Raw genomic sequence first — 144,179 nt, 5'->3', positions numbered from 1 at the left:
TCAGCACATTGCATGCAGAGACCATCTTCTCACTCAACTCATACCTGAGGGGGGAAACAAATTAGTATTTCAACAGTTAAGAGTGGCATCAGGAATGTGTATCTTTATGATTTAAAGACCTCATTAATGGAATAAGTATGTATATAAATATAAAAAAGTATATACATGCAATTTAATAAAACACATATACATTACATTTTTTGGAAATCTAAATACAATTGCATCAGTCCACAGACTCACCGCTCTCTGATCTCCACTTTCTCAGCATCGGCCTCCTCACCCGGTCTCGCCAGTCCCATGGCTCCTTCGTTACAGAACTGGCCGCTGCCCAGCTCCGCCCTCTCACCCGCCTCCTCGCTGGAGTACTCCATCCCCTCACACTCTTCCTCCGAGTCTGAAGAGCTGCTCTCCCCCGAGCTGGACTCGTCACTCGACGTCGTCTCATACCTACGCACGCACGCGCACACACAGCACAGGGAGGAAACTATGAACTGTGGGAGACTGCACTGCAAAGCTTTACAAACAGGTTGAAAAATCGACTACACTTGTCAACACAAAATGAGGCTGCAAATTACAGCACTTTAAAGTAGCATTCAAGTCTAAGTATATGAGACAGAGTGCTCCACTAAATTGAAATTCTCCTGCTTGTTACAGTAAAGCTCATGTGTCTAGTGATCGGTAATAATGCACACTAATCCTTTATTCATTATTCTGTGAATTGTTTGAGGGAGTTTGTTTCTGGTGTGGTGTGACGCTTACCCTCCATTGACCCCCACAAACTGCAGGTTCTTCTTGGTGCCATTAGATCCTTGCCTACCATCTTTCTTTTTCATGATAGACTTCAGTGTGTTCGGACTGCAGGATTGTCCTGTAACGATGCAAATTGAAGTCAGTGTAAAGCAGCTTGCACTGTACAAACTACCTGCTGAGCATGAAGGAATTCCAAGAGTCACCTCATATTAAGTAAAATATATATCTGAATTTGAAGCATCTGTATCCTAATTTGATGTGGTCAAAATCCTGTATTATGTGAAGTTTGCGAAAACCTCTTAAATCTACAATACCCTTTCTATAAATAACCAGCAATGCTCAATATTGTTTTGGCTGTGGTTTAGACTTTCAAAATCTAAGCCAAGACCAGAATCAAAAGAAAATACAAAGTCTCTATATCAATCTGTCAGTTTCCAGCATAACAAATATCTGCCATTAAAATGGTTCTTTGTTTCGAGCAGCAAAGGAAAGGAAGTGATACAGCCCGTATGGTCTGTGTTTTTGTTATTACTCAATGTCCTGGTACAGTAGGCCTAAGTAGACATGCTTTGTAAATGTTTCCATGATCTGCTTCTAAAAAATACTAGAAACTCACACAGGAATTAAGACTTATTTCAACAGAATTAAGATTTGGATTTGAATATTGTCTCAATCTTCTCCAATTACAAGGACAAGTGGCACACACGTCATAGTCATTTTAAACTTTCTCCAAGAGACCATACTTCTTGAGGGAATGGCAGCATTCCCAAACCTGTGTGACCAACACAAATTTTAAATACGAATCTCTTAAAGCCAAAATGGCCAAAACTAAAGAACATTCTTCACCTCAAATATTTAAGCTCAGCTTTGCATAGCACTCAATGAAAACTAACCATTCGAAAGAGGTGCCAAAATATCTAAATATAATAGTTCACATGAGATGAAAGTGCTGTTCAAGCAGAGGCTGAGGAAAGCTGCTTTCACTATATGCTTTGAATAAACTAATGGGAAGGGAAATGGTAAAGTTGGCTGTAATCACCTTTTAGATAAATTACAGAATTAGAAACAGGTTACAGGTTGTGGACACTTACTGTAAAAAGTCTATGAGTTACAATTATAGTTCTCTACAGTGGGTTGGCATTAGGTAGAATGGGCTCCTCAAAACTTGCTTTTTACTTGCATGAGAAAACTAAGTTCCCTGACTCGTGTTTTATGAATAATAATGTTAAACAATAACTAGACATAAGTAGACAAAACAAAATGCACAAAATTGAACCGCTGAAGACAACTATATCCTGTCATTTACATTAGTCGCAAGTCATGCTTTTAAAGAGTTTATTCCATGGATACGGGGGTTGCTTTTTTCGTCTCTTACCGTTTAAAGCAGAAGACATCTGCTGGTCCATCAAGCTCATCTGCGAAGCCCTGCTCTGGCGAGTCGCAAAGGCACTGCAGGTGGTATGCAGTTCCTCTGTGCTTGTCAGACATGTCAGCGTTTCTGTGTGCGTCGCCTCGGCCTCCTGTCTCTGGACGAGAGAGTGGGCTGTGGAGTTGAGACTCATGCTGGCAGCACTGACACACGATGGGTCCAGATCTGAGCCAGAGAAAGGCAAACAAAAACAGTCAATACGTAAACATCACAATCAACACAACTGAAGTGATTCGACCGTAACAAGTATTTTCCAGTAAAGGGTCTTTGGCAGCTTTACATTGAGTTTTTCTAACATACAGCAAACTCCAAAAAAAAAATACAAAACAAAACAAGGTCTGGAAATAATCCAGAAACTCTAATCCTATGGTTTAATGAGACCTGTTGATACATGAATGTTGAACGCAGCACGTGTTTGCGTTCTTTTGATTGGAAAGCTTCTCAGAAAAGGCCCGAGGTGCTATTTCCATCACAGTACGAAACAGCCTTCACCTTCGAGGTGCAAACACATTAAACACAAAACAAGATCAGCAGGGTGACTAATTGTAATGTAAACACACAAAAAAAAAAAGAAATCTGAAGTACACATGGGATGTAATGATCTCCTGGGGTATTTCTATAAAAATATATATTTTTAAAAATCAAGGTCACAGTGGTTAAAATGTCAACTTTTGATGCCCCTAACAGTTGGATAAAAACTTGCTTAAGTTATGGATGTCTTCACTTTAGTAAGGCTCCTGGACTGTATTTTTCAGAAACCTAAACATAGGAAATAACAGCAGCTCCAAATTTATTATAAAATCAACCTCAAATGTGTAAAAAGTACAATTTAGGTTTACGTTTTAGTCTGGTAAAGGTTAAACTCAAAACTTGTTTCAATGTAGCGAATGCAGGGGAAGACAATATTATGCTGCTCCTAAATTGCAGAAATCAGCAGAACTGAATTAACATAAATAGCCAACAAGCTATTGCTTTTAATATTTAATGTCTTTTAAAAACACACAAGGGAGGGGGAAGAAGAAATGAAATACTGGTTGAATAACAACTAAAAATGTAAAAATGTGAAAGAACATTGAAAAAAATGTATTAACTGTACAGGTAAAACGTATTCCAAAATAATAAGAAGAATTTGAAGATCTGCTTTACTCCTCTACTTGTTCTTAAAACGATCAATAAAAAAAAATACTGAATTCTTGACAAGTGAAACAAATACTTCTATTGATACAAGGAATGTAAATGTACAATATAGACTAATGAGAAAACTGTGCATTTGACAAGTGTTGGGAATGCATAAAATATATTAATATCCAGTATGATGTGATAATACAGTAAGCACAAGTTTTTACATAACAGGAAAACAACCACAAATAACTAATTCAATATTGTCACTTGGAAAACCAATTTGAGTAACACTCTCTGCTTTAGTAGCTGGTTGGGAGATTAGTTGATTATCAGAATTCACAAACAGGAAGGGCATTACAGAAAAAGATTAGTCTCAAAACCTTGCCCGGGTCATATCGGCTACACCCATTTCAAAAAGGTAAATCTAAACTAATAAGCATCCTCTAATTATTTTCCGCTGCTAATTGCAAAGCCTTAATCTGAGGCACACAGGGATGGATGAGTGGAAATCTGAATCTGAAAGGTGACTAATGTAAATGTGCTCTGCACTGAAAGACAGCTGACCTCTGATGGATGGTACCAGAACAACTCAAACTAAAATGTGGATAGGAGACTGTACCTAGGAAGGCAAAAAGTAATCCCTCTCTGAGATTATTCCAGGCCTTAATGCATTAAATCAGAAAGTTCAAAGTTAAATGGATGTTTTCAACAAAAGTATGCTCTCCTTTTCAACAAAGCTCATCGGATTAGCACCCTGCAATTAAGTATCGTGAATACCTTTTCCTTCAGCTGGGATTCTAATTTACCTTCACATTAAACCTCTTGAATGCTTGACTCAATGATTAACTAAATATAGGTCTTACTTGAATAAGCTTTTTATTCTGCTGAAATCTTCAGACAGTTCTCCTGAGATCACCCATAAGCCCACCTGCCTAATAAAAGAGTTGCCTTGCCAAGAATTTCAAGAATATTTCAAGAACCACAAAGATACTGGATTAGAATATATATTTTTTTAACCTTCTGAACAGGGAGTAACGAGACGATGTCACAGATCATCATAAACTGGTTTGGGAGGTTTTATTTGCATTTTAAAATTTAATTTTAGCATCAACTGGCATTTCAATCTTCTGACACGTACTTCTATGGAGTAACAATTAAAAGGTTAAACATTTAAAGGCAATCAACTCTATCCATTACAATGAGGAAATATGAGTTAAACTTAAAACAAATAGATGCTACTGAATTAATTATGTTTAGTGGATTAATACAAAATAAAGCAAGTAAGCAAGTTATTTTTTATTAAATCACAGGTCTGTGACAAATATTGACAGTGTTACTGGAGTCTGCCTAAACCAATTTAATCTTACTGTTCAAATTATGGCCTGGGATGTTTCAGATGAGACTATTAGAAGGCCTGTCTCATCATTAATGCTAAATGACCTAGAGACAGAAGGCCCTACTTTGTACTTCATGTACCTGCGTCCTTTTGTTGATCTCAGATTGCCATAATTATGCAATGACTTTAAGGGTTAATCAATGTCAATTCACCCATGCATCATTGCTGTTACAATATTAACTTAGAGAAAATAATGATTTGATCAAAAAGTATATTATAGTTTGTGTTATGCCAGGACTTGACTCAAGATGCTTGATACTGTGGTCTTCTAAAATAAGAGGAAGTGGGATTCCGCTTTAATGTAAGATTTGCAAATGGGCATCAATCACAGGTTTAGTAGCAGCAAAACATTTAAGCATTTAGCCAGGCTTCTGGTATGAAAAAGAAATGAGGTAACCGTTGGTATATGTCCAAAGCACGGTTGCATTTTTCAGGGTCAGAGATAACTTGGACCTGTCAAATCCTATCAAGCTTTACTTTAGACAAAGACACAGCAATATTAACTCCCTTATGCTTCCAACAGAGAGACATGAACAAGACTCGTTAAAAATTCTGGAACCCTGCCACATTCTTGGATTACCATGTAAAATAATGTGCAAATTAACACTCCGATTCAGTTTTTTTTTGTGCATTAACAAACATGTTGTGGGACAAATAACATCTTCCTTGCATTTCCCTCCTAAACACAGCTTGTGACAATTAAAACTATTTCTACAGAGATGTTTATCTTTGTTCTCCGAAGGGTGGTACAAGCCAAAACCCTTTGGATGGTCTACCAACATTTTCAAGTAACACTGCAAATGTCTGTTAATGCACACTATCTAATGTACCAAGTTTGAATAGGAACAGAATCTCAATTCCAGCTATGGAATTTTATTTATCAGTTTGTGAAAGTCTTTAGTTTGTTACCAGGCTCCCCTGGGGGAGATTAGTCTGTTGGCCAACACAGACTTTTTCCCCCGTAGCTGTAGCCCATGCATTGCTTTTTGTACATCAATTTTAACTCCTGTGTGTGTGTGCGCGCACGCGCGCATGTGTTCAAAGTTCAAACTATCTCACTCCACAAACAATTTAAAAACAGACTATCAGTTCTTTCATTTTGATTTCCTTAGTGGTTTTAAAGCAAGTTTATTTTTTTATTTTAAAACATTCTTAAAATTAAATGATAAATATAAGGAAAGAGCAGAATTGTGTATATCAATGGAAATGTAGGTATTGTAACTATGGCCTATGAGGTATAGTAATTTTCAAATACATTTAAAAATCATTTTAACAAAACCTTTCATACGTTGTTTCTTAATCTTTTGGGGCAACATACAAAATCTAGATCACGTGTTTATATTTTCTGAATACAGTAATACCCTGTGCATGTTTGAATATTCTTAAAGCAGGTTACATCAACATTACATGAGAGTGTATGTAAAATATCAGAAGTTGGTAACATGTAAAACATGTCTTCAGGTGGGAAGAAAGTGATTGTGGAAGAATACATTACATTCAGCCTCAATGAACACAGATTGATAGTGTCAGCAGCTGTAAAGTGACTGGACCTGTACCATTCATCTGCATGGAGAAATATGCAGATTTCAGACGGACTTTGCAAGCAAACTTATAATAAACCTCTGATAAGCTGAAATAAGCATAGAAAGAAAAGTGGGCAGAAATCATGCCCAGAACTGGATTACAGATGTACCAACCGATTCCACCCTGGAAATTAGGGCTGAAGAGTCTAGACACCTAAATTACAGTACACGTTATGAAATATGCCCATGATTTATACTGTAATTTTAGTGCGATTTAATCTAATTTAACCATGCAAAACAACAAAAAAATCTCACCATACCTGTAATGGCACTCGTAGAATCGGGACAGAGCTTAAGGATGTCTAGGTTGCGGAGCTCCTCAGTGCTTGCGTATTTCATGACAGAGTTTATAGATGATAAGGTGTTGATCAGCTGGCAGTTAAGGGATCCGATCTGGGAGTGAGGCTGCCCGAACGCATCGGCAAGTTCGCTATAGTTCTCGGCCAGAAGCATCTGCTGCTCCTGTAGAAGCTTCTGCACCCGTTCGATATAGTGGTCCAAACCAGCAGCTGTTCCTGACTGGGACTGCTGGGTTGATTCTTCTTGCGATATGCTTTCATCCCCCACTCCAATGCTCCTTGTTTTGTCAGAATCAGGGGACTGACTAGAGGGGCCACAGGCGATGCTTCGCGTTTTCAAACCCACTAAAAAGTTGTCCGTTACGCTGGCTTGTCCCACTCCACAGTCTTTGGTCTTTGCTACTGATGACATTTCCAGTGGTGCTTCACTGTTGACCGAGGTCCCCACCCCGACAGAGCGAGTCTTGACAGTCATCTGCACCTCCTTCACCCTGCCCTCTCCCACTGCCACTGTCCTAGTCTCAGCGGTGACCGTACTAGTGTGCTTGTCTGCAATGTTCAACACAGTATTTGTGGAGGAGTCCATAAAATGTACAGTTTTTGTGTTTGTAAATTGGCTTACGGTATCTAACACCGTGTTCGTGAGTTGGGAAGTAGTGAGAGGTACGGCCATGACACCCGACTCCACTCTGTTCACAAAATCTGTATTTGTGCCGAGAGATGCCAGCTCTCTCTCAGGACAAACTATGACGTTCACAGAACATTCTCCACTTCCAATTGACCTGAACTCCTTCGCTGCTTCAAGACCAGCTTTGCAAAGGCCTAAACTGTCTACAGTCTCTTCCGTGTTAACTCCTCTTTCACAAACGCTCAGTTCCACCCCTACATTCTTGCTACACATAACAACGTGTCTTCCTGTACACTGATCCTGAGTTTCTACTCTTTCCTGGACAACCCAACAGGTCATGGGTACCTCTGGGCCTACCGCAATGTGTTTCAGTTCCGGCTTACAGGAAACTCCAATCGTAGACATCTCACAGTCTCGACCTACACAGGCATCGGTTAAATCAACGTGATTTCCCACACCCTGGCTCTGCACCTGCACTTTTGCTTCCACTGCAGTGCTGTACATCGCCGGCTTTGCCATCGACCCTTTATCTGCTCTCTTTCTCGACCCTGCTGCCTGAATCTCTAGTTTCAGCTTGCTCATTTCCATTGTATGCGTTGTTTCCTTCAGCTGCACCTCTAGCCTGTATATTTTATCCTTGAGAGCATCGATAGTCTGCTGCTGCATCTCAATTTCCGTTTCTGCCTCGGTCGTCACACCTAGCAAAGCTTCCGTCACACCAACCCCTGCACTTCGAGTCTCCATCTCTGTCCCCACAGCTACTTCCCTATACTGTTTAGATGACTTATGATAAATCACAACATCATTCATATTCTCATCTGCTCCAACTGCAATTGACTTTTGCTCTTTTACTCGCCGTTTCTGCACTGCTTTTTGGGTCGAGCTGAATTGTGCATCATAGTTATTGTCCTGTATTTTCCTCTCCAATGCTTGCATTTCAGCGGTCAGCTGCCTGAACTCCTCTATCCTTTGGGAGCTTTGCTCCATGCTCTCCATCTCATCCTCAGAGTCTATGTGCAGCTCGGAGCTATCTCTAACCTGGGAGAGCTGCTCAAATTGATCTGCATTCCCTGCACTGTAAGACCTCTTGCGGAAAGTCGAGCTCACGTACTGATTGGTGGGTTTTTGGTTTTTCATTTGTGAGACAAGTTGCCTCTTCTCTTCTTGCAGCACGGAGATCTTCACTTGCAGGACAGGGATAGTCTTAACTTGCTCTTCCAGCTCTTTCAGTCTCTTTAAGGCAACCACCATTTGCTCTCTAATATGCTGCAAGTGCATTGGACTGACATTTGTGACTGGGGTGGTCATTCCTGAACTCAGTGGGCTGTGGCGGATGGAGCTGCCCATGGACGAGGTAAAGTAAGGATTGTAGTCTCCATTGGATTGGTGCCCGTTGTGCAGGAGCTGGTGAGAGTTGGGCGAGACCTGGTTCTGACCACTAGAGCCCGTAAAGGAAGAGAGAGAACTGCTTGATCCCATTCCACCAAAGCTGGCCAGCCTTGGCCGGCGGCCCTCACTCATTTGGGGCTGCATGAGTAGCCTCTCTTGCTCCAGCCGTCTTCGGGTCTCCATCAGGGTTTTCTCGACATGGAAGTTGTGCCTGGGCAGCCTGGGGGAAGGGGGTGGCAACAACTTGCCCTCCGGTACACTCAGAAAGGCTGGGGAGGCCTCATGTAGAGCAGCGGTCCTCACTTGAGGAGGGGTTGGCTGGTTTCTTGTGGAGAGCAGCAATGGGGACTGCTTACAGTCATCGCTGTTCGAAGAGGACAGAGATTCTGTTGAGGTCCATTCACTGGTCTGCCCACCTCCACTGCGTGACGTCGCCACAGGCTTGGCCACTTTGGGCTTCCTCTGGATGTTCAGCCTCTTTATGGTGTTCCCTCTTTCAATGTCATCTACATACTTGAGAAAATCCAGGTCTAGCTGATAACCATAAGGGGTTTCCAAATAATATGGTGCCAGCGAGTCCTTGTCATCTTCTGCATTTAGACCTCCCTCTCCTTTTTCTGTAAAGCAATACAAAAGAGAACTGTTAATCTTCCAGTAAATCCTCCTCAATACATTCAATTTATGACAAGGTTTTATTACTCTGTGCTTCCAATGAATGCAGTACAGAACTCCAAAAAATACAGAACTCCCAAGAGAATTTAAGTTATTAAAAAAAAACAAAAAAAACACACTAAATTAGGTAAAGCTCAAGACTAAGAATAATTGATGTGCGAGACCAAAAAGTTTTTTTTGGAAATCAATTTATAAATTTAAAACACTTTCAATATCACATGCATCAATTAGGCCCAATTTTCAAATGTGTTTGAGCAAAATTTGCAGGTGTTCTAATTAAAATGCCATGGTTCATTTAAACTCAGAGCAACTTTCATGTCATATTAGCCTATCAATGCGGGTGCAGAATAAAATGTTTTAAATGAAAAGCAAATTTTTCTATGCTTCTCTTTTACAATAACAATTCTTTAGCTCCTTTCTAGATATTGAAATGTCCTCTTTTCTTTATAGAAAAATATCCATATTCATGCGTTCATAAATGAAGGGTGTCCAATTGATAGGATAACCATATAAAATCATACCCTCTTTGGAAGAAAAAGGGAGGGGTGGGATTGTTACACAACGTTGCAATGGAGCATGACTGCAGTGGCAGATGCTCAGTATAGTTTGCCACTGCATGTACAAACGTGAAGAAAGATTCCCTTCATAGCATTGTTTCATTGCTCACAACATGTGAGCAAAAAATACTTTGCACAGAGGGTGGAGAAAATGGTTTGTTTAGTCAGCTTGACAGGTATTACTAAATTACCATAGCTTAATACACCTAGCAGGACAAAATGACCACCGTTTAAAAGGGAGGAAATTGTACTCTGATGTACAAATAAAACACAAAGACACTGTACAGCACAACAAGCAGCCTTCAGCAAATAAAAATTAAACTTTTTTGACTGTTCAGATGGCCAACAGTTATACAATTACAAAAATATCTTTGTTGGTAAAAACATGACAAAATGTTAAAAGAATAAAAGGGAAACCTCTCCACAGCAAAGAGCCGTGTGTGGACAGGGAAGGATTGTAGGAGAGAAGACATGAAAATACTCAGGTTTTATTTTGTAAATTGAAAATGTGAACAAGTGAGTTACAAGGATCAGCAGCACACAAACCTTTTCATACACCTTAAAAAGAATATTAAAAACTTTTGATTTATTGTTATGATCTGCAAACACTGAAGTGGCCAGAAAAGGTCATGCTCAAACTATGCAGACTCGCTTGTCTCACAGTCCACATTCCTCACCTAAAGGAGAAAAGGCCCGGCAAGTGCTGGGGTAGAAAAGCTGCCCATGTACCCACACAACCTACCGCTCCTTTAGAAAGCACTACACTAGTAGTCTGCCAAGCATAAAAGCCCTCATTCTTGGTATGTTTGGAATGTTTTATTAACCGTATGGAGAAACGATGTCAAATCATCTCAATCTGTACTTTTAATTATAAAGCAATAAGCAAAAGACCCTTTCATAGGAGGAACATAAATTTATCAATTATACATCAATGCACTTAATTTCCTGTTGTTCAAACAAGCAAACCTCACTTACCGCTCTGTGTAACACACTGGCTTTCGGAGTCTAGCGATCGCAACTCTGGATTCATCTAATGAAAGCAAGCTGTGAGCTGAAACCCTGCCTGCGTGCTCTCATTCTTCACTCCATAAGGAGAAAAATTCCACTATTAGTGTAAACTTAGCCAAGCACGGCTCCGCCTGTCATAGGCTGCCGGCCTCCTCCAATGAAACGAGTCTTTCTTTCTGTTCCTTCTACCCAAACAGAACCCCTTCTAAAGTTACCTTTCCTGATTTAAATAATAATGCTATCCCTCACTTTTAAAGGTGCAAGACCTTTTTATGTCCTCCGCAAGTGAAAAGGAAAAACTATTTATTGTAAAACAAAAGGGTGTCTTTTCTGAATTTCACTCATGTACTTATGCATGAAGATATACAGATTAAAGTGAGTATTACCATTAAAGCTTTTGAGATGCATTGTATACTGTACACGATTAAAGAAAACACTCAAAAATATATAAATAACTTTCATAACCAGGCATTTGTTTTAGAATAGGATGTACATTTAATCTAATGAAAACATTCACAGTTTTCTTAATTGTGTTTTATGACAAGACCATACAAATACTTAAAACTCTACACTTCTAACGTTAGTACAACACCCCCCCTGCCTATTTATACATCCTAACAGCTGTGTTTTCATCATAACAAGTAAACATTTGTTTTACATGATGGCTTGTGTGCCGTTTCATAAGGGGCATGCACCAAAGATGTCATTCACGGTGTGTGTGTGCGCGTGTCAGTGTTTTCTGGTACCAGGCAGCCAAAACTACCCCACTGAACTATGATTCCATTCAATTGTGAAGGAGAAAGCTGGAGGTTCATGTGCCAGCTCCATCAGTCACAGAGATGGACTAACAATCACGTATTATCACCCTATTGCTATTACGTACTACTGCAGTGTGTGTACTGAAAGGCACACAATTTAGTTGGTGCTAAGAATCCTATCTTCCTCTGGTTAATATACAATGAAGAACAACAGGCAAGAACGGCAAGATATCGATCCAAGATAAGTTGAAGCCTAAAGTTTAATATATTTTAATAACCAAAATCAAAATGTAAGAAGTTGACAACACACCTCTAATATACACCTGAGCCCTTATTTTGTTTACAATCCACACATGTGAAATAAAAAGCCCACTTCAAGACTATGCATTAGAAAGACCAATCTGCACAAACCACATTAAAAGGAGGTTCAAGGGTTGTTGCAAGTTTGTAAAAAAATACACAGTGGTAAAAGAGCTGGTCAGTAAAACATCTGAAATGACCAGCAAGGTTGTATGGAACAGCCTTCTGTTCTTCAAATAGACAGTTTTAAAAAGTCACATTACTCTACCTCTGCATAGTATTCATGTGCTATCATGTTATTTTATTTTTTGCTCTCTTTTTAAACAACCTACTTGTCAGCAGGAAAGTTCTGTCTGTTTGGCACATTATAAACATCACCTATAATAGCCATGACATTTTTGTTTACTGTAGAAGATACTAAGTAAAGAGTAACGTTTACACAAGCAAGGTCACTGCCCTCCATTTTTCTGAAGCTCATGTAAAACAAGCATAATAAAAGGCTACATTTAAGCATCTCTTTTTTTACACTTCAGTCTCAGTCACTGCATATTTACAGAGCCTCATAATGACATGTTCATGAGAAATACAGATCGGAGGCCAAGGTAAAATCTCAACTTACAGAATACAAAGAGCATTTTTTTTAAATAGGTAAAGTTATATGATCATTTTGGCCTATAAGAATAAATTAAAGCATACATTTTGTATTCTATTCATGGCAAATAAAAATACAAAAATCACCAGCATGCATAATATAACCATTTAAAAAGATACTGCACTACAAGAACAAACAATAGAAACGAGTATTAAGGTTCTTGGAGTATGGTGGTGGTTGTTTTTCTTACTACAAAGATCACTGTGTGAGGAGGGAAGGTGGTGTGGTGAGGATCTTGGCCAAAATGTGGAATATTTTTTGTCCAACAACCTAATGACAGTGCCATGCTTAAAAAAAAAAAAAAAAAAAAAAAAAAAAACACTCAAAATAGAATTGGGCAGACAGTCTAGCTCCAGGCATTCCACCCCAGTGTATTCAGAGGACCCGAAATACACAAACAACAATACTAGACATTCTGTATATCAGGAATCAACTATAAGCCAAACAAAACCGATTCAAGACTGCTTTCTTAAAACAATTTATATGTAGGATTACAGGCCATGCTGAGAAGAAAAGCATTGGATGAGTCTGAAAGCAGAAAAACATGACCTATCCCCTTTACTACACTATGACCACACTACACTGGACCCAATTGTTTAAGACCATTAGATTCCAGTTAAAAATGTATGTATGCATAATGTGGAAGGTGCTCCAAAAAGTACATGAAGGCAATGTGAAAAAGTGCAATAAGGAGAAATGGGCTTGAGTGATCGCTGCAGATAAATCTAGTCGAGTCCAGCAGCATTTAAAAATAGTACTGGACACTGAACTGCAGCCAAGGTTTTTGGGTGTGAGACACAAATCAGGCCACACATACAAAGCAACTTTTTAATGTTTTCCACAACAGAGGCACTTGGGGTAAAGCTTTTGAACTACGGTATTGTAGTGGGTAACCCCACATATTTTCTTGGCTTTATATATACACCATATATTCTTGGCTAGCTCTAAAGTAAAGGCCTATATTAATTCTCTCCCTCAGTATCAAAGGATCACATATGTGCATAATCACATCATATCAGCAGAAATAGTACTGGCCAACAAGTTAGAAAAACTGGATAGAAAAAAAGATGGTAACCACAGTATAGCATCTAAGAATATATGATTAGTGAATGCTATGATCTCTTGGAACTCAAGCAGTTCTTGTGAAGATACTGTTACAAAAAGAGAAAACGCAGTAGCCTGGTGTTGAAAATATGCACTTGGCCATGATGCAATGTCAAAAGGCGGTTTCCTGTTATTCAGACCACCTGATGGTGACATGTATGGAATCTTTCAGCGTCTGCTCCTGCTGTTGATTAATTACCAAGAACCTGAGCAGCACACGAATTGAAGAAATCCTAAACTCTCACTGGAGAAAACCTGTGGTCCTTGTTATATAATGGTTGATGTATAGGAAACAGAGGGTGTCAATAAGAGGAGTTGCTTCTAACTGGAGTGAGGTTGTTAGTGGAGTTCCACAGGGATCAGTACTAGGGCATTTGCTTTTTCTAATCTATATTAATGATCTGGACTCTGGGATAGTTAGCAAACTTGTCAAATTTGCAGATACTAAAATATGTGGCTCAGCAGATCACGCCTCATCTGGAATACTGTGCACTAGGGCTGGGCGATATGACTTCAAAATAATATCACGATATTTTTAGAAGTTTGAGTGATGCACAATATACATATATTTTTTTGTTTTTATCCAATCAAGCTACAAAATAAAACCAAAGACATTAAAACTACAAGTATTTTGTTAATCATTAAATATGCAAAACTAAAAAATACTACATGTAGGCTGTCACACACATTACAGCGCAAGTGTTGTGTGATTCCTGTTACGTGTGTTATGTTGTTATGGGATATCTATATACACTCACCTAAAGGATTATTAGGAACACCATACTAATACTGTGTTTGACCCCCTTTCGCCTTCAGAACTGCCTTAATTCTACGTGGCATTGATTCAACAAGGTGCTGAAAGCATTCTTTAGAAATGTTGGCCCATATTGATAGGATAGCATCTTGCAGTTGATGGAGATTTGTGGGATGCACATCCAGGGCACGAAGCTCCCGTTCCACCACATCCCAAAGATGCTCTATTGGGTTGAGATCTGGTGACTGTGGGGGCCAGTTTAGTACAGTGAACTCATTGTCATGTTCAAGAAACCAATTTGAAATGATTTGACCTTTGTGACATGGTGCATTATCCTGCTGGAAGTAGCCATCAGAGGATGGGTACATGGTGGTCATAAAGGGATGGACATGGTCAGAAAGTTGAAGCTGAAAGTTTGGGAACATTTAAAAATAGACTGGATAGGATCCTTGGATCACTTGGACACCAAACGAGCACGATGGGTTGAATGGCCTCCTCTCGTTTGTAAACTATGTTCTTTCTCCGGTTCAATCACCAATCTCAAGCGCAGCATCACTGTCGAAATACATCAGATAGATGATGCATCACAGAATCTTAACTATATCACAGACAGATCACCTGACTGAGACAGAATAGACATTGTAAGCAGCTTTAAAACTTCTCAAAACAATCAGCTAACAAATCAGTCAAGTATAGCAATCAACCTTTTCAACTGCAATAGTAAACAAATAAGTTAAATGTTAACTATAGGAAGTGTACAGAGATAGTTACAATAACAGTCATGATGCAGAATATTGCATGTATGCCAGTAAAACCAATGAGGATAACACAAATAATGATCACCCCGGATATATCCAATACATAGCCTATTTATTATTTTTTAAAAGCCTACATTTGACATTAAAACTAAAAACCATGAAAAATGCATCACTAACCTCTTCAAATTAGTCATTCACATCAAGATTCTAGGAAATACAGAACTATTTACCACAAAGACTACAAACGATGGTATTCATTTAAATATTCCCACAATTCTTACACTCACACAAAAATCCCAATGCCCCTAAATAGCCTAACAGCAGTTACGAACTTAACAAAAAATGCAAGATAATTTTGTTACTTACAAATGACACGCAATTTGTTATGTCTTCCAAATTCTAAAAAGAGCAATTAAGCCCTAGATACGGCACTCAGCTCGGTCTTCATGAAGGCAAACATCTGATGCAAACAGGAGAGTGGCTGTTTGCTATGAAATATTTTTCACACTTCCTTGGTACTTCCTGAGTTGAGACGGTAAAAGACTGCCAGCCTTCCCAAGTTTAATTACTCCATTCGTCACCACATTATTGAATTGATTAAGGAAACCGAACACGATATGTATTTTTCTCAATAATCCAGTTTACTTACAGGGCATCTGAACAGTCCTGCCAACAAGGAATCCTGAATAAACCTAGGGAATAGGAAAAAGCTCCTTTTACAATGAGCGAGACTGGAAAACGAAGGCAGAGGAATGAGTCGGCGGTGTTTCCACCCCAGCAGGAAAGCGACTGTTTATTGTTTACTAGTTCAACTTTAAGTAATTTAAAGCATGGAAAAAAAGAAAAAGAAAAGGGGCACTGTCTGTGCTGGCCAAACCTAATAATAGATCGTCACTGGAGGAACCACAGACGTTTTACCACATAAATGCGTGTGGATTAAACACATTCCTGTCTTTCACGGAGGAAAGAAAAAAGTAGCCACAGTAAAAAGGTCTATAATATATTTTTACATAAATCAAAAACTCTCCTTTAAACTCAGACATCACTGTAACTCCTCTTTTTAGGATTTCCCTGGTTTGCCAACTTAGTATGGGATAATGCCCATAAAAAAAAAAACATTAAAATAAAAGATACAAAAACAATATGAAGTATGGTATAGCAGCAGGATGGAGCTGTTCTAAGAAAACCGGTTACACTGGTCTGATCTGGGACCAGTTACAAGGTGCTATAGATTTATTCACGTGTTACTTGGGTTTAGCCCCTATCAATTGACATAGCAGAGGGATTGGTTAATACCAACTCATTTAAAAAACACTTTAATAAAAATATAAAATCACATGCCAAATTGGTTCACAAACCAGCTACTCCCTGACAACACACAGCTCAGTGTCAGGCACCTCAGCAGCTTTCATCGCAAGTCTTCACTGCACTCAACTGTTCCAAGGCCGAACACACATGGATGCCTAAGTTTCACTGGACCATTAAGCTTGTTCCATTTGTTCCTAATGGAAGAGGCTGAGGAACTGTGGAGGCCGGGGCCTGTCTGAGACCATGTTCACACTTACCTTACAGAGTGTTTGATGCAATTTGGTACCTCTGGCATGTCATGTAAAACAACAGTGCCCACTTGAGAAACTAAAAGTCTACCTGGAGAGATGGTTGCACTTTGTCCTTTGTATGCATGAACAGCCAACAAGCACATCAATACATTGCACAATGTACTGACTGGAAAGGTTATAACTTTGATAGTGCTTTCATCACTGCTGGCTAGAAGTTATTCTTCTACTCTTGCTGCCTTGTTTGGTTTGTTTTATTTACTGAAATAGGTGAACTGAAATAAAATCTATAGCTGACATTTAAACTCAACAGAGATCATGTCAAATACAAACTGTTTATGGTCATTCCTTTCATTTAAATTGTTTCATGTAATATGGTTTGAATTCCTTGGCTACATTCACAAAAATAGATTCAAATCAATGGCCTGTTTGTGATCAGCCATAATTGACCATGTTGTCTCTCTAATGCATTGCTATGCGAGGTTTTATGTTGTGAATAACTCATTAATGAATTGATCGATACACATTTTGGAATTAAGTTCCAGAAAGGTTTGTAGGAAACCACGAACAAACCCTTTCCAACACCCCCAAACCCCCGACCCCCCCCTAAATTATTACTATAAAAATAACCAGTTAAAAGTCATGATTAAATACAAACAAAATCTGATATACACAACTGTGAAACAATTTGGTGCGGTGGTAATATTTTTATAACACAGCGGTGTCAAACAAGTCTACCTTTCTACAAAGAATAGCAGAGAAAGATTTCACACATTACCCAAGACACAGATCAGGCTCCTGTCCTGTACTCCTAGTCCAGGACTGCAAATTGTGGCTTGGTTTTCATGGGGACTGCTGCCAATAGCGTACTAAATTGACTTTGCTAAACCTTTTAACTTGTGACATAAGTTGCATCCTACCAAGTCCAGAGGTGAAAAGCTAAAGCACGACCATAGGACTCCATCTACCCACAATCCCCCTACCTAATGAAATGATGGCAATGTCAGCAAATTATTCAGCTGTGGCTTAAATGATAGTTTCCATCTGGATGAATTGTGCAATTTAAAAAAAAAAAAATTTGCAAGAGCAAGTTTGTTTAACTACAGATCTGAGCACTGGATAACACCAAAATAACAGGATTTATTTTTTTCATGAAGCTATATTTAGAGACATTTAATTTGTCCCCTGCATGGAACATAGTTGCTCTTTTTTATTTTTTATTACGAATTGTGATAATCCTAACAAAAACACTAAAGATAATTTAACAGTATTTCACTAACTAACATTTACGTGTAAGGAGAGGAATGTGTGTCAGTTATGTTTACTAAGGCCATGGAAAATTATAGGAATTTCTAATACGATAAGGTGGAAATTCTGCTTTGAAGGAATTGTTTGACATTTGGTCCTAAAATTTTGTATTTATTTATTTTTTAAATAAAGTGTCTAAATAAGTGCATAAGCAAATCAATTTAAGTTTCTATTTATATTGAAAATGTGTCTCAGTATTTTTAGGAGAGGTTACAAGTCACTTATTTTTAGAACAATTAAGGCAGTGAGCCAGTCATTTCCGGTCTGTAATCAGAGAACCGAGATGACCAATTAAATGTGTACTTAACTGCTGCAATCCACAGCTGCAGGAATGAAAGCCGATGTGCCTCCTCCACTGTGATTTGACTGGCAAAGCTCCTAGGATGCAGTATAGTTGCCCTCAAATGTATCACGTGAACTATTAGAACGCTTTTATTCAGATGCACAGGGATTACATCACCCCCTATCCACCTGTCAGATGTGCTTTAACTGTTGTACTTCATGCGCTTTCTTTGCCAATACACCAACTGATTAACATGCAACAGTTCAGGGAAAAGCAAAGCAACTGATTCCTAGGACATTGTAAGACACCTAATCAGTATTGCACAATGTTTGAGTTTATTATGGAAGTAGTTTGAAAGTATTTCACTTGGAATCCTTATAATCTATTATAGTGGGCCTTGAGAAGTCTTTTCAGCAGAAATCATCTCCTTTTATTTATCATCTTTGTTTCAAATAAATCAAACGAGAAACAAAACCAGAGAATCTCTATGGAGACAAACTGGCAGAACAAAAAAAAGAGACTAAAGCAAAGGCACAAACGTCTCTTGTAATTTGAACAAATAGCCAAAATAAACATTTTTCCAACATCATAACACAACATGCACCTTCTTCTTGCAAGATTTCCTTCTTGTCTATTCTTCAGCAGTAGGAGGACATTCTCTCCACAAAAAAACAGAGCTGTGTGTAAATGGCTTCAGTTCATTATCATAGTCAATGTTCCTGTAATTCCTTTACATCAGCCTCTTATGCAACATACAATGCAAGAAGAGTTACAACAGTTTTGCAAATGCACAAAAACGTTGCATTCAATGCTCAGTGCTAGACGTCATCCTTTAATACAGTGAAAAGATTTTCACTTCAATTTAATTGATATCGTCATTGTTCAGCATCTAAAAGAAATACTTTCACTATATTTCTTGACAAATTTTAATTTATAGTATTATCAGTATTCTCATTTCAATTCTTTCATCCTTTAGATTACTGAATATTTAAGAGCAATACCTGTACTTTTACAAACAACAACTCTGAAAAAGAAAAGACTTCCAGTGGTGTTCAGTGGTAATTAAATCGAAACAAACTGGAAAAAGGTGACTTCAAAGTCCGATTAGCCAAGCAACCATGAATAGCCCTAGTGTTCATCTGACAAAAACAATATTACCTAGCCATCTCTCTGCGCTCAGGTTGCCCAGCAACCTGCTTGGCAAATGCAGGAAACAGGGCGCTGTTGTGTTTAAGGTATGTAAGGGTCCATTTACAGTTCTTTTCGTAGACTGTAAAGCAAAATTGTCGGCCACTACTAAAGCCACTGAAGAGCTGAATGAATAGTAGTTACATAAAATTAAGTCTATAGTAAGTATTGGAGCTAAGGAAACAAATAACCAATACATGCAATTGCTTCAATATTAATTAAGCAGTTTTTCTAAACTTCCTGTTTATAAACACTGAGCACACAACTAAAGAGGTAGAAAATGCCCTACACAATACATTTGTAAATCAGAATGACCTGATGAATGTGCATAACTGGCAGTCTGACACCAAAATTAGTTCAAGACACTTCCTTAACTAAGCAATAATAGAGTAACTAATTAATAAGCTATTGTGTAATTTCCCCTATTACAGCAGAGAACTGAAGATCAACATGAATTTCTTTGGGAAGTCCAGTGTGCACAGTGCAGGGGGGACTATAACTAATGGAGCTCTCCCTGATCACACCGATCGGACAGCCATAGAGGTCACTGTTGTTCAGAAAATTATCTTTCCCAGCACTAGAAAAGCAAGGCTGTGTGCGCAATGTCACTGAGGGAATCCCAGTTACAGACAGCTATGACAGAAGCCAGCCAGCCATGTTTGGACTATAGCACCCAACCTACACTGATGCTCTTACTGAGCAACTTGGGAACATCATCCATTTCCATTTATATATGTCGCTATATATATGCACACACTTCTTTCTTTACCCTCTTTGCCTATTGTACATAAGCTCTGCCTTTCATTACATCACTTCTGAAACCCCAGCAATTGTGCTTCATCTTTAGGGAGTCTCTATTTAAGGGATTGTGAAAGAAACAAAACAGCCATTCTTGTAAACTATGCAATTTAATCATTGTTAGTATTATGACTAAAAATGAGCAAGGCATTCACAACAATATGTAAGAATCCACGAAAATAACTAAAAGTGCATTGTGAACACAGAGGGAAATGGTGTCAAGGCTAAAAGACATGGTTATTTATTATTTAGTGACAAAAAGAATAAAAATAAATCATAAAAAAAATTAAAAAAGGCATCTGTACAAGGACAATTGAAAAGCTGTTACTGAAAGCTGGAAATGGGAGGGTCAAGAATACAACATTTTTAAGCATGTAAACTGCATTTTGAACATGCTTATACAATAAGACTGTAGGACTGAATCTTCAAATTTTACAAATTTTGTACAATTACAAAAAACATGTATATTTCTAAATTGTATTTACAAAGAACATTTCTATAACAGTTAACAAGTTTTAGATCAAAATCACTTAATTATAACAAAACCTGAACAAAAATAAAGTCAGACTATTAATGGTTAGAGCTCCTGGAATAACAACTATATATAATTAGCAACACACCTAATAAAAGTATAGAATGCAGTTCATCCACACACAAAAAAGCAAATTACCTGAAACATTTCCATTAATTGGTGCTGTTTGAGCCATGTCTGCACCCGTTCACTGTCAAATCCACAAAGACATTTAACGGAGTCATGCAAATGCCATGCATCAAGGCCAGCTTACCATGCAACCTGCAACAGGAGGAAAAACATAGTTTACAAGACTGCAAACACTTCATAAAGAAAACATTGACTACTTCACATGCAGCTTAATTGCCCAGATTTTGTGCAGAGTATTGTTGAACACATTACTTCTCCTTTCAAAATTCTTTGCATTCTTGAATCGGTCAGACCAAGAGGGTTTTTTCCAGACATGTCTGTGGAGGCATTCACAGGCTCACAAAAAAAAGATAATATCTAGGCTTTAGGCATAGAGTTTCTCTTGGACCTCAATATATTTATAATACCAGTACCTGAGGAAAGCATTGCAATTATCATAAGAAGGATGTTTTGCAGATAATTACTAGCAGTAAATGACTCGACTCAAGCGATTCGGTGGTTTGGCTACAGGGTTATAGGTTCGATTCCAGTTATGTGCTACCAATGTTTGCATAGGTTTCTTGGCACCTCCCAAAAGGTGATAGGGTTGCAATAAAATCTGTGCCTTGATAGTATAAGCAACATTTTGAAAAGGCATTATTGACAGTATTTTCCAAATAATTCAATACCTTTTTGTTTATAACATATCTTTCCACTGGAACATCAAGGAAAAAAAACACAGATGAGAACTTATTATTCAACTATACATAATACTTCAAGAACTATTGGTCTCTTTACTACACAAACCATGAGAAGCTATTGTTAGCAATAATTCCCAAGTACAAAGCTGCCCGTTTTCATTTTAGATTGATAGAGCTGTTAAGGTAAAGCACACATGTATTGTAACTGCAAGAGGAGCAAAACCGTGAGGAATGCAGGATTGAGAGATGGAACATTAACCTCTATCAAAAATTCCATTGGCTGATAAGACAAGCACTCCTTGAAAATGTACAGCCTTTGACTTGGAATGCATTGTCTATATAAAGATCCTGAAATCCCAATATGGTAATCTATGCAAGAAGATCAAAAACGTTTTTCAAAGAGCTTATATGTTATGATTCGTTATTTAAACCATAGATTAGATGTTCTTCTGCAACACATACTATTTTGCATGAACACAAGTTTGTTAAATTGATAGATTTTCACACACTGCATTTGTGTTAATGTATATAAAATGAATGAAGCAAAGGGTTTGCAAACAACCTAGCTCCTTAAAGCCCTGCACCTTGAGCACAGGTGGGATGCATTAGACATCCCTGGTTTGAATCGGTGCCTGGAATGAAGATTCCTTAAGGGGCACAGGTTCTGGCCATAACAGAACCGCAGAGTTGCGCAGAGTTGCTCAGAGTTGCACAGAGCAGACATCAAATGAAATGTTTATTCGATTAATTGGGCTGATTTCAGTTTTATTACCGTTTTCAAAAGTAACAATTGGCACAGATAAACCTGTGTGATATAAATTGGAAACCAATAGTCATGGCCCTTTAGAAACCTTAAATTTTTGTTTCTTACATTAAATGTTTATCAGTTGCATATGAGCTTCACAATCAGATGCACCAGTTGTACAATAGCTTTAATTACCCTTCATTTTTAGAGGATATTTCATAATAAGGCAGCAGTTGAGCATGTCTTTCCCTGACAGGTATGACATTTCAGACTGAACACCAGTCTTTGAATTCCACCATGAATTCTGCAGGGCCTTACATGGGAGGTAGAATTCTGTCCTGAAGGAGCCACTCAAACACCAAACAAACAACAAACCACTTATCAAAAATCAGATCAGCCATCTGTAAGACTTCAGTGTTCAACACCAGAACCATCAAAACATCTAACAAGCAACTAATGGTCTGTGCAATGTTTCTGCCCTTAACAAGCCCAAATATTACTCACTGATTTTAAATCAGATCTAGGATACAAAAGTCTGAGGAGTTTGGGACACACACACACGTCAACATTAGCACTGAATTTTGTCCTGCTGTGTATAAACTATTACACTTATGCTTACGATAAAAGCCACACTGCTTTAATCTGGGCTGTAACAGGATACAGTTTAAAACCCCTTAGATAAAAAACACCAGACTGCCATATACAAGTCCTGGTGTCTGCAAATACCAGACACTTATTTAAATTCTTATTTTTATCCCAATTCTGAAAAGAGACTTGCTTCACGAGATTATATAAATGGACCATGTCACTCAAGCGGTTATCTATAGTTTTTAAATATAAAAAATAGAGCCCAACCGATAGCTTTTGTGGGTCCGATACCGATAATTGGGAAGTTAAAATTTCCAGATCACCGATATATCTGCCAAATGTATTTATTTGTTAGCATGCAAACAGATTTTCTAGCATGGATCCCTCAAATCTCTCACTGCATATTTGACAGTTTCTCTTGGACAGGATTTTTTATATCTTACATAAACTTAACATTAATTTTCATCATAAATAACCACAAATCAAACATTCCAAAATTAAAATAAGGGAGAATTAAGGAAAATTTTAAAAATATGCATCTTCCAGCTATACCTTAGAACAAAGACCAAGGTATACGAGCAATTTCACAAATAGAAAAATGTGCATGTTCTAGCTTATATTTGCATTTTACACGGGTCAGGTTCTCAGGTTCGCAAGTCCTGGTCAGTGCTCAACACTGCCGCTCACACAGGCAGGTTATAATGCAGGCCGCAAAGCACAGCTGCATTTGCATTTAATACGCATGTTAAATGTATTGCAATACCAATCACAGCCAAAATATGATGTAAGATTTGAAATAGTTTTATAAATGTATAGCTTGAGTTTTATCCAAACATTGAGTTTCACAAATTTTTTGATGTTTTACAGTGATCTGAGCTTGCTTGTCATTTGGAGAGTTTTTGTTTGCAATATCCAGTCAATCTTCAGCGAACATTTACTGTTTTTCTTTATTTTAACCCGCTATTGTGAATTTTGAAATTGTAATTAACTTTTCAGTACAAATGCGCCCACAAAAATGAACAATCAAAACCATGGATACTCAAATGCAGCACAACTTTCAAAAACACTTTCTATTGGTTATGGTGGTTTTAGTAAAACTCATGTTTATTGGTTTATGAGCTCTGTGTTTCTCAGTGGGTGCGTGTTTCACCGGCGCTCAATATTGTGAGCGGCGCCGCTGCACATGAGAATCACTGTGGAGTCTGAAGCTTTCAGAGAAAGCTATAGCACCATAACCATGTTTAAAAATATAATGGAAAATAATAATAATGACTATTAAACCAAATAAACATATATGAAGTCTGACTAAGGATTTTATGGTGAATTGAAAAAAATATTAAGCCAATAGTTTGAGAAAATATACATTTGTGCATTAAATTGGCGGAATATGTGCCGATACAGATATTGCTGTAAAAGGCCAATATCGGCCGATAATATTGGTGCTCCGAAACATCTCTCAGGCCCTAATAAAAAACTTGGCATTTAAAGGGCTTTGCAAGCATTACTTGACACACCCCACACCCACCCCACCTTAATCCCCAAATAATTCACATACATTTATTTTGACCATCTGTCAGGTAGTTCAAGACAACATGTGCATACCAGATAAGGATAATGTTCAACACTCAACATGTTCCAGCCCATAAATTCCTCCATGAAACAAGAATACAAAGAAATTAATAACATGGAGAGAAACTAGATATAGCAATGATCCAAAATACATTCAACCTTTACATTTGAAAAAAACATCTGCAAGGCATGCCTACAGATGATGTAGTATGAGGATAAAATGAGGTTCTTAAATCATATCTATTATGACGGGTAGGTTTTCTGGACAAATTTTATTTCACTATGGATCAAATGAGGTTTGTAACAAGCACAAGTATTATTCTGAAACTACAGATTTTCAGTATAAGAGGAAATAGTTTATGTAAATTAACTCAAGCTGTATTAACATGACTCACAACAAACGTGCACCAGATTGCCTCAGTGACAAAGATTAAAATATTAAATTAAAATCCTGCTGGAGGATGAGGAATACTAGGACACTGTGCATGAAATATGGATTGCAATGACCAAACATTCAACTAACTTGAACAGTACCTACAAGCAATATAGAAGGAGTTCAAAATTAGAAACGCATTCAACCATCAAGTGTAAGGAAACAAAATATGCTTGCAACCAGATGCTCCTCAAAAACAATCCCCATCTTGGAAAAACAAGATTGGGAACATCACACGCAGATAGTAAGATAGTAAGTTGACACAGTTTCCACAGCTGACGTGAGGAATGACCTTGCCTGATGTTGCATAGGTTATGGTTAAAAGAAAGCTAAATTAACTGGTCCCCACTTGTAAGAGTGACACTGGATGAACAGACCAATATAATACATGCCTTGTTCTCTGCAGTTCAACAGCTTCATAAAGTCCTTTATAATGGTCAGCTGTAAAGAGGACTTTGTTTGGCAATGAGATCAGAATCTCACACCCTGGACTTCGGTTACAGTGTTGTGGTGAAATAACTGGTTTAACAAAAACATTTTGTAAAGCAAGATTTGTGGCAATGACTGATCATGCGGTAATGCATCTGAAAAGCATTACAGTAACAAATTTGTTGGACAGGTTTTGAACCACTTCTGTAAACATCACTAAATAAATTGTGGTGATAAATGGGTGTTTGTACCAGTTTGGAAAGAATTCATCCATTCCAGAACCACTGCACTGCACAGGTAAAACATGAGTGGTATTGAACTTTATGAAGCTGCCCACTGCCATATGGTTAAGGTCATGTGCTTGGCTTTTTAAACTACTGCAAAATGCAGGGCCCTACTTATGGGACAATCTGTAAGAGGGAGTCTGGATCAGCGAAGGACAGCCCACTCATGCTCAGTGGAGTTCAGCTCTGGTGATCGGCCAGAGTTGCAGTGTCTCCACCATTTCCAGGTGGTATTCCCATACAAATACTGCCACTTTGAACAGATAAACACTGTTAAATTTTTCCTTTCCAATGCATTTTATATTCTTATAGCTAGACTTTCAAACAAATCTGTTCCATGAGTTAAGTTATGCCACTTTCATTCAAGAGCTATAATTGGCTACACGCTGTTAGACAAAATTGTGCTTCCACAGTAGACCAGTAATTTAAAGGCTTTAATAAGAATAATTACATTGAGATTGAGATTATCAGGACACAGCATGAACTGTTCTATAATCTACCCACATTTCCAAAGTGCTGCACAGTTATACTTATATGATGACACATAGCAAGGAGACATTTGTATGGTAAATAAATCCATCGACAAACCCAAACATTTAGTTTAGTCATCAGTTTTAAAACTATTTAAGTTAAGCACTGAAAATACAATTACAGGAATATAAATGCCAAATGATCTATTGTTTGTGATATTTACAAAAAACAATAATTGCCAGCTGATAGACATGGCAAGCGTCTGAAACGAACAACGGTCTAAGATTCAACATGTTCGGTTACTGGAGGTATGTTGTGTTATCTTAAAAGGGCTAGTAATCCCAATAATCAAGATCTGAGACTAAACTCCAACAAATGGTGTTGTTCGCAGTGAAAGCAGTTTTTAAACCACAACTTGATAGGAGATAAATCTTTCAAGAGTGGGTGCCGCCCGCAAGAACCCTACAGTTTCTCAAACGCATGGACATAGGATGTGGACATACACCATGAAAGCGAATATAAAAACAGGTCTGCATTTTACTGTACATTTTCACAAATTACTAACTATATTGCATAACTCCTTCCAGTACTTTCTGAAGACTTTAAGCCTTGAGGGCTGCAGTGCACAAACAGAGAAAAAACAAACCTTCACCTCCAACCTCGTCTGCTCGTTCCTGGCCATAACCAAGAGCAGCCATAAATCTACCCAGGCTTAAATCTTTTCATTAGGTTTACAGAGATTAAACACAGCTTTCATCACTTTACAGTAATGATAAAAGCATAAGCTATATGCTATACACAGGGTGGTGGTATAAATAATTGAACAATGCAGAGATAAAGAGGTCAGGGTCTTTGTTGACAGGGTATGAGGAGTGTTTTCAATTAACCCTGAGAATATAGAAGCGTGCAAATGCACAATATATTTAAACTTGTTAACCATGTTCAGCACCTTTTAGTTTAATTATGAAAAAGTTTATTTACTTAAGCATTATTTTATTTTAGAAACTACAGTAACAATCACTGCAAATAAAATGCACACCTTCAACACCCCATACAAAAAACACACCCACAACTCTGCAATGAGACTGCAGTTTGTTACTTTGGAGTGACATGTGGAGAAGTATATATTTTAGACCTCTGTGAAGCCACTTATTTGCTACATTAATTAATTGGCCCCACAGCTTTAGTCACATCAAGTACCATGCACAGTCCCAGACTGACCCACAACCATCAAGCTCTGCAACTCCATGGGTTGGTCTGGCACAGGGACAGAGACCTGCAGGAGAGGGATCAGGGACACAATTATCCTGCCATCCAATACTGTGCATCTCAGGGTCTAATAGGATTAATACAAAGGCCTTCATAGATGTCAATGCATCATTTAAGAAATCTAATTTCCCATACAAGAGAGAAAACTTTCATAATGCAACCAACATGCAGATATATGAAAGGGTTATTTACCAATGTGGTTAAATGTCTCTGCTAAATAAAACTTGATCAGCCACTATTATAAAATAACAAATTAAATGGAGTTAAACAGCTCTGATGACCATAAACCGCACATAACCGGTTTCAGCTGTTTCAATGGTTTGAGGTTATAACACTAGATTACGGCAATACTAGGCTTTTAATCTTGAGTGGTAACCGACTACAGACACGTGCTGTGCTGCCTGCAGGTACTGCTTTTACGACTGATAAAGGACGCAATAAACAATTCCCTCTTGACAATAGGTCATTCAACAACGTGTGACCTTAAACTGGTGGCAGACAAATGAGCGAAATACTGCATTGTAGATTTCTTCACCTTGGAATTCTTATTTCACTCAGCTGGAGAAATAAGTGTTTGCGAGGATGTGTTTTTAAATATTGAGACACAAACCAAAAGCATCAGTGATATAAAAAAAAAAAAAAAGCAGTATATATAGGTTTTTAAGAATAAGGGAACAGTGTACAAGTCCAATTGCTTTCTAGATAAGTTAAGTCTCGTACTGTAACAATGGCAGAAGCCATAAGCTCATAAATGCCAAATCCAGTTTAGCAATACATTAACTACATTCACATATTAAGAGTGAGGAATTCTAATGCCACATGTTTTTCTGTTGCCCTTCTGATTCACTCAAACACACTTATAATTTCAAGGACAAATGTTTTACACAGATTTGAAATGCCTATTAAAAGTAGCATATGGTTTTCTGTTGCACTGTATGTCTAATTTAAAAATAATGATGACTCTTTACAAAATCTTTAAATATATTAAGCCATGTATCAAGTCACACTTCTAATTTTAATGTATTAAAGATAGACTAGAGCCTTAAACTGCCATGAGGTTCAGCTCCAGTATTAACAGGTTTTCACTTGGCTCCCCAAATTATTATTTTTCACACTAAGAGAATAAGTCCTAAGTAGGCTACACTGTTCTAAGTGTGCCACTTTCATGAGTCTGATGAACTGTCATTCTAAATTTAAAACCATGCGACATTGAAACTTTAAAACTATATATCAAAAACAGTATTTAAAACACTAGTCTTCCCAATGATTACTGTACTAAATGTGTAAAATAGGAACATCTAAACAACAAGTTTTACACTTTATCCAGAAACAAAAACATAAAACACACGAATGGCACTGTGCACAAGGTATTATAGTACAAGTCTTTACTTCCTGAATGTGCAAGTACTTACCCGTTCCTTTCATACTATATCCCACCGTCACCAACCAGGTAGCAAAAGTGACTGAAGTCACCAGGGTGATGGACCAGTCTAAAAGTCTCCTAAATACTGAAAGCAGGTATTGGTTACAGCTAAGTTTAGCCAACTTCCTCAAATGACAGGCAAACGATACGTGTCCTATAACAGGAACCAAGCCTTTTGAAAGAGTGAGAACGCTCTGGGCCTTGCTAAGATGCACACTTCCAGGTACTGTAGTGCCAATGGCTCCCACTTATCCAGTTAGGTCTTCCTATGACAGGCTGACCTTCATAAGCACAGGGGAAAGAGGGGGAAAAAAAACAAACACAAAAACACCCTCCAGGAAATAAGTGACCACGCCGCTGCTCAACAAAATTGAAAATTAACAGAAGTGCCGCGCAGGAGCCGTGTTGTGCGTGATAAGCATTGAGCAGGAGTTCCCGCTGTACTCTTCAAGGAGTCACTCCCACACCTCCATGCTTTCACGCCTTATTTCTTAGATGCCAAAACATGCAGAGACTGCCTGCAGCTAAGCAGCCCAACTTCAATGTTAAGCTGGCCAACTATAAAACTAAGCCCTGTGCTTTCAGGCCCTTTTGTCCTATGGCTGGTTATAACGCTCTTAAAATGTCAGGAGTACAGCACTTTTTAATATTGTATTTTTGGTGGGTTGTTATCTTTAAGCATAGTTAGGAAACAGCTTTTTTTGGTACGGTCACAGTAGGACATCCCCACCCCCATTACAAAAAAAAAAAAAAATCACACTGCAGGACAAACGAGCATGCCTCTCTTGCCAATTTCTTCAACTGCACATGGTGTTCCTCAAGCAGAAAAGATCTCGGCTTATTAAGTTCACAACACACACACACTTAAACTTGTCACCAGACTGCATGCCACTTCAGGAACACCATTCACAAACTTTTAAACAGCAACAAATAAAGCAGGCAACAGTTATGTGCCTGAATGTAAGCAATTTACAGAGATCATGAATTACTGGTGGGTTGCTTGCTTTTCGATCCTTTATTGCAGTGAGAAAGCAGGCAATAAAAAAAAATACAAAAAATACACAAGATATATATGCTATAGTATTGCCGTGCTTTTTCAAGGGTATTTTTAAAGACATGCAACTTACTGTGCGACGTTCTCAACACAACTTTGATACTGGCATCGGTAGATGCACATTCTGCAAGCGCAGGCAGTAAATACTGCAAGCATATGTGAACAGCCACCACCTGACTGCTTGAGCGCCTGCAGCTAAACTGTGCTGCTCTACAGGTCTCGGCAAGGCTTTGAAGAAACACACCTACTGCTGGCACGGACAGCACAATCAATTAGAGGGAGGAACAGCTTGCCGTTTGGTGGAAAATAAAAACAAACCAAATAGTTGTGGGTTAAGGGGTGCGTTGTGTGATTAGCAGTAGCACACTATTTTCTGAACTTTTACAATATCAATATCTTATGGTAACCTACAGCTTCCCAGCCTGCAAAGTCTATCTCAGATTCAGCCAAGAAAAGTGCCAACATTTAGGCAAGTAAACAAATGGATTGGAAATATCACCTCAACTTCCTGCCGTCATCAAGTTAGGCTCAGTTGTTGCTCAGCCTATAGTCTTCTCAGCTCACAACCCCGATCTGTAGGTCCCAGGAAACATGCAAACCCCTCTTGGTGTGAAGAGAGGCTTATTTGGATCTCAAATACAAATAAATCCAGTCGAGTGAGGTATTCAGTCTCCGAATATGCACAGTTACATTATATATTTGTAATCTTGTTGTTTGATCTAGTGAAAATATACTTTCACAAAAACAACAACAACTATGTGCATGTTACAAAACATCTAAATGCTATCAAATGTTCAATTTCTCTTCATTTTTAGCTGACCTTCCATGAGGTAATGAAAACTGCAGCTTCCCAAAGTAAACAGGAATGAGACTCAATGTACTGCCCTGTGTATAAATAAAGACTACAGGAAGGAATACATGACTCATCACAATTATAAATGAAACTTACAACATATGCAGTAGATAAACCTGAAGTGCTAAGAACTGGAATACTCAGTTTTGTTTATTTAATAAATGCTACAAATTGCACAGAATATCTTTGATGTATAGACTAAGAATTCTCTACCCAAGGTCAGCCAAGCAAAGCCACCAGATGTACCTCTACATATGGAAAATATTGATTCAGCTCCTCAGATCTTTAGTTCACTTAGTCGAGGCCTTTTGTTTATTGCTCCATGGGTTGTGAAGACATAAAACAAGAGGCAGACGCAGCGCTGTTGACAAGTGCTCACGAGCTCTTCATTGAGAACTCGGTAACAAGCCCATTTTGCGCGATACTTCTAGAGTAAACACTGAACACTGGGCAAGTGCCAAGATGGAGGGATTGTTATCGTAGTTTTCTTTTTATATCATAACCCATAGATTTCAAGAAGAGCCCCAAGACAAAATTCTAGCCCCCACAGTAACACAAAGGGGTTAATGGTTTCGAACTGCACAAACTAAAAAGGTACCCTACATTCCCCTCACAGCACAAGCCCAGCCTGTTTTAATATCTACAAATGCCTTAAACACATAGAAAGCACATATTTCAAAGGGATCAGCAGGGATCACAATTTGCTTTAAAACGTCCGAGTCAATTCATTGATACAGGTAGGTACGGAAAGCCCGTGCGAAGCTTAGATGCGATTTTTGTGCAGCTGCCGTTCATTAAAATACACAGCTGGAAATTGCAGGTTGTACCCTTCAGGAAACATCTACAGGTCTGAATTATTTTCGGTTTCCAAATGCTTAAGTACCGTGACATGTACTTGTAGAACAGCTCTGTGGCTCGGCTAGTTCATTCCTTTCATTTTGCCAAGTAATCCCACTGGGAACTCATTTAGGAGGCCATCAAAGAGTTATAATTGTCTTGTATACAAAAGAAGAAAAAAAAATAATCACACACCAGATGTTTTCCTTGCTTCTGAAAAACCACATCTAATTAAAAGCATCAGTTCCACTACAAAAAAAAAAGGTAATTTACAAAAAAAGTATCAAAAAAGTACATCAGAGCGTTTTACTTCTACCCTGTCTAAAACCCTATTTGTAACTTCATCTAATTAAACTGTGTCGATAGCTCTTCACACCAAGGAAATGTAGGTCAGCTAAAAATGAGTTGCTTACACATTGTTAAGAAAAATCCTCAGTCTTTGTGCAATTATGTCTTTGTTAGCACATCTAAAAGAAAATAAGTGCCAGCTAATGTTCAGAAACCAGCAGCTCCCCAAATCCACTCAAGGGACAGTGTACGGTTTGGTTTTAACAAGTTCTATATTACACAGAGCTCTGCCAAATTAAAACAATTACTCTTAAAAGTACTTCCGTGATCCCATTAGCTCCAGCTGCAAAGACCTTTTTTATAATTTGTTTTAATTCCACTAGTGAGAGTTGAATTATCATAAAAACACTCACTGGATCTAGGGGTGCCTCAATAGCTAATTAACAGTGGAATCCTATCTAGAAACCAAGAATTAAGAGGGACAGCAGCTATAAAACCGTGACAAATGTACAGCAGGTGCATACAGTTAAATCAGAATGATAAACCCATATCTGTGCATACTTATGAATACACTTTGCATGTTCTATAGGCAACAGGGATTGAAATCCATATAGGCATTTATTTTCTTGATAAAAACAATCTTTCACTGTAATTATACTTTATACTAGGATTTTCACACCATCAACATGATCTGGTTGAACAAGTGAGTCTGGTTAATGAGTGACTGTAAAGATGTTTCATATCTTGTTTCCATATATAAACCACACTATGCTTATCGAACCAATAAGCGTTGAAACTATCTCATAATTACCACCAAATCAGTTTAAGTATTGTTTAGCCACAAATGGAACGAGCAACAGTCTTGGGAAAGTCTGGTTAGTGTAATATTTAACTAGATTTAACGATGGCTTTCACATAACCAGAAAGTTAATATAAATTACAGTGCATTGTGCAACATTATTTTTCTCTCACTAGATGTCCTCACCCAGGGCAACTTACAGTTGTCACAAAATACACACATTTCAAAAAAAACATTTACATACAATGGCACAGAAAGAGACGATAGATTTCACAACTTAATCCTCTGTAATAATACAGCTCTCTTCCTTATTATGAAAAATATATGCATAAATAAGCTGATTAACAGGTTCTTCAGAGACCAATCGAAAAACCAAACGGAAATACAGATGTCTTAAGATATGCCTGCTGGAAACGTTAGGCTACATTTTATGATGCACTGATTTGACCCCTGCCGCTATGCAAGCTTGGTAAGCCAAACGTAGACCACAACTACTCATAAAATGCTGGTTATAAATGCATTCTATAATTGACTTGATGCGTCGTCTTAAATCATTTTTTTTTACTTGCTGCATTTTGTTGTAGTATCCATTTTTGTCCAATGCAGGTGTGAAAGTGCCTTTTGTAACCCGAGTACCACCAGTTTTGTTTTCATAACAGCGGGCCACCACACACAAGTGCGGCACGACCTGTCCTCGTCTTAAACAGGACTTGAAATTCATGACACAATCCAAAGATTATGCAATCGAAGGCTTCATTTCGATTACAGGTCCCTTCTAGACAAAAAAAAAAAAAAAGTACACCTGCAAGACTGTTCTAAATTATTCATAAAATTCAGGAATATTTCTGTATGAGGAACCCAAGAAACCCTTCTAATAAATTCTCAGTGCCTATTTCACATCTCTAATTTCCTTCTGAGAAGTCTCCACAAACACCAAATGTATCAAAAGTGCTGAGGGTGTGGTAGTGCATGCAAGGCCAATTAACCAGGAACTCCCTTTCCTTTCAAAAGCTACCATTATTCTTTAATTTATTATTGACATAATGCTCCATTGATTTTATAAAATCCCTTTAGAGATTACCAGTATATGGTATACATTCAAATATGTACATTTAGTTATTTCACGTACAGAAATATGAAACTCCCAGCCCTTCCCTCTGACTGGAATGACTGACATTTGTTAACATCTTAAAATGGGTGGAGTTATTTTTTAATTTCAGATTTCTGCAATGGTGCCAGTTTAAACAAGATCACATCTACGGATATTCAGAACAAACTCATACCCAGGTGGCATTACAGTTCCCCCAACACACGGCACATTAACTCTTCGCAGAACCGATCGAAGACCTCCATGTAGATTCACTATAGTAAATTTCTGACAATGCTTTATGGCCCACCCTGACAAGTTATCACATCATACAGATCATAAAAACACAACCTTATTATGGGTTTTGGCACCGGCACTTAAATCAGAAAAAATAATTGAAACAATGCGCCATATTGGTAAAAGATTTATGAGATGTCTAGGTTTTGTTCAAGATATGGGCCTTTCACGTAAAATTAAAATTAAAAAAAGCGTAATATAAATCCTGCTTTCAAGGCAAATTCTGGCCATCGTGAAAGACAGTGTGGTGACAGCAGTCGAGTGGATCTGGTTGAACATGTGTCATACACATTTGGAGGACAAAACACTGCGGAGGTACTATGCACTTGCTGCACATGTCTGGTAGCTACTTAGAGGGCTGGGAATGATTTGTTACGATTATCAAGACTTGTGAAAGCTGCATCCTGTCACACAAACAGGATCAGTTCTGCAGGTGCCAGGGGAAAAAATAAAAAATAAACCCATTTTAAAAATACATGTAGCAAGTTGTTTGCTTCAGGATCCTTTAGAAACTTCCATATAGTATGAAGGACAGAAATCCATATATATATATATATATATATATATATACACACACTCACCTAAAGGATTATTAGGAACACCATACTAATACTGTGTTTGACCCCCTTTCGCCTTCAGAACTGCCTTAATTCTATGTGGCATTGATTCAACAAGGTGCTGAAAGGATTCTTTAGAAATGTTGGCCCATATTGATAGGATAGCATCTTGCAGTTGATGGAGATTTGTGGGATGCACATCCAGGGCACGAAGCTCCCGTTCCACCACATCCCAAAGATGCTCTATTGGGTTGAGATCTGGTGACTGTGGGGGCCAGTTTAGTACAGTGAACTCATTGTCATGTTCAAGAAACCAATTTGAAATGATTCAACCTTTGTGACATGGTGCATTATCCTGCTGGAAGTAGCCATCAGAGGATGGGTACATGGTGGTCATAAAGGGATGGACATGGTCAGAAACAATGCTCAGGTAGGCCGTGGCATTTAAACGATGCCCAATTGGCACTAAGGGGCCTAAAGTGTGCCAAGAAAACATCCCCCACACCATTACACCACCACCACCAGCCTGCACAGTGGTAACAAGGCATGATGGATCCATGTTCTCATTCTGTTTACGCCAAATTCTGACTCTACCATCTGAATGTCTCAACAGAAATCGAGACTCATCAGACCAGGCAACATTTTTCCAGTCTTCAACTGTCCAATTTTGGTGAGCTTGTGCAAATTGTAGCCTCTTTTTCCTATTTGTAGTGGAGATGAGTGGTACCCGGTGGGGTCTTCTGCAGTTGTAGCCCATCCGCCTCAAGGTTGTACGTGTTGTGGCTTCACAAATGCTTTGCTGCATACCTCGGTTGTAACGAGTGGTTATTTCAGTCAAAGTTGCTCTTCTATCAGCTTGAATCAGTCGGCCCATTCTCCTCTGACCTCTAGCATCAACAAGGCATTTTCGCCCACAGGACTGCCGCATACTGGATGTTTTTCCCTTTTCACACCATTCTTTGTAAACCCTAGAAATGGTTGTGCGTGAAAATCCCAGTAACTGAGCAGATTGTGAAATACTCAGACCGGCCCGTCTGGCACCAACAACCATGCCACGCTCAAAATTGCTTAAATCACCTTTCTTTCCCATTCAGACATTCAGTTTGGAGTTCAGGAGATTGTCTTGACCAGGACCACACCCCTAAATGCATTGAAGCAACTGCCATGTGATTGGTTGGTTAGATAATTGCATTAATGAGAAATTGAACAGGTGTTCCTAATAATCCTTTAGGTGAGTGTATATATATACACACACACACTCTAACAGCCACTTAAATTTGGTTGAATTGTAATTTTTTTTGCATCCATGCATCATGTTTTGGCTTATTTAGTTAGTGTACACAAGACTCCTAGAATAAAAAAAAAAAAAAAAAAATTCAGTGATATTTCATTCAGCAAAAAAAAAAAAATCTGAACATGGGAAAAATCAGTTAAACAGCTCAGGCTTAAACAACAACAAATACCTGACGTACATGATGTATTCACAAACAGTGTGCGTGTGTGTATTTAGGTGTCCATATTATGTATATAGACGTGTATATAAACACCTCAATATGACATTATAAAGTTGTAAACTGATAAATCCAAGGCAAATTACTTAGCATTCTGGGAACAGCAATCGTGACCTTGCGGAAGTTAGAAAATATAAGTGGTCTATTCACTGGATGATATAAATGTACTATGGGTGTCTTTGCCTTGCAGAGAGGAAGCCATTTAAGTTGATTTAGGATACTCACAGCACTGGTACAAACCTATCTATTTAAAGAATGCATTTTTATCTGTTCAAGCTTAACCACTACTGGCTAGAGAATAAACCACTAAAATCTAGGTTTATAACAATCCCAATTCCACAGTAAAGTGCAGCTTCACTGCACACATCCGAACCTTCAATTTGACTCAGGAACTGCTATTTTTAAAATCCTAGCTTAAATTAATTGTATAGATACAAGACCGCAGGGGGAAGAGGGAGATGTAAAAAATAAAAATCTATTTTAATGAATTCCTGGAATGCTTACAGTCTTAAGAGTGAATTAACACCCATTTCTAACTCCCATAGACTGATATACACCCAAACACACCTGGAGTCTCATGGGAAAACATAAATAACAGCAACACATTTTCAGTGGCCACCTTAAACATCTGGATGGGGACTGTGGCAACATATTGCATTACTGAATATGCAATTATAAAGTATTGCCTTAAAAACTGGCTAGTTCAGTGGGAGACTACAAAAGGTCACTAAAATTAACCTGCTATACGATATTTTTTCCCAGCGTAGTAGCAAGAATGCTCTAACCAGTTGTCTACTTATTAAAATTACCTATGCAACAAGTACAAAACAAAATTAAGGAACAGAAAACAAAATAAACAGAATACATACTGTGAATTATAAAATGCAGTCCTTCAATGTCAGTTTCAAAATCTGCACCTAGCAGAGCAAGCATGTGAAGTTAAAGTTTAAGAAAAAAGACTAGCTTGTTAAGAGATTGTTATTGAGTATTATGCATTGTTATGATTTACATTTCAGATTTATGGCCAGAGAGTTTGGCAATTTAATATGTTCTCCTACAGTCTATTAGACTGTCTGAGCTTATTTTCATATAAAAATAAACCCAATCTGCATTCAAGATCGGTCTTCAAAAATACAAAACTTATAAACAGCATGTTGTGAGGGAGTGTGTGCAGAGATTGTCTGACAAGGCTGCCATCTAGAGGGAACAATCTCATCCTCTACACCAACTGAAAAAAGAGAAATTCAAGCCTTTTCTGCAACTAGAAGTATAACCCTAAGAAAGTGGAAATAGAAGGCTAGGAATATGTTACAATTTAAATGAATCCACATTACACAAAGCAGCATTTAAAAACAAACATTCATTCTATATACCATTTTAAATCAGACTGTTGGAAAAGATATTGTCTGAGGAACGAAAGTTTTAAATGTTCCATAATAAGTGCCTAGTGTTGCATGATGTAGTTGAATCAAGAGACAATATGAATATTTTGAGAGCTCTTTGCTCGGAGATGTAGGCCTATTCATTGTTACATGGAAACAGCAGCTGTTGATACACTCCTTCATCTTTCATTAAGAATTAAATTTGCCTTTCCAAAATATTCCACTCCAAAAAATCCATTTCAAAATTAAATAAAATACAAGTATTCAAGAAAACAAAATCTAAATTTAACAGGAAGACCATACCTACCTTCTTCCTTATCCCTAATTTAACCATTAGCCCACATAACCATAATTTTCAAAATGTATTACTTTTCTAGCTCCCCCCCTTATACACACATCTGCTAACTTTATTCTGAACCATCATAAGGCACTGCAGTGAAAGAGGGAAAGTAACACTATACACCATTGTATTATATTACCCACCCTATGAACAACCCTCACAACGCACCAGAAGCGATCAAGGTGGTGTGTGCGGTTAGAGCATTATTGTTATCTATTCTTCTCTCTGGCTTTACTTGAGTAAGGACAGACTGGAGCCATTTATTTGCTTTGCACTTGAGCCGAGCGGACAGTCAGGCGAGGCACCAGGCACTAATAAGTATATCCAGGACACTTTTTCAATAACAGTTTCCTGTCGAGGAAATTAAAAGGAGTAATGTTTACTCCTGCTTTGTGCAACCTAGTTAATCATAAACTGGAATAAAATATTGCGGTCCCACTAAAAAAAAAAAAAAAAAAAAAAGATAAGCCTGAAATCTAAGGAACAGATATAAACTAAACAAAAAGTGTGACAGCAAGAGACTACTATTATTTAATTCCTTGGGTGCTAAGTTTCCCCAAGAAATCCCCAAAAACAGAAATCCCTAGCAACCGCGACTATTAAATAGTCGCTTGGACTCCTAAATGAACCTAATGTTTTCTCCTCTGACATTCACCGAGAGCTTTCTGGTGAAGAAGAAAATACATGTCTTTTAGAGTTAAGAGAAAGTGAAGGAGACTGTCATGAAATCATGTCTGAGATGTTGAGAGTTAATTTAACCAAACAAAAGACAATGCCTTGATCCCATTTGTGAACAACCGAGTACAGCGTGGGATCTACCAACACTGCCCAGAGACTTGCTGCCACAATGTGACCAGTTTCCGTTCTTTTGTGGATGAGTGGTGCTGCTTATGCCGGGGCCCCGTGCACACAGACCTATGAGAGAAAGATGCTTGTTGCTGCGGTCTCAACCATGCCATAAATCAAACTAATGAGCAGGTTTACGTCTTCACAATTACCAAAACATTTCTGCTGTGTATACGTTTATCAAAAATAAAGTGTATTTTGCAAAACTTACTTGAAGACTATGGAGAAAGATGGAAGCAATTTAATTGAAAGGTGTATCCTAAGTTTCTCTTTATAAAAAATTAAAAAAAATATTGGGGGGGCTGGGAAAAATGACATTTGCACTCGACAGACAGGCAAATGTTTTCCTGTAATAAGACATCAAAGTGCATCAAATCCTGAAGCCATTTAAGGAATTTAGTGCTAAACATACCTTGTCAATCTTAATTAGAACGTCCAGGCCAGAGGGCTTTGTTTGCCAGCTGCATGAGCCAGTGAGCAAATAATGGTGTTAATGAGTCAGTTTTGTTCTTTTCCTATTACACTGGTGAAATGTGTGGAATGAACAAACTCTTCCCCCTGGCGCTTCACATAATTTACTCAACAAAACACCAACCAGCCACTGGCGAAGACCAAACAGAAGTGCCTGCTTCTGTCAGATTGTGGGTGAAAGGTCAAACGTTCAACGTTCAAATGTTATCTTAGGGGAGGGGAGAGCTTACCATTTCTAAAAAGCCATTCCAAGTATTTTTAAAATTTAAATAAGACATGGACAATTATAGGGGGGAAAATGCTTCGGTCTGTAGATTCCACTTAAAATATGTGCTGGGATCCTCCGTTTGGTTAGAACAATTCAGAACCATTAGTTTGGATTTGCCAAAATATTCGGCTCATCTTGCGGCAGCACTCCTACGCAGCAGCGAAGAGCCAAGCACACACAATCGTGCCCTGTGAGAGACGCGCAATCAACCGAGCGCTTTTTATAACTGCAGGCCTGCGACACAGAATGAGAGAATGAACAAGGAGGAGGGGAGAGTATGCCTGCATACACAAACCCAGCAAAACGTAGCTGGGAAATTAGTCAATGAACACAGTAAAGGACCAAACTAAGTATAGCAGACAAAATCTAAGATATGTTAATAAAGATTAAACAATCTGTAAAGTGTTGGTGGCCTCTATAATGGTGGTCACCGGAAGCACAAATTATGCATCGTTATTCAGTAAATATTTAGTGGTTGAATCCTTCAGATAAGACTACCTTTGCGAAGATGTTTTGTGGTTAGTTTTTATCTAAACACTTTTCTTGTTCATACTTAAAATACGCTGTTCACAATGGTATGCCGAGTGTGCACACATTGCTCATCACAGCCACAGAAAACGCACTTTCATTCTCCTTCAGTCATCAATACATGTAAGAATTCTGCTTGAAAATACAAATTGAAAAGCAATTATATGGAATGGAATAATACTTTTGAATTCCCAAACTCAATAAAAACATTGCAGAGAAAAGCATTGCAATAAACAGAGATGGGCCCTAAATATGCATACTTTTTTTTTTTTAATAGTTGGTGCCATTGTTTAGCTTATGCAACATTTTTAAAAGGATTTCTGAATAAAAAGCTGAATTACCACTACGAAAGTTAGCAATTTACAGTCATGAATGTATGCAATCTGTATATATTGATTTTTTTTTGTAAGGCATCAAGGTACAGTTAATAGCTTAAACTCTTGCAAGGGCTGATAAACAGGATGGTAATTTTGGGGCTTTCTATTCAACACCACTATCAGTCAGGACATCTCTTCACCCTGCAGTCTAAGCTTTTGTCTTTGCCGATTACAGATTCCAGTCCTAAGCTGCCGTTTTCCCCATTCCATCTGCTGCGCTCTGGACCAGATGTCTTCCACGGTATCAGCATCTTTATTGCCTTTTTCATATTCCATGACATGCATTCGATAGACACGCTCATTCACTTTAGCTGCTCTGTCACTTTCAAATACATTTCTGATGCGCAACAAGGGGCCAAAGCACTGTAGGAAGTGTCCCCGATATAAACCCATTCAGCAACAGACATCCCCCAATTCCTTCCACTTATCTCAATACAATACTGTATTAAGTTAAAAGAGAACATCTTCTGGGATTTTTTTTTCTTCCGTGTCTTTTCCAATGGCAGTTACACAAAAGCCTGCTTAAACTCTGGAGTTTTGAATAGTCCCGTTAAATCTTCTGCTTCAAATAAAAAAAAAAAAAAGACCCTGTTGAGAACGGTCAGATATATCAAATGTGCGGTACATTAAAGTTCACCGATGACTAAATAAAAGTTGAAATAAAATGTTCCCCCACCTCCAATGCATCTCAGCACCCCCCCAGGGAAAAAGATTAGCATGGGGATGAGGGGGAAAAAAGCTAATCCCATTGAATTCGTAGTAAAATGATTTGTTCCAGGGCTCTAAGGAAATGAAGGCTGTGAAGGATCATTTGGAAAGGACCCTGAACATGAGGAACCTTTAAGCCACAGGCCAGCAAATCATCCTCTTCTCCTGCACCGGTCAGTACCCTTTGTGATCGTGCCACTTCCCCTGCAAGGGGCCGAGGGACCGCTGTTCCCGTGAAGCACTTTATAAACTGCTGTCAGTCACTTCACTCTGAATCGGGATGTATTCAGAAGCACAAAGAAAGAGACATGACATTTTAATTGCTTCCTGATTTCAATTTTTGGCTTCCAGCATGAAAAGAAAAGAATGGTTTGATTTATTGTTAAGCAAAGAATAGAGAGAAACATTATCTAGAAAAGGAATTACCTTTGAGGTTGTTTTTATACTGGTTTACTTGGGGTGGGGGTGGGGAAACACTTTAAAAGATTTTCAGAGTAAAGTTCTTGTTTGCGGAAATTCAACTAATAAAAATAATACAATACGTAATACAATGCACTGAAATCTATGATCTAGTTTCTATAAAGAAAAAACATTCCTACAGTAGACATGGTTTGACTCGGAGGAAGCAACTACATAACAAAAAGACTGTCTGAGTTCAACTCTTAGCCAAAGGAAGCAACTAAAATACAAAATGGGCAATTCTGTACATGTGCATGCTGAGCAATATATTGTTTTATATAACTCCTGTAACCAGTGAGGTTCAAAGATCCCCTGTTGGGAGTCATTGCCCATCTCATCATGCACCATGCTGGCTCTAGTCTGCACCAGGGCCAGTGCTGTATAGTCAAGGTCAGAGCAGGGAGGACTGTTTTGCAGAGAGACAAGGGGCTAGGATGACATGCAAATTCTGGCCAGTCTCCACATCTGCCATTCGGTTTACAGCCTGCGGAGGAAGCATCAACACCTGCTTTGTTCCATCTCATCAGCCAGGCCGATGGCAACAAAAGTGTCTCTACCTCACCATGGTATTGAACCAGCAAAGGGTAAACATAATGAGTATAGCACAGGCCTCCCTGTTGAACAGTGGTGAAAGCATTGTGTCAAGCTCATTCACAGCTTTGTTGCTCATATTCACACAGTGAAAAAGAGAAGGAAAAAAAAAAAAAAAAGGCAAACTGGACAAGAAAAAGCTGTCTTTTACCCACACTAGATCTCACTTAGTCCTGCCATGTTAACACGAGCAGTCTTAAAGGTTAATACAATGTGGAAAAAACACATTTTAATTTGACCAAGACACAAACAGATATGACATTTGTGTATTGGAGTCGAATGATATGAACCTGACCCGCTTTTGACATTTCTAGGATCCACACACCATTACAATACATTACTTGTCATTTAACAGACGCTCTTATCCAGGGCGACTTACATTTGTACCCATTTATTGGAGCAATCCAAGTGAAGTACCTTGCTCAAGGGTACAACAGCACTGCACCAGGATTTGAATCCACAACCTTCCAGTCATGAGTCCAGAGCCCTAACCACTACACCACAGTGCTGCCTGGGAGGGAGACTTAGGCAGGGCCTGATTCGCACGCTCAGGAAACTGACCTAAAGGAAGTGAACATTATGTCGTCATGGCACTTAAATGGATTCCAAGCATATTAATACAGTTTCTTTCTAGTCCTATAAAAGGGTGCCATTCAAAATCATTTTCTCAAGTGTGTTAATTTAAATATGAATAACTTTCTCTAAATCCTAGTGATTAATTATTACTACATTCCACTAGCAGAATACTAATCAATGTGCTTCAATTTCTGATAAAACGAAAAGAGGAGTATAGAAAGACATTCAGGGATTTCAGCATCTCAGAAAAACAAGATCTCCAAGATCCATTGTTATTTTTATCATTGAGTTCTATCAAACACACTTCAGTTTCATTCTTGGTTTAGGTTAAGCAATTTTCACCTTCAGATTTACAGATTAGTCAAGTGCAAGTACATTACTCAAACATTATTTAAAAGAAGGGGGGGGGGGGGGAAATACCAGTCATGAACAAGCAAAACAAACTAATTTGATATTCAGGTTACATAAATGGCTTTAACGCGATTTGGTAAAATTTATGATGTGGTAATCTGCTGGTTGTGCGCATTTCTGAGACTAAATCAAGAACTATTAGCAGAAGACTTGGTAGAAAAAACTGCAGACGATCATATTCCTACAGAGGCCTGGACAAACAAAGCCTCAGAGCTCACCATTTCTACAGGTAGCATGCTTGATTGCACCGACTGTTAGGGAGCAGAAAAATATATGTTATTTAGGACACACTGAGCAGCACTAGGAAGTGAAATGCCACTAATACCAAACAAACCAGGCACGTAATCATCGAGCTTCAGTTTCCAAAGGGCAGGAGAGATCAATTCGAGGTCTTCTTCGAAAGCAAAGGCTATGAGCTTTGCACATGAGCATCAGTAAAGCTGCAAGACGATTAAACCGTTTTATACAGCATGTTGCCATCACAGAGACTAAGCATCAATCCATCGGTTTGCTGTATGATCACTATTTGCAGTCAGTGGATTTTAAGCAAAGGGAAATTATCTCAGATAGAAGCCACCCCTAGTGCCCATCTAAACCAGTGAATACAGGAAATGTTTAGACCACTCAGCTTGGGTGAACAGTAGGGGTTTGTGATTGACCTTGAACTTTATCTCAATGCTAAAGTATGAATTACAGTAATGGTATTTTATTTCAATAATACAAAAATAAAAATAAAATGTGTAAGGAAAGTTTACAATCTGCCACAGTATAATGGTTTTGGTAGTGTGTATTTACTCTAAAACATTTTCCATCACTTTAACCATTTTCAGCAACTCCTAAACAATACCTCTACAAAAAAATATATATATATATATAAAAAAATATCAAGAAATGCTTATGAATGACTTTCCCACCAAGGAATGCATGGGAATGAGCTCAGTAGCTTTACGAAGCTTAACGAATCAATGAACACTGATCAAATTAGGTGGTGCATTGTCCAAACAGCAGACACACCCAGCTAACTCCCCAATATCCAGCGAGATTCCGAAACCTGCGCCCTGGACTAACCAGCCAGACAAAGATCCCCAATGCAAAAATAATCCCAGGGAAAAGATCAACATCCAACCAAATGGGTCATCTGCGTTTTGTTCTCCACACATGGACTCTAAATGAGTCTAGTGCTCAATATTACTCAAGAGTACAAATTCTAGACCTATGCAGTTCTGTTACACGTGTGAACAGCAAGTAGATCACTTTGACAATTTAACTATGTAATAATTGCTCATCCCACTGGGCTTCTCTTGTGACAAGGCTGATAAGGAAAACGGTCTGCCTTTCACAGTTTGCTATAAAATCTCAAATGACATGCTGAATAAAAGAAGAACCGGACAATGAGGTGTGCCACAGTCCGTTCTCACCCACCTCCACTGAAACATAACCTGTAGGATTTCACTGAACTACAAAGAAACGACAAAGCCAATAGCTGAACTGGATGTTGAGACTAATGGCCAGTAATGTGTGTCACGCAGCTCTAGATCACGCCAAACCCAAAGCTGAGGAATTTTTCTAATTAAGACATTACATTTCTACATTTCTACATTTATTTTAAGAACATGGGTATGTTTAACCAAGGGCTGCTTGCTGTAGATTGAGCTTTCAAAGAGCTGAAGTCGGCATTTTAAATCCTTCCACACTTTTCCGGAGCAAGCAAAGAAACACAGCGGTGTCAAAGACAAACATTTGTAGAGCATTTAGGTGGAAATAGATGAACAGCTCTTTCATCTGTTACTGGAAGAAGTCTGTACCAAAAAGAACTGTGGTGAACACTTTGTAAAAGTTTATTTAAAAAAATACGATTAAAGCAGCCATAGTTCAATCACACTACTTCATATCCACAGAAACTTAAGGCTGAGAAAATGTACAAAGAATTCTAAAGAAAAAATAAAATCTTCAAATCAATCACCACATCTTAAAAACTATTACTAAAAAGAGAATTTGGTTATAATATATTATCCAGTTATCTGTTCTAGGCCTCAATCCAAGTAGGGCCACTTATGATCTCACGGAGATTTACCCATGCCACCCCGTCCCATCCACAATTAAGCTTATTATTTATTTTAAATACAAGAACCATGGAAATAGGTCAACGGCTCTCTTATTTCATGGAGTGGATAACATTCCTCTCGCCCTCACGTGCCACATTGTTCAAAACAGTACCTGGCCACACAAAAGGGAATCCCATGCACAGAGTTTGGGACTCAGCCAGACAACATCTCACATCTCCTTCAGACTTTGCTTTTCATCACCGTGCTGCTGACTTTAAGCCATAATGGCCTTAAGTGATAACCTATGTTTAAATGTTTTCCTTTTCCATACATAGAGATTTAAAATTATTTTTATTATGGACCTTTTGATAAATAGGCACATGTGTGTCAAGCTTCACATTTCCGTTGGCTTGCAACTCTCAAAATGTAACACGCTTGATAATATTAAATGTGTAAATATATGGGCTTGGACTGATCGTAGCTTGCCAAGATTTTATACCCCGGGGCGCTGCAGAAAAACATCACCCGGCCGTAGAGAAGAAGAACTCTATTCATAGGCATTTCTGCAGGTAAACTGACACTTCAGAGATGGAGAGGCTGAAATGGTGCACACCTGGTGGTAAAAATCTGAGAATGCTTTCATTATGAACCCATTTACGTACAGATAATCATACTAATGTGCATTCAACGGAAATATTTATAAGATACACAAACCATTTAGGCAATCCTTAAAACAACCCCCCCCCAAAAAAAAAACAACAACTGAAAACTGAAGTGTACACAATGTATTCAGCTGTCCCTTAAACTGCAGTTAAACAAGTACCCTTGAATGGTTTGTAAGAGTTCTGGAATTCTGTCTTCAACAATATTCTAAAGAACTATGTGAATCTGCCAAAACACATCACACAATGACTTGCATCTTCTTGGAGATAAGTAACAGACATTGACAATAGATTAATATTTGGTTTACTCATTTCAAAAGCAGCCTTCAAATCAGTGTGAATATTATGCATTTTCCCCCAAATGCTCTATGAAGGAAAAGGGATATTTAGTATGACAGCTTTTCACATCTGACATAGTAACAGAATCTAGTCCCAAGTAATATCAGACAAAATAAAAACTATCTGGTCTAAAACACAGAATTAGACAAGAGTGGGCTACGAACTACAAAACAAACTAGGTTGATAAAATGACCGCAAAACACATTCCTATGAGCAGAGAATTACAACACGAGCTATATCAAGGATTTGAAGTAATATTCACAACAGTCATGTGCAAAACCTAAAGTACAACCATTACAATTTTATTAGCAAAAATAAGGCCGTCAGCTACATGGCCTTCACATGAAAGATTTATTGTGGCCCTGAGGTGATGCATTCATGTAATTTTTATAAATATTTCACATGTTGAATGCACTGTTCTTGATCAACAGCTAGCAACCACCCAGTTCTCCTGCAAATGCATTTTATTTAGGTAAATCGTGTTTAGATGACAGAAAATGTCCTTTTTATAGCCAGCAAAGCAGCAGAAGCATTAATGTCCTGTTGCAATCATTAAGGAACAACTAGATTTACAAAGCAAAAGGTCTCCATAGCGATTGGTCAAGAGTATGTGACATGACATTTGTCAAAAAGCATTTCCAATCATGACATGATGAGGCAACTATTGTACACAGAAAGAGCTTATTTTTTATTCCCTATAGGCCGACCCAGTGACGTGAAGACTGTCATTAATATGGAAACCTGTTACCTGGGTGAACCTCACAGTCTTCTTTGTGAAAACAGAAACCTGAGAAGAGCACGATCAGCGGTGCTTCATCATAGTTGAATGACCAAGTACTGCCTCACTGCAGCTCTGTGCAGAAAGCAGCCATTGCAACAAAGGTCAAGGGTCACTATCACTCAGTTAACACATGGCGCTCTGTCCCTTCACTTATTCAAACAAGACATCTTTCCTTAACAATGCTGTCTCTCAGTTCCATATCAGAAAATGAACTCTAAAACCAACCTGATAATAAAAGATACTCTGGTGCAAATTAAATGGTTCTGAAGACAAATTCAGTAAATGGAGGAAATTCTAAACTGACCAAATACTGGCCATGCTAAACTAGACTGGCTAAGCCTGGACAGCATCTCTTGTTCATTCCCTGAGATTTCTATTCTACTGCCTACTGTCACCATGTCTTAGAAAGCCTTTTCTTCCCACACTGAAGTTTACAAATCAGGAACCAACTTAATTTCTAGATTACTATAATAATCTCATTCTCTCAACACATTCTAGAACATTCTATTCAAACATCATGAGACTAATTTGTTCCTTTAACTCCTTGGCATACAGTGGAAAATCAAACCTTGTACTTGATTGCTACAGATTCTGATCTCCCGAACACAGATATTTTACGGCTTTACCAGGCTTAATACATAACCTTACTTGAAAAGGTGCCCAGGTGACAAGTTATAGATTTAAATGTTGCTTTAGAAAGATTTTCTGGGCAATACTTGTAGTAGCATGCTGTCCCTAGTTACAATAATTACCTCAATATGAAGCCAATTGTAAACTGTAAACAAAAAAACTGCATATATTTTATTAAGATGTGGAACTCAAAATGCTGTGGTGTCAAGATTAGATGAAAAGCAATACATTTAAAAGTAGTCAATAATGGAAAAATAAATTCTGGAAAGATTTTCATCCTACTCCTTATTATACATTTTTATGAAGCTTGCAAATTATTGGGTTTAAGTCAATTTTCCACTTTGTGACCACAGTGAATTTTATGTGTAGGTTTTTCATTATCAGTGCAAAGACAGCTTGCAGCAGTAAGAATGCAAATCTGCAAACAGCTGCGGTCAAACCCTCTCTATCCATGGAGACAGAGGATCGACACCGAGAGGAAATACCCATTTCTTGGCAGCTCAGGTTCCCTGCTTTTGCATATGAAGACATTTTTCAGGCATCTTGATGGTCACAGCCTGAAAAATATGCAGTCTGCTTCTCTGCCTATGAATGATGTGCATACTGCCCAGAGCAGATTTTTGCCAATACTTTGAACAAAAAAACAACCTACATTAAAACTGTAAAGATTTGTGCACTTGTTAATCTGGGGAAAACAAAATGCATTGGAAATAATTTGCTTATCTTGCACAATTTGTTTTATCACATATATGTTACTGTGCTAGGAATTGATATGATGGCGCTTTGAAAACATTAAAAGTAATTCCGACTGCATATGGAAAATAATTTCCAGTGGCACATTTTGGTAATGATCTGTGGGGAAAGACGGTCAAGATTGGCACAAATTTAATTTTGAAGTTACATTTATTTTGTTAAAATGTATTCAAAATCTGCAACAATTTATATATTCTTTGTTTAGATTCTTTGTTTTTATGAGACTCAGTCAGACAGAACCAAAATGCAATCAGCAGTCAAAGCAATATGGGCTAAGCATCTCTCCTCCTTTGTAACTTTTCTAATGTTCTCACAGGTTATTATGTTTTCTCATGTGGTTGGAAATGGTCTGTTCAGCACATGGAGCATTGGGTAAATAATTTACAAGGAAAAAAAGAAATACAAAGACATCAATAACAACCTTGGCTAAATCTTTCAAAACAAAAGAATGAAGATTTGATCACCTCAGCAAAATGGAAAGTTCTGAACTCACCAGGCTGCTATAACCCACTGGCTGGTTCTTCCAGGCTTAATTTAACGAGCCGTGCACACAACAGTAACCTGACCTCGCTGGGAAGGAGGCTGGTATCATACAAATGAAATGTGAGGATGCAAAAGGCCAGTGGGCTGGGTGTTCTACGGTACATGCAAAACATCTTTAGTGTATTTTTTCCTGTGCTTCAGACCGAGTGCGTTTCTGTATGTATATAGATCCGTGTGTAATTGTATACATCACAAGAATTTTGTACAGTACTTGTAAAATGAAAAGTTGTGTAACAATAGTCCGATCCCCCACCCCCCCATTGTGACCAACAAATGTCTCTAGACATCAGTTGAGACATCTAAAAGACATGAAAAGTAAGTCACGCCAGATTCAGACAATGTCGGTAATAATGTTTATTGTTTTAGGCAGCCAATAAATAGGGTTACCATATGGTCCCATAATCCCCTGCATACTTTGTGTCCTGACAGGTCGTCATACTAATGTTTCTACAGGTTTCTATACAGATCTGAAAGTAGACTGCAACATCTCAATGAAAGTATGATTTTTTTTTTATTATTTTTTTTTATGCTGCTGCTGGTAATTGTCAGTTACCCTTCTGTTACAATATGATAGGACTTAACTTCCTATATGTCCCCATTTCAACATATTATCAATAGTTTGTGAATTTGGTCCAGGTTAAATAATTAAAATGATAGAGCCATCTAGATACATCTGTATTGCAACCTCATAGTAATAAACAAAATCCATAAACATCTGCCACAATTTCTCAAACTACTGTACCCTTTGAATCCCCACTAGGCCAATAAGATAATGCCAAGCAAAAGCCTAGGCCAAAAAGGGCTCAATCACTTGTGAAATACATTTAACATTAATGCACACCAAGCAAAAAGCAGCATAGCCTAAATTTTGTGACTTGAATTTGGGAGAAGCAACATACATGCATTGAGCAGTGAGTATGTTGCGACCGACAAAGACTATTGCTTGCAAACGCTGTGCATTCATTTGGATCGCGTGACCAATGTATGCCAATCCCTCCATTTGATTGAGTCAACGATAATTTTCAGACCATCGCTGTTGTGTGTCAGTCCAAAACAGCAAGACTACTTTACCAGCCTTGAGTTATCTTAAAAGAAAATCAATGAAACAGCAAGAGATCTCAAAGACCAGATCCAGTTTATGCCAGTTTCTCTCCCACCCCACCCCCCAATTCTGGAACCCAAACCAATAAGGTGTATGAATTATTTCAAAGCACCAGAGCCTAATTGGGTTCCCTGCGTCTTTATTTTCTTCTCCCCTTACAGCCCTTCATTCCAATGATAAAGGCTATCAAAACACTCAATTATAACAAGCCTAGTCAAGCAGTGTACTGAAAACTTTTCCAGGGGGCATCTTTTCAGTGTGAGATTAAAAGGCGGTTTATTTTCTTGGGTTTTTGCTGCACTTCTCGATTGGCTTGAGGAGACCCCCCTCAACTCCGCTACTGTAGTTTCACCACAGGGGCTGTGCAGCTGCCTAAATGTAAAGTACTTCTCAAATCGTGAGATTCAGGTCACTAGAAAATTCTATTTATAAAAATAAAAAAAAGCTTCACTAATTGTCATTAAATTACCGATGACCACAGGCTGCCGATATGGTCCATCTCCTAATTAAACCATTGACAGACATCTTGTTCACCTGCTTACCTACAATACATGTAGAAAAGCAACAACTACAAGAGCAGAAGTCATTACACCAGCCGCTTGATTTAGAAGATGAAGCTCTGCAGTTTCATCTGGAATGTAGCAGGGCAGAGGTAAGAAAGTAAGGCACATGGAGGATTAGAGTAAAAACAAGTTCAAACAATGCATATTTCAAAACATTTTAACTGGCACACAGTATTTGTTTAAAGTGGTTTATATCTTGGATCTGCAGTAAGCCAAAACGCTTTCCTATTACACCACCATTCTGTTTTTGGAGTTCATTGTATTTAGAAAGAAAGCAAAGAACTCTGGGGAAAGCCATTAGGTTCCTGGAGGGACCAACCTTCATACATTCAAATCTTCAGATGGAAGACTACAAGAGATCATGTAAAACGTTTTTCCAAGTTGGGAGAAAAACTTTTGAAACTGTGCTTCAAAATAGGAAACCTTGGTTCTGGAAAGTGTAAAGAAAACAACGGAGAAAAAAAAAAAAAAAAAAAAGTCTCTCAATCTCTAAATAACAAGCATGTTTTGACTGCTTTGCACAGCAGGCTCCAGACAGGCATCCAGATGTGGGCTTCTCAACCCAAACATGACATGAGGAGGATGTTTTAGTTTAAGAGTATTTGGTGGCTGAAGTGTTCCGGCCCATTTTAATCTCCTCTTGTTCACTTTACATGACTGTTAAAACCGGAGTCTCTGGCAGGTCTTTACCTCCATACTATAGTGCAAGTAACACAACGGTACATTAATTTGTAAATTGCTTAGTGAAAAGGCCGCATTAAAGACTCCTGCTGATACAAGACTTGAAGTGTTAAATGTCTTGGATTTAATTTTAAGTCCATCCGAGTGACCTACAGACTCCACACTACCATTCACATGCTGGAATTATTACAGGTAACAATACCTCTTTTCAATAATTTCAAGAAAACAGAGAAAGAAACCTACAGATTGCAAAAGTTAAAGTTTAAATCCTCAGACCAAAAGCTTGCACTGTCACAGCAAGGACACAAGGGTGAATGCATCTGGTGCCTTGACTTCCCATAACCCTTGCATTCTGCTAGTTTATTTATGGAGAGAAGACAGTGTTGTGATCTGTACTATGGGGACAATGCAAACAATACAAATAGTCAATGCAGAACTAACTAGGAGCTGTACAGTGCCACCAAAAAACAATCACATGAAAACTTCACAAACCAATTGAGCTTTACAGTTCTGCATGATAAACACAATGTAAATATTTTTTTCATAAAAACACATGCGGAAGAAATGCACCAAAGTGAATATCCTCAATAGTCAGTGTCAAACATTTATTACAGTGCTGTTTATGAATACAATAACCAAAGACTTCTTGAATTGTGAGGAATGTGTGGCTTTGAAAGTCTGCAAGTTGAATGTTTTTTGAAGCAACCAATTCAACCCTCAAAAAAATATCCTTGTTGCGTTTTATTTTATATAGATCACACACACACACACACACACACACACTAAAGCCAATTGGAAATGGTTGCAGTACTGTAGATTTAAAATTACAGTAGCACGGTGAAATTAGTGAGTGTCTAAGACTGTTTCCAGAAATAAGGTACCTGCACCACAGCTGCCTTGGCACAAGAAGGGGTACTTAATACAGATTTTAATCACCTGAGAAGAGAACAGACCAATGTGCCAGGGGAGGCTAGCTAGCCATGCAGAATGTTCTGGAATATTAAATCTATATAAAGTTGTTGGGGTGAGTATTTGAGCAACAGTATGTAGTTGGTTTGACATGTACTCTATAGCTTGGTAAAGAGAAGAGGGAACGGTCTTCACTTTCAAGCAGTGCCGTTTAAGAGAGCGAAGTGGGAGTAGCGTGGGCGTGTGACCCTCTGTTCTCCATCTGGGACAGGCCTGACAGCAGCCCATGACCCACACAGCATTCCTGCACCTTCTGGCTGTGAATAATCAAACTGGTAGCAGAAGGGCATTTCACATTAGTGCATAAACATGTATTAATACAACAGTAAAATGTTTTTCTTCCCCAGAGAGACAGTGTCTTTCTCCAGTACAACAAGAGATTGCATTCCACTGCGTGAACACACACACACACACACACACACACACACACACACCAGTTTGACCCAGATCAATGTATACTTTGATTCACCCCCCCCCCCAGATACGTCAGTACATTTATTACTTCATTATATAGAGATGAGTAAAGCATTAACGATTCTTCTGAAGCAAAAATGTTATTGGAAGCATGCAAGTATTTCCAGTGCAGTGAGGATTTTGGTCACGTGGGACTTCAGCCCCGACTTCAAAAGAACTGAGCCGACTCCTGAACGGTTTCTCTTATTAACTCAAACAAAAGGATCCCTGTCTCTCTCTCTCTCTCTCTCTCTCTCACAGTGATTCCTAATACAATGAAAACGATCAAATTATGAGCAATAGTCACAGCAAAAGAAGTCATTTATCTAAAGGCCTTCATTTGAAATCTTATTACAGTTCTCCCCTTGTCATACATCTTGCCACCTGCTCCACAAAACTACAAACTTAAAACATTGTATTGTTGTATCTCTGAGAAGTTCAACAACAGTTTAAGATTAAAGCAGCTATATCTAATCAGAAAAACAAAGCACAGCATCTTCTGCTATAGCAACCATTACCTTCCTAAAACCAATTATCCCTGGGAAAGTTATGAATATATGCATCTTCCAAATTAATACGTCATCTTTTGACTGCCCCTCCTCCCCAAACAAACTCAATTTTACTTGGACCTGGATACTGTGTAAATAAACACACTTTAAAGAGCCTCATGAAAAAAGACATTTATATTTGCGAGCTGAAATAGAGTGCAGTAGGTAACACGATTCGGTTTAGTGATTGATGGCCACAGAAAAGAAAACAATGCAGATGGTTCTTCAGTGGCTATCACAAAGTCACCCGATCTCAAGGTCCTAATAGCTGCATAACAACTGGGTACAACATAAGAGGGCAACAACGTGGATCTTCCAAAATTCTATCCTGTCATTGACTTCCACAACAAAAAAAAGTGACGTTCATTCCGTTTAAATATTTCACTAAATACATTTACACAAGGTTGTAAGAGAACTTGCTATATAACAAACCTTGGGTTAAAGCTGAAGGAGTCAAGACAGACAAGGTTGAGTTGAGGGTGCAACAACTTTTATATTAATTTCTCAAATGTTTTGAAAGGCTTTTCTATGGAACATTCACTTAGTGGTTCCAGACTCCCGGCATGTTTAATTCATCTTACTGATTATTTGACTAACATTGACTAATCAGATCCTGAATAGTATACTTATACTTATAGTAGAAGGGACTGGACTAGTAATTTCACTTGAGTAAAACCCAATTATTAAACTTATAGTGTGTCTGCCAAGAAATTAAATATAAAACCATAGATAAGACATCTATGATTGTAATACAGATGAGTCTTAAAACATGCCTGAATGTATTTTTGTTGTGGTTTACAAAAAAATCTAAATCCAGTAAACTGTGGCTCCAAAATCCTTCTAGGCCTTTGATCACCTAAATAATCACTTCCTTCTATGGTTGTGATCAAGTCTGGCCACTTACTAACAACACCCTAAAGGAGTCAATGTCATCATGCTGTATTCCCATAACTAGTCTACTACAATAAAAAGTCATTGCTGGCAGGAAAAAAAAGAAAACAATGCTTTTATACACATTTTAAAATGTAGTTTTAGAGTATTACCTCTGTAACTTTAGAATCCAGGCTCAAAATCATGGAAACATCACAAACCAGTGAAAGACCGTTAACCATATATTTGACTTTAAAAAAAACATGCTCAGAAACCAGAACCATACTGTATAGTAGAAACATTTATAACTTCACATACATAAGCACAACTTTGTACTGAATAAAGTAACAAGGTGAAAGGCCCCTGGTTAAAACAAAAGACTGTCCCCACTGGTTGCCCAGGAACCATACAGAAGCTGTAGAAATGTAGTGGTATATGACACAGGCAGCCCCTCACATGTCTAAAAGAAACTGCCAAAATGTAAATGTACTGCAGGAAAGTAACGTGCAAGACAGCTTACACAACGAGTGCGGAAGTAATACATATGAAACACTGTCAAATGATTTAATCCGTCACACAAAAATAGATAAACAAAGAGCTATCTATTAAATCGGTGAGTGTATCCCTTCTATAATTTCTTTAAATAAAATCCAAGACCAGCAATATCAGAGGAACCTGGAAAGGTTCTCAACCGGTTTTCAGAACGAGTGCCCAAGAAACTGACACCTGAACAAACCACAACAGTGGTAAAAGCATTTTCCCTCATTATAATCTGGTGTGAAAAGTGGAGACACGCATATCAACACAAGACAGCGACCTAAGGGATTGTACATTAACCTTCAGGGGGAAAGAATTCCAGTCAGAGATTTATTTGAATCCACAGCAGATCCTTACGGATTGCATCCTATATTACAATGCACTGCCAGTAAACGCCAAGGATGCAACGCAGGCTAAATTAGGAGATCAAAGACCTGTGGAATGTCATTTGTGCATTTAAGCTTCTTCCTGTCCACAGAGGGTTTGAAGTGTGTACCGATATCAAGATCTAGAAATTTGTATGCACTCAGTTTCTTCATGTAGTTAGTGTCAGGGGAGAAAAGGTTAACAGAATGCTTGGATATACTGTAAGAATATAAAATCTAAAACAAGGCAAATTATATTAAAAGTCTTAAATGTATTACTTTCCCTTTTGACTGCCTCTAGACCAGGTTAATGTACATTTTCACACAAAGTCAGATTAAATGAGAACACAAGGGAGCATCAAACTGGAAGTAATTTTCTCTAAACAAACACAGCCCAGAAAGAGATGTTTTATAGCTGGAGGCAGAGGTGACAAAGCCCATTCAGTTGAAGGCTATGCTTTGATCACAACCCATGGACTTCCCATCAAGGCGTAAAGTTAACAATTTGCAGAGGACCATATGTCTTTATGAGGCTCAAACCTCAGACGTTGTGAGCTTCCTCCACTGCCATTAGACACTGCACATACAGAATGGAAGCAGAGTTCATAGATTTGATGTAACCCTAATTTTTTATGCTTTTGGTTTCTGTCTGAAAGAAAAGAAAATACATGTGTGGGAGACTCACAAAAATAACTCCTTGCTGAAAGATATTAGTCTGTCTAACTAGCACTGCCTGTCTGGGAAGTCCCCCATTCCCATCATTTCATTACTCCCCACAGTGGTTTAATTTACAGCGACGATAACATTTGTAAGTCGCTGACAATTCTTTTCAGGCTAAAATAAAGACGCTTTTGTTAGCATTCTGTACACTGTATTTCAGACTATAGCCTGTAATCCAGGCACCGCAGAAACTATTGTCGATATGGAGACATCAACAGCGCACCCCTGGAGGTCAAGAATGGCCTCATTTTCCCCTCAATAATAAGTACACAAACCACCAAGGGAGTCTCCAATTTACTGTGACAAGGCCTTCGGGGAAACTAAACAACTTGCAGAAAATGCTGTGTTGCTAAATCGGGTCATTAACACCTTTATAGTTATAAATAGCTAATTGCACCACTATTCTAATAATTGTGAAGTATGACATACAGTACATTACCAGTTAACTAACACTCTTGTCCTGTAGACCTAAACAATTATAAAGTCAATATCCACAAGACCTCTACTACACTAGCCTACCCTCTTCAGCATACTTATATCAAAGGGGAGATAAGCATTATCCTATTTCTAAGCAAATAGACAAAGTATGCATATGAATAGTATTGCCACATATAAACTGACTAAGAAAACAGTCTTTTAGAGATATCTCTCTTGTGTAAATAAAACGGTCATGTTCTGCTCACTTCCTACTGTATTGCATTGGAAAATGAATGGTGGAAAAACAATGACAAGAGAAAATGATCTTTTGGCAAATAAATAGAAAGAGAAAGACCACTGTAATAGTATAGGCCACTGCATTAACAGTACTTTAAATCGGCATATTTAAATATTTGTAGGGTTCAAAACCTTCCAAATGACAAAAGTATGAGCAATTTAGAGCAATCACCTAAAGCACACCTCATGGTTTATTTAAAGCAGTATGATTATGATTAACCTAAAATGTAACCGCATGCATTAGATCAGCCAGATAAAATAACCGGTTTCAAAAGGGTCAATGTTAATATTTGATGTTCCTTCATTATTTAAATGGCACACATCATTATGCAACATAACACACACACACACAATAGGGAGATGGCTAGAATAATATCTCCGCAAAAGGACAATTCAATGACTCGCAAAGCACTTTCCATTTTCTCGCCGCCGCTCTTTTGAAGTGCAGTAAATGGGCTTTTAACTGCGGGACGCCTGGCAAGAGCGCAGATGTCCGCAGATCTGCGCGGCTCCACCAATGGGATCGGAGGGATTCTGCACATCTGCGCAGAAGTGCGGAAATCTGCGCTACAAGCACCCGACCTATAAGCGGCACAGTCTCGCTTTAGCGCAGCAACTTCTCTCGGCGACTGACCTCAGATTAATTGAGCGTCGTGTTAGGGCACAAACACAGCCCCATTCGAGTGGACCTGGAAGTAAGTTTTGCCTAACATTATTAAAGACCCTGTAAGAAAGAGCGAGTCGTTTTTGGATTAGGTTGATTTAAAACTACAAGGGCAAGAAAATGAACAGGTGTGGAGACAACGTGATCCAGAGATAAACAGACCGGGTCGCACAGCACAACCCGCGCTGGATACAATCAATGCAGTCAGCTCTGTTAAACAAAATGCTCAAATAATAACTCTGTAACAGTTCAAACTTTACGTGTCGTGCAGTGTTGTTACTCTGAAACGGGTTTCTAGATTGAATGCACTTGCTCTGCTTGGCTACAGTCGCTATTCCTGCCAGTGCACATGCGAATATGATTTCAATTGCTTTTGCAGGCGAAAACACACTCACCGCCGTGTCGGTGCACATCCGCGTCGTGTTTGCAATAGTTTTGTATTGTTGAACAGACCCGCGGCTCCTCGGCTGTCCCGATACAGAGACGTGGAGCTGGGTGTCGGGCAGGGAAAGTTGGATGTGGCGCTCGCCGGCGTGCCTGTCTTTCTTCACGGTCTCTTTGTAGTTCTCGCTGCCTACTGTTGGCGCATGCGCAGCGCAGGTCCCAGCAGAGCGCTAGCCCACACAAAGGGCCGTGTCTTGCAGTGACGCTCCGCGGTGCGGGGCTCTCAACCCTGGGCCTGCAGGACCCCCGACCCTGCTGGGTTTTGTTCCAACCGAGCTCTCAATTACTAACTCATTTCACTAATAATTCCCTAAATCAGAGCCTTTTCATTATTTTAAAAAGTAGTGGTTTTAAATCAAGTAGAACATTCTATAAGGAACTTATCTTATTAAGGAACCAACTTTTTATCAGTCATATAATTAAAAAAAGTCAAATGTAAACGAATTATTACTTCAGTTAAGTGTTCAATTAAGTAATTGAGAGCTTGGAACAAAACTCAGCAGGGTAGGGGGTCCTCCAGGCCAAGGGTTGAGAACCACTGTCCTAGAGACCAAAATGTATAATTATAAATACAACAAAATAAATAAAATAGGGCCTGAAACAATTCTGATGTAGCCAGGAGTTGCTTCAGTTAAATCAAACATTGTGAGGATGGTACATAACTCACACAACTTGTTTTGATTGATGTGCATTTTTTTACTATTTCTTGGATTCACTTTTAATGTTGGTTGTGTACAACACATTTGCACTTGAGATATTTAGAATAATTTATCTTATTAGTATTAGTATAGTATTTTTTTACATTTAAGGTCTCGCCGGGATAATGTTTGAACACCCAATTACTTTTTAAGAGTCAAAAATGTATAAATTTGGCTATTCAAAAGGATGTTGTAGGATTTATATTTTTCCCCAAACTATTAGAAAGTAAAGGCATGTCGTTTCTGAGCAGCATGACAGTAAAAAGCCTTTCCTTTTTTGTCAGGGGACAGAATATACTAATAAGATAGTGGTGCAAAGGCATTAGAACTTGGAGTTCTTGGATTTAATTCAACAAAGTAAATACCCAGAAGACTTGTGAATGGCCCCGTGTTAAATTACAGCACTCCACATCGTAACATAATGACGAAGCTGAGAAGGATGCCAATTTATAGTGCTTTCAACAAAAGATTCAACAAATCACTCCATTCAAGCAGGATGCCGTGAAAAGGGTCTTTGACCAGAGCAGAGGAACCCCCTTCCATAATCACTGTCATTATAAAAGCTTGTTTGTTAATCTCTCACCTACTCTAATTTGTATTACCAGTGCAATAGGTACCTAGCTGCTGGTTCCATATGGCCGATGTCACTTTGGGAGACATCTTCCACAAATGGCGTCATCTTCGTCTAATATTTCGGTGCTATTCATATCTCAAACCTGCTATTCACCAACTTCTCAAATCTCCTTTAACAGCTGAAATTATACGTTTTATTCAGTAGTGGATACTATACTGTACTATTTTATTTTACCTTATAAGCTAGTATTCTGAAACAATATATTTACTGGGTTTATGTGGTATACAAACAGGAGACTTAGTAAAGGTATCATATGACTCCATTCTTCAATGGCATGCAGTATTCCCAGGATGGAAACATGAATGATTTGTTTTTCAACATGATCAACATACTTCCAGCCTAGGTATTAAATTAAAACTCAGAATAATAACAAATATGCACATTCTCGACAGTATTGTGATGTTATGGAAAGGAATAAAATGAATAAATGTGATTCCAACCACAGAAGCAAGCACAAAACTATTATGCATCTTTCAAATATTTGTGGAAAATATTGTTTATACTTTTTTATCACTTAATGTTTAAGGCACTCTAATAATTTGTACAAATCAGCAGGTTTTTACTGAAATCTTAATCATAATGAGCAAATCAAAATGCCCAATGATTTGTTTTATTGTGTTCAAGAAAATCACAAATATCTCAGAATTTGGGTTACTTGGAACTTTCTCATCACACATTTAACTCAGCATTAGTAAGTGCCAGAAAAGCATCATGCCCAATATTAGGGTAGGCCATGAATTCTTGAAAAAACTATTTTTGATATAGGGAGACATCTTGTGGTTTTGGGTAGAAGGGCATTTGAGTGTAATCAAAACTTCAAACTATCACAAATTACAGATGCACAAATTCCATTGGCCAGAAGCACGAAGCCTCTGCACAAATAAAACGCCTCAGAGGTTTCTATTTCTAAGGTGGGTGGGTCAAAGTTCTGATTTAATCAAAACCAAAGTCCCAGTTAATAAGCTACTTCCTTCTAGAGTTTTTAATTATAAACTCTATGTATGTTATTTTGATAATTTTCTTTATAATGGTCCATTTCTCACGTCTGCAGAGATTATAGACGGCCAGACAAAGAATGCAGAGTATGTGATTGCATTTTTTTTTAAACAGCTTGTCTAAAGAGGATTAAGCTGTAGTCTTATGACATTGTAACTTTTGACCATGATCTTGAAGGTAGTAGTAACTTTTTAAATAACTGCTTTGTTTAAAATGTATACAGCCAAAACAATGAAAAGATAGTGACATGTCTGAGTATCAATTACGTTTGACTTCTAATATAGTACAGTGTTTTGCATCCATTAACCACATTTTGAAGAATCATATTAAAAAGCAAAACAATGTATTTATTTTGCCGAAACAATAATAATATATTTTGAATGTATCCATATTATTACATAGTTTAGCAAGTTTTGGTAAAATACTTTGTATTTTATGATTATTTGTATGTCATTATTTCCTGCTTTTAAATAACTCATGTCCAAGCAAAGGAGGGACAGTGATGTAGACACAGCATTTATTGTCCAAAAGAATCAAAAGCTTAATATATAACTTAAACTTAAATATATAATATGTAATCCTTTGAATTTGAAACAACTATTTGAGAAATTCTTAACACTATAATACATTTCCATAGCTTGTGTGTATAATTGATTTGGCCAGTAGAGGGCTACAATTCATGATGTTCAGGATTGGCTTTTTTTTGCATTTGTGCAGAGCCAGGGTTGAATATAATTACAGTACTATTGCGTTTATTCCTAAAGTAGTAGTGTGAAAAAAACAGTGCACGAGTTTTAAGATTTTTGTAATGCTCTACCAAGGCCTAAATGCAAGCTAATTGTATTCCATGGCCCTCAACATGCATGTCGCACAAAACAGAGGTAAGAGACAAGTGATGTAATTCAATATTTATAGAAGGGGTCAATCTATAATTAATTATGTAAGTAGATCTTGTTCTCTTAGAAAATGTGATTGCATATTAATTTCCTCTGATTACAGCATCAAGTAAATCTGAAGAAAAAAACAAATTAACTCCTTATATTCTTGTTTTCAATGTGGAATAAATATAAACATGTATTATAGTTAATAATCTACTAATGTGCTGTATCCATATCTATATAAATGACATACAGTTAGCAATATCAGAAATTAATAATTGATGAATCTCACTGTATTAAATACTTGTTTTGTCCCCTCTTGGAAAAACAGGGTGAAAAGAAAAGTATTTTCCACAAGGCAGGAGATACATCACAACCCCCCCCGCCCATCTCTCTCTCTCCCTTCACTGTGGTCTCTTCCTCTCACAACTGAGAGAACAATCACTGGGCTAAAATCTATATATTTTTAGCTTCAGCTTTTAATCTTCTGCAGGGCGACGGGGGCCGCTGTCAACAAGGCCAAGAGCGAGGTCTACCTCTCCAGGGCATGGCCTGTCGGCCGGGGCCCGCCGACCGTGTTCCCTGTGAAGCCGTTTATCAAGGTTCTGGGGATCAAGATCGACGGGACCAACACGGGCACCCGGAGCTGGGAGGAGGCCATATCGAAGGTCCAAAAGAAGATCCACGGCTGGAGCACAAGGACCTTGACGATGGCTGGTAAGGTGCTGGTCGTAAAGGCCATCCTCTTCCCGATACTCCTCTACGTAGGAATGATCTTCCCCCCAGACAAAGTCATCGCAAAATTAGTGACCCGAATTATATTTCGGTTTGTCTGGGAGAGCAAAATGGAGAGGCTGAAAAGAGTGCAGATGGTGAAGGGTACCCTGGATGGAGGCAGGGGGGTCCCGGACGTTGTGCGGCTGATAAAGGCGCAGGGGCTGGCCTATGTGGTCAAGAACATCCAGGCTGCTGGCAAGAAAGTGAGTTTTATGAACCGCTTTTATTTTGCCAGCAGCCTGAGACCATTCGGCCTCTGCGCCATGGATAACACCAGGCCGCACTCGTGGGATCCCCCGCCGTTCTACAGGGCGCTCTGAGCCTTTGCGCTCGAAGTAGGCCTCCATAAAGTCATGCTGGCCTCCTGGGATTATAAGACCATCTGTAGCCAGATGAGATCTACGCAGGAGACCAGCCGGATAGAAGATTTCCCTCCCGAAACCTGCCGGTTTATCTGGGCTAACGCTACGCACGTTTGCCTCACGAATACGCAGAAAGATGTCTCCTGGATGGCTGTGAGTCGGTGTCTCCCCACCCGAGTGTTCATGCACAGAAGGGGCATAGCTCCTTATGACACCTGCCCCTATAAGGGTTGCCTGGGGAAGGAGACGGAGGCTCACATCTTTAGAGAGTGCCCCTCCGCCTACAGGGTCTGGCTCCTGTTTTCTCCGTTCCTCCACAGGTTTGCCGTTCCTGCGCGGGCGACCGCCCAGCAGATCCTGTACGGTCCTGCCAGGGGACTAACATCTTCTACCCTGAGGTGCTGGTGGCGTGTCGTCTGCGCAGTGAAGCAGGCCCTGTGGGAGGGACGGAACATCTGTCTATTCAATAAGCAGGAGCTGGACCCGATTGTCACCGCGCGGAGGGGCATGGTGCTTGTGAGGGATTATGTCAATGTGGAGGTCCATCAGAGGGGCAAGGAGGAAGCCTATAAGAACTGGCAGATACAAGATCTGGGGGAGCTCAGGATCCCATGATGGGACCCACCTCCGGGGACGGTCAGTTCCCCCTGCTGGAGCCCGAGTCCAAGATCTTTTAACCATTTTATGGATGATTGTTTTTAAAATGACTTTTAAAATGAATCTTAACTGTTTTTAAAGATTTAGTTGTTTTTAAAACACAAATTGTTTAGGTTTTTTTTTTGGTTTAGTTTTGTTATATTTTTTTGTCAAATACATTGTCCGTTTTGGATTTAATTTTAAATGCATTGGACCTTTTTTAATTGTTTCTTTATTTTGTCCAATGCATTTTCAGTTATTTTCAATGTATTTGACTTTTATGTTGGTGAGCAGTTTTGCTTTAATCACGTTTGTTTTGTTGTTTTGTGCACGTTTATTTAAAGTTAAGTTTTTTTTGTTCTTAATTTTGTTAAATCACAAAGATTTTAAAAATTTTAAGTGATTTTAAAAATTGATTTTAAAAGTTTTTAATCATAAGTATTAAAAATTTGAATCGTTTTTTTTTATGTAATGTAAAATACTATACACAATAAAACAGTATTTTAATCTTTGTGTCCTGCGAAACCACTATAGTATGAAGCTGGACTTCCTAATTCCATAAGTAATCACTTGGAATAAATCAAAGGACCTTATACTGCCTAGGAAGAAAACCATATTCTCTGTGAATGGTTCTTTTGAAGTTCATGTCTAGAAAATGTTTTCCTGACCATCCACCTTGCGAGTGCCAATCACATCGAGCTCACAGAGATAACACACTGACAAAGTTCACATCTGTCTCCTGATTGGAAAACACATTTCAGCAGTTCTGTGCAAGAAGCTAACAAACACAGTAGGTCTTATGAAATCGTGCAAGCCAAGTCTGATGAACCTGGCTTACCTTCTTTCCTTCGTCAGTAGCCTTTGTTATTCAGGTTACACACGTCCGGTGGTTTGTGAATCGAAAACATAGTACTTAACCTTTGTTCTGAACTTCAGTCCTGTAAAGTTACCATACAGATTGCACATTTACAGAAAGAACAGTGCACAGAAAAATAACCCTTCAAATATTTCTGTATATATTTTTTAAGCTGGAATGTAACCCCTATTAGTTAATAAAACAACAATGACACAAATCTGTTTAGACAAAGTGGACGTTAATGCAGTGGCAATACTTCTGTTATTCAGGCATTGAAATCAATATAGAAGAAGGACATCACATGAGAGATCAATTGCTTCATACCTAGTGATATGGAAGTCTCTATGTACCCAAGCACTTTCCCAATGGGTTTGTCAAGAGGCCGCTATAGCAGAGCAAGACGTGAAAGAGCAAGTGTGGAAATAGCTAAATAATTGCTTTATGATTATTTAATGATCACAGATGGAAATAAAAAGCAGGAAGAGACTGGGCACAAGATGTTCCCAGCTGGCATAGACAGCCAAGTCCTATGCCCCTCAGAGCTGTTTATACCTGGGGTTTAAATGACTACTATGAAACTGAGGTCATATTCCTGCCCAGGCAGCATTGCGGTGTGTTGAGGGATGCATGTCTTCCTAGGGCTGTTTCTGGAGTTGGGGTTTACATTATTGTTGTTGTAGTTCTTGCTAACAGTTGTGCTAGTTCTGTTGTCAGTCCCAGTGTATTTCCTGTATCTGTTGGTTAATATTCCTCAGAGCAACAGTGACTGGAAACTGCCTTTATTTCTCTCTGCTGTGTTTCAGTGTCTACGACAAGCGTCCCAGAAAAAAAAAAGACAGCTGAAGTTTTTAAAGTGTGCTTGCTGAATCAGGTGGTCCTACAATGTACAGCTCTCTCTCATACACACACACTTATATTTAGGTGTAATAGAGCTGAATTGACAGAAGGCTGTGCACATCAGTTTTGCTGCTATATTCTTTTTATAACCCACTTATTATTATTATTAGTAGTATTTCATATTTGTAATACTGAAAATAAACATATCCCAGATGTTTTGCATTTGTCGTTTTGCAGACACTTCACAGACACTCCTCTCAGTCTCAGGCTACACTCAGAGCCCTGAACTTTGCCCTGCTAGTCTTTTTGCACAAGCAGACGTGTTTTTCCGCCACTCCCCTGACTTCCCCTTTGCAAATGCGATTGGCTGAACTTTTCACACACCCCTATTTTTGTGTTTTTTTAGCAGTTCCCAGGCTTTTAAAAACTCTGCAGCATTACTTTCCCTCTCCCCCGTTGCTCACTGCAGCTAGCAAAGCCACACATCAGCTGTCAAGATGTCAGACAAAGGGGCTTTCGACACCAACGTGAACACCCTGACACGATTCGTGCTGGAGGAAGGCAGGAAGGCCAAAGGGACGGGCGAGCTGACCACGCTGCTCAACTCCATGTGCACGGCCATCAAAGCCATTTCCACAGCGGTCCGGAAAGCGGGCATTGCCAACCTGTAGGTACAACGTGGCGGGTCGTGTCGTTGTGATGGTCGCGTTCGTGCCGCGCAGATTCCCGCAGCTCTGCGCGGCTCCACCAATGGCAGCGGTGGGATCCGGCAGAGCTGCGCAGAACTGCGGGAATCTGCGCCGCACGAACGCGACCGAGGTGTCTGCTGCTGGGGGTAGGATGCGATGTGCAGTCGTAGTTTTTAAAGCTTTTCAATTAAACAGACGGGGACATGTGCAATGCACGGTTTATGTCGTGTGCACAGAAGTCCAATGCATCCACTCATGCATGCTCCAAGTACTATTTGACGCTTTAAAGCAGTTGTCTGAACTATTCTCTAAACTCGACTACAGTGTGTTGGCCAATATGGTCAATGATGCAAGTCACGTATTTATCCGCGTCTCACACATGCGCGATTGACACGTAGCAGTGACGTCCAATCTTCTTTGTAATTGTAATCGTTGTAAATGTGTAGAAACGTCGTAAAGTGACCGTGAGATGTATGTTTGTTGTAGCTGCTTATAATGCGATGCAGAGTTTAGGCTAATACTCTGTATTTCATTTGGCAACCGACTTTCACTATGCAACAGGATAAACATGGTCGGAAAACCCCCAGAGCTTCCTGCAGATGACTGTAAACTGCAGCCACAATAAAGCAAACGCAGAAGCAGATACAGTGTAGAAGTGTACAGCTGTGCACAGATTTTGATGTTGCACACCGATGATGCAAATGAATAATCAAAAATGAAATGCATATTATTATTATTATTATTATTACAGAAGCATAGGCGAATGCACTTTACTTGCATAAGTAAGCAATATGGAAACGTTGATCAGGTACAGATTTGTACGTTGTGGGTAGGTCAAAGGTTTTGATTTGGTCTAGAACTAAGTCCGTTTTAGTCGTTTAGGTTAATAAGTGATTATTGAATTAGTAATGGTTAACTGCCTTGGGTAACAAGCTGTAGGCTAGACTGCAATAGTGTCCAGGGTCAGGACATTGCCACAAACTGCCCAGGTCTTCAGACAATGCAGTCTCTTTCAGAAGTGTTTGTATATCTCAAACCCACATTAGGAAATATGCCATGACAAGGATATATAACCTTCAAGTCATGATCATCTGATGTCTTGTGGGAAGATGTGTTGTTCATTGATTACCTCATACTTTTACACTCAATTGCTATATCTAATTAATATTGTCTGTGAATGGCAAAGCATGAGTCTCACAAATGTCCATTAACTTTAAGGTTCAAATATAAACTGCTGTTTATACTGCTGCAGTAAACTTTTTTTTTTTTTTTTACTCATTCCTCTTTCATTAACAAAAGATAGTGTTTTAAGATTTCTTCTTTATTGCATAAGACATTGCATTTAGAAGAGCAAGATAAAGCAGAGCAACTATAATGTTGAAGATGTATCAAGCTAAAAATGGATGCCCATGTTTTTCATGTTTTGGACATACTTTGTTTGGGATATGTTTGCTACATTACAATTATTTTCCTATAGTGAAATGCCACAGGTGTTGCCAGTACATGTCCTAGGTGTTTGTGACCCACTTTTCTGTGGTTGTAATTCTGACAGTGTTTGGAAGTGTGGTGATGAAAGATGATGGCAGGTTTTAAATAAATTTTCAAGCACTTCCTCCATCAGACAGAAGAACTGCAGTGTCACACTTACATGGCTGAGAATAACAAGCCTCTCATTGTTTGCTGTGGGTGTAGTTGCAGTTCACTGCCTGTGCAGCAGAGAGACACTAGTTCATTGCTGTTGAGTTTCAAGCCTCGGCCAAAGTTCTTGTTTGTAGTAGAATGAGTATTGCTGCGATTAATTGTCAAAACTGTAGAATATTACAGAATATGGGTTTCTTAAAACAAATTAATATATGGTACTAGTTTGAGTGGCAATTATGCACGTGCAAATATGACAGCCTTAAAGACAAATTTCATTTTGGGAATTTACTTGTTTATTTTCCCTGTCTTTCTGTCCATCTTGAGTAGAAAACATCAAGGCTTTTACTGTTAGCCTAACTTCTTTCAGTTGTGCAGGAGCTGTTTTTGTAGAAGAAAACACTGTGATTGTCCAGCCATCACTGATCGTCTCTCTTTCTTGCCCAGCTATGGCATTGCAGGCAGCACCAACGTGACAGGAGACCAGGTGAAGAAGCTGGATGTCCTCTCCAATGACCTGGTGGTCAACATGATCAAGTCTTCCTTCACCTCCTGTGTGCTGGTCTCCGAAGAAGATGAGAAAGCCATCATCGTGGAGGCCGACAAGAGGGTGAGATTTTTTACTCAAATGATTCCAAGCGAGTTTGTATTTTAATTGCGTGTTATCCCATGAAATCAAAATGAAGTTGCTACACCAGTTACAATGTGAACCTGAATATGCTGTGACCAATACAAATGGTGACTTTACTAACCCAAAGTTGCCCCTTTTTTTAGGGCAAATATGTGGTCTGCTTTGACCCTCTGGATGGCTCTTCAAACATCGACTGCCTCGCATCAATCGGGACCATATTTGCCATCTACAGAAAGGTTTGGCTCAAATGATGTCCTTAATACTTCAAAAGTCCAAGACCAACTTTCTCATGAAGATAAACTGACGTCAGTGTAAGGCCCCAGAAGAAGCCTGGGTGGAAATCTGAAAAGTTTAAACACAATTCTAGTCATATGAATAAATGGTATTTTCTATCCTAGACAACCGAGGATGAGCCCAATGAGAAGGATGCCCTGCAGCCGGGCCGTAACATCGTGGCAGCCGGATACGCCCTGTACGGTAGTGCCACCATGATGGTGCTCTCCACTGGACAGGGAGTCAACTGCTTTATGCTCGACCCAGTAAGTCAAGGTGCTGTGGGGTTTTTAGTGCTTAGAGAAAAACACTTTAATTCTCAGCGCCTTGGTCTCAGTTGGTGAATTCATCCTGGTGAATTCCTTGTTTGGCACACAACTTCCTCTGCCTCCTCCTTGCAGTGTTTCATATCTTAGGAGACGGTGGCCTCAAAGGGTAATTTTAATTGATTTTAAATTGGTTTCCTTTTGCCTTGCTTCTCAGTGGAGCACAAATAACAAGGCCGTAGTCCACAGTGTAGGAGGCCTATTTCGATCAGATTGCACGCCCTTTAGGAATAACTGGTATATTAGGCCACACTTAATCTTAATTCCACTTTAACTTCTCTTTCAGGCTATTGGAGAGTTCATTCTGGTGGATAAAGATGTCAGGATAAAGAAGAAGGGGAAGATTTACAGTCTCAATGAAGGTTACGCCAAGTATTTTGACCCGGCAGTGACGGAGTATTTGAAGAAAAAGAAGTTTCCTGAGGTACGTTTTTTAGCAGACAAAGCACCGGCCTCTAGAGGCAGAAGGCTATATTTTAGGATCTAGTGAAAGCAAAATGAGACCTAAAATCTCATTAGGTTGCATGAAGCAGAAGAGCAATATTAATAACTGCTGTAGCGTTACTGCTGTTAGTCTAATTCGGTGACCGTTGTTGTTGGGTAGGATGGCAGCGAGCCCTATGGTGGGAGATACGTTGGCTCCATGGTGGCCGATGTGCATCGTACCCTGGTGTACGGAGGAATCTTTCTGTACCCCGCCAATGTCAAGAGCCCTAAAGGAAAGGTAAGGAGGTTTTTTGTTTAAATGAAAAACGTTTATCTGATGTTAAGACATTATGGCAGTCAGTGGTGTGGTTCCTTATTGAATGTCACGCTTTTTGTTCTGTAATTGTGCCATGTAGGTATAGATACAAACTATCACCGGAACAGATTAAATCGCATGTACGATTGTTTTAGCTTGCATGGATTGAAATTGCGATGAAAGGTTTGTTTAACTCGTGCATATGCAATGGCTCGTCGTTAAATGCGATAGAGCATAAAAAGCTGTAATAGATTTTACATCCAGTGTGAATATTTGTAATTGTCTTCTGTTGTATGCCATTAAGCAGAGAGATTGAGAACCTGGTGTTAAACATTTCTCTGCGTTGTCGGCTTTCTGCGCTGCACACTAGAAACTGGCACAGTGGTTGATATGGAGCTGCTGGAACTACAATCACAGTCCCTTTAACAAACCTGCTTTGGCACATTTAAACTGATTTACTACAGTGCACAGTGTATTATAACAGATCTCTCCCTTCTCTCGTCTAGCTGAGGCTGCTGTATGAATGCAACCCTATGGCGTTCATCATGGAGCAGGCTGGTGGCATGGCAACCACTGGGAGCATGAACGTGCTGGACATCAAACCTGACTCCATTCACCAGAGGGTCCCGGTGGTGCTGGGATCCCCAGAGGACGTCCAGGAGTACATTGCCATAGTCCAGAAACACGCCAGCAAGTAAGGCCTCAGAGCTGAAGGGCCTGAAGACCAACTGTACAACTGGACCAGAGGTGTGGGGAACATCCATCGACTATAGCTGCGACCCAGGGTTGTGTAACCAAAGAACTGCTCAAACCAAGTCATGTTTCCTTGCATTATTACCTGTGAGAGGATGGTAATGTGAATGTATTTGTCAGTATCGGTTTATTTTAAGCGATGATTCCACAAGCTGTCTTTGAAGAAATCTGTTCTGTGTTTAAAATTGGACAGTCGAGCGGACAAATGTGAATGGGACCATTACAAAACTTTTTCCACTGTGTTTCCCTGAAAGAAATTAATGAATAAAAAAAAAAAAGAAACTGTTTGTGGATTCCAACTTTTTTTATTTAGGGTTCTTTTGGGAATATGTTGGTGTGCTTTTTTTGTCCATTACTGCCAGTCTTCGATCAGTTTTTCTAAAATTCTGCAGCTAACATAAACTACACTTTAATATATAAAATAGTCTGGACAGATTGTAATATAAGTAGTGTTTGAACAATCCCAAACCAATTACATATGAATAGAAGAATTGGGAGCCATTGTGCTTTAAAATCTGCCTGCTGGTACATAAGCGTTACTTATTTGACCTTTTACAGACTTTTTTACAGAAAAAATAAGTTTTTCTGAAACACAAGAACGATTGTGGCAGAGCACGTCTCAACTGTAAGACTGATTTAGACTTTTCGTTCAACTCTCAACACGTTCAAGTATCAGACTTCCAAGATGCCATATCTAGAGAGGGTGACCTTTACCAAAAAAGGTCAAGTTCAGGACATGGACTATTGACATTTCCACACTGGAATTGCGTGTATTGATGCTGACCCAATGTGTCCATTTGTGAAATCAAAAATAATTGTCAAGACCGCAGAGATTACGTTATATGAAAAGGAAAAATGATATGTATTTTTAAAGAAAATACAGACAAAACAAAACTGACAAACCAGAAAAACACTTGGATAAGGAAAATATGTCTCAGGTGGCAAGATAAAATGGCAAAGGTACTTATTACCAGCCTGTTTAAATTCACTTTTTGTCATCTGGGTTAAAAGTAACACAGCCTTAGGAGTTGTACATTACTGGACACCAGTGGCATTTCAGTCACACGATACTGCCAACAGTCGTAATACAAATATATCCCTGGCTCTGGGCCTTCTAACATCTTAGAAAAGGGGACTGCCTTGTTATTCTTACCCACAGCCTCCTGGTCTTATTCACTTCACACAACTGTGAGTGTGTGAGAGAAAGCAGAGTGCAACATGTCGGATCAATCTCCCTTCGATGTGGACGTGATCACCCTGACCCGCTTCGTCATGGAGCAGGGCAGGAAAGCCAAGGGCACCGGGGAGCTGACCCAGCTGCTCAACTCCATGCTGACGGCCATAAAGGCCATCTCCTCAGCTGTCAGGAAGGCGGGCCTGGCTCACATGTAAGTCCTTGCCGTAGCTGCGCAAGAGAAGCAGCAGGTCTGACTGTGTGATAACGGTACTCTTCTCTCTGATCAGAAATAACTTGGCTAGTTGTGCAGTGCAGCTCGCAAATTCTAGTGTGCAAAGAGTTTACAGAAGCTTTTTTAACGCACAAGATGTGTGTGTATTGGTGAGTTTTGTAGGCCAATGGTGGCTGCAGTAAAGCAGTGATAGGAAACTAGTGACGTTTGTTTGGTACAGTCTGTTCATTGTCCTGAAATGACCAATGCCAACACTGTAAATGCCAACTCTTTCAACAAGTCGTGATGAATTAATTAATTAATTAATATATATGGCTAAAAACGAAATGTCAGCAGACAGTAAATATCTCTGCGTGTGTGCACTCCCGCTTATACGTTACTCTATGTCACTAAATATTTGAGTGAAATGTATTTATTTATAGTTTATTTATGTGTGGAATCGTTACAGCCCTATTAGTGAGCAAACATTTGAAGAGCTTCGTAGCAAAACGCGATAATGAAGTCAATTCCACACATAATTCAGGTTCTTGTTATGGATATACTCCTAGAGGGTACCCTTTTCACATAGTATACACAGTTTAATCTAAAACGAGTTATGTTTTGTAATCCCAATGCTAGAAACCACTAAAACGAATGACAAAACGGAATGCCCAATGAAAATGGGGGAATGCCCAAAGACTACAATGGGGAAAACAACAGGGCAGTATATATCTCCAAATCCCACACAGGAATCCTAAAATCCTAAATACGCTTTCTTTAAAATAACCTCATATGAAACATAAAAGTGGAATGACAGCTGCTTTCTATGGAATGACAGACCTGGAATATCGAAAATTCACTGAAAACAGCACACATAGGTTTGACTGCCTGTATCTCCAAATCCAAATCCAAATCCAAATTTACAAGCAGGTCTCACAAATGAAATACTTTGGAAGTTGCATGGTTTGTTGAAAGGCAAGCTCCATGGTACCATTCCCTGCATTGACAACAAAGAACCATGCCCTCTCACATTTCATTGGTTCATTTACTTTAAAAAACTAAACAAACATTTTCTACTGCAGAAAAAAATGCACAATACTTCATATCTGAATTCATAAAACCAATTGCTTTAATATTAAAATTGAATAAAATAGAAATAACTTATTGAAAGTATTTTCTGAAGTATGCAAAGCAAATAAAAAGAGAGTTAAGCAGTTAATTATCATAATGCTGATGTCTTTATTGCTGTTAATTGCTTATTAATAGTCTTTATTATTAATATTTCTATGCAGATACTTTATTAAGGGTGATTTACAATTGTTTCAAGATATCACATTATTTTACATACAGTTGGCCATTTACACAGTTTTTTCAGATAAGGTTGAACTTATCTGAGTGTACATAAATGTAGATGACAGAATATATATATATATATATATATTTAGGATTTTTGCATTCCTGTGTGGGATTTGGAGAAATAGACTGCCCTGCTGTTTTTCCCATTGTAGTGTATGGGCATTCCACTCCCTATTATAGTCAATGGGCATTCTGTTTTGTCATTCATTTTAGTCTTTCCCAAATACAGCCTCCTGTCCTGACCAGTGATGTTCCCCACAATAAACTAACAATAAAGTTATATGAACATTTCTTTGTGTTCTAGGTAATTTGGTATTCTGATTTTATTTGTATTTATTTATTTAAACACCAGCTACAGCTGGTATTTTTACAGAAAAAAAATAAAATAAAATAAAATAAAAAATATATATATATATATATATAAATAGCGTGCCAGAGGGTAGTGGAGTGATGGGCCTTTTAGTGATGCGGTAAGATCGCTGCACGTTGGCGTGGGAGCCCGGGGTTTGAGTGCCTGTCATGGCTGCTACCCCCTTAAATACTAATATATATATATATATATATATATATATATACATATATAGTGTTAGTGTTTGATTGGAGATCACGTGACAAGGCTTTGTTAAAAGTAACTATGTAACTTGAACTCCGAGTACTTTTTAAATGAACTACTTTTTAATTTTACTTGAGTCGTTTTTTATACCAGCACTTTTACTTGAGTAAAATTTCATCAAAGTAACAGTACTTCTATTTGAGTAGGATTTTTCAGTACTTCTTCCATCTCTGACCGTTTCAAAGATATCTCTTTAATTCTCTTTAATTAATATAGGCCTTAATCATCTATCGATCTTAAAAACTGCCTGTTTAAAGTAAAAGCATTTTTAGTCCATTTCTAATTTACTTTCAGACATTTCGACACATTGATGTACCAGTGCTATGTGTTCAAAAAAGATTCCAAGATCCGCTTGCTAATATTGATAAACATCAATTAGAGGAAATAAACATTAGGGCACAGCTACCCATCTGAAATACAAAGGGATTCAAATTGTCTAGAACTTATCTTTACATACCTTTTCAGAAGCGGAATTCAAATAATGTGGAAAATGCTTCCTTTTCTTGTTCCAGACTGGTTTAACTCTCCAGCAGTGGTGCACTGTTCATAGACACACAATCAGCTGCAGTGTGGTCGCTGCATGCTACATCAACAGGTGCTTATCAAGGTGTCAACATACTAAACTGTACAAAAGAAATGCAAGATACAGGACAAAACAATAAACTATACAGTGATGAAACACATCATGGAAGATTCGCCAACTTCGGCAAATGGGGTGAAGAATGATATTACACCACATTTGAATAGAAAGCATGAAGTACATTTGTCGTATTATATATTCTGTAGTGGGCGGCTCATGATGAGCAGTTCTAGTAATTGATTGGTAGAATGCAAACCAAAGAGAGGGATCATGGGGTCTACAGGTGCAGTTTGAATAGCTGAGATATGTGTTGTATGGTGGTACCTGCTTCCACCACAAGGGGGCAGGAGAGTTCAAGGACAATCAGGGCACCATGAGAAGATGAGCAGAGAGATCTTGGGCTTGTAGTGGATGGTACCACCTTGGAGTCACAGGGGTGAATGAACTGTGTAAATAAACATGGATAGACTGATTCATCCTGTGATCTGTTCTGTGGTCAAGGTATGGCATTGCGGGCACCATGAACGTCACTGGGGACCAAGTGAAGAAGCTGGATGTTCTGTCCAATGACCTGGTCATCAATATGTTGCAGTCATCCTACAGCACCTGTGTGTTGGTCTCTGAGGAGAACAAAGAAGCACTGATCACCCCACCGGAGAGAAGGGTAGGCTCAGTGTGACACAGCGCCAGTAGATGGCGTCTCGAGACTGCCTGAACATGGAGGAAATCCCATTGTGTGAGGAGGAGAAAGAGCCTAGCCTTGAAACTCAAGACCGAAGGCTGTACACATATAAATTATTAAAGAGAGGCAAAGATATAAATGCATTAACATTATACCTCGTGAATGTTTGATTCTCTTCTGCAGCTCATTGCAGTATTGGATTTTTAATGGTATTTGTTAATGGTTTTATTAACCATTCACAGAGTATGAAAATTACAATTAATGTTGGCCTATACCACACACTGGACTAAAACCAATCCACAGACGCACACCCGTGACAAAACTATGCAGGTGTGTATTTCTTACTTGCTCCATCTCTCTCTTTCACACACACAGGGTAAATACGTTGTCTGTTTTGACCCACTCGATGGCTCCTCCAACATAGACTGCTTGGCTTCCATAGGTACAATTTTCGCCATCTACAGAAAGGTAAGTGTATCTATATTAAAGGATACACAATACTTGTTCTCATAGATTGAAGTAGTTGGTTTATTGTACTCAAGCTGAATTGATTATAATCGCAAGACATTTGGAATTATATCCTTATTTCCTAATATCCTTAAAAGTTGTGCAGGAAGATCTGTCTATCTATCTATCTATCTACTTGTCTGTCTGCATCTCAGTGAGAGAAGCAACTGGTTCTTTCTCTACCCAGACCACAGAAACAGAGCCCTCTGAGAAAGATGCCCTGGTGCCAGGCAAGGACATTGTTGCAGCTGGTTATGCCCTCTATGGCAGTGCCACCCTTGTTGCACTCACTACTGGACAAGGAGTGAACTGCTTCATGCTGGATCCAGTGAGTATTTCACCCAAATGACACAGGGCTGGTGAACCACATATAGGTGCTTTTACAAGTAAATCAAAGCTTTGAGCCCCCTGCCAATCCACAGATTTCAAACCCATGTCTTTCGGGTGTTGGGCAGACCGCAGGAACTGGGTAAACAGAAATCCTACATTAAGTGACACATGTGGAATTCAGTTTTGGCCACATGGGGTGAAGCTTTAATTTATTTTAGGAAGCAGAATAAATCAGTGACACCTTGCTTGTATTTTACATCAAACCGTTGTCAGTTACCTATATTCTGCTTGCTTGTTAAGTATTAACTCTTTTAATTATTAAAAGATATATTATTAACTCTTGACCATTTCTTTTCAGGCAGTTGGAGAATTTATCCTTGTGGACAGAAACATCAAGATGAAGAAAAAGGGGAAGATATATAGTGTTAATGAAGGCTATGCTAAGTACTTTGACCCGGACGTGACCGAATATTTGAAGAAAAAGAAGTTCCCAGAGGTATGACACATGAATAAATACAGTAATCTAAATTAAATATAGTGCTTTTGATGTGGGCATCTATTTCCTCAGTACTTTCTAACATTTGTTTTTTTTATTTAGATTGAAAGCTAATAAAACTTGAATGTCTGTTACTGTTGACCAATATCTGCCCACAATTCAATTAACAAGCCAAAATATAAAAGACTTTCAATAATGTTTTATCTCAAACAAAAGGTGTATAATGGCAAAAAAAAAAAATGCTGACTGTACTGGGAGTGTGTTTCAGAGTCCTAAACAACGCGTTGCTGTGTTGCCGAATGCCCAAGCCAAGCACATGATGGTGTTATTCATGAGTTTCCTAACTTTGAAAGTTTCTGACTTGCACTGCAAAAGCAAGTGATAGCATTCATAAAGTCATAGGTCCGTGACTGCAGTGTTTGCTTCCTCGGTACACCTGGGTTGAATATGTACAGACTAGACTGATTGGACAATGAATGCACTAAGATGAAGCAACAGCACAAAAGTGTGTAATAAAACAACACACATGTAAATGGACTACCTGGCCAGTTTCCCAGGAAAATAACTTGGCTTCATGCAAAGGGATCGAGAAGACTCAGATTGTTGGCAGAGAACAAAAGTTTTTGCAGATGACATGGCTTTTTGGTTGTTTTTTTCCTGTTATCTCTCAAATGAAAACTTAAGCTTTTGGCATCAGCTGCAAAGCCTTTGAATTCCTTCCTCTTTACCTTCCTTCAAATTACTCATCTCCTGCCTTTTGGCCTGATCAGCAAAAATAATCAATTTGAAGGATAAGCGTCTTCTGGGAAACTGACATATCAGGGTTGATGTTTGTCTGGGTTGTAGATAGGGCTTACCTTCATACTGGTGTGTTGACGGGGGTTGGTGATCAAGTCATTTGTAAGCCTAACAAGAGGGTTTGGTATGAATAACAATACATATTCTCACTTTAAAATTAAAAGTGCCATGATCAAAGGAAGGCAACATTGATGTGTGCTATAGGCTGTTACCTAAGTTCCATTGTGATCTATCCCATGACAGCACATTTGCCCACACAAGGAGATAACAGAAATGAACAAACACACCCATGGAGAGCCTTGCAAACACAGCGTGATTATCAGCAGCTTCTTTAAAAGTGCCAAGTGTCTTTTTAAGGAGATGGCACTTGTTGCAAAATGGTCCACATGACCTAACTTTGTGAATCAACTGGACATCTCATGTGACTTCACTGCCTTCCCTATCCTGAGTCTTGAACATTTTAATCTAATATATGTTACTGTATATATTTTAAGAAAAAGGACTTCAAACACCTTAAAGAAGTAAATGAAGAAGTATTCCTTTCTACTACATCTGTTTCTTATGGAAATGTTTCTTATTTTCTTGTTTTCCAGTGCAGTGTGTGAACTTTGACCCGCCTGCAATGTTGGTTGGTTGGTTGATCAGCAGTTGCTTATCAAGCTGCTCGTTCAAAACACAGCTTTGGACATTTATTAATGACTGACATAACTGACTCTATCTGAGAGCAGTCAGGCAACGTACACGTCGAACAACTGAGTAATAGACATAAAAGTGAATATCATGTGAGTTTACCTAAAACGTAGCAAATCAGATAACAGTAAGTACATAGTGTGAACAAGGAAACTGCCTGCCAACTTATTTTCCCCTTACAAATCAGTTGAGTTTACTTGACTGAACAATATTGCTGTGAATTTAAATTATAAGTCATTAAACATTTTCATTATTAATGCTGATTATCAGATAATTAAAAAGATATGCAAAATAACTATATAAATATATGTGCCTGTAGAAAGTCTATACATTTTTCACATTTTGTTGTGTCAGTGCCTCTGAGTTGCATGTATTTAAATTAGGATTTTTTCCACTTATCTACACACCATACTACTTTCTATTGTGAAAAAATATATTTATTACAAATTAGATAAGTCTCCATACTTGGTGAAAGCACCTTTTACAGCAATTACAGCTGAGTCTGTTGGGATGGGTCTCTAAAAACTGTGCACACCTAGATTTGGCAATATTGACTGTTGTTCTTAATAAAACTGTTCCAGCTCTGTCAAGTTGCTTAGGGAGCGTTGATGGACAGCAATCTTCAAGTCAGGCCACAAATTGTCAATTAGATTTTGGGAGTCTGACTCGGCCACTCAGGGACATTTACCTTTTTGGTCCTTAGCCACTCCAGTGTAGTTTTGGCTGTGTGCTTTGGGGCATTGCCATGCTGAAAGGTAAACTTCCGTCCCAGTTTCAGCTTTCTTCCAGAAGGCAGATCTTTTCTGTACGTTTCTCCATTCCATTCCCTTCTCTCCCAACAAGTGCCCCCCTCCCTGCAAATGAGAAACATCCCCATAACATGATGCTGCCACCACCATGCTTCACAGTAGGGATGGTGTTCTATTAATATATATATATGAAAAGAAAATTATATTGGTTAGGTTAACATAATTTCAGTAAGTAAAGATCTGTACTGCATTTACATTTTGACAATAGCAAAACTGAAATGCAGGAACCATACTTTCAAGTTTTATCTTTTAGCCTTAAAAAAAAGTAAAATGCATTTAATTATCTTTGCAGGACAGAATATTTTCACTGTAATTCACAAAAGAAAAAGGTTATTCAATCCAGGGGGGGTTAGAACAACCAGCTAATTACCCCTGAGATCTGTTAACCTTCACAGCAATAATTGACACACAGATTGTTAAACACAGTAGCGCTTGTTTCAGTAATATGATACTAGCACAGGCACTGTTTGTAAGAATACTCCAGAGCATATAATGTTTTAAGTCATGGAGGTGAATGCTGAAATAAAGAAGGCATTATTATACCAATTACACATTGTTTAACATCTTCCACAGGAAATATAAACAACCCATAATGAGTTTGAACCTTTAAAGATTTGCCTGGGATGGGTTTATACATAGAACAATATGAGGCATGCCCTCCTAGAAATATACTTTCACTTTTCTGATTATTTACAGTAATCTTCCGCTACATTTGCTTGCTAAGCTAGACCCAGAAATCTGCAGAGCGTTGAGCAGAACTGCCAGACTAATATCTGACGTGTGTTTTAATTGCAGGATGGCAGTGAACCTTATGGCTCCAGGTATGTAGGCTCTATGGTAGCTGATGTTCACCGCACTCTGATATATGGAGGGATCTTCATGTATCCAGCCAATAAGAAGAGCCCTAAAGGAAAGGTAATGTAATCAATGGAAATAACATAAATGTTTGATAATGCCTTTCTACAGACTTGTGTTTATTATTAATACATTCATTTCAAGGCCAAATCCTGGGAGTACTCCAAATGTACTGTGGCCATGCTGATCAAATATAACTCTGAAGTCCCAGAGGGATAAAACAATTGCATTTCCTGTAGAACATTGCCTTCCTTCCTGATAAGAGTGGAATCAGTCTGTATGGAAACAACGCAGCCGTATACTACATAAATATATGAAATGTCTGCTGGAAGCTCCTGACATGTCTGTTCTGCAAAATCAAGCATTGTAACTTCATCCTAAACCTATACTAGTTGAATTTCCTACTGGTAACGGTCATTGGGAGTCTGGTTTTACTAGTCTGTGGGTGACTTGATCTCTTGGAAACCTTAAAGCATAAAGATCTGAAAAGAAAACAAACAAACAAACAAACAAAAAACACTCCCCCTACAGGCACGATAGATATCAAATAATATCAAGTAACATTTCAAGATGAGCTAGTTGCGAGACTGCGCACCACAATCAACCATTGTTTGTCTGTTTCCCCTTGCGCAGCTGAGACTCCTGTATGAATGCAACCCCATAGCGTTCATCGTGGAGCAGGCGGGGGGCGTCGCGACCACAGGGACCCAGCGCGTGCTGGACGTGCAGCCGGAGAGCATCCACCAGCGTGTGCCCTGCATCTTGGGCTCCCCCGACGACGTGGAGGAGTTCCTGGCCTGTGTACAGAAACACCCCAAGCGCAGCTAACTGCCCAGACCGGCGTCCTCACGCACTGCTCTCATCCCCTGTGCTTTTAGGCTGCAATTAGACTGTTCTCTTCAAAACCTAGTGTCAGATGCTTAACAATTATGACTACTAAAAAATGTTGCATAGCACAGCACATTGTTTTGCTGAGTTACTGGCTCAGCTCCTGTGATGAAAGGTCATTAGGTCACTCCTATTAGAGGATTATTACCCCATTCTAAATACTTTATTCATATTTTAAAGTCACATCGGCAACAATTTCTTTTCATAAGAAACATTACAATTAATCCGGCAACACATTATGATTGCAAATTAAAATATTCTTTAGGAATTTAAGGTCGGTTCCATATCCCATTTGCCCACTTTTTTTAATTAACCATTGCCATTTTAATCAGATAGTAGGCTTGTTTAATGTGGTTTTCATGAAAAACTACAAGTGAAACTTGCATTAGATTAGTTCAGCCAATAAATGCATTTACACTAATTTGAGATCAATTGAAATATAGCAAATTACACAGGGAAAGTTGCTTATCAACATTTTTAAAATAAGTAATTCCAAAAAGCACGGTCCCTCAAGTCCAACAAGCTATTTTGATCTGGTCCGTGACTACAGAGGAATTAAGAGAATATTAGAAACTATTTTGTGTTTTATTTGGAGACTTCCTGTATCCCACCATTACAAAAATAAAGTGTTTTCTCTCCATTACAAGTAAATGTCTGTAGGCCTGTCTCCGAGAATTCATCTCAATCAGAGATTTAACGTATGGCTGGTCCTTTCACACAGAATCAGCCCTGGAAACGCCGACAGGCCTGCTGTGTTTTCAACATTCAGAGCAGGGAGGGTCTAATCTTAGCTCGGGGCGTTTCTGTTCAACAGCTGAGAAACTCCTGCTGCACTGTCCCGGGCAGAGTGCTGAGTCAGCGCGGGGGTGTTGACTGTAAACACTACCCCTCCCTCTGCTACAGTCATATTTCTAGGAATACCACCAGCTCTCTCGCACGGAGTCTCGCGCTTTAATTCTGGCATGCTGTTGTGTAGAAATAATCATTTTTCACATGCCCTCACCACTGAAACCAAAGAGACACAACAGGATGTGGGAATACTGTACATTGTTTTCTAAAGATAAGATTAGGGTTGAAAAGGGATTCAGCAAGGAAATGGGGAAGAATGAAATGAAAACCAAACTGACTCCTCATATTTGAATGACAAATTTAGCTTATCAAGGTGTTCACTAGGAAAAAAGAATAATGGTTTGCTGCATTTCAGCTAAGGTGTAGCTGTAACTCCCAAACCATTTAATTCAGGCCAAACATGAAAAAGAAAACAACGTATTCAAAAGTAGACCATACATTGGAGATCTTAATACTTTGCCACAAAAATAAAGTTTTCATTCATCTACTGAAGCCACATGCATCACAATTAACATGGAAGTTGGTCAGAGAATATCTATATACAGAGACTGAAAAAAAGATTGCATACTTTAATTACACATTATGAAAGCATGTTTCCTTGTGTGGCCTTAAATTTAATTGGAAATGGGAAACAGACACTCATAGTGCATTTATGGCACAACAGGAAATTCCAGAGTACTGCAGTTTAAATCTGATTTACCGAGTGTCCCCATGGAGTTTAATACAGATCATTTCCCAACATTTCTCTACAAGGAAAAACAAAACCTTGCACGAGCCAAAAACTTCCAAAATTTATTTGAGTAACTCTGATATGAATGCAAATATTGTAAATCAAGGAAGACATTTGAATTTTGGCCATAGCAGAAAGGTTAAGGCTAAACTGGAGACTGATCAGTTTGACCTCTGAGCAGTTCTGAGGAAGGTTCTTGAATTAGTATTTCTTGGTAGACCCAATTGCTGAACTTTGTAACACTGACATGTACAATTAATCCAAATAAGAGCTTCATATACAGCAAGCAAACTTTAGACCAAAGTCCTAAATTAATCCAAGGTTCAGATGTAGAAAAGCATAGACTGGTGCAAAACCAAAACACTCCCAAGAAGCTTTTGTTGGGCAAGGGATCCACCACAATAATTGAGAAAACGAGCCACTTCTACCACTGAGAAATTAAGGATAAAACTTTATTTAAACATTGAAATATAAAAACATGGATCATGTGCACTGCACAGCATAACGGAAAATCTGTGCATCACAAGAGACTGCTATCTTTAGCTGGAAAAAAAATAAAAAAAAAAAATTACAAGACATTGAAAAATTAAAAATCACTAGAAGAGCAGCATTGCAACAATGCCCTTGTAACAGTGTCATTTAAAACCAGCAGAAATTAAAAATGTTTTGCTCCCGTCTGAGCACCATTCAGCTGCAAATGCACATCAGTCCTTTAAATCTCACAGAGTTTAACACTCGGCCCGTTTCACGTGGATTAAACCAGAGGGTAGCTCGCTGCCGTCGCAATTCCACAGTGATTGTTGCGATCTTTGGCCATGTAGATGTAGCCCTTGTCGCCCCACTTCTCACTCCAGCTGCACAAGGGAGAGAGACAGAATTAGGATCTCATACATCACTGCATTAAGATGGTTTGACACATTAGAGTCTGTATAATTATGCTGTCTGGAGATCTCTTGCTCCACAAGTCCAAGTCATGCATGCAAAAAAAAAACAGATGTTTTACTCATCTGCCCTGGTTGTGCAAGACCATAGCAAGAAGCTACAAATGACTAATCATATGCCTTGTGACAGGTAGAAGTCTGAATCATGGAAAAGGAAACCCAGAGTACCTCTAGCCCTTTACATGGAAAGGTTGTTCACACAAGAGGAAATGTAGTAAAATCAAGCCTGAGCATGATCTTCTCAGAGAGGCTTTACCTGTTCTTGACAATCCAGTATTTCTTGCCATCTTCATCTTCTCCCTGGTATCCATAACCCACAACCAGTACACCATGATCCAGCTCCTGACTGCTGCAGTCCTTTTCATAGTAGATCCCTGCACAAAACAGGATTCAAGTAATTACGCACAGTACAGACAAATGAGGCAGACAGGTGTTCAAACAAGTGCAGATTTCTAGCATATTCATCTTCTGTGCATGGCACTGCTTGTGCAGCTCTTGTATCCATGTGGTGCCAGCATGACAACAGTTTAACGAGTCCAGGGACTCCACATCCACTAGTTTGCAGGCCATGAGCTTTTACAAATGCCTCACCTGACTGATAGAACTGGAAAGACTCATGTCCGGCATCGATGGCAACAGAGACGGGCCCCACAGATGCCACGGCCTTCATCAGGGCTCGCTCTTTGCCACTAGGAATATCCACAAAGCCAGTGTCGTTGGCAGAGTTGTACTGAGGGTCGTAATGACAGGGCTGGTCATCCTGAAGAGCAGAAAGGAGAGGATGTTGCCAAGATACCAGGGAGTTACAGTTACAAGGCAACATTCCTGCACTGAAAGGTTATTTCTGGTTCTTCACTACACGAACACTTACAGTTGCCAGGTATGGGTAGGCTTCCTCAGAATCGAGGCCATGGTTGTCCTGGATGTACTGGAAAGCCTGATCCATCAGACCACCATTGCAGCCCTGGTTCCCCTCCGGACGAGAGCAGTCCACTAGGTTCTGTTCGCTCAGGGAGACCAGAGTGCCACTCTTCCTGAAGTGCTGGCCTTCCAGAGCTCCAGTGGTGCTGAATGCCCAGCAGGATCCACACTGACCCTGGAGGAGAGAGCAGGACAAAAACATCAGAGCTTCAATATCACAGCGAGAAGTTCCACATTTAAGCTCCCCCACCAAAGAGCAGATCACTTATACTTGGCAAGTTTGTGTAATGGGTGGCTTTGAATTGTGGCCAATTGGACAGCCCAGAATTTGTGCCACTACTTTCCAGTGCAGAACATTTAAAAAGGTTTCAATTTTTTCCTTAATAGCAATTCTCCAAATACAGTCCTGTGGAGAAACCCCTCAGCTTTTGCACTTTTAAGTGACCGCAATAGTTTTAGTCAAGACTTCATTTTCATCTTCAGTTTACACGAAGGTTCAGCAGAGGAGCGTGCCGGAGCAATTACAAAAAGCAACGCTTCTCCATTTTAAAACGTACCTGATCCTTCACAGGGGTGACATAGCCCTTGTCTCTCCAATCCACCTTGCGTGGGGCCTCGAAGAAGTTGGGCTCGAGAAACAGGGAGCCCTTGAACTTCCTCTCCACCGACTTGTTGAGTTTGTACCCATTCATCAGCTGTCTGAACTCTTCACTGGTCTGGAGGAACAAAGCCACGAAACATTTTAGGGTTCACCCATTAAAACGCTTCACATTGCAATTCAATGAAAGTGTAGATCATGTCCGACACTGCTCCTTTTAACTTGATTTTCAGGGTTTTTACAATAATACAGTTTTGCAAGCTTACCATGTCACCGAAGTGGTTCATTCCCAAACGATAGGTATGCTTGCCAAGCGAATGCTCGAGGTTGTGCAATTCAATCTTCCTCAAGTTCTTCTCCCACACCATCCTCCTCCAGCCTTCTTCTTTCTGTTCACATATTTGGAGGCACAGTTAAAACAAAATGAAACGTTGAGGTCCAGCAGGCAAAACAAATAAAGATACCAATCCAGGTTTACAATATGAAAGTAGAAATATCACCCAGAGCAACATTTCTATACATTAATAAACAAGAAGCATACATGAAAAAAGTACAATTGAAGGTTCAAACAAGACTGGATTCAAAGACTACGGCCATCTTTAAATGTCCCCTTGTTTACACACATTCCAGGACTTCAGCCACAAACAAAGGGCTTTACATTTTTAAACTCAGAACAGGTTTTCACTCGCATAAAGGAGGATCTCAAAGTCTTACCTCATGGTACTTTTTAGTGTGCCAGCTTTTCCACAGCTGCCAATGATCATCCAGCTGCGGGTCTAGACTTGGAGCAGCAAAGACTGCACTCAGGCACAGCGACAACAGACTCACGCAGAGGTTCATGGCGGACTATCCGGAGAGGAATAAACACGTTGGATTATGAAGAATGTGAACGCAAACGCATTCTAGATTCGATCACATATAGAATTACAGGAACTGGGGTAAAAACATGGATATTTCCCAAAAACACAGATTCTCCAAACAAAACCACTAGACAACAGACAAGAAATAAAATAAAGGAAACTAGTTGAACCCCACTTAGGATGTAATCGGAACCAATGGAGGGGGGGAACAAAAAGCAGGAAAACATCACGTGTTCACAAGCGGCCGGAGTGACCACAGCACATTTACACGACCCACTCGTAATCGGGTCATATGCATAAACGCTGTTGCTTATGCGTTTGTGGGAAAGCAGCCGATCTCCAGGCCGGGCTGTGGCTGCCCTGCTCCGGGCGCAGATGGCCGAGATCACGGGACCCGGGCGTTTTCCCAGCAGCTGAATCATTCCCACGAAAGCAAACATGGAGTCCCTCCAAAGCGGACTCGAAAAGAACAGCGATACTAGACACGGGTTTCACACAGTGACCGGCGGATCACACTCTGCGGCGACACAGCGAGGATAAACAGCGGCAGGACGCGGCCCGGGCGGAGGAATGCGCGCCGCACGGCCAGCACCGCCCAGACCCGGCGCCCCGGAGCGGCTCTGCGTTATTACACAACACAGCCCCCGCAACAGCCGCTACACACTGCTTATTCAGAGTAAGGATTATAGGCTAGCAGCCCAAGACACAACGACCCCCTCCATTGCCGCCTATTAGTATTAGTATTAGTATTAGTATTAGTATTATTATTATTATTATTATTATTATTATTATTATTAGTAGTATTAGTATTATTATTATATGCCCTCTTCCCCTCCCTCACTTACCACCTTCACCGCGACGCTCAGGACTGAGACGCGCTCCCCGGCCAGCAACTTTATACAGCTGTGCGCACCGCCGCGCCGCGCCGCCATTGGCCGAGCCGGAACACGTGACCCGGCGACCCCATTCCCGCACGTGACGGCGCGTCCCGCCGCAGGAGCGCTTTCGGGAGAGACTTGCCCTGCTCATTGTATTGTGACACCCCTTACTGCCATGCATGGACCAAGCTGCACGTTACACAGTCTGTACAATGCCAGGGTGTTGTTGGCATGGATTACTCAAACACAGGATTCTATATATACATATACATACATACACATTATTATTATTTCTTGGCAGACGTCCTTATCCAGAGCGACTTACAACATAAGTGCAAAACAATGTGCAAGAATACAGTGAAGTACAAGCTGTATTTTGTATATATGTATATACATATATGAATACATACACACACATACATACAGTGGGGGAAGAAAGTATTTGATCCCCTGCTGATTTTGTACGTTTGCCCACTGACACAGAAATGATCAGTCTATCATTTTAATGGTAGGTGTATTTTAACAGTGCGACACAGAATACAGGTGTACAAGTTTGGTTTGGTTCTTTCTTGATTAAAAACACGAAATGAAAAAGCAAGCGTGGGAGCGGTCAGGGATTGCGGCACATCACCGCACAGATCCCGCTGTGAGCAGCAACGCGAGGGACGAGCACGGTAATGCAGTGCAGAGAGCAGCTGCGCAGCTGGCGGGGCTGCGGGCTGATCCCTGCGCTGCGCATACCGTCACATGCGCAAAACACGCGGCTGTGCATTAATGCGGTGCACTGTGCGGTACTTGAACGCGTATGGGTACCCTTTCTTGATGTCCTCATTTTTATTTCCATCTATAAAGTGACATCAAGCCCTAGAGCAAATCAAAAGACTGGGAAAGGCAAATGCAATAAGGTTTAGGGAAAAACTGTATAACAATTTGACCAACCTGCCAATCAGAAATAAACTTCTAAATGTGCTTAATAATAAATAAAATGAATAATTTTAACGTGTAATAATGTGCATGTAATGGGAGATCTGACAAAAACGAAAACGTGTAATGCAGCAGTATTTCAAGGTGTCCCAGTGGTTCTCAATCCTGGTCCTGGAGGACCCCTACCCTGATGGTTTTTGTTCCAACTGAGCTCTCAATTACTTAACTGAACCCGTAATTTAACTATTAGATTTCCTAAATCAGAGCCTTTTAATTATTTTTAACAGTAAGGGTTTCAAGTACAAAATTGTAAAAGGAAATGTCAAGGTACCAACTTTTTAATCAAATTACTTCAATTGTTCCAAAGGGGGTTCTCCAGGACAGGTTTGAGAGCCACTGATATAGACCAACAAAGATGTTAATCACACAGTAACTAGCTTCGTATTTAACATTACACTTTCCTATTAAAAAATAAATAAAAACAAAATGAACATCAGGTTTGCGAACAGGAAATTATTTGAATCCCGGCCAGTAATCCTTTGGCTGTCTTACAGCTGAGCGAACAATGGACGGATGCTCTCCAAACTGAGGTGTGTGTAACAGTACTGCACCTGATGCTGAAAAGGTCTTTCCACCCTGCTAAAACTCTCAGTCATTTGGAACTGGGTTATGTTCGGGCAAGATTTGGCTAATTTACATCACCCAGATGGACAGACTTTTTTTCCTCTCAAACTCACATTGTTACCACATAATTCAAGCCAAGCGTTTTTAGACTCTTCCCAGCAGTATTGCCCCATGAGCTGATGAATCCTTCCTCTTCTGACCAAGCACATCATTTGACTTGCTACCGGTTTACTCCACAGATGCCGTGTCACTATACTGCCTGTGCTCACGCAGACATTGCGCCAGTGTCAATGTGCTGACGAGGAAAATAGGTGGTGACTTACTTCTCCACTTTGACGGTCTTGTCGCACTAAAACTTTAGTATCTCTTAGTTGCCGTGTTTTCATGAATAACACCAAAGCAGCTCCTGTTAGATCAGGAATGGTCTTACAACATTGCTGGAAATATGAGATGAGCAAAAACCTGAAAATGAAATCTGTATTCTATGTTAAACATAAAGGCAGGTTGAAATTTGATGTATCAGGGGTACAATTGCTCTTGGGTCTTCAAATATTCAAAATGCCAGACTACCAATAGTAAATGTTTAACAGAGTATAATATTGGCAGTTGCGCACAGGGACGTAGGAAGGTCAAGGAAGCTGGATTTCAGTTGCGATATCAGGCTGAAGCAGCCTTGTGTTGAGGGCATGGCAGGCACGAATTAGACAACTCACACAACTACAGCATCCCCCGACACGAAGAAAATGTACGACCTTTGTGCACCAGTCACTTCCATTCATGTAGGCAGCAGTGTTATGTTATCTTATTGCAGCACAATATTTTAAGGGGGTCTCATGTTATACCGCTTTTGTCCCGCCTAGAATCCAGCCAGGCATGTTGCAAGACCCCACCTTTTGTAACAAAGGTTACAGTTTAGGCATTATAGAATATAGTGATACAGTTTTTGCTTTTGTAATGCTTTTTAGTTGTATTTGTCATGTTACATCAACAGCTTATCTTTGGAGGCTTATCAAACCGAAAATAAAGACATAACTCAATAAGAAAATAACTCAATAGTATTTACTTTTATGTAAAATGTATATTTGAAACCCAAGAGAGGGTATTTTCTTTTCAAAAGTTAAATTACTTGTACACCACAAATGGCATTGTTTCATTAACCATCTTCTATTTTTTATCTGTGCCTTGCTTCTACAGTGTGAAGGGTGATAAACTAATTTAAATTCCTAAAATTCAATCTGCAATGCCAACTGAGTCTTTCCACCCAAGATTGCGGTGAAGCCAGATAGGAAGAGCTGTTATCAAGAACAATTGAAGCAAATGGCTACCCTCATGAATGATTCTACATCTCAAAGGCTCGTCAATTAGAATAAAACCCTGTCTAGACTCACTTAAAAGCTCAAACACTTTTAGGTTTACACACTATTCCCCATTCTCATAACACTGAAGTGTTGAAATAATGTACAAATGCAGAAACACATCCGGTAAACAATTTATTATAAAAAAAGGTTACTACACTAGAAAGATTAGAAAGTACTAAGAACATGGCATTCTAAGACATGCTTAAAGAACATAATATATAAATAGAAACAATGTCTTGTGCAAAGAAATCACTGTACAAACATTTTAAATATTCTTGTTCCCTTTTTCTTCAGATATACCCCAACATTGTGACAGAGAACCAGAGAAGTGGAACAGTGAGGAAAAAGAACAGGAAAAAAAAAAAGAAAACCCTTCAAAATGAACCTTTTGTTTTTACTTATTTATTAATTTAAAATATCTCAAAAGGCATTACATAATTCCCTGGTAAATTAAAAATAAGTGCCTCTTGAATACGAGAATATGAATACAGCAGAGATTGTGCTTCAGCAATGAGCAAGTGAACAGTGGACTAGTGGGGAGGTAGAGGACTTCTGTTAAAAAGATGGTCAACTAAAAACCGTAAACCATCCTGTAAAAAGGCACTCAAATATTTTCAAACAATATAGCCATAAGTGCTGTGAAACATTCATAGATCATTCAGCTTATAAGTATACTGCTTTTAGCGAGTATTTTTTTAGATAAAAAAAAAAAAACCTCCGTTGATAAAAGGTGCTCCACTACCTGCCGCATAGTTAAAAAAAATTATCATGGACTAGGAGTATCAAAATGGCAGTGTTATGTATTTGGCGTTATGAAATGGGATTAAAATAGACTTCTACTCTTCAGGGTAGCCAGGAAACAAAGGAAAAAAGGAAAGAAAGAAAGAGGGATGGGTATAATCTGATGGTACGTCACATACACAACTGAAAGGAGCTTTTTCTTTGCTGTGTGTATTTGCAAAAGGGCAAAACCTCTGACCGAAGCACAGCGCTCCGACGGGGCCGAGCGCCACTCAGGCTGCACTGGATTAGTCTCACTCTAGTTCCTTTCACCTGGAGATGACCGAGCTAATTGAGTTGTAAGATGTCCCCCCGTTGCAGGTCGACCCGTACGTCTCTCGACCGTTAACCTCCAGGTTGACTTTGAACACGGAGGAGGATTTTAAGAGGAAGTCGGCTGCGTCCCGGCGCCCCAGCTCCCTCAGCTTCGCCATGAAGATGCCCACGGTGCTTTCGGCGCTGTTGCTCCACTCCTGTATCAACATGGCCGTGGGGCTGGGGTGGAAGACCCCCTCTTTCGGAGTTCCATTTTGCGTGCTGTGTTTCGCAACGAGGTCCGTGAGCCCCAGGTTCATAGCTAAGAGACACCAGTCTTTACCCATGGCGTCCGGCGGGTCCAAAAGCCGACTGAGTTTCCTCCTCACCAGGAGGCAGATGTCCGATATGTGGATGTCCATTCCCAAGGTTCCTTGATGGTACACCTCAGCACAGCCGAACCCCAGGATGCTGCTGAAGCTCTCCTTGTAGCCGCCCATCGTGTTGGTGAGGGAGGACTCTTTCTGCGCCTGGGCCCTGAAGAAGTCTCTGGGCTGGTAGATCATGATGGGCTCATGATGTTCCCTCAGCTGCTGGGGGCTCAGATAGTATTTGACAGTCAGCAGTCCAGGCAGGGTGGTGGCCATTAAGTTATCGATAACGCTGCAGATCAAATCCAGCAGCAGGTAACACTTGATCTTTTCTTGCTCCAGTCCTCTCACCTGCACCTCGATGCCTTGCCCGTGGTTGACGAGCAGCACCATGACCTCAGCCCCTCCGTGCGTTATTTTGACCCCGTTCGTCCACAAGCGGATGTCGTCTCCCTCTGGCTTTTGCTGGTGGCTCCACCGGCATAGGTTCACCTGCAGTTTATGGAAGATGCCGCAGGGGAACGGGGTGAGGTGCTCCACAGGAACTATCCTCACCCCCCCGTACACCAACACTTCGTCCTCCTCGTCCTCCTCTGTCCAAGACCTGTGCAGGCCGTTTGTTTTAATCAGCGCGGGTATGTCCACCATGGTGGGGTTGTTTAAATCCCGGGCACAGATATCCATGGCGTCCAGGATTTGGACCAGCTCGTCCACGTCGCTCTCTGAGACCAGGCTCTGGACCTCCTCTATCCTGTAGCGCCCTCTGTAGTGCTGGATAGCTTTGGGCGTCTCGATGGACAGGATCTTGCCCAGCACACTGCTGCACAGCCACCGCGGGTCCAGCAGGACCACGTCCTGGACAGTCTCGCTCTGCATGATGTTGATCTGAGCAGGACAGTGGGACACAGAGAGAGATATTAGCACCACTCAGAGACTGCGGAGGAGAAGCTGGGAATCTTGTGTAAATTGTGTTTGTGGTCAACATTTCAAGATCAGATTAAAACACTCAGAACAAGTATAATAATTGTTACAATTGACATTCTCATGATGTAAAAAAAGCCAAACTAAGAACTAACTCCTCATTGATGGGGGTTGCAAACAAGTTTTGGACCAGATTCCTCCAGCTGCATTGCCATGAATTTAAATGGACACCATCTCAGCCTGCACCCAATAATGAATACAGTCTGAAATATATATAAATATTTAAAATGATTGAATTTACATGAATATAATTAACCTTTTTCTGAAAATAATGATTTACTCAAAAGTGTGGTATCAAGATTTGTACACCTAATTGATAGACATTATATATAAAACAAGTATGATTTAAAATTACCAAAGCTATAAGGAGAATAAAAAAAACATTCACCATTGAAAAATACTGATGCGTACAAAGTTAGTTCTGCTGTTAATCAAGCATATGAAGAAAGAGTTAAGGGTGTGTAAAGAAGAACAGCAGGAATACGTTTCAAAATTAATCAACATTTTCAGTATTATCTTTTTCTTGATTTAATCAAGAGGCACAGTGTTTCCATTGAGACACATAGGGGGTGTTTTCCTCTCACAAAGGTCGACTCAAAGATATCGGATGTCTGAGAACTAAGATACTGCTAAGAACAGGTAAACAGGAACCAGCCCAGACTGGGTCTCAATCCATCAGAGGATGTCTTTAAGTCTTAGCCGTACTGCAAGTCCTGTGATATTGGACTCAGGTAAGACCTCGTGATAAGACTGTTACACGAAACAAAACCTTGCAGGTCTTATGTTAGCACTGGCTTACCATTCCGGTCTTATAATTTTTGTGAAGAACATTACAAAAAAAAGCTGACAAAAATAAAGCCATTTCAGTGTCTTAAATTTGTCCAAAGCCAAACAATTGGTCTTAAAAGCACTTAAGACCTTTTGTGCAAGCGGCCCCAGGTTTCTTAACACAATTATGTCACTCACAATGTCAGCTGTTCCACGGCTATACAGGTGTCTTGTTTGAACAAAGCATCTTTGAGTTTTGCCTGGCAACTATTGATCTGGAGGGAGACTCTTTTGTTCACGATAAAGAGGATTTCTTTGCTTGTATGTGGATCTCCTGGACTGATTCCATAGATCAGTGAAACGACAGTGACATCTAGTGGTGGATCATAAAATCACTTTCTGCTGGTTAGTGATCTGTGATTTAATATGCTTGACTCTGACCTGACCTCACACTGACTATAGAGCGCAGGACACATTCAACAGACCTCCTCACACAATATTGGCAGTGCTGCAAGATTGATGGTGTGTCCACTAATACAGCCCCGTTCTGCAAGGTGGTGACCAACAAAAGAGGTCAAAGAAGCCCAGACAGCTATTGGTGTAGCGCCACGGCCCTGTTGTCCAGCTGTGCATTTAGTCTCCTATGAATATGCTGAACATTTTAACACAACGTGTGGTATATGGAACTTACATCTCCCATGCTATGCAGCTGGAAAGCCAAATCTCGCAGGTCATCCTCGCTGATCAAGGGGTTGATCTGCTCCTGAACATCGATGACGAACTGCTGCCAGGACATCAGTTGGTTGGGCCCGTTCACTTTCCTCCAGGACGGCAGGGTGGAGATGATCTTCTCGCAGAGCAGGGTCATCGGAGGGCAAGTCTGGTGGAGAAAACCATTTGCGTCTCAAATTGTTCATTCATGAAAAAGCCACTTTAGTAGAGGTCTAAAGGCCTTTTTCCTGACAAAGGTGTTGAAACTTTTGACATACACAAACATATCTAATAACTGACCATTATGAGATCTTAGGAATATCTGAGAATTGTTTCTAGAGCCAGCTTGTCTAGTCGGCAATGGCTACATTTCATGACCTAGTGATTGAACAGCCTCCCTAATTAAAAAGTTATATTTATGTAACTGCTGTTTTTAATTAATTAGCCACTGTTCTGCCTAGAACCCTATCACACTGCAATCAGGTTACATTTAGCAAAGATTTAATTAAGAGGGAACGTCTTTCCTAGAGCACAGATTCTCAATTTAATTTAACTCAGCCCTTTAAATAAAGCAAGTGAACAGGGCACTGCCACAGGTTCAGAGGAAACCCCGGTGCACTTGAGTCAGCAAGCCGACATCTGAGCAATACTACGACTGACTGCCCTCACACTGAAACAGGAGTCCTCCATCACTTAAATAAGTGCAATGCCAGATCTATGCATTTGAAACGGTAAAATGAAACGCTTACAGAAATAATAAGGTTCCTCAGTTCCTGCAGGTGATTTCGAAGAAGCTTCATGTCTTTTGAAGAAGAGGCGCCAGCATCCAACACGAACAGTCTCTCAGAAATCAGCAGATCATTCCCAAACCTGGAAACAAATGGTACACTCTGAGCCACGGATTATGAAGGACAGAACTGTTACCGTTTTACATTTTTACACACACACACAGGTATATCTATCTATCTATATATGTGCATGTGTGTGTATATATATTATATATTAATGAAAAAGTGTATTCCTATAATATTAAATGCGTCTTGTTGAAAACTACCAGTACTGAACTGTACATTATTGTAGAATTGATTTTTGTGTGGTTCTTTGAAACACACACATGTACAGTCTTGTTTGGCAAGTCTTAGAAAGGCAGGAAAGACAGGATACCTGGTTCTGACTTCCTTCAGCAGTGACATCTCCTTGTCATAGCCAAACTCCCCTCCGAATGCCCGAGGTAGATTCACAATGTCAGCATGTGTGGCAACTAGCACAACTCGAAGAGGATGCTTGATCCTTCCGCCAAAAGCTAAAAAGAGAAACAAATCTGAATGAAAAGGTGAAAATTCCCCATATTTCATAACATTATATTTCTAAATTACAAAATGTGATTATTTTCATTCTGAAAAATAGTTAAGCAACACAATTGAATGTAAATTACACTTCAAGATCTGGGAATGCAATGCCATTTTAACAGACCAGCTACTAATACAGCTTTCTAAACTATGACTGCAGCATTCATACCAGACAGTATGAATGTGTTACAACTGTACTTACACAAATAATGAACTGACAGTTAAGGGAAGCTTGGCTGCAATTATGAGAGTTCATTAGAAAAAGAAATGAGAGAGGAAAAATGTAAAAACAAAAATAAGATTGATGGAAATATTAATGACATATTTGAAACATATTTCACAAGGCTCAAATCTTATGTTGCATTTTTTTTTAAAGCTAGACCCACAGAAGTCTACATGTATTGCAATTAATCCACTAGAAAAGCATCTAATTGAAATTCATCATTGCCAGTTTCTCATTACAGGTTGTCAATGTTTTTTAAACATCACAAACTTGTGTTACAGAGACAACAGATAATTACCTTAAGAAGTTAATTATATTCAGATTATGATCCCGAATGTTGGTTCATTGTATTAGTGTTACCCACCCCTTTTAAACTCTGATAGCCGAAAACCCCAGCCATAGCAAACAACTCAAATAAAAGCATTAGCCCATGTGCATACAATAATAAGAATAATGATATGTTTAATTTAAATTAAATGCATTCCTGCCAGAATTAAAAGATCAAGACAACTTGGGTTTCTCACTGAACGTCAAACTACAAAATTTGCTGCAAGAAAAGGTTGGGAAACATTTAACACCATCTGTACAAATAACGAGAATAATAGCAATGAATTTGACATTCAGCACAGGGATTTCCAAACGGAATACATACCTGCCTCCATTAAATGCAACAGAGGAAATAACACTTTGCTTATAACAATGACAAACATTTGGTCTTTTCTTATCGTGTTCTGGATAACATTCCAAATGTTAAAATGTAACACCGCATTCCACCAGACGAGGAGGGAATGTCTGGCTGGGACAATGTTGCATGAATTTCTTTGAAAAACTAAAACAAAAGAAATCTCAAACATTTCAGGTAATGAGTCAAACCTGAAAGTGGTGTTCCTCTCAGGCACATTCCACCGTGCGTTAGTGCTCCAGGCATGATGGTAAACACTTCAAGTAAGAAATATGTCAAAAGCTGCAGGTTGACCACAAAGATAAGTGGGATGTGAATGCTGGGGGGGGGGTGGCTGCTTTGAAAGAACTCACCTATATTTTCCTCTGGCAGGATCAAGGATTTCAGAAAGTTGAGCCAGAAAGTCACTTGGTTGAGCTGCGTCTCGTAGGGCTCCTCCAGACTGAAGAGCACAGCGTGGATCGCCGTGTTGTCGTTCGCAGCGAAGTAATCATAAGAGCAGTAATAGACGGGATTGCCAGAGAACTCCCAAACACTGAAATCACCCACTCCTGGAGGGAAAAATAAATTGTACAGTACTGACTGCAAAATGCACTTATTTCAAGTACAGGTTCCCTACTAAGCAGATGATCACGATGGAATTGAACATCTGTGGTCTAAAACTCATTGGAAGTCTGGACAACATTTTCAACAACACTACTACTACATGATTGCTGGTCATTTCAGCAGAGCTATGAATCGCAGTCAAGGCTGTTGTTGGGTTTGGCCAGTTCAGGTTCACCCTTTCACCAGTAAATGCAGAAAGGGACTCACCATTGATGTTGGCATTCTGTATATCAATGGCTTTTGTAGACTGGTCGTCCGCAGTGGAGTGGGAATTGTGCATCGGTGAGAAGACCTCCAGGACGCCCTTGGTCAGGCTGGGCTCAAACATCATGCTGCGACTTCGGACACTCACGTTTTCACAGCCAGGGTACAAGTTCGAAATACTCACTGAAACTGAAGCAGGCAGAGTCTCGTGAGTGGGACACGGCAACACTGAGGGTGAAATTGCTCTGGAGCCTCAGTCTAGTTCTAAATAATTGGCATTTTGACTTATTGTGTTTCAATGAACAGCTTGTGTCATAATAATGTTGAACTTTAAAAAAACATCAAATAATGAAGGAAACCTTTCAGACTGAAACAGCAGGTGGAGCTCTTGCTTTGGAAAATGGCTACCTCTACATTATTGTGCTGTTTAGAAACTGTGTTCAAGTGTCCTGGAAGCTCATGATGAATTTAAAATTGCACAAAGACTAGACTGTCATATTCCACCTGCATGCACGAGTATTAAAAATAAATACATCTGAAATGCCAAAGAATGTACTTGCCCACTTTACCCCTGCCTCAACCCTGTCAAAGCTACATATTTTAAAGCTACTGGTTTCTCAATTCATTCACCTTCACCATTTGTTTTTTATATACATATACAATGTTTAAAAAGCAAAACAATATTAAAAAACAATACTGAATGCAGAAAGTCGTTCCATTTGGTAGGGAAGTGCTGCATACCTGATGGCTTTGAGGACATGGGGGACGGAGGAAATCTGGTGGAATTGGTGGAGGACAGCCTGGGCCGACGTCTCCTGAAGAAGCTCCTTAAAATGCCGCACTTGAGGGACTCCAGGAGGGTGGTCTTCCCAGAGCCAGAATGCCCAAAGAGCTTGAGCTTGACTTTGGGCTGAGGATTCTGGGTCGGCCTGAGCTGCTGAATGAAGGATCCTTTGTGTGCGTCCTGCAATGACCATCGACATTGGACTTATTGACATCCAGCGCAGCTCCTGCCATGTGCATCACTAACAGCAGGCAGAGATATGATTATATATTTAAAACATGTTAAACCATGTATAAATATATAACCGGGATCACCATCCAAAGCTGGCTTCCTCCCCGTGCATTAGTTAAAAAGCAGATCTGATGGATTTGTTTCCACAAGCTCTAAAAACGTAAGAAGACCCCTGATATACACACTAATAAAAGGAAAGCACAGTGTAGCCCTCTGAAGTAAGAGCTGAGCTAGACTGATTGAAGTAATATACTCCAGGGGCATAGGTTTATTGTACTACAAATGTCTCAATACTTAAACCATTGTGTTGCCTGCATCACGGCAGGTTAATTCCACAAACACACTTAATTACCTTCTTAAGCCGGCTGAGTAAGACAGCTATATGCTCGTGCTGCTCATTTCTGGCAAGGTCTTCTGCAGTTTTCCCATCCTGTTAGAAAAAGAAGATCTATTTAAAAAGCTACTGCAGGTCAGAGATTGTTCTGAACCTTTTGATGTAAATGTACAAAAGCCATGAGACGGGCAGATTGATATGCCTGCCTGGCAGGAGGATAAGAGATGACAGCAGCTTTCATTGCGTTTCTTATTGTGGTGGTTTTGCTTTTGATGGGGCCCCTCAAAAAAGCTGGAGCGGAAAGAGCAATGAAAACTGAAAAAGTAAAGCTTTACATTTGACCTCAATCATCTTCCCAGCAAAGACAGACTTGCATCACATAGTCAGAGCCTGCTCAGAACAACGTGGGGGCAAGATAGAGAGGGAAGTGTTTGACTAAGCTGACTAAGCAGAGGGAAGTAGTAAAGTTCATTAGTAAATAAAACATATCAATAAATGAAATGCCACAATAAATTCACTACCTCGCCAGCCTCAATTGTCAATAGAACCTTGAGGCTGGAAAGAAGAACCAAATCAATAAACTCATTTGCAAAAGGTCCATCACTAGGACAACAGAAATTATATATATTTTTTCATTAAAGTAAGAGGCAAATTGTAAAGAGCTAAGAGCTGTAATCTCAGTGGCGAGTTATTTTAAATGCTGCTAAGGATTATGGGAATCTGGGTACCATGTGAGGAAGAGCTGCTAGCTGCAGCCTGTGTACCTCTAGATCATGATTGTCAATGAACAACGTGCATTTTAAATGATTGTATGTGGTAACCCATAATGTAGTGAATTTGACAAATGCATTCATATCATGATGTACACAGAATACAAGTCTGCATCTATATAAAAAAAAAAAAAAGCGATGTGATTTCTGCTTCCTTTGAAGATGGGGAATATCAATAAAAGGGGAAACCAAAGTACACTCCACCTGACTGTAATTACCTCTGGTTAATATGCAGGCAATTTAAACAGCACTTTCCATAGCCAATTAAAGAGTGCTGAAGCGTGACAGGACAAACTGTGGCTTTTTCAGCATCCTGACAACTTTCAGGTTGTTTTATGCTCTCTCTCTCTCTCTCTCTCTCTCTCTCTCTCTCTCTCTCTCTCTCTCTCTCAGAAGGATAACTTCAGATGCTAAATCGGCTGCTCGAATCGTGAGCGTGCTTCACTTACAGCAGGAAGAATTGCAGACTTGTGTCCTCCTCAGTGGGAGCCAAGCCATACTATTTGGTGATATATGGCTTTCATAGTAATAAAACAAGTAATTACAGCAATAATAAAAACAAATGGATAAGCAAATATAAACCTGAAGCCTGGGACTATTCTGGAGTAATGATTCTAATTTAAAGAACAATTGTTATAGCATCAAACACAGTACAATGATTGTATTAACACATCAATATGAAGCCTAAATTACAGTTAGAAAATACAGTGGGGATTTATGTAGTCAACATTTCAAGTGGTGGGGACCATATATTTCCATTGAAGAAACTGATTTAGGAATATGGGATAATTTCCAGGGGATCAAAAAATAAAATAAATGAAAACAAGGGTTAGTTGGAATTCTTATGCTCTCTCAAAACGAACAAAAATATAATTGTATTTTTATGAATATTAGAACATGGCCATTGTAAATTCACATGAAACTAAAAAAAGGTTTGCTGCTGTAGATATTCCACAGTGCTGACAAATTAGAGAAACTGATTGATCCACGCATCAGGAAATATACAGCAGGTTTAATGAGAAATGGACATGGTTTTCCTCCTCTGAGTGTTTCGTGCCAGGTTGCTAAGTTTTGCTATGCTAGCTGGTAAGATATATTTTCATAGATGTCAGGTTAAAAACCCTCTGTGACCTTACACTGCGAAAAGAGTGAGTTTTATCGATTGCTGTCGTCTCCAGAAGACCGTGGATTTAGGCTAATTAGTGGAAGACTGCTCCAGTTTATTGCCCATTCATTGTTCATCAAGTGTAACCTAGTGTCCTCTGGTTGGATCTTGAGCGATGCTGCTATTTTCCGCAAAGCTATCAGAGCCAAGACGGCCTTATTAAGAGCACGGCTGAAATGGGCTGAAAGCACCTTGCGAAAGCTTGCTTGTGTCCTTCAGCTAAAACCACACGGGATTTTCACTCACTAGTTTCTCAACACAACAGTATTAAAATGATGGGATATTTGAATGTACATGAAAAGGGGGAGGGAGGTATGCAAGGTCTTTGCTGGTAGATTAAGAGCTAATCAATACCTTAGCTTTCATGCTTATGGATAACGAAACGAAATGAAAATCTGATCTTGAAGAACATGGATTGTTAATGCTTAGCAATGCACAACATTAAAAGTAAACTACAACCAAAAACTGGGGAAGCATAGTGATGTTTTACTTGCTGAATGTCTAAACATTTGTCTGATGTTTTGTTTACATCATTCACTTCCTGTCAGTTTAGGTGAAATTACTGATACTATACAACAGCATGCAACATAAGAAACAGAACTTCTCTAACTTTAGAATGGCAGAATATATTTTTTTTTACTAAATAATCATTATACTTCCATTAGCAGGACCAAATAAAAAGACTATAAAAGATGGGACCACATAGTGCAGAGTATAATAATTTAATTTCCCCCAATATGACAGAGGATATTTTACAAGAAAATCTTTATTAATGCGATGACCCAGGCAATTTCATAATCAATTCGTATTGGTCTGCAGTTAATGTGTTCTGACAATTTGATTCACTGAATACAAAGAGTAATTAAAAAACAATCCACTATATAAGTCTATTAAAATGTATATATTGTTGTATTTGTACTTACAGCTGTGACTGCGTCTATGTTAGCACCAGCGACGCAAAGGCAGCGGACAGCTTCCAGGCATCCATTGTTGGCTGCCAAGTGCAGTGGGGTTCTTCCATACTGTAATGTAGCAAATAAAGAGTTTATATTGCTTTTCCAATACAATTAGGACAATTAAATTAAATGGGACGACTGCCTAATTAGTGTTAAATGGGTTGTTTTTGTCATGAATGCATTAAAAACTAAAAATATGACCATGTACTTATAAACAATATAGAACTTCCATTTCAGTCAGGGAATGGATGGAATAATACAATCCTTTTGCAGAAGGTCAGCTGAGGATAACATGTCTGTAGCCTGATGTAGTCCTGGGTTTATACAACATGAAGCGCAGGGCAAGGCTTTCATCAAACTCAAGAACAATGACAAACAAATAAAATAACGAGGAATGAGGAAATGTTACAGCACAATAAAGACATGAACAAAATACAGGACATGATAGTTGCATACTTTGTTTGGAATATCCAGGTTACACTTCGCATCACACAGGGATAATACGATCGGTACGTTGCCATCTTTGCAGGCAACATGCAGGGGAGTGTTTCCGTGGCGATCTTGCACATCCACGTAGCAGCCGTGACTGATGAGGCACTTCACCACTTCAATCTGACATCTACGCACGGCGAGGTGCAGCGCAATATGTCCATCCTAAAACAAACCCAGGCTCGTGCTTTATCATTGCAAAACCAAGAATAACTGAAAATATGTAAATTAATGGGCACAGATTAAAATGAAACAAGGGTTTGAAAGTTTAACGCAAAACTGGCTGAACAAAAGTGTTATCAAAGGCAGCTGTATCAGCCCAACAACGACTTAGTTCTTTGCACTATGGACTCGGTGTGAAGAGGAACAGATGGTCTAAATGCCGTTTCTGAGGATACGTGCACGCTACACCTAAGACTAATAGACCATTTCAGATAAAGTACAAATGCACCTGTTCCTATGGAAAAGTTAACACACAACATCTAGCACCTTACAACAATTCATTGCAATCTTGTTCACAGAATTCTACGACATAAGAGGTGGATATGGTACAGAAAAAGTCCTTTGGAGACTGACTGATATCTATGCATGCTCCTGGGTGTGAGACGGTCACTGTGGGTTCTCTCACTTTGTCTGTGGAATCCAGATCGGCGCCGTGCTCCACCAGACACTCCACGATGTCGCGATACCCTCTGGCGGAGGCGGTCAGGAGCGGACTCTCTCCCTCTCGATTCTGGACGTTGACGTTACAGTGAGCTTTGCAGAGTGCTTTGGCAACAGGGTAGTAGCCATGCCAAGCTGCACAATGTAAGGGGGTTTCCTGTTCCTGTATGAAGAAAATACAGTCACCCTGGGTTTGAATCGAGTCTCCAACTCTCAGGAAACACAGCATTTGTCCTGCTTTTGAGGATTCATTCAAAAAGCAAGAAAATAAAAACTTCAACTATTAGAAAAAAACATTTACAACAATCCTGAGTTACGTGGGATTGAATATTATTTGCTGGGTGATGTTGTGAAAGCCATCATTTGGGGGAATATAAATGGCACATACCTTGTCCCGGAGGTCCAGATTGGCTTGAATATCACAGAGATACTGCACCACGTCTACATTCCCATACCGCGCAGCAACATGAAGGGCAGTCTCTCCCGACTGACAGGAAAGAACACGCTTTTTAGTATTTTATCAATATTACAAATAATAGGAAAACAAAACATTTAATATGCTTATGAATTGTTAATATACAGTATATATTAATGTGCTGATAAGTGAAAGTATGCAGTAATGATGTGTAAATAGCAGGGCAAATTCCAAAAGCAGAAAACCAATTGATCTTAAACCTTTAAAAAAAAAAAAACACTGTAAATTGATTGATCGCATATTTCACTGAATAACAGTGGAGATGCCAAAAGCTACACAGCGGAACCATAAAACTATTGTCAGATCAAAGTAAAGCAGCACAACAATATGCTCTAAGTTACAGACATCTGTTGAACACTTTGCAGCTGGATTAATTACAATGCAGAAATGTAAATGGTACTCATAAACCGCTGTGAACATTGGGAATTCAGAATCAGCACCTTGCCGAAAGAGGCTCAGCATTGTACAGAATGCCATTTCACGTCTCATCTGTATCCATGGAAACTGCAAATAGCCCTGATCAGTGGATGCGGTACATATGGGCAGGCGTCTGTGAACACTTTTGCAGAAATTAGGTGTGAGAAACGGGTTTGAATATCGAGCCATTTTCATTTGAATATGATCGTTGAATCATTCGGTTTCTGCATAGGAAGCTCACAGACTGTGCAAATGTGTACAGAGGCTTCAAGTTACCTTATCTTGAACATCCAGAAGGCACTTCTTTTCATTGAGGAATTTTAAGGTTCCCACGTGACCATTCCGAGCTGCGTAAAACATGGCATTCGCCCCCGACTGTGAGAGAAACCAGATTGTAGTTAGAAATGGTGAATCACAGAAAATGTAATCACAGCTGGTAAACTTGCTTGAATCACATTTCTTATACTGTGTCTAACCAAATTTCTATTATACTATTCTTATATGAGATTGATCTGGGTTTTTTTGGACCACAACACACAGTAACAAAAGCCTTACTGTACTAGCCGATATTATGCGGTCTTCAGTGACTCTGTACAGTCTACGTTAAGGTTTTAAACAAGACGCCCAAGACAGATAGGAACCTGGAAGTACCAACCTTGTCATGAGCCTGAATCTCTGCTCCTTTCTTTATAAGTAGCTCAAGTATCTGAACATTTCCACAGCCAGCAGCGATGAGAAGAGGAGGCGTCCCATGCTAAAAGAGAAGAAAAAATGACTTATTTCTAAAACAACCCTAAACATGCCTCTATAATGAATGTCTGCAGTTGGTAGAATGTGTACGAAGGAAGGAAAAATGGGAAGATAGCATATTTGTTCAGGATTACATGATATAATTCCATTAAAATAAAAAATAAAAAACATGGCTTTTCTATTGTAACACGCTCCTCTTTCCTGTTATTTTTAAGCAGAAGGTTAAATTGTCTACATTATGAGTGAAGGTTAAATAACTGACACGGTGTGAGGGAATAATTCAGATGTAAAGCATCCGTTAACAGAAAATCCCTTAATGAAGATGTACAGCTGGATGCCTCCTAGCAATGCAGTCAAATTGGTGGCGGCTTTTGTTTCATTACTGTACAAAACTATTTCCTTGGGCCCTCCCCCTTCACACTTCAATTTAATGGCAGAAACATTATTGCCGCGGATCTGCCTGGCAATTTCACGGAACATAATGATGTTCTGTTCTGTGACACAATTAAGTGTTTATAGCAAAGATGAAAGAGTATTCCTTCCTAGTTTGTATCAGATCTTGAAAAACTGCATTAATGCCTCGTTTTTCCTCACAATTACAACAAACGTGAAAACAACCTTTCAAAAGCCCATTATAAGGATACACAGATAAAGCGATATCTATATATACATGCACATAATGCTATATTTGTTAACCAGAGCTGGATTCTGTAAAGCAACAGTGGGAATATCAGAACTACAAGGAAATTGTAGTTACAGAGACTGCTTTATGTTGGAGAAATCAGATCGATACGCAGAGAGGTTGAGTTGCACGGTTGCTTGGCTACCTTGTTGGGCTGGTTGATATCGTAACTCGTCAAAGATCCCAGAAGGTGCTGCAGCCCAGGGACGTTGTCATCGTTGATGGCATGAATTATCGCTTTCATCACAAAGGAGTCTTCCTCGTCCTTTAAAGAAAACACTTGCAGTTGTCAAAGTTGTAGTTTATTTATTTAATCTTTAGCTGGGTGAGGAATGCTGAAATAGTTAATGATTTTGATCTAAAACATTCTTGATGTTTTAAATTAACTAGAAGTCCTGGAAAATATCAGGAAGGTGTGATCTTTGGTAAAATGTAATCCAGCCAGGCTTCTCATCTAGCTGAATATTCATCACAAACTGGCATTTACAGTCTGGATTTTGATTTTTAAACGATAAAGAAACCATGCAACTTAATCTATTTTGTTCAGCAGTTTCTGCAAACAGGAATAATAAAATGAACAATTTAAAAAATGTATATCTACAGTGAGGGAAAAAAGTATTTGATCCCCTGCTGATTTTGAACGTTTGCCCACTGACAAAGAAATGATCAGTCTATAATTGTAATGGTAGGTGTATTGTAACAGTGAGAGACAATAACAACAAAAAAATCCAGAAAAACGCATTTCAAAAAAGTTATAAATTGATTTGCATGTTAATGAGAGAAATAAGTATTTGATCCCCTATCAATCAGCAAGATTTCTGGCTCCCAGGTGTCTTTTATACAGGAAACGAGCTGAGATTAGGAGCACTCTCTTAAAGGGAGTCCTCCTAATCTCAGCTCGTTACCTGTATAAAAGACACCTGTCCACAGAAGCAATCAATCAATCAGATTTCAAACTCTCCACCATGGCCAAGACCAAAGAGCTGTCCAAGGATGTCAGGGACACGATTGTAGACCTACACAAGGCTGGAATGGGCTACAAGACCATCACCAAGCAGCTTGGTGAGAAGGTGACAACAGTTGGTGTGATTATTCGCAAATGGAAGAAACCCAAAATAACTGTCAGTCTCCCTCAGTCTGGGGCTCCATGGAGTTTCAATGATCATGAGAACGGTGAGGAATCAGCCCAGAACTACACGGGAGGATCTTGTTAATGATCTCAAGGCAGCTGGGACCATAGTCACCAAGAAAACAATCGATAACACTCTACGCCGTGAAGGACTGAAATCCTGCAGCGCCCGCAAGGTCCCCCTGCTCAAGAAAGCACATGTACAGGCCCGTCTGAAGTTTGCCAATGAACATCTGAATGATTCAGAGGAGAACTGGGTGAAAGTGTTGTGGTCAGATGAGACCAAAATCGAGCTCTTTGGCAACAACTCAACTCGCCGTGTTTGGAGGAGGAGGAATGACCCCAAGAACACCATCCCCACCGTCAAACATGGAGGTGGAAACATTATGCTTTGGGGGAGTTTTTCTGCTAAGGGGACAGGACAACTGCACCGCATCAAAGGGACAATGGACAGGGCCATGTACCGTCAAATCTTGGGTGAGAACCTCCTTCCCTCAGCCAGGGCATTGAAAATGGGTCGTGGATGGGTATTCCAGCATGACAATGACCCAAAACACACAGCCAAGGCAACAAAGGAGTGGCTCAAGAAGAAGCACATTAAGGTCCTGGAGTGGCCTAGCCAGTCTCCAGACCATAATCCCATAGAAAATCTGTGGAGGGAGCTGAAGGTTCGAGTTGCCAAACGTCAGCCTCGAAACCTTAATGACTTGGAGAGGATCTGCAAAGAGGAGTGGGACAAAATCCCTCCTGAGATGTGTGCAAACCTGGTGGCCAACTACAAGAAACGTCTGACCTCTGTGATTGCCAACAAGGGTTTTGCCACCAAGTACTAAGTCGAAGTGGTCAAATACTTATTTCCCACATTAACATGCAAATCAATTCATAACTTTTTTGAAATGCGTTTTTCTGGATTTTTTTGTTATTCTGTCTCTCACTGTTAAAATACAATTACCATTAAAATTATAGACTGATCATTTCTTTGTCAGTGGGCAAACGTACAAAATCAGCAGGGGATCAAATACTTTTTCCCCCTCACTGTATCTTTTGTTTGGAGAATCAAATTTCGACAGGAATAGTCAAACTAGCATGTGACCCTCCAAGATAATCTGAGAGATTTGCTAATATGAGACTAGTGCTGGAATGCTCACTGCACAGAAAGAATGTAATACAGTTAAAGGAAAAAGGCTATGGCCATTCGAGCGTTTACAATGAGCCATGACCAGCGCTCAAGTCCCATTCGACAGCTGCAGACAGCGCAAAGAAAACAGGGTTTTATTGGAACAAAAACTATTTGGTTAGATTATAAGGCTCAGCAGATAATCGGGTCAAATGAAAAGGGAGAATCTGGGTAAATACAAAGCAATGCATGAAGATTTGCACAGAATTACCATCAAAAAGAGGGTGTTGGGGGAGAAGAAAAAAAAAAAGCCTTTTGCAACACCACCAAACTACTGGGGAGAAATCTAGGTCTGTTATGCGGCAGCCGAGAGGTGACGGACAGGCCCTCTGAAGTGTATAAGGCAGTGATCTTAAACCCAGAACCACAACCACTTTTAAATCTTGGGATAGTTAAGTACCTTGCACATCTTAATTGGCAACAAAACGTTTCACAGATCATTAACCCTTTACTTGGGAGCCCAGAATCGCATATTACTCGGCTGCTACAATGTTGTGTTGTTTTTTAAACTCCCTAAGGGACAGCAGTGCCATGAAGGATTAGACGAAATCAGAAGTTTCAGTATCAATTAGCCCTCGGACTCAAAATCTATTACCCCCAAGTCAGGTCTGCTTATTTAACAAAATCATACATTGTCCCCATTACATTTTAAAAGAGGAAATACAGCTTGTGACATTTACCAGCACTACAGAGAGACATTTTTCAGACTTGGGTCTTTTATTACATTCATTACTTACTAGAGTATCATCACTGCGTGCCACGCTCATGTTGCTCCGAGACAGAAAGGATCTTGACAGCCGATTGCACAATGAGATGAGACGCACCGATTGCTGAACAAAAGAAAACGGGGAAGAGACAATGTGTTACAACGAACCAGAAATGATATTGGAGATTATAACTTGGAAAAAAGGTGCTTTTATTCTAGAACAGGAGTTTTAAGTGAAATTGATGAGATTTCTGAAGGGGGGTGAAATTTGTAAAATGTATTATGCCTGAACTGCAATGTATTATTGCACTTTGTAAGTCGCCCTGGACAAGGGTGTCTGCTAAGAAATAAAAAATAATAATAAAAACAACTCACTTTCCAGCAGTATGTCATATATAAAAAATATATAGTGTTTTTACCTTCTTTAAAATATCCCAAGCTCAGCAAAGGTATTTATGTGGTAAAAAAAACAACTAATAAGATCTAATAAGGATATTCAAAAAAGAAGAGCAAGGGGGACTAAACAATCCAAAAAACAAAAGCTACCTTCCATTTTCTTCGGGCTGCGAACTTCTTAAACTTTTCCATATTCACAGCAGATTCTTTCCTACTGAGCGCCTGCTGTGTGTCCTTGGGCTAAAGGGAAGAAAGAAAAGACATTGGAACAAGAGCCTTGGTATACACCTTTTTAGCCAGTCATATCTACGTGCCAATATCCCAGTAAACCTGCAATTATTTATGAGAATTACAGTGAAGGTCTTATGTGACCTAATTACAAACACAGTGGGACCCACCTTAATCCAGGGGTGATGTAGGCTGTCTTGTATTGTCATTCTTTTTCTGGAAGAAATGCATATTAAGAAATGCAAGATTAACAAGTAAATTAAACTATATTTAAGGATACTGAAATTAGTGCACAGCTGCTTATGTATCTGATAAGAGTTATAATTATTGAGAATGAATGGCAGTCAAATTATACAACTGCTTTTTCCATGATGCATTCAGTTAAAAGAAAATACTTTTTAAATAATGTAACCATTAAATAGTGGTAAGACAAGACAATAACTTCCAGGTTTGGTCAGTTTTACTTCTTGTTAAAAAACCCTGAATCACTGATTATGAGGACAAAACAGATTTAATAAAAGAGAAGTTGGAAAGAAAAAACCCACACCCTCAGAGAAGAAAAGGGAAATGCATGACCTGATGTAGTTTGGGTTAGACTGAAAGATACATTCCGTGCAGAAGAGAGGATATGAGTGCAATTATCAAAATAAAAAAATCTGATAAGGCTGAGCCTTTCACATCACCCTTGTGGTGTCAGAATACTTGGTCTGTCCTCTGAAGTAGTTCATTTAACTAATTGCTGCCTACATTTTTTATTTATAATTAATCCCCCGGTTCAGGCCATGGGGTATCGGTAATTTAAAGTAACTAAAATAAGCTGCTGAGTCCTGATCATCATAAGCAGAGCTGACATGAGAGTTTCACTGACCTCCTTGTTTCAGCAATAAAAAGTCAATAGTAAAACAAGAGAGATTTCATTTTGCCTAGCCAGACAAAGTGCACCCCCCACCCCCCCTTACATTAACAAGAAGAAACTATTTTTCCTGGTATTTTATATATATATATATATATATATATATATATATATATATATATATACACATACATACACACACACACATACATATATGTGTGTATATATATATATATATATATATATATATATATATATACACACACACACACACACACACACACACACACACACATACATACATACACACATTTTGAAACAATTAATGGAAAAGATAACCACATACTTTGGATCTTTAATCAAAAGTCTTCTGATAAAATCTTTAGCCAGGTTGCTGGTGTTACTGAAGAACTCCTCGTCGAATTCATAATTCACAGCAGACACATTCGCCAGCGTCTCTTGCTTGTTATCTCCGAGGAAGGGAGAGGCACCACTCAAGCTGTCAAGAAGAAGAACATAAAAACGGTGAAGTGGGGCATTCGGAGAGCCTGACTAGACTGAACTAATGAAGCACTCATGCAGAAAAACACCATCTTTATTACTCTGCATGTTGTGGATTTTACAATAGTGTGCACTTATTTCATATCATATGAGAATGTATTTGTGCCTATAACACAAACAGGACATTGTATATAGGCCCTTTATACAAATACTAGGTAGAAAGTAGTTTTTATACATTATAGACAAGATTACCCTCAATATTTCATGTGCATATATAAGAAAAACAAGGAATATATTCCTACAGTACAATGTGCTTTAACCATAATGTAAAAAAACTCAAAAAGCATCCACTGTGAAATGTATTTTAGATATAACAAACTGAATGTGGATGAGCACTAACAACCTACCAAATAAGATTCAAACTAGGTCAGGCATACAAATATGTCATATAGTGTGAGAGGATTAAGTGACAACTCCCAATAGCACCCCCACTTAAGTGTAGACTTGACTCTGTCACAATGCCTCGCACCAGTGACTTGTTAAGGCCAGAGACGAACTCTACACTTGCATATCTTAACAAAACCTAAATGTGAGCAGAGTTCTTTATTTAAGGCAGTTTGCAGGGGCCTGAATGAGTTTAATATCAAAGGTGGTAAGCTCAAAATTGAGGATTCAGTGTAATTAAAATGCATTTCTGAGTTATATAGATTAATTTTAATGATGTGCCCAGTCTCCTCTGTCAAATATCCAAATGCAACTGAAGGATGTTCTTCCGTTCTTTTGCACATCAGCAGTGGTGACACAGAACCAGCGAGTCAGGTCTGATATTCCAGATTTATGGTTTTACAGAAGCAATGGCCTTGAAGTAGGTGGAGTAGGAATAGAAATATGACAAAAGGAAGAAATTGATCTCATGACTTATGGGGATACATTTTTATCAAGTAGAAAAAGGGAAGATAATGAATTCATCGCAGGTGGAGAGGAAGCTGAAATGTGAACCTTGGGGTCGCAATCCACAAACTGAAGCAGACATGAGCTAATTGGCTGGAAGTGGAAAAGTTGGAAGTATTTGTTTGGGTGTCACTGCAGAAGGAAGACTGGCTTGTCACTAGTGAAAATGAAAGAATACCAAAGGATTTTAAGAGTGGTTCTCTATTTATTTAAAAAAGGACAGTGGAAATTATATGGATGAATGCTTAACCTACCAAAGGGACACGGGCCTCTCTACCAGTACACAACCTTAGCTGACGTTGAAGTGTTATTCATTTTGTTTGTTCTAGTTCTGTGCAGGCTGGCTATCACTGATCTTCACAGCACTCTCATTATATAACCATTTTGCAAAATGTTCCAGCTTCGCTTCAGTGTGGAAAAAGGTCATAATCTCCAGCAAGAAATGGACAAATTATATAATAGTATTGGATTCTCAGCATGATATAATATTTGTACATTGCTATGCGTTCTTACTCTGGTACTGTTTTACTAATTCCATCAAATTAGCAACTAGTTTTGTTTTTGCAATTACATTCTTGTGCAAAAGAATGTACATATTAAAAAATAGATGCAGTGTTAAACATTTTCTGAATAATTAAAAATAAACAAATGTTTAAGTTATTATTAATGAATTAATTTACTTACAGTATATACGTGATCACCCCAACACTCCTGAAAGTAAAAACACAAGAGAAAAAGAATGACAAAATAGAAATGTCAAGCTAAGATCACTTTAACATGCTTTGCAGAATTCATTTCTTACCACATATCTGCTTCAAGGCCAAGAGGTTCATAATTCACTACTTCTGGAGCTAAAAAGCAGAGAGGAAAAAAGACATACTGAACTATTGGATGAAACTGCTCAGGTTGCAGTACATCATGTTTTTTATAGTCTTGTAGATCATTTATTAATTGAAAGGCTCATATAGGTCATTATAGTGTTGACAGTCAGTATAGTGTGCATTTTCAAAAATAAAATCTTCTCCAGGTTTTAACTATAAAAGTACAAATCTAGTAGTAATGCAAAATATTGTTCACCACTTTAGAATGGGTTTGCAATTTTAACTTTTTTAGCACAAGAGCAAAAAGCTGAGACGATCATCCTATTTATGTGCAACCTGTGAAGAGCTGAACTTCATGTGTAAAATGAAAACAAAACCATAAAATGTTAAAGAAAATACATGATCATGATCAGGTTGGCACAGCTTACAATTTCGATTTGTGCATATCGCCCTGTGCTCTTTGATCTGAAAGTGTCTTGGCCTCTGGTGATGGATGGTGTCGTGCAGTTTTTAAGTTGACATGAAGTTGTTTTGTAGCAAGTTTTGCAGAGCTAGATATTAGCTTGCATTACATAACAGCAATGATTAGGTAGAGACAGGGGCTGGAGGGATGTCAGTAAACAGGTTTATAAATCCAGAGCTGTGGGCACAAGTGCTTTTGGCAGCAGGCGGCAGATATCCACTCACTGCCAAGGTCACCATCCATCACCTTTCTCCAACGCTACATGTACAGCCAGCACATGGACGCAAGTGCCCAATAACGTACCAGAAAAAACAAAAAAACAGAACGATGTAAAATGAGACACTGACCTACAAATTCTGGAGTCCCAAAGATGTTTTTGAAATCATTGCCAAAGTCTATTTTGTGAGCCAACCCAAAGTCAATGAGTTTAATGCGGGGGTGAGGCACATTTCTGTTGAGAAGCATGATGTTTTCAGGCTGTGGGGGAAAGCAGGAAAACAGGCATCAAACAGGGAAATCAGATGCAAAGTTGGAGGATGTCCTCTCTGGAAAGCAATAACCGGCTCTATCTGCTGTGTAACACGGTGCAGTGCAGGGAGAAAAATAAATCATGAGAGCTGCATTCAGTTTGGAAAGTGTGAGCAAGTACATATTAATGTTGTATTAAAAACTAAATTGAATATATTCTTGGTGATTTTCTTAAGCGGAATAAAAAGGGCACAATTTCAGGGCACAAAAACATTTGAAAGCATATGGTAATCGAGATGGAAAGTGAGGAGGGAATCCTGAAGCTATTTGTAATGGAGTGCAATTCCGAGACCGTGCTGGCTGGACAGTATGGAGGTTGAGCTAATGTTATACAAAACAGGTTGCATTTCCTTTTTGCATTGCTCACTGCTGGATCGCTTTTTATTTTTTAGTTGATATGCAAATAGCTTCACATTTTCCCTAGTGCTTAATTTTACATATTGAACTTTGGACTTATAATGTATAAAACACCATTTACTGACACATACAAGCATCTTCATCACAGCTAAATACTGGATGACAAGAAAAGAAAAAAAAAAAAAAAAGAAAAAGGAAAAGCATGAACATTTCCCAAGGCCCGGGGAACAGCACCGTGGACACAAATAAAAGCAAAAGAATGCAACTGAAATAAAATAATGTTGGTTCAATAACAATCCCTGGAAACTGGGAGCTGCAAAGGTCACAATAGTGAACAGCACAATAAAGGAGGAACCCTTTTTCTGCTTTGTTCTGTGCTTTGTTTAAGGATTTGTTATGCAGTGGCTTCCTCTACAAACAAAACTGCTCATACCTTCAGGTCAAAGTGAGCGATGTGCTTGGAGTGCAGGTAGAAAACGCCATCCAGGATCTGCTTCAGAAACTCAGTGGCCTCTTCTTCAGAGAGGGATTCCTTCTCTGCCAGGAAATCGAACAGTTCCCCTCCTGCCACGCTGCATGAAAGAAAAACAAACACAGAAGTAAAACCAAAGCACTAGAAAAATCTAGAACAGACAGGTCTATATAGTGCTCTCTCAAACCAGTGTAAACAAGAAAAGAGGAAGCTGTTCAGTTTAATTTGAGATGCATCAATTCAAAATATATAAGCTGATCGCATAGCTACAATCATCTATACACACCACTATTACATCAATGGGATATCTACTTCATTCAAAGTCCTAAGAACACCCTGATCCCCAACCCTAGCCAACATGAAAAAGTAAAGCTAGGCCTCATACAAGTCTATACCCAACAGAACTCAAAAGCAAAGCTAACCTTAAAAAAAAAAAAAAGTACTATAACTCTAACCCTAGCCCAGACCAAAATGAAAGCCTAATTTAAATCATGTAAATTAATTCTTTTCCAACGCCTGCATTCAATCTAATGCGTGTAGAGAAAAACACAGTATTTGCAAAGCAATTTCTTCGATTTCCATGATAAGAGTTTTGAATCAGAGAAATAAAATACCTGAACACCAAATCTGTGAAATTCCTTACATTTTCAAAATCTTACCATTACTAGTGGAAGTTAAAGTGGATTATATGTGAAAATAGCAGCATGCAATGTTGTCATGGTTACCAGGTTCGATTTTATACTTCCAAGACACCCCCCCCCCCCCCCCGGAATTTACCACCCTGTTTGTGTACTATTAAAAGCATTGTTCTTGCAAAAAGTCAGTTTTTTTTTCCTTTTCTTAGCAAACATAATGAGATGAATTACTAAATCAGCTGTTTGTTTTAGGAGAAGCAGTGGGTGAGGGAAGCTGCTGGATATATGAATTACAATCATGGCACGACTGAAAACAAGTGAATTGGTAAAGCTGTAACCCACCACTATAAACAAGCACAAGAAAACAACATCTGCAAACTGGAGGCTTGTCAATTATGACTCACAAACACCATTTATGAGTTTCATATTAGCAGTATCTATCTGAACAAGCCTCGGCAAAAAATCAGTAGAGGTTTACACAGGAAGATTTAAAAAGATGCCCAATGCTCGTTTGCCCATTTCTCTACCCCAGTAAGAAAGGATCCAATTCAGAGTTGTGAACAGTGTTTTTGCATATCCTCTGCTACAAACAGAAGTCGAATTCCCCAAAGCATCCAAAGAACTAGGTTTCCTGAAGATAAATGATTTAGCTTTTGATTTAGAAGAACGTACGTAAGAATAATAAAAATAATAAAATGTGACAAGAAATGAAGAAACCAACAAGCACAACATTCTCTGTAATTTGACTCCAAGGAGGGTGTTTTGTAGAACAGAAAAACAAACCACACGCTCCGCACTTCTCCACATATCCTATTAATTAACTAAATGATGAGTGTCATTCTGAGCTCTTAAACACAATTTTCTGAGTGTCTGACATGTGCGTGCTGATGTGCAGAATAAAATGTTAAGTGAGTTCAGTACTGACATGATATTTCAAATCATTGCCAGGTTCCAGCCCTGTATCACATTTAGCAACAGTAACTCACATTGCTAAAGAAATATATAACAGTGATTTTGGAGTTGAGGTATCAGATCTTAAAATTATTTAAAGAGCTGATCAATATTGGATTCCGAACCCATGCTTGATGTTTTTTCCACACTGTGCTCCCTTTAAGTTTCTTTAAATCCACAAATACAGAATAGAAACGTTCAAATATCATTATCTTTAACATATTTACACAACCAAGTCATCAGCTAAGTTCAAACTACAAATGGCCTACAGCATACACTAAGTAACCTTACATAGAACAGTACACCGTTATATTAGTAAACATTTTATTTTTTAGTTTTATTATTCTGAAAACTTAAATGCCTTGATGTGAAGAAAAGTCTGATAGCATGCTAATGGAATTTAAATACGTATTCTTGAGCTGAACCATTCCTGATTTAGCAAAGACTTGTGCTTAGTACATAAACAATATGTTGCATTTATTATCCACTTCCAATACAGCAATAAACCAGAATGTATTCAAATGCATCGCCCCCGTGAATGAATTGATCTCATTTATAATTTATTTTGCAAACAATCAAGATAGAATTCGTAAGAACAAGGATGCATTGCATCATCTGTACACCAACGGCAAATTAATAATCCCATCTTCCTTCAGCCAAGTAATAAAAACAACGGAACCAGCTGCACTCTTAAAAGCAGACATCCTAACTTTTAGTCAGAGCAGGCAGGCTGTTCAAAACTCAATGCAGCTTTCCATCAGCAGGGCAATGTGTTGAAGGACATAATTTCTCCTTCGCTTTGCAAATGCAAAACAGGATACTATAGGGAGATTATTCTTTCACTAATTTATTGTGCAATCTTACGGCATAACATGTACTGAAAAATAAATACATGAAGGGGATTGGATGACACACAAAGCCAGTAGGGTGTGGTGTGAGAGGTTGATCACGTGCATAGTGACTGGAAGGACTGAGTTTTTTTTTTTAGCCTATTAAATCCATTATTTTCTTTATTTGCATTTTACATTTATCATATTATTTAATTAACTGATTTTTCAAATTAAATTCTACTGCATTGTTTCCACTGTACCTCAGAGCCTTCCTACCATCACTCGATCGTACGATTGAAGCCCAATCAATTTCCTAAATTGGCAGTTAATACGGGGATAATTAATTTACAATGAAAAATTATATTCAGATTGTTTATTCTGAACTGTGATCAAATAGAAAGACTTCTCATTATACACCACAGTATCAGTACCCATTTAATTAGCTCTACAATAGCCATTCTGCATTGCTAGCCAACCTAACAAAAACATGTCCAAATACTTGCATCTCAGGTAACCAAGCAGAAACACTCACCTTTACAGAAGTCTTAGTATCAACTCTTACCCTAACCCAGACCAAATCCAGACAGAAAAACGGAAGATTGAGAAGAACATATCTATAATTCAAAGCACAACCTGAGCCAGACTTCCCACCAGTTCGCTCTAATTAAACCCTCGATGCGTGACATGTACTGAAGTGGCGAAAGGCGCAGCGGCTCTACTCACAGCTCCAGGATCAAAATGACGTCCGTTTTGTTCTCGTACACATCATGCAGGGTGATCACATTCGGGTGCTGGATCTCTTTCAATATGCCCACTTCTCGTTCAATGTCTTCTTTGGTCACCCCTCGCCGACTGGACTTGCTTCTCCTCTTCTTGATGAATTTTGCAGCATATTCCACTCCTGTGCTTTTCTCGTGACATTTTTTGACCACGGCAAACTGCCCACTGAAAAGCAAATAAAACAAAAACTCATTAATTTGGGGAAACTAAGAACTCAAGTGTAACAAATACACCAACACTGAAATAATTTTTTATAAAAAATTAAGAAATTCAGAAACATAAGTATTCTGTAGTATTCTGTGTATGTACCTGATTAATTACCTTTGCACACAATACATTCCTTAAACGCTTGATAATGCTGTATTACATTACAGAAACACAAATAACAGAATAAGAAAAATATTTTTGATGTGCAAAAATCACTGGTCAGCAGAATGAGAAACTTGTTTTTATAGGAGTTGTCACAGAGTTCAAAGTGATCTGTGAAACCACATTGTTTTCAGAACTATAATACTCATGGGAATATTCGTAATACTTAAAAATCTAAATCTAATATGCCTCAACATCTGCACTGGAACACAACTTTGACCACTAACACACTTGTGTGTATAGAACAGGATGGACAACCTAATCAATTACAGACTCACTGCAGTCTGTGCTGCCAAAACCATGTCAAACTCTCTCCTTTACTCAAAGTGCAAGCATTCCTCACTGTCTCCAACATGTCAACATCCCCACCCTCACAATTTAAAGACAGAGTCTTTGTTTTTTTGCTTCGAGTTGCTGCCTACTCACACACACAAACAAATATTATGTGAATGTTTAAGCAAATGCCTCAGTTGTGAGTCCAAACAAAATGTGATTTTAATTTCAGAAAACGTCACTCAAGCCTGTTTAACAAAATGTCACAGCTTTGTAGGTAATGTATGAACCAACAGAAGGCTTCCTACATGTTTTTTTTTTTTTTAAGACAATCCTTTAATCTGCTTTATATGAAAAGCAAGTTCATGTCAAATTTCTTCTGGGTCTGGTTTTCTTTTCTGGTTTATATCAGTGCAAACAGCTGAAAGTTGTCACTAATGCCGTTTCAATTGAACAAAGAGGCTGGTAAAGACAGTGAATTGCACCATGGAGAATGGCAGCTTCATAAAGATTATTTTTAAGCAACTGATGCCTAACATCCCTGAATCAAAAGAAGAACCACACAGGATTAAGAACACATCCTTGGCAATACATTCAAAGCTTTACCCAACTTCCTCTTTAATTGGTAGCGTTCAGACTGATATGCGAGGTAAAACTGGTCATTAAAATTCACACAGCATAAGAAAGTTGGAGAATCTAAACCGACTGAAAAATCAGTCACCACTAAACACTTCTGCATACAGGACATTTACATAATCATCAGGCATTTCATTAAGTAAGGAACTAATTAAAATACTTCCAACCTGACATTATCCAGCTAATTCAGATGAAAGGGTATAGGAGTACTTTTTGTTCGAAGCCTTGTAGTTCATATGCACTTTTTAGATGAGAAAAGTCCAGGTGGTGGTTATATACCAGGGGTGGCTAACCCTGGTCCTAGAGAGCCGCAATCCTGCAGGATTTCCAGGTCTCTCTTAATTACCAGTCAGTGGATATCTTGAACACAGGAACATTTTCCCTAATTAAGACCAATATTTGGTTCAATTAAGCAGTTAACGATCTGGATAAAACAAAAACCTGCAGACCCTGTGGCTCTCCAGGACCAGGGTTAGCCAACCCTGTTATATACATATATATTCAGATAGATTATTCTACTTCGTTTGTTAAATTTAAAGATATCAAAAGTTATCTAAAGGTAATGATTTCCTCTTTTTATTAAAGCTCCGAGTTACACGTTTAACTACAAGAACCAAACTCCTTTTGCAGTCAAAATGTCCACAATTAACCCGTACACAAAGTGTTGTGACTTTGTGCAGCTGTTAAAAACAAAGGGGGGATGGAAGGTCACCCTGAAAACCATTTCTCGATGCTAATGATGGGGATAATGCTCTATTCATGTCAACATCACCCTGTCTCACCTCAAATGTGCTCTAATCACATTGATAAAGATGGGAATTTGCATGTTATCTCTGCTGGAGGGCTTCCAAATACTTTCTATGATCCCTGGCATGGAAGCCTGGCTTTTTAATCCTCTTGCCTACGTTTTTTTTTTTTTTAGTAAAAGCAACATCAGGGAGCATTATAATAATGAGGTGTACCTGTGTGTGGTAACAGTCAGCCTTGATAAAAGGCATGTGTGCATCCCGATATACAATACGGTCCAACAGCAGAAAGACTGTCCCTCAGTGATTGTGAACTTCAGGAAAAACATCCAAGATAGAATTGTATCCAGTGGTTGTTAAGTAGGAAGCTAGATACATTTGTTTGAAAAAAGCCAACTAAATAACACCTTCAATTCACAAAAAATAACGGATATGAAACAAGCTTGGATACTGCAACGAGCAAAGTGTTCCCCCAAAGGAAAGGAAAACAGTTTTGTCAGTGACACCAATCAAATAAAAGGTTAGTAAAAGTCCTCTGTTGTGTCAGTTTCCATGGCAGTATGAAGTGGAACCTTTTCTCTATTGGAGTCCCCCACTGAGACCCATAGTCCAGTGTGCAATGCAAATTACATCAGACTCAATAAAGCAACTGCCTGACAAAGAGACTGACTTGTCTATCTACATGTAAATTTGTCAGTTTTAGCATTAAATAAAGCAGAGAGGCTCTCATAAAAGCCACTTGCATTTGTGAACAATGGAAACAAGCGGATCAAAATGGCAGGGTTGTTCTGCTCTGACATCAAAATTGCTACGGTGATGAAGTGTTGTAATCTTTTCTGTGGCAATTTAATTCATGTCTTGATGGCAGTACTTCTCAATTGGGTTTGGGATACTAAGACAAGGAACACACAATGCATAGTGACAGCTTAAATCCGGTGTCATGAGTCTCCGCTAATGCCGAGAGGATGGCTAGCCCACAAAGATACTGAGAGGAGTGTGACAGGCTTTCATAAATGGGGCATTGCTTTAAATGAGGCTAAGGTTTGAATCATGCCCCTGTCCTACAGTACCGCAGCTCAAACATTAGTTCCATTAAGAGTGACCACTTGGTTCACTTCTGCTTCACGAGGCAGAAACTAAATTTGTTTACAAGCTTTATTAATTTATCAACTACATAAGAAAAACCCAGATTATTATTTATTTATTATTGCGTGTAAGAATATAGTTTGGTTCTTACATGGGATTCATGACATGTGACTTCTAAAACCATAAAAAAAAAAAAAAAAACTTTGCTTGACCTTCCAATCTTTTCCACAGATATCTATTATAATGCAGTCGGTGAGAGCATCAATTCTAACTATGAATTCAGTTTTATTTGCCTTCACAGTAATGGTTTACCTTACACTGAGCCCTGAGCAAGGAAGACTTTCACAAAAACATGTTAAAAAAACAATAACCGTCTGATAGAGTATTGCTCATAAAGACTCTCATTTGGAAATTAAAGTTTACTGCTCTGCCTTCCAAAGAAAGAAATGGCAAGGCAGGTGTGTTAAAAGCATAATGCATGTTAAAACATATTATTCAAATAAACACTTTTATGCATGGAAGTGATACAAGAAGACTAACATGATCAGAAAACGGAAAGAACTGGGATTTTTACATAATTTTGAGTATTGTTTTTCACCATTGGACCTAATGAAAACCACATGATGTACTGTACTTATTTTTTTCCACAACACTAATTGCTTTTGCCTGACTGCAACTTTTTACTGCCAAAACACATTTAATATGACCTTTAGAAGAGATCCTCACAGTTCCAAACCAGCCCATAGATAAATGTTGCAAGAGTCTTTAAAATATGTTTAATTTAGGCACTTCCATCACTTAGTTTAAGTAAACTATAATAGCAAACACAAAGGGGCCACATTCATCACAACATTGTAAGAGAATGGTAAACCTATTTCGTACCGCAGTCACTGTTTGTTTTCCCAACCACATGGATACCATTAAAGAAAAGGAAGATGGCAACAAACATTGCCTACGCCTAAATCACTGACAGGAAGATTTTGACTAGAAAGGCTCAAGGGACCTCAAGAAAAATGTGTTGTGGTCATAATGGTTTAGAATGACATTTTTCAACACTTTGAAACCACTGAAATTGTGATGACACTTAGATCTCCGTCACACAACGTTGTCATGTTGCAATAACCGAAACCCATTGCAAAACAAGGGACACCTTCATGTGGGAATATAAACAGTCCAGGTAAAGAGAGGGAGTTTTCCACACAAAGAGTTAATGATCATGCCATTCCTTATGCAAGGGAGATAATGAGAAGCATAACCACCCACATGAGAGATGTGTTCAAATTATGTTTCTACACATGCTTATCAAGTTGACATTGAGCAAGAAGTGGGAACGAGAACACAGAAGGGGCCAGCGCATGTTATCACCACACCAACAGCAATCAGAAAAACAGGGCAAAGATGGCATCCGTGCAAACAGCATCCAGGAGAGAGATCTCTTAAAAGGCTCGAGCTGTGTTATTATATTCTACCCATTCCATCATAAAGAAATCAGCCCGATAGGAATCGAACAACGATCTGAGTTGTAAGTCTTAAAGAGGTGACTTTTGTTTGATTTGGCAAAAAGAGGCATGTTTCAAGCACACACATGGAGAAAATCCCTTCTAATTACACTCATGGGACCCTCCGGGGAAAAACCAGCATAAACAAGAAGGGTGGAAAATACTTTGAACTCACTAAAGACTTTTGTGTACACTAGGCAGACTGAATGTTTGGTTTTCATTTAAATAATAAAGCCTTGGAGGAGGGCTCTAAATGTACCCATGTGACAGGGCTCCACGCATAGATGAACCTGTTAAATTGATGTCAATGCCTCAGGTCCCCAGATTATATGAATCGGCAGCATAAGGAGACTGTGCTGAAGGTGTGATTGTGACGGCAGATCAAATCAGGGGTCAGACTGCACTCACTACAGCTGTGTCATGAGTAAATCGATGCCTAGCACTTGCTGAAGATACTAGTATACAAAGGAGACGTTTAATAGGGCTTACATTGTATACCAGTTACATTGATGCCTCCATTTGTGATTTGCAATCCCCAGCATTTGTGGACCAAATTGCTTTGTGTGTGTGGCTCAAACAATGGTCGTAGTTGTGCCTATGTCAGTGGTTCAAATACAGTGTCTGAACATGCTACACCGACAATGTATGATCCGGAGAAAATCTGTATGAAATGCACTTTTGAACAAGGAATCTATAAGTATGCACAGTAATGCCATCTCATATGAAGGGCTGCCAGTTTAACTTATCACTCTAGAGTGTTCATGTATTTGGAAAACATTTTCCATTTGCATTCTTTGCTGCCCTCATTTCAAAGAACAGTTGATCAACTGACCAAATTCATTAAGATTTGAAGAGCCATGGCCTCCTTTCACTGCTGTTTTCTTTGTCTATAACAGATCTCCTTAAGAGGTTCTCAGCTCCAAGGAGCCTAAATTACAAATTTGCATTACACAGGAAAGAAGGTGCAAGGGTTTGTCTTAGGAACTATGATCCATGCATACTGTAGGTTTAAATGTCTTGTAAAAGTAATTTGAGGCTGGCTTTAGTTACGAGATGCCACACTCTTGCACAGTGTTATTCTAAATTCTCCACCATTATTTGAGAACATATCTACTGCAAAATGTAAACCACTGCTCTACCAGAGTTAAAGTGGGAAGCTTATGCAGAAGATTTAATTGCTGGCTGGTCATACCTGTGCTAGCCTTTTGGACCGTGCTTCTTGGAAAAGCTGGAGTGGGAAACAATCCTGTTGTTCCCAGCAGACTTTGCACAGGGAATTGGCCATTCATTACCTGCATGGTGAATGAAGATTTATTCCCATAGCAAAGCACAATAGTGACCAGCCACTTCAAATGTAAACAACATGCATTCATTATTAATTGGGGAATGCGTCAATAAAACATAGAGCAATACCCCTAAATGCACAGGCTGAAATCCCTTGTGTAATGCTGCATTTGCCTTTTTGGCCCGATTGTGGTTTTATTGGTATATTGTAGGTGTGAGAAAGGGTCACGACAATCTCCAATGACAGGATTAATGTTTCCTTTAACTAGTCTAACGGTCAAATAGTTAGTTAATTGAAGGACGTCTGCTTATTAATGAAAAAGGCTCTGTATTTGTACATTATAACATATATAACAAGATCCTCCCGTGTAGTTCTGGGCTGATTCCTCATCGTTCTCATGATCATTGAAACTCCACGAGGTGAGATCTTGCATGGAGCCCCAGACTGAGGGAGACTGACAGTTATTTTGTGTTTCTTCCATTTGCAAATAATCACACCAACTGTTGTCACCTTCTCACCAAGCTGCTTGGCGATGGTCTTGTAGCCCATTCCAGCCTTGTGTAGGTCTACAATCTTGTCCCTGACATCCTTGGACAGCTCTTTGGTCTTGGCCATGGTGGAGAGTTTGGAATCTGATTGATTGATTGATTGCTTCTGTGGACAGGTGTCTTTTATACAGGTAACGGGCTGAGATTAGGAGCACTCCCTTTAAGAGAGTGTTCCTAATCTCACCTCATTACCTGTATAAAAGACACCTGGGAGCCAGAAATCTTGCTGATTGATAGGGGATCAAATACTTATTTCCCTCATTAACATGCAAATCAATTTATAACTTTTTTGAAATGCGTTTTTCTGGATTTTTTTGTTGTTATTCTGTCTCTCACTGTTAAAATACAGCTACCATTAAAATTATAGACTGATCATTTCTTTGTCAGTGGGCAAACGTACAAAATCAGCAGGGGATCAAATACTTTTTTCCCTCACTCTATCTAACAAACCAATCACATGGCAGTTGCTTCAATGCATTTAGGGGTGTGGTCCTGGTCAAGACAATCTCCTGAACTCCAAACTGAATGTCTGAATGGGAAAGAAAGGTGATTTAAGCAATTTTGAGCGTGGCATGGTTGTTGGTGCCAGACGGGCCGGTATTTCACAATCTGCTCAGTTACTGGGATTTTCACGCACAACCATTTCTAGGGTTTACAAAGAATGGTGTGAAAAAGGGAAAAACATCCAGTATGCGGCAGTCCTGTGGGCGAAAATGCCTTGTTGATGCTAGAGGTCAGAGCAGAATGGGCCGACTGATTCAAGCTGATAGAAGAGCAACTTTGACTGAAATAACCACTCGTTACAACCGAGGTATGCAGCAAAGCATTTGTGAAGCCACAACACGTACAACCTTGAGGCGGATGGGCTACAACAGCAGAAGACCCCACAGGGTACCACTCATCTCCACTACAAATAGGAAAAAGAGGCTACACTTTGCACAAGCTCACCAAAATTGGACAGTTGAAGACTGGAAAAATGTTGCCTGGTCTGATGAGTCTCGATTTCTGTTGAGACATTCAGATGGTAGAGTCAGAATTTGGCGTAAACAGAATGAGAACATGGATCCATCATGCCTTGTTACCACTGTGCAGGCTGGTGGTGGTGGTATAATGGTGTGGGGGATGTTTTCTTGGCACACTTTAGGCCCCTTAGTGCCAATTGGGCATCGTTTAAATGCCACGGCCTACCTGAGCATTGTTTCTGACCATGTCCATCCCTTTATGACCACCATGTACCCATCCTCTGATGGCTACTTCCAGCAGGATAATGCACCATGTCACAAAGGTCGAATCATTTCAAATTGGTTTCTTGAACATGACAATGAGTTCACTGTACTAAACTGGCCCCCACAGTCACCAGATCTCAACCCAATAGAGCATCTTTGGGATGTGGTGGAACGGGAGCTTCGTGCCCTGGATGTGCATCCCACAAATCTCCATCAACTGCAAGATGCTATCCTATCAATATGGGCCAACATTTCTAAAGAATGCTTAGAATTAAGGCAGTTCTGAAGGCGAAAGGGGGTCAAACACAGTATTAGTATGGTGTTCCTAATAATCCTTTAGGTGAGTGTATATTAAGGTATAATGTGCTGTGCTCTGCTGAATTCAAAACAAGCCCTAGAAGCATTATTTAGGGTACACAGCAAAGAGCTCGAGGCTTTCTGTGTTACAGTAATCCCACAAGAAAGCTAGATCACCTGTATTATATCCTTGAGCTATTCATATTATTTCATATTATATTCAACTGATGCTGTAGTCTCTTAAATTAGGAATTTGCATAATTAAATATGAACAATTCAGTGTTTTCATAACCTCTGTTTGATAAGGAATCATTTAGCCTAGTCTAAAATCTCGGTCTGTTATTTATCCTTCATGTAATTGTAGATAAAGGCCAAATATTTCAGACGTCTGTGTGTGATAAAACCATTTCAGATTACATTAATGCATGCTTTAAATATTATGCTGGAGTTTTGACTGGTATTCAGCATAATATCCTCAATAAGGAGATTATCTTGTAGGTTTTCCATCCTGAAAAAATGAGTTTCAGCTAAAAACAACCATGAACTGAGCAATAGTACACATTCGTTAAAATGCTTGAAGTATCACTAACATCAAAACACAACATATAAGGTTGTACTTTCAGCTATTGTATCTAGGTTTCTGTTCTTAATGGTCCTTTGTAAATTCAAAATTTCCTCAACCTTACTGTAACGGGAGAGTTAAATTTGATTTCTAGTGAAACCCTGCAGGGCAGATTCAGGGACTGAGGTAATTGCCGGTCTCCACACAAAGAGTTATGTCAAAACTGACTCCTGGCTCTGCCGAGAACCACAATTCCCTTCCTTGAAGTGACACATGAGGATTAAGAAGGAACGTATCGGCGAAGCTCAAAGCCTGCACTGTCAGAGGATGTAGGAAAGCTTTCATTCGCTGATACAATGGGAAGAGAGAGAGAGAGGGAGAGAGAGGAGTCCTCCATGTCAAATCAGAAGGGGGAAGAAGAGAGAAAAATAGACTAGCCTTTTAGCAATATTCCACTTTCACATCAATACAAATCCAGACTTAACACCTTGGGATTCCGACTCAGTCCCTGTTAGCAAAGATAAAAAAGGACACTTATGATAGGCTTTATTTGCACAGATCTTAAATGTGTCAATATAGAGATGGTTCTCAATACAGAGCATCTAGGAGCTGCCTGCTAAGCTCAAACTCATGCAGTTAAATAAGCCTGATTGATGCTAAACCCACAAGATCACTCTGATCACTCAAGATCACTCGCTCTGCTTAGAAATGAATTATCAACACCCCCCCTTAACTTGTTCTTCATTAATGTTGAAGGGGAAGAAGGAAAAAAATGGCAGATGTGGAAAGGACGAAACTGTTAAAATCAATTGCCATACCCTTTACATGCTTAAATTCTATAGAAGGAATAATGATTCAACACTCTCTGAAGGGGTTTGTCTGAAGTGTTCTCAGCTCTATGGTGTGAAAGGAACCAGATTCTTAGCGCATTACTATCCGTGCTCCAATCAGCTGGCACTCATTCAAGTAGAAAGACTAAGAACTTGTCTGAGAAGTTACACGTATGTCATTGGACACGCCAGTGCTCTCGGGGAAAGGTCTACTGTAATACTACCACACACAAAAAACAAGATGCCATGTATGATTGTTGTGGTATAAAAACACATGACTTTGTACACCATTGACATTTAAATTACAAAAATCACTAGTCAAGTATAGATTTCTGTAAAAGTCGTTTGAATGTTTAGAAACTACAAACTAACTTTAAAGTTATTGGAAGGATTTTGATCGTGTGTAACTAGTCCTAATTTCTAAGCAGGAGAATTAAATCCACTCTCTAAATGTCTGCCTGAGAAACGGCTGCTCACACATGATCCTTATAACTGTACACACTGGTTTGACAGAAGAGCCTGCAACTTTCTGTGCACACTGAAGGAAATCAAATAAAATGACCATTAACATTCTGTAGCATTATTGTTCAATGGATCCAGTTATCGTTTGACCATATTAAAAACAAATAAAGTCAGAAACTGCCAAACTAGACAAAGTACTAGAAAATCTCAATGAAATCACTTTGATAATGCTCTCTTAAACATTTTGTTCCCAGTTGTAACACATTGCTGGAGTTGAGACCGATAACATTAACTGCACTAGAAAATTAGCTTAATCTCACAATGAGTAAAAATAAATACATCACATTGATAAAAAAAAAATGTCTACAGGGATGACTACCTTCACAACACTCGAGAGCGAGATTTTGAAAGACTGCAGCAGATAAAGTACACATCCTGCCTTCATTTCTCCACACTCCCTTTATGACATATCTTATGATGAATATATATGTGCATTTCATTAAACCCGAGTCCCTCAATCCACATGAAACCAGTACAAAGCAACAAACATACACTTGAACTATACACACACACTGTGACTATAACACACACAGACTATAACAAAACTAATTAAAACAGATTAGGATCCAGTGTAAATGAAAAGATGGGGTGTGACTTTGCTGGGAAAAAGAGAATTAGTCCTTGGGTAATCAGCATTAACCTCATCTACATAATCATGCCGTCTGCGCTCACCGCCGATCAGCGCGACTGTGATTAGGATACGAATAATCTGTGATCAACAGGTTCTGACCTGCATTAATGGCCAGCGCTGTGCTCTTGCTTTAACACTGAGCCTGTCCTGAGGAGGTACCTTTAATAGGATGCAAGTGGGATTTAAAACCCTCTGTTAGCATTAGTACCCAAGAAACCGTCAGCTCCTCATGCGGATAGACTATCAAGAGTTCAAAGCTCTAGACCTTGGAAACCGGCAAGCTCCCCGAGATTTATGGGACTTGGATACACACTATGTCACCACAGAAGTAAAGCTCTTGAAAAGGTATTTAATAGGGTGTAGGCTGACCCTTGGTCTGGGTACCTTCAGTGACTCGAATATTGCACCATATCTCATACATAATCTTAATAGTATATAAAAGACACCGCTAGATCTCCAAAGATGACAGACATGCAAGTTGTTGGGTCACTTCTGGAAAGCATTAAAGCTGAATCTCTGGTCTCTGCTGCTGGTGTATGAGATATGATTTGGCCTAAAGCAATAGGCTTTGCAAAGGTTCCTGTTAACGTTTGGTATAATGCAGTGGGAGATTAACGCCCTGTATTTGTTCCCCTGTTAAATTCAGTGCTTACTCATTAGCTAATACTTCAATTAATGCCTGACTCTGTTGAAAAAAGTTTGTAATCTGTAATCACAATGTAGGGATCAAGGTTAGCAAAAGAAGGTTGAACACCATCCTCTCTCATTGGTCTCAATAACCGATGTAATGACACATTAATCTACTCATTGTCTGTGGGAAGATCTAAATAAATGAAAGCATCTGGTTTCAAAGAAAATATCCCCCCTTATAAGCTTTGACCTTAATCCACTGAAATCCTTCTGAAAGTATATAGGCTAGCGGCTGAAATAATTTAACAACATCCTCACGAATGTCAAATTTATGCTATTTTAACAAGTATGAAGGCAAACAAATAGTCATGAAAGACATGAAAATTATTTTAACATTACATTCTATATTTACAATACAAGAACTGAGATTATTAGTATCATGTCATAATTGTATCCAAATAGGCATCATTCACATTTCACAATTTGATTGCCACTGAAATTAAAACAAAACACCGTACATAGAAATATTTGGAGCAAAATGGGCCAAATTAGTAATGCCTTATCTGTCATCTGTGCATGCATATCTATCTATACACACACACACATATATATATATATATATATATATATATATACATATATACATACACACATATATACATACATACATACATACATACATACACACAATGCTGTGCACAGGTTTTAGGCAGGTTTGAAAAAAATGCTGTAAAGTAAGAAAGCTTTCAAAAATAGACATGGTAATAGATTATATTTATCAATGAACTAAATGCAAAATGAGTGAACAGAAGAAAAATCTAAATCAAATCCATATTTGGTGTGACCACCCTTTGCCTTCAAAACAGCATCAGTTCTTCTAGGTACACTTGCACAAAGTCAGGGATTTTGTAGGCATATAGTCAGGTGTATAATTAAACAATTATACCAAACAGGTGATAATGATCATCAATTCAATATGTAGGTTGAAACACAATCATTAACTGAAACAGAAATATCTGTGTAGGAGGAATAAAACTGGGTGAGGAACAGCCAACCTCAGCTAACAAGGTGAGGCTGCTGAAGACAGTTTACTGTCAAAAGTCCTACACCATGGCAAGACTGAGCACAGCAACAAGACACAAGGTAGTTCTACTGCATCAGCAAGGTCTCTCCCAGTCACAAATTTCAAAGCAGACAGGGGTTTCCAGATGTGCTGTCCAAGCTCTTTTGAAGAAGCACAAAGAAACGGTCAATGTTGAGGACCGTAGATGCAGTGGTCGGCCAAGGAAACTTACTGCAGCAGATGAAAGACACATCATGCTTACTTCCCTTCGCAATCGGAAGATGTCCAGCAGTGCCATCAGCTCAGAATTGGCAGAAAACAGTGGGACCCTGGTACACCCATCTACTGTCCAGAGAAGTCTGGTCAGAAGTGGCCTTCATGGAAGACTTGTGGCCAAAAACCACACCTCCGACATGGCAACAAGGCCAAGCGACTCAACTATGCACAAAAACACAGGAACTGGGGTGCAGAAAAATGGCAGCAGGTGCTCTGGACAGATGAGTGAAAATGTGAAATATTTGGCTGTAGCAGAAGGCAGTTTGTTCGCCGAAGGGCTGGATAGCGGTACACAAATGAGTGTCTGCAGGCAACAGTGAAGCATGGTGGAGGTTCCTTGCAAGTTTGGGGATGCATTTCTGCAAATGGAGTTGGGGATTTGGTCAGAATGAATGGTCTCCTCAATGATGAGAAGTACAGGCAGATATCCATCATGCAATACCATCAGGGAGGCATCTGATTGGCCCGAAATGTATTCTGTAGCATGACTACAACCCCAAACATACAGCGACAGTCATTAAGAACTATGTTCAGCGTAAAGAAGAACAAGGAGTCTTGGAAGTGATGGTATGGCCCCCACAGAGCCCTGATCTCAACTGTTGTTAGTTCTCCAAGATGTTTATATATTACATACACAATGGTTTACTTCCAAAATGGCCTATGTACACGAAAGGTCCTAAACACCATTTGAAAAGCGTGGACTAATAAATAAACCCCAAATTTTGTTTGAATTGTTTGAAAAGACCTTAATTTTAGATTGTTAATTAAGCAGAGCAAAGCAAAGTAATTAAAAATTGTGAAAAAACATTTTATGGAACCTACATATCAAAGTAGATTTCCTTGATTAAATATTAACTTTTTTTAATTCCATGAATTTGAAACTCACCTAAAACAAAACCATTGCACCACTGAAATATTAATAAACCTGAAGTAACTGCTCTTCACAGCAGGAATGTAGAATGTAGAAAAGTGAAGACGAAGCTTATCCAATTTGTACCAAGTCTAAGATTTGCAACTAAACTAAACATTTAAATACTTTTAAACACCTCTCTCACGTATTTAGCAAATCAATCCGATTACCTAATTTGTTTAATTAAAGACACCTTTTTCCTAGTCTCCAGAGCTTTAAGTGTCATGCAATTTTGGCCACTGGCATCTGACATTGAAATTGTTGACGAAAGCAACTGCTTTTTCATAAAACCCAAAACCATTTAAATCAGCATTTCCTTTTTGCGGCGGTCAGTGACATTGGACGCCTCCTCGTCACAATCAGCTGTGCTGGTGTTTGAGGTTTTGGAAGTTGCATAGTCTTCTAGCTGCTTGGTATCTGAGCCATCTGCTGTAGTAGCTCCTTGCCTCCATTCTATTTGTTCTGATTTCGAGTTCTATTGGCAGTAAACCTTTTTAACTTTATAATAATCGCTTTTGGATGTAGAAATAGTTTTCTTGAACAACAGAAGCACATTGTTATGTAATTTTGCTTGCAATTTAGCCTCAATTGTGTAAGGCTGAAAAAAAACAACAACAACAAACCACCTCCTCCTTACCTACCAGTGATCCACTGCTGTGTAAGCTCTTCTCACCACATTTCTACCTTCCATGCTCTTAATCAGACTTCCTTTCACCTTGCCATCTTCTGAGGTCATCTTTAGTCACTCTTGATCTCCTTCGGCCCAGTCAAGTATTTGCTTGGTGCATTTTGGTGCTAAAATATTGCTTGTACTGTATTACCTCAGCATGGTGAAGGTTACAAATCCAGCTGGACACTCTGACCCTGGCAGAATCCACCCTCTCAGAGAGGGTCGAAGCTGTAAGGGAAGGGGTAACTCCATCTAAGCCTTACAAGTTGTGGAAAATTGTACTAGTTGGGTTCATTTCCAGTGTAATTTACCTTTTAGACTCTTTGAAGAGAAAGCCCCATTGAAAACCAGCAGTTCGAATTATATCCCCTGCGATGTACATGACAGAGTTGCTTTTGTAGTGTCATTTGTGTGGTCCATTTATTTTCCAATGCAAACTGCTTGAAAGTACATTATCTGCAGTACAAGCCTGGTTTATATGCCCGAGGCTATTTTATTGAAAGGCGAGCTTGAATTCCCATATGTTAAGAATGTTTAATGTTTAAAACTAATATATTCATTTATTCTTGTGCATCTTGTAAGAACTGTATATTTTGCACATTGTATTTCTTCAGCTCATCTCAGATTCCAAGATTCACAACTCCCCACACACACAGTCTCCCTCCTTATTTTAGAAACCTCAATGTCAGAGTATGCATTCTTAAAATAAGACTTGGTGAGAGGTTTATAAAAATGTAAATCAAAACACCCAAGTCCCTTCTTGCTAGTTAAAAAAAAACAAAAAACAAAAAAAAAAACCTTGTGCAAAAATTACTGCCAAACTCATATAGCAACACTAACGCATTGTAGCGTAACAATTATCAGCGATCATAAACAACCTAACCTTGACACTGTCATCACTCAATTACAAGTCAAACACTGGCTGCTCTTCCATGCAGTGAAATATTAATGATTGTGCTGGTGTGCAGAGAGAGATAGCAAAATAAATCAACATGTTTTCCATGCAACAGTAGTGATGAATTTTCCTGTTCTGCCAAATAAATACATGACTAAATAACCTGGCCATAATTTACTCTCAAATTTGAAGAGGTATTTTACTGTAGATCACATGCATCTCTGGGAGGAAGGAAGGGAAGAAATTCAAGGTTAATTCCATAGAAGCTTTAATTTTGAACCCCATGTTACTTCCAGTGAGTTTAGACTTCTTCGAATGTGTTATTGGAAACATGGCAGGCTATGGAAATCAGTCCAGAGAATACTTTTTAGCTTGCCAAGCCTCTGTAGCCTCCTGCCCTCTGTTTATTATTTATTAATCAGATTCTGTAAATTTAGGATTCAGAGCTTACTGAGATGAGGCTTCTTCCCATAAGAGATCAAACAGGTGTTGCAGCAGAGAAGAGATGAAGGACCGGCCAAGGATATAGTAGCATCAATAAATCATACTGGATCTCAAGCTGGATTGGCCTTTGCAGCAAGACATCATCAATCCACAGAGATAACTATAGAAAAATCCAGAGTACACATATACACAAACACTGCCTTTTCTTGCACCGTGATTTCAAACCTGAGGAGCAAATCTGCTTCGATATAGAGGAAACACAATGACAAAGAAGTGCCCAGAGCATCAACACCGTAAGGCTTACAGGCATACATAAAACTTTCAGCAAAAACATCTCCCTGCTGCATACAATGAATCTTGATGAGTTGAAGCTCCTGAATTCCAGATTAGTAAACTACAGCCCACCTGTTATGAATTCTGGAACAATATTATGAAATTCAAATGTAATGGAACAGCACAGCTCTAGGGACATGCATCTATTTTATGCTCTTATTTATTTTATTAATACAACTTTACATCACATGGCCTTGCAGACGCTTGAATAAGGAACTTTCTTCCACAGTAATTCGAGGATTTCATCTGGAGGAAAATGTAATTCTTAAAAAGAGCCTGTTGCAGATAAAAGTAAGAGCTCAATTGGGTCAAGGAAATTTTGGATGTATTAAAAAAAAACAAAAAAACAGGTCTTTTAGGAGAAAAATAAATGCTTTGATGATTGCCTTCTTTTGCTGGAGCCACTTTTTAAAGACCTCACAATTACCAAAGCCAGAGTTAGATAGAAATGAGAAATTAAAGGTTAGGAACATAAGGAAGGTTGGTTTTCACAGTATTTTATTCACAATCATGAAATCAATTAAAAAAATAAAAATAACAATGAAATATAAAACCCTGCTTTAAGTGTATTCTGAGCTTCTACAATTCTGATATAGGAGCATAAAGTGTATTTCTATAATCCAACCTAAATGTATAACCACAGCACAGACTTCAGTGGAGCATGTTTAGTGTGTTTACTGTACTATCAGGTCTGAAGACACTTACATTTGCTACATTACTAAATCTGCAGGCTTTACAATGTATATCTGAGTTACATTTATATCCTTTTAAATTCACGTAGGAGGATACTTCTGGATAATCCAGGCTCACTGATCTGTGCCACCCCAACCTCCCCAAATTATGTAACTGTTTTTCATGGAAACCAGAACAGTGTAACCTCAGTAACCACAGAGTAACACAAGCAAAGACATTACTCTTATTTAGATGTGATTTCTGAGAATACGTTGTGAAGCTGATGTCCACACTAAGAGTTGCCCACTAGGAATAAACCAATAACAATAAGTAACCAAGCAGTTTTTGGATTTTATTCCTTTTAATGGTCTCGCTCTCATCTCACAGTCTGAACTAAGCTGCTAATTTCTAACCAGATAGTCCCAAAGATGTGCAGAATAACTTGATTTGTTTTTCCATTGATTTATACACTCACCTAAAGGATTATTAGGAACACCTGTTCAATTTCTCATTAATGCAATTATCTAACCAACCAATCAAATGGCAGTTGCTTCAATGCATTTAGGGGTGTGGTCCTGGTCAAGACAATCTCCTGAACTCCAAACTGAATGTCTGAATGGGAAAGAAAGGTGATTTAAGCAATTTTGAGCGTGGCATGGTATTTGGTGTCAGACGGGCCGGTCTGAGTATTTCACAATCTGCTCAGTTACTGGGATTTTCACGCACAACCATTTCTAGGGTTTACAAAGAATGGTGTGAAAAGGGAAAAACATCCAGTATGCAGCAGTCCTGTGGGCGAAAATGCCTTGTTGATGCTAGAGGTCAGAGGAGAATGGGCCGACTGATTCAAGCTGATAGAAGAGCAACTTTGACTGAAATAACCACTCGTTACAACCGAGGTATGCAGCAAAGCATTTGTGAAGCCACAACATGTACAACCTTGAGGCGGATGGGCTACAACAGCAGAAGACCCCACCGGGTACCACTCATCTCCACTACAAATAGGAAAAAGAGGCTACAATTTGCACAAGCGCACCAAAATTGGACAGTTGAAGACTGGAAAAATGTTGCCTGGTCTGATGAGTCTCTCTTTCTGTTGAGACATTCAGATGGTAGAGTCAGAATTTGGCGTAAACAGAATGAGAACATGGATCCATCATGCCTTGTTACCACTGTGCAGGCTGGAGGTGGTGGTGTAATGGTGTGGGGGATGTTTTCTTGGCACACTTTAGGCCCCTTAGTGCCAATTGGGCATCGTTTAAATGCCACGGCCTACCTGAGCATTGTTTCTGACCATGTCCATCCCTTTATGACCACCATGTACCCATCCTCTGATGGCTACTTCCAGCAGGATAATGCACCATGTCACAAAGGTCGAATCATTTCAAATTGGTTTCTTGAACATGACAATGAGTTCACTGTACTAAACTGGCCCCCACAGTCACCAGATCTCAACCCAATAGAGCATCTTTGGGATGTGGTGGAACGGGAGCTTCGTGCCCTGGATGTGCATCCCACAAATCTCCATCAACTGCAAGATGCTATCCTATCAATATGGGCCAACATTTCTAAAGAATGCTTTCAGCACCTTGTTGAATCAATGCCACGTAGAATTAAGGCAGTTCTGAAGGCGAAAGGGGGTCAAACACAGTATTAGTATGGTGTTCCTAATAATCCTTTAGGTGAGTGTACTTAACCAGTACACATTTTCACTCATTGATTTTCTTTAAAAGGAACATCCATGCACTCGTCACAGATTTAAACTGATTACAATCAGCTGTCTTGTGTGAAACATGAGGCACTGGCAAAATAGGCTAGCTAATGAACTCATACCTTAGCTTTCTACTTTTGCCATCTGCCTCTGTAACCAAGGACGAGCATTTGCAAACCCTCTTATCTTTTCAATGCAAACTGGCTTAATTCACACTGCCGTTCTAACGCTTAGATACTTGGGTATGCATGCACTAGATATGAAAATTCTCAAAATGGGAAACTTGAATTTCCAGCCTGAGCTTTTTCTTCAATATCTCGTTATGGAGAACAAAGTTGTTTTCATCCTCATTAAATTTAATGTCTAACGTTCTAAAACCATCACATGACCGTCAAAAGAACTGGATGTTTGGTAAGAACGCCAATTGAAAACAATTCTCATAATTCATGGGGTTTACATTTCACTTTATAATACACAATAACAAGTAGGTTGAGTTTCCAAAATGCTCTCTTGGGGATTGGAATTGTCCTTTCTATTTTTTTATTTTATTTTATTTGACAGCTATACAATATGGCACAGAAAGTTCACTCACAATAAAAGTATTATAATTCAATTAGTGTTTTTTTTCACAGAAAGAACAATATTTAAAAAACAAAAACATTGGCAGCAGTAGTGCTCAGGGCACTTTCTTATTTTTACTACTTAGGAAAGGGATTCTAGATGTCATTACCTTTTACAATTAGTCATTTCCTTAGGAATGAAGAGTATTTTTCTGCAGCATTGGCTGTATCGAACAAAGAAAACATTGTCCTTATAATCAAATTATGCAACCTCGGTTAGCGAGGGACAGTTTGCTTTTAAAATGCTGGGAGGTATTGCATTGCTCTACATTTCAACATAGCAACTGCCAATAACAACATCCATGAGTCAGAAGACCCCAAATGTTTTTTATTTTCCCATAACCACTTATAAGCAGATCATTTATACTACATATTTAATGCATTTTCATAAGCAAAATACTTTTATATTTACAATGAAGTATCTAAACATGGTTGCCCCAGCCAGCATACAATCTCATCATCAAGAAGAAAGCTTATCTTTAACCTCTATTTACAGTCAGGAATTGCAGCAATTCCCTAAGCAATAAATAATCCCCCACCTCTGCAGTTTTTATATGACTTATTCACTAATCAGCTGGAGCTAATATGAGAAAAGACAGGAATATTAAACGCAACAGATTTGAGATCCAGGCCTCAAACAGATAAATGAATAAATCAGGAGGTTGACATGGAAACAAAACTAAGCGTGGGAAACGCATGCACACTCACTGCCATCCCACATGTCTCCTTACCTGCACATAAAAGAGCAGTCAAGGTGTGCTAAGGATGACAACCGGAAGAAGTCACTTCATTTGTGTCTTTAATGTGTGTGTGTATGAGTTGGGAAGGAGGCTTGAAAATTGATGTGCATTGATTATACAAAAAACTAAAAAGGATTTCAAAGCAAATGTAACCCGAGTACCGTAACCATACATCCGTTGGCCCCTTGAGCTTCATTCAAGAAGGAAAGATTGATTTCATGACTTAATTCTTACAGCTTGTATCGCTTTCCTAATTTTTGTCCTTGTAGTAGTAGTAGTAGTAGTAGTAATAGTGGAAAATAAGCTTCAAAGCAGGGCCAGAACACACGGACATCGAAAAAATTCCAAATTATGTTTTCTGATGTATAACTTTGAAGAAATTAACAACAGTAGAAAAAAAAACATTTAAATGCATGCTTCTGAGAAAACAGTCTTCCTCTATTACCATGCAAAGAGAATTAAACACTTTCTGTATTCTCATCACACAGACAAGAAAAAAACTAGGCCTTGGAAGAATGTGTGCTGAGCACCGAGGAGCTAAGTTAGGGCAATTATAAATCTTGCTTGATAAAACGGACAGAATTACAGTGACTAGCAAAAGGAATTACAGGAATTTATAATCAATTGTCTTGACATTGTAACAGCTGAACTATAAAAAATTAAAAAAAACATCACATGCCTATAGTGAAATACTCATTCATTACAAGCATGTACAGACTGTCACCAAGCAACAGTAGCTGTCTTCCTGGTATATTCTAGAAAGTTATGAACATAATTCAGGGCTATGAACAATACGAATATGCCCAATAACTTAAATTTAAATGAAATAGAAACAAAAATCCATCTCAGCAAATTCCTCAAGAGCACAAGCCATCACACAAATACTGAAAAACAGCGGCTTAGAAAGGTCTTGAATAATGGAAAATCTTTTGGTAAGAGTAAGGGACAAGGTTGAGAATATCAATTTCAACACAAAGGAAAATGTGGGATGTAGCAAAAACTGCCATCTCATGGATCCCTATAGAAGATTTATTTCTCAGGGAAGTCTTATCAACCTAAAACCAGCTGCTCCAAGCAGACCAAACTTGATAATTCAACAGATGCAATTTTTCCATTGCTGGACTCTTTTGAATGGATATGCTAGTCTATCTTGACCACCTCATTTTCCCTTTAAAGGGCACATCTGAGATAAGCTTAGAAGAGCAAATAACTAGCAACTTTTCTCTCTGTAGACAGAGAAAACTAAGCATATATAGAGTGGGATACTAATTAGCACCACAACTCAAACATACAGCTCTAACACTTCATTCTCAATGAGTTATTCACATTGTTGCTTCTTACGTCAACTCTGCTCAATTATAAAGAATTTATCCATCATTTGGTCCCATTTACAGTAGATAATGTCTTGCCAACTGCATGCATAAGACCTCATTATGTTGAGGAGTGTACCCATAGAAGACACAGAAGTACTACTCTACATCTTGAAAAAAGCACAAAATGATTCACACAGGACTCCTGCCACGCGTTCGCTTTCACTGTAACCCACACCACTCTCTGTATTAATATATTCAGCACTGTGTCAGTTTTTAGATTTCAGTTCTAATCCCAGCACCATTCCTTCACTGGAGAGGCGAAAGAAACAAAAGACAGGAACAAGGTACCTACATTTATTCACCCCCTGGGAAGATAATCAACCTGCATGATGTAGTACTCAGATTCCTTTCCCTTAAAATGTACTATTGTATGTGTATGTCATGTGCCGTTAAGGTCTATTACATCAGTAGTGAATATATATATACCTAAAGGTTAGATTACACAAGGAATGTAAATTCAGGATTAGAGGAAATGACAAGCTGGAAGCTTATACGTTATCTGTATATTTATATATTGCAAAGAATATCATTATGGCATTGGGTATAATAGAAGGCCAGTGTGGTTCTTCTTACCCCAAGTCACTGCACCATCTTTTCACAGTTACAGCTCCCACTTAATTTGAATCTCGATTGCTGGCATGTCCCCACAGGCAATGGTAATAAATCCCATTTACTTCCCACAGCCTACCCCTATTGTCAGAAATACTATTGCAAAACAGCACCAATGTAAATTACACACAGGAAGCCAGCAGTAGAGGAACCTGTAATGATTCATCCAGTGCCCTTGTTTATATACCGACATGTATCTTGAACGCTACTGCATACACAGACGACAAAAAGACTAACACCTTTCCATTTTCCGTGAATGAGCTACAGAGGAAAAACATGCTGACATGGAATAGTTTGAATGCAAGTATGTCAACGTTGTACTTATTTGGGCCCGTTTAGCTTAAATTTTGCCTTTTTATTCCCCCTATTCATATGGTGTTTGATCACTTAAAATCCTCCGCAGACTGTATGGAAAATCTAGGCCAATCTGTGAGTCATGCTTCTCGGCAATCATTTCTTCAGGTTGTAGGATGTGCTTCAACCCACAGAATTAAGTTCTGATTGTGGATTTCAGGAAGATCTATTTAGAACCAGGGTGTGATCCTGAAAAGAGGGTTACAGGAAAAGGAAGCTTGTTGCCACACTTCTGCTTATTTTAATTATATAGGTTATGCATATGAAAATTACTAAATTTGGTAATGAAAGAGAAAGCTAGGTTTCATCATTTTGTAACACTCTTTGCAGGGTTATCCAATGAATCAGTCTCTGCACTTATGGCTTCTCTGCCCTTGAAAAGGCAGGCTTATGCAACATTACCAGATGTAATTTATTAGTAGAGGTTTTGATGTTAGGTAATAGCAACTACAGTAAAAGTTATTAGCATAAAAACCATCAACCCTTTCATGAGTATTAAACACTAAGAGAACATTACTACTAATTTGTAATGAAGTAGTGTCGCTATCAATCAGGCTAACCTGCAATCTTAATTAACAGGGATAAGCCTTTAATCTTCAGCAATCAGTAAAATGCATCACTTTCACACCCATGGATACTTAAATATTTTAAAGGTACCTTTATAGAAAGTCATTCAACATAAATATTTCAATAGCCCCAGAAGATTTCGTTTTTTCAAACCATGCTCGTCAACATTAAATTCGGTCTGATAATGATAAAGATTAAAAAAAAAAAAAAAAGCATTTGGAGATCATTTAAGGAGATCCTGGTGTTACAATATTGATTACAAAGTAGGTTAAGTCCTGCATTTACACAAAATAATATTAAAATAAATGACAATCATGAAACCTACAACTGAGCAATTACTCTCAAGATCCACATTCCAGCTTATATTCCAATCTTTTCTGCGATTTGTGCATCTCTCGTTTTCTTATTAACAAACCAACATAAAATTAAAAATGTAAATGTTATGATGCCATACTCTGTATTAATTGTCTCATTAATCTACAGCTGCTGAACAATGTTTGACTTTGACTTCAGTCTATAAACATTAGTGTGTGTGTCCCCCCCAACCCCATTTGCATTGCATCTAAGTGGTTGCATTGCCAATAGTCCCTCACACACAAACATTTTCACTTCTTCCATAATGCCCCTATCGAGATGCTAAAGTAGATTGAACAGCAAATGGAACGGGGGCAATTCTAAGCATAACTACATCAATGTAAAATATACAAATGCTAAGACCTGCAAGAGATCAGCCCCCTTATAGACTACCTGGGTAAGATGTTTTTTTATATAATGAACAGCAACTCAACCCATGCCTTTTCTGTGGCTATACCCAGCGCTGCTTAGTCATATGGGTGTATGAGTTAATGCCACACTTCAGTGTTGTACACAGTAGAGCTCCAAATAAGAACAATTTAACAGTGCATCACTGGAAAGAGTTAATTACCACAATCTTATATATATATATATATACATACATACTATATGTGAACCAAGCAAGCCACCCATTAAACTGATGTGACTCAAACAAGATGTATTTATATCTGAGCTATCTGTGAGGACAAACACCCAATGCAATAAAAAACACTCTTTACAGAAAAGATATTGCTTGTTACGAGCAATTACACAATTACATTCTAGGGTATGTAGTTCCTCTGTCTTTGCAGGGACATCCAAAATGAACAGTCTTTCCATTTCACTGGAGAACTGCTATTCAGATTGCACTCCCCTGTCCAAACTCCCATTAGACTAAGAGAGGTGTAATTAATTGGAGCTAATAAACCACTGCAAGCTTCAAGCTGAGAAACACATGCTGTTCGCAGAATTATAGCTTTCATCCTCCAAGTATTTGATTAGACGGACTTCGGAAGACAAGACAAAATCAGAATATAATTCCTGAAAACATTCTTCCTGTGATTCCCAATGCAGTTCACATCCCACTTTCTTCATTGAAGTGCTGGGAGCCTCCGAGCTCAAACAAAACGGTCCCCTCCAGCCTGTGACACTTATCTATTGAAACATCACTTTCCAAAACTTAAAATACAATTAGCTACAATTTGTTAGTCTTGTTCTTTACAACCTATAAGGGAAAAGGTTAAACTACTAAACAGTTTCAAGTCAAATGTTAAATTTAATGTAATCTCTATAGTTAAATGACATCCTTTAGAGAAACGGTTACTATCAAACATTAATATATGACAGAGGGACCATGAACAGGGAGTCAAACATCTGTGAAGAACAATGTTTTTTTTGTAATGGACAGGAAGTCACATCTATAGAGCTAAATCACACCACAGTTTTCTTTTGATGTTTTTATTTTCAGCATACAGTTTTGATATGCTGCTTTTATTCGGTCACATTTTATTTTATAGACATAGAAGAGGCTTTGGCAGGAATCAGTAGACAAGTAAATAACCTATATTTCTAATCTAAGGTTCGTATTATGTATTCATATTCCTACCCTGAGGAAAAGCCTTACGGTGTAAGACGGAGTTCAACATGCATTATCATTTCATACATTTTGTTCTTTAACCCCGTCTTCTTCCTTTGCACAGTAAGCAGATGGCATCTTGCACCTGGCCCATAGAATACTGTACTGTGTTATTCTGATTTAATTTGCCAAAAACATTTTTGTTTAGTGCCAAATAATACACAGACGGAGCTGAGTATTTGTCACTTGATGCATCTCCATCAGTCTAAAACTGTAAAATCTCAATTGAAATGGAATACAGTTGAAATTTTAATTAAATGCCACTTCAGTCATTCTTGAGAAGGATTAATCTTTGCATTTCGTGTTTTTTTGGTAGCCCTTGATTTTTAAGCTGTTTCCAGATGGGCTGCTTTTACTAAAAAACAAACCCAAAAACGCTCATGAAGGAATAACAATCCAGTTCAGTCTGGAGTATTGTGAAACTGCAGTTGGCTTTGGAAAGAAAAAACAAAACAGGACAATTGTTGCATCAACATTTTTGTTTACCCATAAAACTGTAATGTTGTCATTGATTATGATGGAAGTGAAAGCTGGGTTCCTAAAATAACTAGTTTGATGCTTCAAAGCACGCTCATGAACACAAGCCATACCATTCACTATGAAGGACATTTGTCGTCAATTATTAATCAGATGTACCAAATATGCAAAGAACAGGTTAAGCAATTTCATTTTACTCTGGGAGGTAATGACACATTTTTCCATTTAGGACCAAGTATAGAAAACAGAGCAAACGTTTCTCTGAAACCACAACAAAAATCAATCGAGCTATTAATACTTCTATCATCCATTAAATGTTTTGAGCAGTCCATTGTGAATGTAGGAAATGAAACAGCACAGTCTACAAACATCTGCCCCCAGATTTCACACCACTGACTTCAATTATAACAATTATAAAGGCAGCCCAATACTAAAGGAAATGGTAATCAGCCTACAGAAGTATCACAAAAATACTATGTTAAAACAATTGGCTTATTTTAGAAGTTCTAGTTGGTCACTTGTGAACAATTGGACCTGATGGATTGTAAGACCTATTTTGAGATCACTCAAAACGCACAACAGGTTACAAAGGCAGAACCTTACATATTTTTAATCATACACTATTCTTTCCCCGTGACCTTTCACCTCTGACATCACAAGCATTCTGCAGATGTTTCAGATATTTCCCACCCTAAGTGATTTTGCTTAGTTACAATTTATAACATTACAATTGATTAATAACAATCGTATACGGAATCTAAATGTAATATTTCATTTATAAAAACACCAATATATGGAACTTAGTTCTAAACTAATGGATGCATGGAAAAGCACACTGTTTGCTTAGATATACTGAAGGTTAAGTTAACAATGAGAGCTTAAAATTGTTATTCATTATTTACAGAGAACTGTTTATTGAGGGAGATGCACATTTCTACAAGATACATGCTTTACTTCCTCTTAAGAGGACACTGATATCTACAATCTTTGTATATTATAATGCTGCACCTCAGTTGTTGGACTGAGCTACACACGAATCAAGATACACTATCCATGACAACAGATTCAAAATGTTCAAAGAAAGCAGTCCCTGTCAGATCCTCTACAAAGATCAGGGAGACAATGTACTATACTTAAACCTGACAAAAGGCAATTAACTAAACAATGAAAAGTCCGCTCATTTTAAATTAAGAATATGAAAAAGAGGAACGATACAGATACCAGCCCCTGTCAGGACATTATTATAACTTCCTCCTCGCACGGAATATGTCACTGGAGGGAACAGAATCGGCCGTGCTCATAAATCCTTAATGGCACTTATTAATGTAAAATAATTTCCCCTAGAGTCCCTCCACCCCCACAGAGGGAGGGAGTACTTTTAGGAGATTTTGCAAAGATTTGGTTCAGTGCATGTACAGCTCCTTTATAAACTATTGATCCGCATATGCACTGATTGAGATTTGCAAAGTTCAAATGAATACTAGCAAAGACACATTCAAATGTAGGTTATTGCCATTCCCACTAAACACACCAGTCCCCTATACAAGCCAAAACTGTAATGGGAACACCTCTAGTATAATCAAAACCCTCGCTTTGTACAAAATGTGCCTCCCTCAGCACTCACCTCCCCAGCTCCTCTCCAATAGCATAGTACTCCTCCACATTCTCCTGCTTGAAGATGGGCATGACGACTTCCTTCTCCTGGGATTCCCAGATCAGCTCCAGCGCTTTCAGCAGCCCATATCTGTCAACCCCTGGACATCTTAAACCGAGCCACCCTCATACTGGTCCTAAAAAAACCCATCAAAACAGAAACAAGGAAGCAAAGGACAACGTTAATTGAACACACTGTCTTTCCCCACAGAAAGTAAGAACGCGCAGGTGCCAGTTCGAATTCCATGTTTAGGTTCCATGTTTAGTTATATGTATTAAACACAATTAAAAAGGCGATTTCTGTTTACACACATCCAAGAAGGCTGCCGTCCCTTTACACTGCCACAAGCTACAGCTGCAGCTGGTTCGACTCCACCGACATAACAAAGATCGTTTTCTGAAGCAGATCAGTGTCGGTTATCCAAGGATGGGAAATGTCCACCTTTTAAGAAAACACCGATGCAGCCTCACCGGGGAAAGCGATGCATCCCCCTATCAAAAGCATGCCGTCGCCGGGAGAGCCACATACGCTGGGAAGTGCAGGGTCTTTCCCACTGCCAGGAAAAACACAAGCCACCGTGCCTCTCCTGTGAGCTCTCCTGAATCTCCACAACCGAGCAGGGGCTCAAAAATCCTGTCGTGTCCGTAGCGACGGCACCACGACAGATACGCCTGCATAGATGGAGCAGTGCATTCAACACTTACAATGGGAGAAAGTCCGGCCTTAATTCTCCCCTTTTATGTCCAGAAAGACTACAGGAAAACAACACAGAAAAGCACCGGATAAGACAAAACAAAGTACCTCTCCGTGCAGTGTCCAGGTGGTCGAGGTTGGCCGCAGACGTGGACGGGAGGGTTTGTAACAATGTCCGTGTCTGTTGTGGCGTCCTGCCCGTGTGTCTCTATGTGTTACACACAGCGCTGGTGTGTTTCTGTCTCAAGGAGGCAGCACAGTGTTGTTCCCCGGGAGAGACGCAGACATGCTCGGCCGACCAATGAGACGGCGCCGGCTGCGACGCCACAGAGGAAACCCGGGCTGAGGCCGCGCTGGGGCGGCGCAGGTTTACGCAGTCGTGCCGCGGCTCTGCCAATGGGATCGGCGGGATCGTGCAGGTCTGCGCAGGTGTGCGGGGATCTGCGGGACGAGGACGCGACCGCAAATGGAGCCCTTCAGGTGAGCAGTGCAGTCCCCGCCGCCCTTTGGAGGAGAGCAAATCTGCGGTCATGCATCTGCTCTGAATCCCCCCTGTCAAAAGAGCAGGGTCATGTTACTTTCATTTTTGGCTGCCGTGGTTAAATTGTGTGAGTGTTGTTTTAGATTATTTGAAGGGTGGTGCAGAGATTTGCCCGCTATGGTTCAGTGGCTACCATCGCTTGGATAATAACAACATACCCTAGTTGATGTGAAGCATATTGTAAACCAGTTTTTCTTTCTTTCCTCTGTGTTCTTTATTTTGTCTCTCTGTTTACTTGTGGTCACTTTACTTAAATACTGCTTTCGTGTCCCAAGATAAAAGATAAATAAAGTTTATTTAAGTAGCTGCTGTGTGATCTTTCATAGACTTTGATTAAAATTCAAAAAAGCTTTATTAGCTTCTGTTGGTATTGTGATGCTCATTCCTAAACTATCTTGATCTGAATTATAATGCTTAGTAAATCCCATTGTAAGAGTTATGGGAGTCTGCTACATTGTGTAGGAAACACAATTAAGGGAATTTTTGCCTCTTTGCTGGTGGGTATAGATGGTACAGTTAATGCTCTGGTGTACTATTACAAACCTAAGTAAAGCTGCTATAGATGTGCCAATATTGACCCAGCTGCAGTCAAAAAGCCTGACTGACCGAGCTGTCCGACATAATGTTGATTAACTGTCTCTATTATTAAAATGTCTTTGCTGACAAAACCACGTTGTCTTTAGCAGAGTAATACAACAAAAGTAGTATGTTGGGTGTATTAAGAAATGATGAAATACTCCCCTGACTTTTAAATCTACAGAATATGTATTAATGCTGACAGATTTGTCTTGAAAGCAACATTGGTTCAATTCCAAATATTAGTTTATGCTAAAAGTATGTGTGCAGAATCTTTGTATTTTTTATTTAGTTTTGGTTTGTATTTTGTTTCTTGATTCACAGACCCATTCTCATGTAAAATGACGAAACCCTCTTTTTGGTAAATCATGACTTACAAAAGAAAAAAACAAATCAAACCACCAGGCCATAAAAGGGATTTCTGACAGTTAGAAATGCACTAAAACAGGCCTGACAGGATTTGTTGGAGATCCGGAAGTTTATTGTAAATAATTTGCTATAACATGTCACACTGAAAGCCGAGAGGTTGGGCAGTGGCTTTTGTGAACACCTGAGGCATTTCAGTGGTGCTTGAAACAGACGTTTTGTAAAAATAACCTGTTTTTGTTTTCTTGTCCTGTCAGATAATACCGGTTTTAAGGCTAGTATATTTCCACTGTCGGGATTCTTTACCTACATCCTCAACTCGCTTCAGCTCATAAAAGAAGAAGGAGTGGTAACTGATCGTACTGCAGCAACTTCAAAAGTATGAAATACAAAAGACAGACAGAAACCAATGAAGTGGAAGTGGAAATGTATTTATGTGGATTTGGCTGGGTGTTTTTCTCAGTGGACAATAAAAAATTACCCTTTTGCTAAATTAAAGATGGACACAACATTAACTTAATTATGCAGTTATATATTGTTCTTCTCCCTAAAAAATATAGTTTTTGTTCTTTTTTTATGGTATCAAAGTATTTTATTGGGGTCAATTTCTAGTGATCAAGTTGAAGGAGAGAATGTTAATGGAAGGTTATGGCTTTTTAAACCTCTCAGCAGCTTTAGTAAAACCTAATCAGTGATTGCATTAACATGTACAATTTTCCTAATGATAATAAAAACAATTGGATGCTCCCATCTACATGTATCAACATCTGTGTGCAAATTAATTATTTCTAATTAAGGGCACTATTATGTTGTTTTCAATATATTTGCTTAAATTTGATTGTATTTGTTGTTCATATTTTGCATATTAGTTCTCCCAATTTTGGAAAGTTTTAATTATTTGAATAAAAAATTTAAAAAACTGCATAATCCATAATCCTTGTAGTGAACTGCCATGGTCCTCCTCTTAGGAAAATAGCTTGGGAAGCTGCAGGTGGCTGGAAATTGCTAGCGTGAAATTCAAAAGCGTGAAATGTTCTAAAGGTCAAACTTTAATAGGCTTAAAGCAGCAGTTTGCACATACATGTGAACACTCGATTATTATCGTAAACCGACATAGAATGACCTTGTCTGTTATTATAAGAACTGCTTTCTGCATATTTGTAGTTGTTAAAATTGGTGTGGGATTCCCATTTAACTGAAATATGTGAAGTGGGGGTATTTCTTCAGGATGATA

At 39.0% G+C, this 144,179-nt stretch overlaps 5 protein-coding genes across 15 annotated transcripts in view; 2 read left to right on the top strand and 3 right to left on the bottom strand.

Annotated features, from left to right (window-relative positions):
- The window catches only part of kank1a (KN motif and ankyrin repeat domains 1a), a 63,038-nt gene extending 5,462 nt beyond the window's left edge, over positions 1 to 57,576 (bottom strand). The window contains exons 1-7 of one of the 10 annotated variants that reach the window (XM_066710604.1): positions 57,419 to 57,525; positions 20,963 to 21,085; positions 6,541 to 9,213; positions 2,126 to 2,344; positions 760 to 868; positions 241 to 447; positions 1 to 44 (exon numbers count right to left, since the gene is read on the bottom strand). The exon at positions 1 to 44 is cut by the window's left edge and continues 44 nt beyond it. In XM_066710604.1, the coding sequence (XP_066566701.1) occupies positions 1 to 44; positions 241 to 447; positions 760 to 868; positions 2,126 to 2,344; positions 6,541 to 9,213; positions 20,963 to 20,999 (3,289 nt within the window). In that variant the 5' untranslated portion in view covers positions 21,000 to 21,085; positions 57,419 to 57,525. Of the gene's footprint in view, positions 45 to 240; positions 448 to 759; positions 869 to 2,125; positions 2,345 to 6,540; positions 9,214 to 10,800; positions 10,942 to 17,493; positions 17,574 to 20,962; positions 21,086 to 27,352; positions 27,429 to 28,833; positions 29,242 to 29,971; positions 30,072 to 30,397; positions 30,472 to 57,418 lie in introns of those variants that run through there. The other 9 variants (XM_066710607.1, XM_066710605.1, XM_066710603.1 and 6 more) reach the window with 9 other exon arrangements.
- Positions 57,577 to 64,541: 6,965 nt separating this feature from the next.
- LOC136754616 (fructose-1,6-bisphosphatase 1) lies at positions 64,542 to 69,478 on the top strand. The gene is made up of 7 exons (XM_066710601.1): positions 64,542 to 64,808; positions 66,916 to 67,078; positions 67,243 to 67,335; positions 67,498 to 67,638; positions 67,985 to 68,122; positions 68,303 to 68,422; positions 68,947 to 69,478. Exons 1-7 carry the CDS (start codon positions 64,639 to 64,641, stop codon positions 69,136 to 69,138), a joined length of 1,017 nt encoding a protein of 338 aa, XP_066566698.1. The 5' UTR covers positions 64,542 to 64,638; the 3' UTR covers positions 69,139 to 69,478.
- Positions 69,479 to 70,326: 848 nt separating this feature from the next.
- Positions 70,327 to 79,836, top strand: LOC136754615 (fructose-1,6-bisphosphatase isozyme 2). The gene is made up of 7 exons (XM_066710600.1): positions 70,327 to 70,581; positions 73,632 to 73,794; positions 74,188 to 74,280; positions 74,507 to 74,647; positions 75,008 to 75,145; positions 78,238 to 78,357; positions 78,931 to 79,836. Exons 1-7 carry the CDS (start codon positions 70,412 to 70,414, stop codon positions 79,123 to 79,125), a joined length of 1,020 nt encoding a protein of 339 aa, XP_066566697.1. The 5' UTR covers positions 70,327 to 70,411; the 3' UTR covers positions 79,126 to 79,836.
- Positions 79,837 to 81,195: 1,359 nt separating this feature from the next.
- ctsla (cathepsin La) lies at positions 81,196 to 85,031 on the bottom strand. The gene is made up of 8 exons (XM_066710599.1): positions 84,930 to 85,031; positions 83,939 to 84,070; positions 83,491 to 83,613; positions 83,184 to 83,342; positions 82,577 to 82,801; positions 82,297 to 82,465; positions 81,962 to 82,079; positions 81,196 to 81,618 (listed from the first exon to the last, which is right to left on the bottom strand). The coding sequence occupies exons 1-8, from the start codon at positions 85,014 to 85,016 to the stop codon at positions 81,519 to 81,521; spliced, it is 1,113 nt and encodes a 370-aa protein (XP_066566696.1). The 5' UTR covers positions 85,017 to 85,031; the 3' UTR covers positions 81,196 to 81,518.
- Positions 85,032 to 87,987: 2,956 nt separating this feature from the next.
- On the bottom strand, positions 87,988 to 141,738 carry dapk1 (death-associated protein kinase 1). 2 transcript variants are annotated; one of them, XM_066710596.1, is made up of 27 exons: positions 141,571 to 141,738; positions 140,740 to 140,905; positions 114,236 to 114,457; positions 111,058 to 111,196; positions 110,087 to 110,216; positions 109,258 to 109,306; positions 109,140 to 109,166; positions 107,350 to 107,502; positions 106,321 to 106,366; positions 106,073 to 106,162; positions 105,558 to 105,650; positions 102,660 to 102,779; positions 101,738 to 101,836; positions 101,359 to 101,457; positions 100,579 to 100,677; positions 100,156 to 100,353; positions 99,495 to 99,692; positions 99,006 to 99,104; positions 96,166 to 96,243; positions 95,540 to 95,762; positions 94,802 to 94,987; positions 94,342 to 94,539; positions 94,180 to 94,245; positions 92,899 to 93,037; positions 92,484 to 92,604; positions 91,715 to 91,903; positions 87,988 to 90,159 (listed from the first exon to the last, which is right to left on the bottom strand). In XM_066710596.1, the coding sequence occupies exons 2-27, from the start codon at positions 140,799 to 140,801 to the stop codon at positions 88,918 to 88,920; spliced, it is 4,365 nt and encodes a 1,454-aa protein (XP_066566693.1). In that variant the 5' UTR covers positions 140,802 to 140,905; positions 141,571 to 141,738; the 3' UTR covers positions 87,988 to 88,917. The 2 variants fall into 2 exon arrangements, with proteins under 2 accessions (XP_066566693.1, XP_066566694.1); XM_066710597.1 differs by lacking the exon at positions 94,180 to 94,245 and having other exon boundaries at positions 141,571 to 141,736.
- Between the last annotated feature and the right edge of the window lie 2,441 nt (positions 141,739 to 144,179).

The sequence above is a fragment of the Amia ocellicauda genome, chromosome 8, assembly GCF_036373705.1.
Source record: "Amia ocellicauda isolate fAmiCal2 chromosome 8, fAmiCal2.hap1, whole genome shotgun sequence".
NCBI classification, from domain to species: domain Eukaryota; kingdom Metazoa; phylum Chordata; class Actinopteri; order Amiiformes; family Amiidae; genus Amia; species Amia ocellicauda.
The sequence above is the reverse complement of the archived record's forward strand: the minus strand, read 5'-3'. Positions and strand labels throughout refer to the sequence as shown.

What these genes read in the sequence shown, in the direction of transcription:
- LOC136754616 (XM_066710601.1), top strand. Translation starts at nt 64,639, where the DNA reads ATGTCAGACAAAGGGGCTTTCGACACCAACGTGAACACCCTGACACGA. An exon ending in AAAGCGGGCATTGCCAACCT is followed by an intron (nt 64,809 to 66,915) that starts GTAGGTACAACG and finishes TTTCTTGCCCAG; the next exon opens with CTATGGCATTGCAGGCAGCA. An exon ending in TCGTGGAGGCCGACAAGAGG is followed by an intron (nt 67,079 to 67,242) that starts GTGAGATTTTTT and finishes CCCTTTTTTTAG; the next exon opens with GGCAAATATGTGGTCTGCTT.
- LOC136754615 (XM_066710600.1), top strand. Translation starts at nt 70,412, where the DNA reads ATGTCGGATCAATCTCCCTTCGATGTGGACGTGATCACCCTGACCCGC. An exon ending in AGAAAAAGAAGTTCCCAGAG is followed by an intron (nt 75,146 to 78,237) that starts GTATGACACATG and finishes TTTTAATTGCAG; the next exon opens with GATGGCAGTGAACCTTATGG. An exon ending in AGAAGAGCCCTAAAGGAAAG is followed by an intron (nt 78,358 to 78,930) that starts GTAATGTAATCA and finishes CCCCTTGCGCAG; the next exon opens with CTGAGACTCCTGTATGAATG.
- ctsla (XM_066710599.1), bottom strand. Translation starts at nt 85,016, where the DNA reads ATGGCGGCGCGGCGCGGCGGTGCGCACAGCTGTATAAAGTTGCTGGCC. An exon ending in TGAGCGTCGCGGTGAAGGTG is followed by an intron (nt 84,071 to 84,929) that starts GTAAGTGAGGGA and finishes CTCTCCGGATAG; the next exon opens with TCCGCCATGAACCTCTGCGT. An exon ending in CCTACCCATACCTGGCAACT is followed by an intron (nt 82,466 to 82,576) that starts GTAAGTGTTCGT and finishes TCTGCTCTTCAG; the next exon opens with GATGACCAGCCCTGTCATTA.
- dapk1 (XM_066710596.1), bottom strand. Translation starts at nt 140,801, where the DNA reads ATGCCCATCTTCAAGCAGGAGAATGTGGAGGAGTACTATGCTATTGGA. An exon ending in TGGGACTCCAGAATTTGTAG is followed by an intron (nt 109,307 to 110,086) that starts GTCAGTGTCTCA and finishes TCTGCTTTTTAG; the next exon opens with CTCCAGAAGTAGTGAATTAT. An exon ending in CACGCAGTGATGATACTCTA is followed by an intron (nt 102,780 to 105,557) that starts GTAAGTAATGAA and finishes TTTTCTTTAAAG; the next exon opens with GACGAGGAAGACTCCTTTGT.